At 41.0% G+C, this 144,179-nt stretch overlaps 4 protein-coding genes across 12 annotated transcripts in view; 2 read left to right on the top strand and 2 right to left on the bottom strand.

Moving 5' to 3' along the window:
* The window catches only part of FARP1 (FERM, ARH/RhoGEF and pleckstrin domain protein 1), a 224,047-nt gene extending 205,609 nt beyond the window's left edge, over positions 1-18,438 (bottom strand). For 3 of the 6 annotated variants that reach the window (XM_070751201.1, XM_070751206.1, XM_070751205.1), the window contains exon 1: positions 17,567-17,735. The gene's annotated coding sequence lies outside the window, so the exon portion shown is untranslated. Of the gene's footprint in view, positions 1-17,566 lie in introns of all 6 variants that reach the window. The other 3 variants (XM_070751204.1, XM_070751203.1, XM_070751202.1) reach the window with 3 other exon arrangements.
* A 12,492-nt stretch (positions 18,439-30,930) lies between these two features.
* On the bottom strand, positions 30,931-68,326 carry IPO5 (importin 5). The gene is made up of 26 exons (XM_070751195.1): positions 68,067-68,326; positions 61,604-61,684; positions 59,607-59,799; positions 57,858-57,960; positions 56,119-56,215; positions 55,167-55,271; positions 53,671-53,793; positions 53,455-53,575; positions 51,696-51,783; positions 49,827-49,933; positions 47,903-48,027; positions 47,728-47,817; positions 47,471-47,644; positions 47,117-47,335; positions 45,793-45,876; positions 44,198-44,330; positions 43,990-44,111; positions 43,493-43,589; positions 42,531-42,703; positions 41,583-41,694; positions 40,820-40,875; positions 39,745-39,867; positions 36,191-36,410; positions 34,568-34,796; positions 32,994-33,135; positions 30,931-31,642 (listed from the first exon to the last, which is right to left on the bottom strand). The coding sequence occupies exons 1-26, from the start codon at positions 68,157-68,159 to the stop codon at positions 31,556-31,558; spliced, it is 3,297 nt and encodes a 1,098-aa protein (XP_070607296.1). The 5' UTR covers positions 68,160-68,326; the 3' UTR covers positions 30,931-31,555.
* A 4,414-nt stretch (positions 68,327-72,740) lies between these two features.
* Positions 72,741-100,735, top strand: ERCC5 (ERCC excision repair 5, endonuclease). 3 transcript variants are annotated; one of them, XM_070751192.1, is made up of 16 exons: positions 72,741-72,888; positions 74,404-74,522; positions 74,778-74,953; positions 77,572-77,687; positions 78,200-78,295; positions 78,428-78,488; positions 80,970-81,113; positions 82,893-83,100; positions 83,387-84,421; positions 85,282-85,529; positions 86,417-86,536; positions 88,725-88,938; positions 92,984-93,128; positions 93,234-93,436; positions 94,626-94,708; positions 96,655-100,735. In XM_070751192.1, the coding sequence occupies exons 2-16, from the start codon at positions 74,435-74,437 to the stop codon at positions 97,204-97,206; spliced, it is 3,489 nt and encodes a 1,162-aa protein (XP_070607293.1). In that variant the 5' UTR covers positions 72,741-72,888; positions 74,404-74,434; the 3' UTR covers positions 97,207-100,735. The 3 variants fall into 3 exon arrangements, with proteins under 3 accessions (XP_070607293.1, XP_070607294.1, XP_070607295.1); XM_070751193.1 differs by lacking the exon at positions 72,741-72,888 and adding an exon at positions 73,139-73,159; XM_070751194.1 differs by lacking the exons at positions 72,741-72,888; positions 74,404-74,522; positions 74,778-74,953 and having other exon boundaries at positions 77,578-77,680.
* Positions 100,736-102,007: 1,272 nt separating this feature from the next.
* Positions 102,008-134,748, top strand: LOC139167382 (protein-lysine methyltransferase METTL21E-like). Of its 2 annotated transcripts, none has more exons than XM_070751855.1 (5): positions 102,008-102,218; positions 113,721-113,808; positions 123,300-123,457; positions 128,931-129,048; positions 133,202-134,748. In XM_070751855.1, the coding sequence occupies exons 2-5, from the start codon at positions 113,748-113,750 to the stop codon at positions 133,603-133,605; spliced, it is 741 nt and encodes a 246-aa protein (XP_070607956.1). In that variant the 5' UTR covers positions 102,008-102,218; positions 113,721-113,747; the 3' UTR covers positions 133,606-134,748. The 2 variants fall into 2 exon arrangements, with proteins under 2 accessions (XP_070607956.1, XP_070607957.1); XM_070751856.1 differs by having other exon boundaries at positions 102,133-102,218; positions 123,300-123,361; positions 133,202-133,685.
* Positions 134,749-144,179: the final 9,431 nt, after the last annotated feature.

Raw genomic sequence — 144,179 nt, 5'->3', positions numbered from 1 at the left:
ACTGCCATGCTTCTGAGTGAAATCACTCAGGTTTCAAGATTTCTGTAATAGTCACTAGTCCAAAAATTTTACCTTCCCTTGATGTAAAAGTGCAAAAATTGGGAAAAATTTAAAAGGAAATCTTCCCCTTTCCTTTTCCCTTCCATTTTATTTTATTTGGAAGTTCCCTTCCTCGAAGGAAAAAAAAGACTGTAATGTATTTCTTTTAATGGTGTCCTTTAAAATGATACTTAAAAGAGTTAAGATATAAAATGAATCCATATTTTAAAATATGTGAAATCAAATAATAAAGCTTGCAAAAGGACAAAAGCCAACAACTACCAATCCCTCCACTAGATATTACCAATTTTTCAGCCATTTAATAAAAATCTTTTAAGTCCCATATATTTTTGAAGGGGTATATTATTAATCAAGTATTATGAGGATGGATACAAATGCAAATTTTGCTTTTAAAACCAATATCCATCTGGCAAGGTTACTTTCCAAATATTCTGGGTATGCTATGATATGTCAGTGAGAAACAAGACAAACTTGGAAATTCAGTGGAGACTCCACACAGGATTGTAGCTGTATACAAATCACCCTTGCTGGAACCATGACAAATTCCTTGTGTGTCCAATCACACTTGGCCAATAAAGAATTCTATTCTATTCTATTCTAATTCTTTCCGACTGAAAAAAACATCTATCACTGCATAGTAAGAGACATTGATTGGTTGCAAGCATAGTTTCCAGCATTCATAGAAACATAGAAGACTGACAGCAGAAAAAGACCTCATGATCCATCTAGTCTGTCCTTATACTATTTTCTGTATTTTATCTTAGGATGGATATACAGTGATACCTTGTCTTACAAACTTAATTGGTTCCGGGACAAGGTTCTTAAGGTGAAAAGTTTGTAAGACGAAACAATGTTTCCCATAGGAATCAATGGAAAAGCGATTAATGCGTGCAAGCCCAAAATTCACCCCTTTTGCCAGCCGAAGTGCCTGTTTTTGCACTGCTGGGATTCCCCTGAGACTCCCCTCCATCGAAAATCCCACCTCCGAACTTTTGTGTTTTTGCGATGCGGCAGGGGAATCCCAGTATCGCAAAAATGAGTGCTTCGCTGGCAATGGAAGTCCGGAGGTGGGGTTTCCCAACGAAGGGAGCCTCAGTGAAATCACAGCATCACAAAAACACCGAAGTCCTCGAAACCCCACCTCCGGACCTCTGTGTTTTTGCGATACTGCGATTTCACTGAGGCTCCCCTCGCTGGGAAACCCCACCTCCGGACTTCCGTTGCCAGTGAAGTGCCCATTTTTGCACTGCTGGGATTTCCCTGCAGCATCACAAAAACATGGAAGTCCGGAGGTGGGGTTTCCCATGGAGGGGAGCCTCAGGGGAATCCCAGCAGTGCAAAAATGGGTGCTTCACTGGCAATGGAAGTCCGAAGATGGGGCATCCCAGTGGCAGCTGTGGGTTTGTAAGGTGAAAATAGTTTGTAAGAAGAGGCAAAAAAAATTTAAACCCCGGGTTTGTATCTCGAAAAGTTTGTATGACGAGGTATCACTGTATGTTTATCCCAGGCATGTTTAAATTCAGTTACTGTGGATTTATCAACCACGTCATTCATGTGTGACCCTTAGCCACTCTAAGGATCAGCAATCTCCATGCCTTTCTGTGTCACACGGCCTCCTTCAGATCTGCCATGGTCATCCAGTGTTCTTTACAGTGTCCAACAAGTGGATATTAGAATGGCTCCTTCTCCTTTTTATTTATTATTTAGTTAGTTAGTTAGACTTCTATGCTGCCCGATCCCGAAGGACTCAGGGCGGCTTACAGCAATATAAAATTACAAAATAGAATTAAAACAACAATATAAAGAAGTCAAAACAGAAAATCTAATACTAAAACCCTAGCTAAAACTCGTATTAGGACAACTCCACCAACATACATACGTACCATTCATCCACAATCATAATTATACCAGTGGTCCAGCTGTTTGTTAATTTAGGGGCCCCGGGCCTGCCAGCATAGCTATGTCTTTATGGCCTTGGGAAAAGCCAGCAGGGTGGGAGTGGTACAGACATCAAGGGGGAGTTGATTCCATAGAACCGGGGCGGCAACAAAGAAGGCTTTCCCTGCGGTTCTGCCAGTCTACATTGCTTGGCTGATGGGACCTGGAAGAGGCCAACTCTGTGTGCTCTAATTGGTCTCTGGGAGGTATGTGGCAAGAGACGGTCCTGTAGATAATCTGGCCCTAAGCCATATAGGGCTTTATGGGTGATAACCAACACCTTGAATTGTGCCCGGAGACTAATAGGTAGCCAGTGCAGCTTGTGGAGAATAGGTGTTGTATGGGTGTACCGAGGTGCATCCATGACAACTCACGCGGATGCATTCTGAACAATTTGGAGTCTTCGAACACTCTTCAAGGGTAGCCCCATGTAGAGCGCACGTAGATGGGAGGTGATGAGGATCTGAGCAACTGTACACAGAGCCTCCTGCTCCAAATAGGGCCGTAGTTGGTACACAAGGCGAACCTGTGCAAATGTCCCCATGGCCACAGCTGAGAGATGATGGTCAAAGCTCAGCTGTGGGTCCAGGAGGTTCTATCTGCGGGGGTCAAAGTTTCTCCCCCTAGCACAATGGATGGACAGATCGAATAGAAGGAAATGGAAAAGTGCAAAAAATCAGAATCAACAAACCTAGATACAAAGTCTGTTCAAGCTGGATGGATGGATGGAGTTAAAATTGTACAATGAAGAGCAGACCATTTAAGTCAGAGATTTTCAAAGAGTGGTCTACCAGCAAGATCAATCAGAAGGCCTATCAGAGGTTACCCAAACTCACTAGCTACCACCATTTGCTACCTCAATTGGGATTTTTAGAATTTGCCAACAATCAGTTGACTGTTGATATAGATGTGGCTAAAGTAGCAAGGCAAATTTCATTGTATTAAGGAGGTCCTTAGCCATCAGCTGGCTAGATAAATGGCAATCCATTGTGGAGGCCCCCAACCATCAGTTAGCTCCAATCCACTGGCACTTCCGCCACCAGCCCCAACTTCAAATGAAAATACTTAATTTTAGATTGTGGGATATAAAAGCAAATTTTAAAGGAGTGTTAAAATGCAGGAGATGAATCAATCTATACAATGCAAATTTTCAAAAATTGTATTTACTGGTCCACAATTGCAGAATGTTCCAGTCAAGTTATCACTAATATGGCTTATTGATTTCAAAGGAAAATGAAATCTAGTACATTTAACCTGGAGTCAATTTCCTGTCTATTGTGAAGATTACAATCATTGATATTCTGCTAATTTAGAATAGTTGTATGCTGAGATACTAATTTCTAACCACAGCCTTACTGCCTTTTCGCCATAATTTCATTTGCACCAACTCCAGCCTCTTCTATTAAATAGCCAGGCTTACTGAATGACATATAGTACATGGCTTTGGATCAGACTACCTCTGGAACCGCCTGCTACCACACGAATCCCAGCGACCGATAAGGTCCCACAGAGTTGGCCTTCTCCGGGTCCCATCGACTAAACAATGTCGTTTGGGCCCCCCCGGGGAAGAGCCTTCTCTGTGGCGGCCCCAGCCCTCTGGAACCAATTCCCCCCGGAGATTAGAATTGCCCCCACCCTCCCTGTCTTTCGTAAACTACTAAAGACTCATTTATACCGCCAGGCATGGGGGGGTTGAGATATTCCTTCCCCCTAGGCCATTACAAGTTATGCATGGTATGTCTGTGTGTATGTTTGGTTTTATAATAAGGGTTTTTAGTTGTTTTATTATTGGATTGTCACATGCTGTTTTTATCATTGTTGTTAGCCGACCCGAGTCTACAGAGAGGGGCGGCACACAAATCCAATAAATTATTATTATTATTATTATTATTATTATTATTATTATTATTATTATTATTATATGAATTCTGGAGCACTAAGAAGAAAGGCAAGAACAATAAGTCAGCCTGACATGGGAAGAAAACCCAAAGTTCACATTCTGATAGCCCTAAGATGCTAGTTTTTCTCTCTATCCAAGCAGCACACAATGTCTTTATTCAGTTCACCAACATCACAGTATGGCATGGGAAAAACATTTCACCACTAATGGTAGCATACAAAGCGGTCTGTAACGTCTTATAGTTACATAGCTTGCCAAAATGATATTTGGTTCAGTGGCCGTTGTTTATAACTGTTTCTGTTGAAAGAAGTTTGGAATTTGCAGAAAATTACAGCAAGCCAGAGCAATAAATCAGTTCATTCATTTAGATTCAGAAAAGATATGTGTTTGATTCCAGCATCTCGATTTACATAATAGTAGGGGGAAATCGGCCAATTCCCCCTCCTTTTATAAATTTCAAACACTCCAAAGGAATTGAGAAGGTTGGAAAATATCATTCCATAAATATTAAATATGCTTTTAATGGAAATATGGTTACACCCAGTTCAGCTTGGTTTCTTCTAACCTCCAAGTAAGGAATACCAGTTTAAATCTCTGTCATCCTTTGTATAGTTAGAAATTTCCAAAAGATCACAAATAACTAACAAATATAACCAGGGTATAAAATGACAGTGCAAAAACAGAAAGCTAACACTATCTGGTCATCTGAATAAAAACTGCACCAGCACATATTTTGTCTCTACATACTACAATTAAAAGATGTTCTGGCCTACTAATCAGTTCTCAAATAATTTGGAAGAAATGTATTAAAAGTAGCACTGAGAAAGGAGCAATGCAACTTTCAAATAAATAATAATAAAGGAGAACTATCAAATCATATAAGTTGCATTTTAAAAGTATAAAAACTTTTAGAGATAAATATTTCACACGTATTATACTGGTTACTGGTTAATGGATGTCACTTAGAGTGACATCACGAGGCAAGAACACAAGTTTTCTAGCAAAAATTTATAAGGAATGGAAAGTTAGTTATTTTAACAGGCACCACAATTATTTGGCAGTTCTAAAACTGAGGACAGGAGAAGAGAGATTAAACATGAAAGTCTAATGAAAGGGGAAAAATGAGGTTTCTGTTTACATTTGAATCTTGACAACAGGAAATAACTGCAGTGAATGGGGAAAAAACTGGAAAATACATTAAGGTGACCATTAACATTCAAGAATCTGACTGTCTCTATTTATCCACATGAATAGCAAGTTAATATATACCAATTAACATGCATCAGCTGCTATAAAGAAAATTTATATATAAAATGTTCAAAAACTGCAACATTGGAAAGCGCTCAAGCGGTAGTGGTATTGGGTTGGAAAGAGTCTAAAAAATGGACATTACAGAATTGGTACTGGTACATGGTGGATCACATTTGTTTTGAAATCATGGAAATAAGATTAAACAATTTTGATGAAAATAAACTGGAGAAGCTGATGGTACGATGGAATAAGATGAAAGATTATATGTTGAGTAGAATTTGTGACAAAAATGTGAAAAATAAACTCCAATCACTCTTTGAATAGTAAACAAATGCAAATTTGAGCTAAAGAAATAAAAGAATATAAACTAGTAAATATTTGAACCCCCCGCAATTGGTGGTGGTGGTGGGATTGTCAGTCGGGTGATGGGCACATGCACTGTGCACTGTTTTATGGTTGTTTTATGTAACTTTCAAATGTGCAAAACCAATTTTTTTTAAAAAAAGAAAATGTATATAAAATGTTCTATCGCTGGCATTTAGCCCCAGCCAGACTTGCTAAAATTTGCCCCAATATAGATCCATTATGTTGGAAATGCCAAAAGGTTCATGGTACATATTCATTTATAGTGGGCCCTGCCCAGTGGCAAAAAATTATTGCAATAAGATTAAGACCTGGATAAAATAAATGACAGAATGTGACATAGAATTAAGACCGGAGATATACCTACTAGGGATTATTAAGGAGCAATATCCAAAGCAAATCATTATCATTATACACATTTTAACAGCTGCTAGACTATCATTAACACAGACATGGAAGGATGGAAGTCCCCTGATTGACAACATGATAATTAACAAATTGGTGGACTGTGCTGAAATGACAAGTATGTATGAAGTACAGAATAGATAAGAGAAATTCTATAAGTGGCTAGAAACTCTGTCTCTCTGTCTCTCTCTCTCATACCCTACCATATGTGTGTGTGTGGTGTGTGTGTCTGTACACACACAAATAGAAATAAATAGTAATTGTAAATATTAACACCAATGGAAATTATAATTGAGATAGATTATTAATCTGATAGATGGACATATATGCATAGAAATGTTTTATTTTTGACGTCCTTTTTGCCACGTCGACAACAGAGCGAACACCCACCCGCCCTCCCTATTTTCAGTGTGCCACTGTGGGTCGCCCTTAGGGGGCCGAATAGGAATTTTTGGCAGTCTCGGCATTTTCTGCGACTGTTTTTTCACCTATTCCACACTGCGGTGACGGACATGCAGTTAGGGGGTGCTTCGCACCCTGTTTAGGCTAATTGGCTTACCTCTGGTCATTTGGGTAGGCATGTTAGGGGCGAAAACTGGGTGGTGTTTAGCAACTGCGTGTTCTCCGTTGGGCATCTTTGGGGATGATTGACAGGTTCTCTCCAAAGGCTCATGGTGCTAACGGCCTGAGCAATTGGGTGGAACCTGTCTTTGGGTCCCGCCCATTTCTTTCCCCTTGTAGGGGTTAGACGGCGAGACCTCCCACATGCAGGTTCATGGCAGAGATCCAGGTGAGGGCAGGGCCCTTCACCTGGATCAGCATGGAGCTACGCCCATAAGTTGCCCCGGAAGTTTTTCTGACGTCATTTTCCGCCCCGGAAGCAATTGTTTGACCCTGCAGGTCCTTGTTAGGGTTATAGTTAAATTTATGCTAATTTAATGAATAAATTATGCAAATTTAATTAATAAAATGACCCATTTTAAATCCAGCTCTTTGTGTCCGTGTCATTACTCCGCCTCTGCTGCAAATGTAATATGTAAATATGTTTGTGTATTTTGTTACTGTCTTATGTTTTTGTATTGTTTTTAAAACTCAATAAAATTATTTTTTTAAAACATACACCAATTTTTAAAAAAACACAAGAATGGAATGGAATAGAAATCTTAATTGTCCAAGTGTGATTGGATACACAAGGAATTTGTCTTTGGTGCATATGGTACATATGAAGAAGAAACTCACTTCTGAAATGTAAATAATCCATAATGAATGTCAGCGTGGATCACATTTTCCACTAAATTTACCATTCCTGCTTCATGTAGGAAAATGTACAATTGTATTTGGAAGATCACTTTTTTTTCCAAAAGAAAGGAAATATAAAGTAGCTGGGATTCAACAATTACTGGACAAATGTACTTAAAACTAGTAGGAAAATACGCTATGCGATAATTAAAGGTAATGTAGTTCCGACAGCTAAGCAATTTTAAGTCCAGTGAGACTCATATGACTGGAAACTTCATTTCCATGCTTATCTCCGTGGATCAGGAGCTGGGCTAAGAATTCCATTGTATGCTTCCTGGCACTACTCTTCTGTGTATTGTGCTTATATATTATTTAGAAAACATGCACACAGTTCTAAAAAGATAGTTCAGTGTCATTTTTTGTAACGTCACCTGCTTGACATTTGGAGGGAAATGCTAACCTTAAACACAAAGAATGTTGGGGAAGATAGAGTTTCACTTGGATTGCCATCACCCCTACATAAATTACCAATTGTTGTGGTTATCTCTGGCCCAGCTCCTGCCCCAAGGACTGTGGATGTGGGGGAGACATCCACATGCTGCAGGCCTGTTTTGCCCCCGGTGGAATCTGCTGATGAAGACTCCTCTGACCAAGAAGACATGAGTGACAGGGAGGAGGAGAGTGTGGCAGACAGCTCAGAAGGAGATCAATTATCTAGCTCCTCCTTGGATTCAGAACAAGAGTTAATGATACAGCCACGCATGCTGATGAGAGCGATGCATAGGCGGCAACAACTGAGAGATTATTATCAAAGAAAATGAGGCCACCTGTGGTTGGGTGGGGCTGTGGTAATTAGTGAGGCTGCTATAAATAGCAGCCTGTGGGTTTGGCCATTGAGGAGGATTATCTGATCGTTGTGTTTCGCATGCTTTGCTGCGTTTGACCTTTTCTGTGCTGATTTTTCCTCGCTTTGAAACTAAACCAGGGCAAAATGTGTTTCACTTTGTGAAAGAAGGAGGACTGTGAATTGCCTCACAGCTGCAAGCTAAGTATCACAGAACGGATAAGGGACTTGTACAAATTACCAGTTTGTTTGGAGACCAGTGCTCTTTGCGATACAAAAAGAGGGCTTAGTTTAAGTGAATTTTCATTATAAAGAACATTCTTTTGAATTTTCAAAGGTGTGTGTGTGTCTGAAATTTGTACCTGTGAATTTTCGGGAGGAGTCTACCAGAGAGCCCGACAGAACACCGTGTTACTAACTTTAACAATTGCAGTGATTCATTTAACAACTCTGGCAAGAAAGGTTGTAAAATGAGCCAAAATTCACTTCATTTCCTTAATATATTTTACAATATAACATCTATCTCTGCTTTTGATCTCCCAGTTTGTTCCATGTTTATAATAAAACAAGTATTTTTTAAAACAAACAAACAGAGAAAGCTCAAGAAACACATATTGTACAATTAATATTATCAGGACAACTTTTCATATTCTCATAACATGATCAAGGAAATACTGACTATACACCAATCTATCCTCAACCATTCAGCTTATTCAATTCAGGCATTGCAATAGGCTGTGGTTTGCTCCAGGGACAGAATAAAGCCCAAACTATGGTTGGACTTTCTAAAGTATCCAGTAATGTACAGTTAAGTCATAATCTCCTTAGTCTTGCTATACTGTATTTCTTCTGCTAATGTTGCTGGGAAGAGTAATGGTTTTAGGTATTAGTCATCAAAGCAGCAAGCACAAGCCCATATTTATGAAGTCATTTCAAAGCAAGATTCCAGTTCTGGTTTCCTGGAAGATTATACATTATATAATCAATGCAGATTCCAGTCCAATTAAATACTGAATTCAGCTACACCAATTAATTAATTCAGTTAAGCTTCCTTAAGACCCATGATACTACATTATATGTACCGTAATCTGATTACTTAAACATCAAACTGCAGAGTAATATTTTTAATGTGAGTACATCACTCTTCACTATACTTTTGCTAGCAAAGGAGTTTGGCAAGATGGTTAAAAAAACAGTATTATAATATTATTTAAACTGGACCATAGCCAACATCAACGGTTTATATTGGATGCTTTACAAGAAGAATGCATACCAAAAAGTTAATATACAAATAACTAAATAATCCTAGGAGGCAGTTATCTTCTCATTCCCCAGGGACCTATTAATTTGAAAGTAACCTTGAGATCATGAGCAAAAAACTCATTACATTCAGTGTATCATGCTTTTGTTAAATAATTCCTTCCTTTTCTTTTAAAGGAGTATCATGGGTCTTGATTCAGTTAAGCTTCCTTAAGATCCATGATACTACATTATATAAAACTAAACAATAATAAAACTAAACAATCTTTATTTTTCATATCAAAATAAGTGTCATGTACGTGTGAACCTTCTGGGAGGTGTTTTGCTTCAATCATATTTTTCATAAAGCAATACCTTGATGGGACTTTGCAATGTGAAGTCTCTTCTGTCCTTCCATAGGAGTCAGCATAGCGCATGAAAGCGCATGAAAGCAATTACTTTCCTGGCCCTTCCTTGACTTTCTCTATTTTGCCCTACAAAAGACCTGTCTGTTCATCACATCCTTTCTCCCAAAAGCAAATTCAATAGATTCACTGGTTGTCCTGACTTAGTATTTTCTTGGGTGCATTTATTCTATTCTATATCCTCCCTTTTCTGAAGGGATTTATAGAGGTTTCCCTCTTAATGTCATTCTTAAAATAACTATGTTGGAAAGTAAGTTGGGTTAAGGAAGGGAGACTGACCCGGGCACATAGCAAATTGTACAAGGGAATTCAAGTCTAGAGCCATAGTTCCCTCTGAGCTGAGCAGTGAGCAATCGCTCACTTAAAAATCATCATCAACTCAGAGTTTCCCAAACCTGCCCAGAAGCCCAGAGGGAAAGAGTGAGAGGGAAGGAGAGAGAAAGGAAGAGAGGAAGAGAGAGAAACAGATAGAAAAAAGAGAGGAAGGAAAAGAGAAAGAAAAAGAATGGGAGTAAGGAAGAGAGAAAGAAAATCAAAATCTAGTTTGAAACAAGCTCAACTATTTAAGTGGCATTTTGATATTGATAGAGTTGCCCTATTATGTATGAGCTCACTGTTATAGACACACAGTACAGTATTTTATTTTGAAATTCTCTGAGGCAAAACAGGGTGGGTTATTTATTTGTTTGTTTGTTTGTTTGTTTGTTTGTTTATTTATTATTTCTGTGCTGCCCAGTCCCGAAGCTCAGACACTATACTTTTCCGCCCACCCCCCCAAAAAATTAGAGGGAACACTGTCTAGAGCCACTTATTTTTTCAAGAGAAAAAAATGGAATTTGTTTCAAAGAGATTCAAAACCTGTGTGCATTTTGGCTGTGAAGAAACTAGTCTGCACCATCGTAGAAACTCTAGTCTTATCTCACTTTCAACCTTCTTTGCTTCCATTTTTGTAATACTTATGCCACCCTATGTTTGTCAAAGAGGAAGTATCCTAGTTATGACAAACTGCAGCTAAACTGAATTACTATCTAAATATATCAGATTATCTCAGGGACAGCCTTCTGCTGCACGAATCCCAGCGACCAGTTAGGTCCCAAAGAGTGGGTCTTCTCTGGGTCCCGTCAACTAAACAATGCCGCTTGGCGGGACCCAGGGGAAGAGCCTTCTCTGTGGCGGTCCCGGCCCTCTGGAACCAACTCCCCCCAGAGATTAGAATTGCCCCCACCCTCCTTGCCTTTAGTAAGCTACTTAAAACCCACCTCTGCCGCCAGATGCTCTTTCCCCCTAGGCCTTTACAATTTTATGCATGGTATGTCTGTATGTATGTTTGGTTTTTTATATTAATGGGTTTTTAATCATTTTTAGTATTGGATTATTACTGTACACTGTTTTATTGTTGCTGTTAGCCGCCCGAGTCTCCGGAGAGGGGCGGCATACAAATCCAATAAATAAATAAATAAATAAATATGTGGAAAAGGATTAATTCATGGAATGTATCTCTAACATGTAGCAGTCATCATAACATATCAATTATTAAGGAGCAGGGCTGCCCAGAATGGCAAAACGTATGACTTGCATTCACACAATAGGCATATCAATGATAGTACAATACAAGCACAGCAAATACCTTAATCCAAAACACTGTAGCTATCCTACACCTGTTCATTTGGGTAGATGAGAAACATGCATTTCTTTGTGCTTGTATTGAGTTAATCGGATGCCTAATAGTGTTAAAAATTCAAGTACAGTGATACCTCATCTTACAAACGCCTCGTCATACAAACTTTTCGAGATACAAACCCGGGGTTTAAGATTTTTTTGCCTCTTCTTACAAACTATTTTCACCTTACAAACCCACCGCCACCGCTGGGATGACCCGCCTCCGGACTTCCGTTGCCAGCGAAGCACCCGTTCTTGCGCTGCTGGGATTCCCCTGAAGCTCCACTCCATGGGAAACCCCACCTCCGGACTTCCATTGACAGCGAAGCACTTGTTTTTGCGATGCTGGGATTCCCCTGCAGCATTGCAAAAACACAGAAGTCCAGAGATGGGGTTTCCTATGGAGGGGAACCTCAAGGGAATCCCAGCAGTGTAAAAATGGGCGCTTTGGCTGGCAAAAGGGGTGAATTTTGGGCTTGCACGCATCAATCGCTTTTCCATTGATTCCTATGGGAAACATTGTTTCGTCTTACAAACTTTTCACCTTAAGAACCTTGTCCCGGAACCAATTAAGTTTGTAAGACACGGTATCACTGCATTCTTCAATCTACCATGCTCCAAATATTGCTGGTCACACTGTTGGGGATGAGGTTGAGGTCAGATGAAGAACATTCAGCTGAGAAAGAGTGAAATGGATAATATGGTTTCACTGGGAGAAGAACCAGCAGAGTTTTCCAACAGTCCTGTTGGACTAAAGTGGCACAGAAGCCCCAGTAAAAAAGTAAAATAAATTACAAATGCCAAGCATCCAAAACATAAAAATGAATTGATAAATCGCAAATGATACTACGAATGTTATCCAGAAATTAAGGTTACAAGGCATGTAGCTCTCACGGGGAATGTTCGTGGGGGACGTCGGTATTACCACCATGAAGTGGGAAGCAAGCGGAAGAGAATGAGCAGTGCCAGTGGTCAGTAGATAGAAAGATAGAAACATAGAAGACTGACCTCATGGTCCATCTAGTCTGCCCTTATACGATTTCCTGTATTTTATCTTACAATGGATATATGTTTATCCCAGGCATGTTTAAATTCAGTTACTGTGCATTTACCAACCACGTCTGCTGGAAGTTTGTTCCAAGGATCTACTACTCTTTCAGTAAAATAATATTTTCTCATGTTGCTTTTGATCTTTCCCCCAACTAACTTCAGATTGTGTCCCCTTGTTCTTGTGTTCACTTTCCTATTAAAAACACTTCCCTCCTGGACCTTATTTAACCCTTTAACATATTTAAATGTTTCGATCATGTCCCCCCTTTTCCTTCTGTCCTCCAGACTATACAGATTGAGTTCATTAAGTCTTTCCTGATACGTTTTATGCTTAAGACCTTCCACCATTCTTGTAGCCCATCTTTGGACCCGTTCAATTTTGTCAATATCTTTTTGTAGGTGAGGTCTCCAGAACTGAACACAGTATTCCAAATGTGGTCTCACCAGCGCTCTATATAAGGGGATCACAATCTCCCTCTTCATGCTTGTTATACCTCTAGCTATGCAGCCAAGCATCCTACTTGCTTTTCCTACCGCCCGACCACACTGCTCACCCATTTTGAGACTGCCAGAAATCACTACCCCTAAATCCTTCTCTTCTGAAGTTTTTGCTAACACAGAACTGCCAATGCAATACTCAGATTGAGGTCATCAACTGGCGTTGTGGTGAAGGTTAGAGATGAGCGTCCTCATTCCGTTTCCCTCCAAGTTCGACATGCACACTGTAATGCACTACCTGAATGCTAAGGGCATGAATGCTGCTGCGATGGGTGCCCAAGATTTTTCTTGCTAATTGCTGAGTTTTTACATTTTTGGCTGAAGGAGAATGGGTATGGCACATTGATGGGCTCCTATGGGAACGGTCAGTTCTGGTAGCAAAATTTGAAGCTCCACCCCAGAGCACCCAATTTGCACTGAAAGATGTTGAAACTAAATGCATAAGCCACGACCACAGTGTGGTAGTAAAAATTTTGGAGTATGGTGATAAGCCCAAGTTTCATTTCCTGTCACTATACAGTTGAGAAACCTCATCTTCAATCTCAAAACGGTCAAGAAATTCTCGGGCAGCACCGACTGTCGATTTTGGGCGCTTCAGTAAACATCTTGGGCAAGCATCGCAGCAGCATTCATACACTTAGCGTTCAGATAACATAAGCCGGGGTGGCGCAGTAGGTAAAGTGCTGTACTGCAAGCCACTGAAGCTGACTGTAGTTCTGAAGGTCAGCGGTTCAAATCTCATCACCGGCTCAAGGTTGACTCAGCCTTCCATCCTTCCGAGGTGGGTAAAATGAGGACCCAGATTGTGGGGGCAATATGCTGGCTCTGTTAAAGAGTGCTATTGCTAACATGTTGTAAGCCGCCCTGAGTCTAAGGAGAAGGGCGGCATAAAAATTGAATGAATGAATGAATGAATGAATGAATGAATGAATGAATAAATATTACAGTGCGCACTTCGCACTTGGAGGGAAACGGAATGAGGACGCTCATCTCTAACCTTCACAACTCAATTTGATGATCTACTGACCACTGGCACTGTCCGTTCTCCTCCTATGGCTTCCTGCTACATGATAGTAATACTGTACCAACTTCCCCCATAAACATTCCCCACGAGAGCTATGTCCCTTTCAAACTTACTTTCAGGATAACCCTCGTAAGTTACCCAAATCTAATAAAAAATCATGTTATTTCTTGTCACAGTGCTTTTCCATTCTAGTCCACTGCAATGCAATTACAGGAATTCTAACATTTTGTAACTTCCACCATGGTTCTGCTGAGTTTTCAAATTCACAAATATCACTGGAATTAAATGCCTGATGCAAATATCAAGACATGATGTCTTTCCCTAAATTGAAAGCTGCTGCACTTTTAGTAGGCTACACCATTGCTTCCTCTGGGTAGAATGGTTTCTTTTAAAGGAAAAATTTGGCTTCCGGTCAACCCCTTCAAGGTCAAGCTAAAAGGTTTCAACACCAGAAGCAAAATAACCCAATGCCTAATAATTAACAAAGCGGGGCACAATCCACCAGAAAATTCCTCAGAAAATCTGATTTATATTTGAGGTATCCTGGCTCTGAACATCAAAAGCTTTATTATGTAAGAATAATAACAGCTGCGAGGAAAGAAGAAACATTTATTCCTAAAGGCAAAACAGTTTGCCTTTAGGGGCTGGCTGCAAAGAAATTGGGTTCAGTAGCAGATTCTTAAAGAGGAAACTTGTCCAGGGTGAAGTGCCTACCTGACACCTGAAGGGAGTGTGTAACATGCAGTTCCTGTGGAAGACCTAATTAACTGTGTTTGCAGACCTTATCTTCTGATATGCAGACTGGGTCAGGGTAACTTGTTTGAGGAAGTTTGCTAATTTTAGCCGAGTAACTTAGTTTCAAGCTCGACTGTCAATTATTCGGCAAAGACACTGATTCTTAGATCATTATGGATTTTGTTAATGTTTTAAAGGAAGATGGACTTAGATTAACTTAGTTTCAATCTTGACTGACAATTATTCGGCAAAGGCACTGATTTTCAGATCATTATGGATTCTGTTAATATTTTAAAGGAAGATGGACTTAGATTAACTTAGTTTCAATCTTGACTGTCAATTATTCGGCAAAGACACTGATTCTTAGATCATTATGGATTTTGTTAATATTTTAAAGGAAGATGGACTTAGATTAACTTAGTTTCAATCTTGACTGACAATTATTCGGCAAAGGCACTGATTTTCAGATCATTATGGATTCTGTTAATATTTTAAAGGAAGATGGACTTAGATTAACTTAGTTTCAATCTTGACTGTCAATTATTCGGCAAAGACACTGATTCTTAGATCATTATGGATTTTGTTAATGTTTTAAAGGAAGATGGACTTAGATTAACTTAGTTTCAATCTTGACTGACAATTATTCGGCAAAGGCACTGATTTTCAGATCATTATGGATTCTGTTAATATTTTAAAGGAAGATGGACTTAGATTAACTTAGTTTCAATCTTGACTGTCAATTATTCGGCAAAGACACTGATTCTTAGATCATTATGGATTTTGTTAATGTTTTAAAGGAAGATGGACTTAGATTAACTTAGTTTCAATCTTGACTGACAATTATTCGGCAAAGGCACTGATTTTCAGATCATTATGGATTCTGTTAATATTTTAAAGGAAGATGGACTTAGATTAACTTAGTTTCAAGCTCGACTGTCAATTATTCGGCAAAGACACTGATTCTCAGATCATTATGGATTCTGTTAATATTTTAAAGGAAGATGGAAGTGTAAAGAATAAAATACATTTGGATATAAAACTTCTCACAAATAGTGTCACAAATATTTACCTTTTCTCCCTCCCCTCCAAAAAAACACTTAAGTTCCACCCACCCACAAGACTTGACCCCAAACCCTTCCTTTACCTTGACTCTCTCTAGTTCTCCTCAGCTCCACTACCTGGGTCACTTCTGCCCTCTCCACAGCACATTTTCCAAAGTCCTGATCAACTTCCTTTCCCAGTTGACCTTTCACTATGACACCAGACAGACCGAGGTCTGGTTTCTCACACCCAGGCCACTCTCCCATCACCTTCGTTTGTGCCCAGCCCCACCGGACTGAAGGCGGGGAATAGTCGGGATGGTCACAAGTGTGTGTCTCTGTATGGCAGTGGTTCTCAACCTTTCTAACGCCGTGATCCCTAAATACAGTGCCTCATGTTGTGGTGATCCCCAATCATAAGTCTAGCGCCAATTCTCCCAACAGAGCTTTAAACTGATTGGAAGGTCAGAGAGCCACCCCTGCCATAAATGCCGTATTGTAAAACTGATTTAACTGTTGTTCATAAAATCACACATCACAATGTACTCCCTGTTAGCAACTACTTCACCTTTAACAACAACAACACAAGAGCATGCAATAGATACAAACTAAATGTAAATCGCTCCAAATTAGACTGCAGAAAAAACAATTTCAGCAATAGAGTGGTCAGCACCTGGAATTCACTACGGGACTCCGTTGTTTTCCTCCCCCAATCCCAAAATCTTCAACCTTACATTATTATTATTATTATTATTATTATTATTATTATTATTATTATTATTATTATTATTATTTATTAGATTTGTATGCCGCCCTTCACAACAATTAATGACAAATCTAATAATTTAAAAACATTTTTAAAAACCCTGTTATTAAGCAGACATACACACAGACATACCAAACATAAATTGTATAGGCCCGGGCCGGGGGAGATATCTCAATTCCCCCATGCCTGGCGGGGGAGCTGGTTCCAGAGAGTTGGGGCCGCCACAGAGAAGGCTCTTCCCCTGGGACCTGCCAAACGGTCTATCTACAATAGACCTCTCCCCTTTTCTAAGAGGTTTGTAAGGGGTGTGCATAAGTGCACCTTCGTGCCTACTGTCCCTATCCTATTGTCTTTTTATCTTTTCTATATCTACTTTATACTTATATTATGTTAAACATACTACAATACTATATTTGTATGACAAATAAGTAAATAAATAAAATTAAAATAAATAAATGTTCCAAGGTGCCAGAATAGAAGCTTTAGTTCCTAACACCATGGGGAATTTGTCTTTTCCTTGGTCTTAGGCGACCCCTGGGAAACGGTCATTCGATAACAACCCTCCAAAGGGGTTCTGACCCCCAAGTTGAGAACCACTGGTGTATGGAGAGTGACAAGATGTAACGGGCTTGTGAGGGAAAGGGGGATCGGATGATACCGCCCCTGTCCTCCTCCACCACCCACCGGCCAAAAAGCAAAGGGGCGAGAAGGAGAGCGAAGTCAGGGGAGCCGGGAGCGAAGGCCCTTGGGGCGAACAAGTTCCCGAATCCCGAAGAAACAAAAGGCACCAACTTCGCAAAGTAGCCTTTCGCCTAGCCAAGCTGGGCGGGGACGTTTCTGGAGAGGGTGTGTGTGTGAAAGAGACCGACGCTCACACCTTATTAGCCTGCTTAAAGCGGATTTCCAGGGCAAGAGATTCCCGGCCGCCTCCCTCCACTACACACACACACATTCCGCTTCTCCCCGCTCCAGGCTGACCCCCGCCAAGCAGCCCCTCTCCCCCCAGCGCCCCCCCCCGGAGTTTTCCCCCTCCCATCTCCCCGCAAGCCAAGCCAGCCGACGGACGCGCGCGCGCCCCAGCCGCGCTTCTTCCCATTGTTTCCAAGTCCTGCGCTTTTTTCCCCCCTCACCGTTCGCGGCACTCCTCTCGGGCTTTTATATATCTGTATATATTTTGCTCGTTGTGGCGGCCACACCGGCGGGGCAAACAAGACGGCGCGGCGGTCTCTGGAAGGTCCGAGCCATTAAAGGGTCCTCGAGGAGACGGAGGAGGAGGAGGAGGAGGAAGGGGCGGATGAGGCGGCGGCAGGAGCAGGAGGGCAACGGGGGCAACAGCGAGGCAACGCTGGGACCAAAGTCGCCATGGCTGAGGCGCGAGAGGGGAAAAGCGAAAAGGCGGCCCCGGCCAAAAGGGCGGGAGCGGGAGATGTCCAGCCGAGGCGGGAGCGGGGGAAGCGGGGCGCAGCAGCAGCAGCTCCGTGTGGCTTGTGGCTGCCGTCGCCTCCCGCTCCTTCTCCTCCCACTAGCGCTCCGGCCCCCGCTTAAAGGGGAGGCGGGGAGGGAGAACCGTGGCGGTGGTAGAGCCCCCTCCAGCGTCCGTGGGCGCGTCTTGCCCCCGCCACACAGCTTCGGCCTCCGCCTCCTCCTCCCAGAAGCACAGCGCCGCCTCAGCTTCGAAGGGCCGGGTCTTTTCCCGTGGAAACCACCTCCTCCCGCCGGACCAAACTCAGGGGCAGCCCGCGGAGGGAGAGGGAGTGAGGGGACGGGCGGGACGTAGCGGCTCCGGAGGTCCTTGAACGGGCACGGTGTGTTTAGGTGTGCGCCTTTCCTGCGCAAAGAGGCGTGGCGGCGGCTACAAGTGTGCCAAGCTCTGAAGAGAGGGCAGCGCGGGATTGAATCCGGTACAAAAGCGGGAACAAAGGGAAACGAATCGGGACGGTCAGCGCGGGCGGCTCAGCCTGGCCGGCGACGCCTCTATCCCCGGCAAAAAAAAACAACAAAACTCCTCACCACCGTCTGGAGGAAACCCGTTCAATTTTTTTACTTCTACCGCTGTTGAAAAGGCGAAGGTCGTTTTACCTTGTGACACTCCCAGAAAGGCGTCCAGAGTAGCGTATCTTTCCTTAGGTGACGTTTCCCGCTTTTTTTTTTGTTACTACACCGACAGATCCCAGAATTATTATCCCCAAAGGGTGTGTGTGTGTGTCTGTGTGTGTGTTGCCAAGATTTCCCTCCCGAACAATGATCGGTGATAAGAGAAAATTGCACTGGGTAGGAAATGGGAGGTGACTGGAAATTAACAATGTCTGGTTTGAGGATGAGGCATATTGATTCCCCCATAGAATCTTTCTGGGCCAGCTTGCATACTGAAAAATACATAGAAAATAGCTATTTTATTTATTTATTTAAAGGATACATACCAGGGTCGCCCAGAAAGCAGTGAACCACAATTTTTTCCTTCCAACAATTATTTATTGAACACAATGAAACTTACATGCAAGAAAGAATGAGGTTTCTTCTATGCTCCCTATTTTTCCACATAATTTCTGTCCCGTTTTATGGCCTTCCTCCAGTGAGACACAAGGGCGTGGTATGCCCTGTCAGTACCACTCCTTGTTCTGGTCAAAAAGCCATTTCTGCACTGTGTGTATCACCTCTAATGGCCTCACCCTCTGTACCAGGCAACTAACCGTACTTCTGTTGACTGCAGATTCTCCATAAACTGTACCCAAACGTTTGTGAATGTTCCCAACAGTTTCTTTCTCTGCAGTGAGAAATTCAATGACGACACGCTTCTTGTAAAGTACATCACTTACAGGTGCCGTTTCGATACACTGCTGCAGTTACACTATCTGTCTGAAGAAATGCAAAATTTACACATGCACTCCTGACAATTCAAATAATGTACAGTAATACCTCGTCTTACGAACCTAATTGGTTCCAGAAGTAGGTTCGTAATGCGAAACGTTCGTAAGACGAAACATTGTTTCCCATAGAAAACAATGTAAAAGCGATTAATCCGTGCAAAAAGAAAAAAAAATTGCAAAGTGGCACTCCGCTGGGCACCGCTGCCAGGCTGTCACCTTTTAAAACAGCCGGGGGGCTTCTCGGCGTTCTCCCAAACGCCGAACCCGTAAGTTCGGGTTCGGGTTCCAGAGGCCGCTGAGAAGCACCGCCGCCTGGCTGTAACCTTCTGAAACAGCGGGGCACTTCTCGTCGGCCTCCCGAACCCGAACTTCCGGTTTTGGCATTCGGGAGAACGCCAAGAAGCCCGCCGGCTGTTTCAGAAGGTGACAGCTGGGCGGCGGCACTTCTCGGCGGCCTCCCGAACCCGAAAAGTTCGTGTTCGTGTTCGGGAGAATGCCGAGAAGCCCTCCGGCTGTTTTAAAAGGTGACAGCCGGGCGACGGCGCCCAGCGGAGAGCCATTTTGCAATCTGCAGTGGGTTCGTAAGACGAAAAAAGTTCGTCAGGAGGCAAAAAATTTCCGAACCCCGAGTTCGTATCACAAGGGGTTCGTATCATGAAGGGTTCGTATCATGAGGTACCACTATATATCTAAAGTTTCGCATTCATACCATTACTGTAGGCTAAGAAAAAAAATGTGGTGCATTTCTTTCTGGGCGACCCTCATAGATGTAACTCCACAGCAGAACTGTGGTTACAGTATTTTATTTAGATTGTGCCAGGAGCTGTCCAGAATCTTCTGGCCTGCCATGTTCTCAGAATGGCAGTTCTAGATATGTGTTTCCCAGAAAATAAGACCCTGTCTTATATTTTTTTTGAAGGCTGAAATAAGCATTTGACCTTATTGTCATGCACTCAAAAGCCCCGTTGGGCTTGTTATCAGGAGATGTCTTATATGAGGGGGAAACAAGGTAGCACTCCGCAAAAGGTGTGGTAAAATTGTTTCGTTTTGTTCCTTTTGACAATGTTTGTCTGCAAAGAAGAATGGAAGAACATTGGAGAAAGCAAAGTTTGCAAATAAAAAAAATATGATCCATTATGAAATTCCATAAAGTTCAATTGAAACTCATTTTCTTCTACAAAGCCCCTTTGTACATTTCTCCAGTGATTGGATATTTAACATATATATGTTTGCAAATGGTTATTAATTTTCCCTTCCATGAATAATAGCATCTCACCTTTGAGGATCAATTTAGTGCAATATAAATCATGCTTCATGACGAGCATGTGCAGCTTTGATAAAATAAAAGGTAACTATGGGCTGCAATTGAATGCCAGTTCACATACATCTGAATCCAATGGGACTTGTAGCTGTATAAATTATCAACCAAAAATCTTGTTCACAAACAGTTTGCAATGTTTGAACAAAAGAACTGAAGGAAACAATTCTCTTGTTTTTAACACCTAATACACAGAAGCATTGGAGATATTGTTCAGTGTATTATTGAAAACCAACTGCAAATAACTCCACTTAAACCCCCCCCCCCCCATACACACACACATAGGGTAGGGCAGGCAATAAAATAGTAGACCCATTATGGTTAGTGGTTGAGTTAAAATGTTAAAACTAGGTGTGGGGATCTCATTCTCAGTTATTTCCATTTTACTTAGCTTACAGAATTGTGAGGAAAAGTGAGAGGGTAGGGCATTTTGTACACTACTTTGAATTCCTGAACCAAATGTGTGCTTCAAATCTAATAGGTTTTATGAATACAGTGGTAGCTCTACCTAAGAACACCTCTGCTTATGAACTTTTAAAGATAAGAATTGGGTGTTCAAGATTTTTTTGCCTCTTCTCGAGAACCATTTTCCACTTACAAACCTGAGCCTCCGAAACTGTAACCGGAAAATGCAGGGAGAAGCCTCCGTGGGGCCTGTCTAGGAATCTCCTGGGAGGAAAAAGTGCTGGAAAAGGCAGGGAGAAGTCTCCATGGGGCCTCTCTAGGAATCTCCTGAGGGGAAACAGTGCTGGAAAAGGCAGGAAGAAGTCTCCATGGGGCCTCTCTAGGAATCTCCAGGGAGGAAACAGTGCTGGAAAAGGCAGGGAGAAGTCTCCATGGGGCCTCTCTAGGAATCTCCTGGGAGGAAACGGCCTCCACCCTCCCTGTGGTTTCCCCAATCACACACATTATTTGCTTTTACATCGATTCCTCTGGGAAAAATTGCTGCTTCTTATGAACTTTTCTTCTTAAGAATCTGGTCACGGAACAAATTAAGTCCATAAGTAGAGGTACCACTGTACATAGTTTCTTGTTGGGAACATCAATGCTTCTGAATTACCGTTTTGATTAGTCAGTGAGTGTTGGATCTGACACATTTAGCTTACATTTGCTTCCCCCCTGATCCGCTACTAATCTGCTTCACTGGGCCTATGTGCAATTTAGCAAGGAGATCCTTTTGCCTGACTGAATATGGGTTGTCCTCAACTTGCAACCATTTGTTTAGTGATTGGAGTTACAACAGCTCTGAAAAAAGTGGCTTATGACTATTTTTCATCCAATTGTTGCAGCATCCCTATGGTCACATGATCAAAATTTGGATGCTTGGCAACTGCAGTTGTCATATTTATGACTGCTGCTGTGTCCCAAGTCACCTGATCACTTTTTTGTGATCTCACAAGCAAAGTTAATGAGGAAGCCAGATGCACTTAGCCGTGTTATTAACTTAATTGCAGTGCTTCACTTAACTCTGGCAAAGAAGGTCATAAAATGGGACAAAATTCATTTAACAAATGTTTCGCTTAGCAACAGAAATGTTGGGCTCAATTGTGGTTGTAAGTCAAGAACTATCTACAAATAGATTTCCTGAAGGGTAATGTTTTTCTACCTTCACACATACAGTGATCCCCCGGGTATTGCGATCCCGATCATTGCGAAATGGCTATATGGCGATTTTGCAACCCGGAAGTAAAAACACCATCTGCGCATGCGCGCCCTTTTTTCTATGGGCACGCATGCGTAGATGGCGCCGGGCAGATCAGCTGCTGGGCGGCTTCCCTAGGTCTTCCCCCTCTTGCTGGCGGGAGGGCGAGCGGCGGGCATCAGTGAGGAGTTTCCCCACCGCCCACGCAAACTCCTCGCTGCCACTCGCCCACCCTTCGCCCGCCCACGCCGTTCATTCTCGCCGCTTCCCAGCTGAGTTCTGAAGCGAATTGGCTTCAGGGCTCAGCTGGGAAGCGCGAGCGAGCGGCGCGAGCGAATGGCTTGTCCGCCGCCTGCCCGCGCGCCCGCCCACCCTTTGCCCGCCCACGCCGTTCATTCTCGCCGCTTCCCAGCTGAGTCCTGAAGCGAATTGGCTTCAGGACTCAGCTGGGAAGCGGCGCGAGCGAACGGCGTGGGCGGGCGAAGGGCGGGCGAGCGGCAGCGAGGAGTTTGCGTGGGCGGTGGGGAAACCCCAGCGCCGCTTCCCAGCTGAGTCCCCTTCCCAGGAACCCCAATCTTCGGCTCCTCGCTAGCGCTGCGGAAGTAAAAACACCATCTGCGCATGCGCAGATGGTGTTTTTACTTCCGCAGCGCTACTTCGCGAAAAACCGATCATTACGGGGGGTCCTGGAACAGAACCCTCGCAATGATCGGGGGATCACTGTACTTTGTTTTTGAATTGCAGAGGTTTCAAAGAAGGAAAATTAGACATTGGTGACTTAAGGCTCTCATGATTTCTTCTCTGAGCTAGTGGCCTATTTTTATTCATTGTGATGTCATTTCTGCAGCACAAAGAGCTGTAAAATATATCAAAATACAAAACAAAATATGTATGATAAGGAAAATTAGGAGAGGATCCTTATTTTTAATTTATATGTCTTTATTTTGTATGCTTCATATTCCTGAAATCCAGAGCAGATAGCAATTGAGATAATCATAAAAACAATAAAACTACCTGAAAATAATAAACTGTAATGGCTCTGGTCTCATATACACAAGTTCAAAAATTAATTTCTCGGTTGAAAAATAACAAAGCCCCCATCAAGGAATGGGCTAACAGTTTTACCCCAAATTCTTAAAAGCCAATTTCACCCAATGGCATCATTTCTAGGTCTTTTCTTCACTGTCCTAATTTCCCAAGTTATGTAATAATTCCATTATTCTTCCCACACACAGACAAATTATTGTGCAAACCATTGCCATATCAGTCCCTTATCTGCAATCTGTAAATCATGTACCACTTTTTCTGTTATAAACTTATGGTTTGGGGCTTTCCAAAACATCCTGGCACCAGAGCAGGTAGGGTTTACGCCCAGCTGTTCAACCTTGGACCAAGACACAAAATTATATTAGCTAACAGAAACAGCCTTACAAAAGGCAGCCACTATATGGCTTTCATAGAATTAGAGATGGCCTTTGATTCTGTAGCATGTGAGACTCCAAACAAAATCAGCTATAACATTGACCATAACCTTCTTACATTAATATGACTAGACTCAGAATGTACCATGCAAGTTAAGGTAAATTGTAAAGGAGAACTAACTAAATCTATCCCTAAGCTAAAAGAATAAAGTGAGATTGCATTCTAACACCATCATCATCATTATTATTATTTATTGGATTTGTATGCCGCCCCTCTCCGTGGACTCGGGCGGCTAACAACAGTGACAAAAACAAAATGTAAAAATCCAATACTAAAACAACTAAAAACCCTTGTTATAAAACCAATCATACATACAAACATACCATGCATAAATTGTAGAAGCCTAGGGGGAAAGATTATCTTAGTTCCCCCATGCCTGACGGCAGAGGTGGGTTTTGAGGAGCTTACGAAAGGCAAGGAGGGTGGGGGCTATTCTAATCTCTGGGGGGAGTTGGTTCCAGAGGGCCGGTGCCACCACAGAGAAGGCTCTTCCCCTGGGCCCCGCCAACCGACATTGTTTAGTTGACGGGACCTGGAGAAGGCCCACTCTGTGGGACCTAACTGGTCGCTGGGATTCGTGCGGCAGAAGGCGGTCCCTGAGATAATCTGGCTCGGTGCCATGAAGGGCTTTGTAGGTCATAACCAACACTTTGAATTGTGACCGGAAACTGATCAGCAACCAATGCAGATTATTGTTAAATTAATACATCAATGATGTGATTAAAGCCTTTGCTGAACTAGAATTTCTAGCTGCACTATTTCCTATGTTGAGACCTCCATACTTTCCATAACCTAGGGCTTGGATGGATACTTTGCTTGGATACTTTGCTTGGATACTTTGAGTTATTCTCCTGATTGGCATAGGGAATGGCTTGAGGTCAATAACCCTAAACAAAGGTCTTAAATGTTTTCCAGAAAGTGCTTCAAGTCACTGATCAGCTGGAAAATTAATGACAGACCTATTGAGCAAGTGGTGACCTTTAAGAATAAAGGCATTCACTTTCAATCAACTACTGACTGGATCAATCAAGCAACCCTCATGTAAAAGCTCCCAAAGCATCCTTTGTGGTCATTAACTATGCATATCAACATAGTAACAGCCATGTACTAGCAGCTGTCAAAAGGCTAAAGTGCTGGGCTCAATGCTATATGGTGCTTAATTATTTATAACCATTGAAATATATGTGCATTCTTTGCAGTTGTGACTTTTTAAATTAGTCTTGTATTTAAAATGAGAGCTGTAAAAATAGCATTCTGAATAACAGTCTGTGGTATGAACAGAAAATTAACATACGGAAATGAAGCTGTTCTCCCTTTGGAAAGATCTAAAATGAGTTTCCTTGAGGAATACAGAAGGTCCAATCTGTTGTATCAGTGCAACATAAGAGGTAGTTGTGGGAAAGCAATTGGGCCTTGGAGATCGTTGCGTTTTAAGAGAGATTAATAAAATCATAAAAAGACAATTAATACCTCTCTCTGGTGGTAACCAAAGTGTCTCGCCCTTATTGCAATAAAAACTCTTGAACCACAATAGAATTTTAAAAATTAATTTTATTGGCTTTCCTTTCTCATTTTCGAAATTATGCAATTCTATTTATTGTTGCCTTAGATCAGTGATTTTCAACCTTTTTTGAGCCGTGGCACATTTTTTACATTTACGAAACCCTGGGGCACATTGAGCCGGGGGTGGGTGGGGGGGGGTGGCAGCTAAAAAAAGTTTGGACAAAAAAATTCTCTCTCTCTCTCTTCCTCCCCTTCGCTCTATTTCTTTCTCCCTCCCTCTTTCTCTCCCTTCCTTCCTCTTTCTTTCTATCTCTCTCCATCCTTTTCTTTCTCTTCCTTCCTTCCTTCCTTCCTTCCTCTTTTTTGCTCTCTTTCTCTCTCCCTCCCTCCCTCTATGTCTTTCTCTCCCTCCTTCCCTCCCTCTTTCTCTCTCTCTCTTCCTTCCTTCCTTTCTTTCTCTCTCTTTCTCTTGTTCTCTTTCTCTCTTGCTTTCTCTCTCTCTTGTTCTTTCTCTCTCTCTCTTTCTCTTGCTTTCTTTCTCTCTCTCTCTTGCTTTCTTTCTCTTTTTTCTCTCTCTCTTGCTTTCTTTCTCTCTCTTGCTTTCTTTCTCTCTGAGCTTCGCGGCACACCTGACCATGTCACGCGGCACACTAGTGTGCCGCAGCACACTGGTTGAAAAACACTGCCTTAGATCATGGGTGGCAAACTTGTAGTGTCACATTGCCATCACATATTTTCCCCATTTTCAGTGCCTGGGTGGGCGTGGCCTGTGTGTGACACATCCAACTTGCGGGCCGCCAGTTTGACACCCCATCTTTATTGTCCCTTGTGGCTAATGAAATGTCCATTAGTTCTAATGAAATTGTTTTTTCTTTGCTGTTCTTACATGCTGTTCACCCCAGGTCTTCATCCTGAGATGAAGGCGAACTAAACTTTTTGATGTTTATGTTGTATTATGTTGTAATGTTATATTTTCCTTGTAAATCATATACAATGATGATGGCGAACCTTTTTTTCCTCAGGTGCCAAAAGAGTGTGGGTAAGTGCTATCATGCATGCATGAGTGCCTATGCCTGTAATTCAATGCCTAGGAAGGGCGAAAACAGCTTCCCCTGTCTCCCGGAAACCCTCTGGAGGCCGAAAAACAGCCTGTTTCCCAACTTCTGGTGGGCCCAGTAGGCTTGTGTTTCACCCTCTCCAGGCTCCAAAGGCTTCTCTGGAGCTGGGGGAGAGTAAAAACACATTCCCCATCCCCCTGGAGGCTCACTGGAAGAAAAAAACGCCCTTCCAGAGCCTCTGTGAGAACCAAAAATCAGCTGGCCTCACACACATGCATGTTAGAGCTGAGCTAGGGCAATGACTCGCGTGCCAGCAGATATGGCTCTGCATGCCACCTGTGCACCCGTGCCATAAGTTCACCATCACTGATCTAGAATCTGATCCAGATGGTGCATATCAGTGAGGTGAACTTTTTTTTGGCTCACGTGCCAAAAGGGTGCACACGTGCCCACACTCATAATTCAATGCCCTCCCCTCATGCACGTGCACAACCCCTGTGCTGCCAACCCCCCCCCCCCCATGCATACACACAGGCCTCACTGAAGCTGTGGACCTGTCCTACTACTTATCTTCAGATAGTTGTAGCCAGGCCTCCCACACTTCGGCTCAGAATACCTCCGGGACTGTCTTCTGCCGCACGAATCCCAGCGACCAGTTAGGTCCCACAGAGTTGGCCTTCTCCGGGTCCCGTCGACTAAACAATGTCGTTTGGTGGGACCCAGGGGAAGAGCCTTCTCTGTGGCGGCCCCGACCCTCTGGAACCAACTCCCCCCAGATATCAGAGTTGCCCCCACCCTCCTTGCCTTTCGTAAGCTCCTTAAAACCCACCTCTGTCGTCAGGCATGGGGGAATTGAGATATTCCCTTCCCCCAGGCTTATAAAATTTATGCATGGTATGTCTGTATGTATGATTGGTTTCTTAAATTGGGGTTTTTTTACATTACTTTTAATATTAGGTTTGTTCATATTGTCTTTTTACTGTTGTTAGCCGCCCCGAGTTTATGGAGATAAACAAACAAACAAACAAACAAACAAACAAACTCATTCATTCATTCATTCATTCATTCATTCATTCATTCATTCATTCATTCATTCTGCAGCTAGCAAGGTTTTCCTGAAGGTCTCTGTAGCCTATAACAGAGTTCTGGATGATCCGAAGCTCTGTTATCACTTGCAGAGGCCTTTCCTGAAGGTCTGTCTAGACCAGTGATGACGACATTGCCTACATTGCCATGCAGATAGTTTAGGCCAGGGGTCACCAACTTTTTGGACCCCAGGGACCACTACATTCATAATTTTAAAACCTGTGGACCGCTCATATGATCGGCCTAATGAATGGCTGGGCGGGCATGGCAAAGTGGTCATGTGACTGGGTGGGCGTGGCCAGACTGATGTCACTCACATCGATGGGTGCCTTGCCAGCCTCCACTCGCCACTCCTTTCCTACCTGCCTGGGCTCCTTAGGGCCCCAACTGGAAGCAGTGGCTGGAGCTTAGCAATCACTATGAAAGAGTTAAAACAGCTGGCTCCCCGAAGGGAGAGACTCTGCAGCAATACAAACATTCATTGCATATATCTGGCCCAGGGGCTGTAATTCGATTTAGTGCTACATAAAAATGCGAATAATTTTTGGGCAGATCACCAAATTTTCTCGTGGACCACCTATGGGTGACCGTTGCTCTAGGCCAGTGATGGCATAACTTTTTTCCTCAGGTGCCGAAAGAGCGCGTGTGCACGCTATCGCACATGCGCAAGTGCCCATACCCATAATCCAATCCCTGGGGAGAGTGAAAACCGCTTCCCCCATCCCCTCGGAGGCCCTCTGGAGGGCGGGAAAGTCCTGTTTCCCAACTTCTGGTGGGCCCAGTAGGCTCGTGTTTCGCCCTCCTCAGGCTCCAAAACCTCCCCCTGGGGCTGGAGGAGGGTAAAAATGCCCTCCCTCGTCCCCCCCAGAGACTCTTTGGAAGCCATAACTACCCCCCTCGAGCCTCTGCGTGAACCAAATGGTCGACACACACCTGCACATTGGAGTTGAACTAGGGCAACGGCTCGCGTGCCACCTGTGGCACCCATGCCATAGGTTCACCATCACTGCTCTAGGCCACTGTTTCCCAACCTTGGCAACTTGAAGAGATCGGGACTTCAACTCCCAGAATTCCCCAGCCAGCATTTGCTGGCTGGGGAATTCTGGGAGTTGAAGTCCCGATCTCTTCAAGTTGCCAAGGTTGGGAAACACTGCTCTAGGCTGAGATGAGCTAATCATCTCTTCCAAAGGTTAAGGGTAAGAATAACCCCAACCCATTCTCCCACTAGCGAAATTAATAATAATAATAATAATAATAATAATAATAATAATAATAATAATAATTTATTGGATTTGTATGCCGCCCCTCTCCGTAGTTTGTATCGCCCATTATTGATTGTCAGATTTTATTCTGTCCCAAGTCGTTTTCTTTGTCCAGGTGCATGAACAGCAAACATAGCTGTTATAAAATTTCACAAGGTATCTTGTGGATATAACTGGAGTGAAACAAATCTGTTCCTGCTGTCCATTTGGCAAAAATCTCATTTTTTACTTCTTTTGTCAATCCTATTGTAGAGGAATATTTAGCTAGAGATAAACATTTTGCTCATTCATCAGTATTTATCATACTGCATAATGTATAAGGGAATAGGTGTTCTGCCAAGTAAGGTATCTCTCAAGTAAGGCACTACCTCCACCTAGTGGCAATAATTTTTACAAACAGCATTTTATGAGAAAAAAGTGGGAAAAGGTTTGGCAGAAAATTGAAAAATTTGAATAAGCCCATCGGCATTTCATAGAGGTCCACATCTGTAAATTCTAAGTATTGCTGCCAAAAGTGTTTCAAACACAATACCGCAGGATATGGATTGTCCAGACCAGAAGTAGGGAAAGTTGTCCCTTCTGACTTGCGGACTTCAACTCCCAGAATTCCTGAGCCAATCATGATAAGCTCAGGAATTCTGGGAGTTGAAGTCCACATGTCATAGAAGAGCCAACTTTGCCTACCCCTGACCTAGACCAATCTGGCATATGCCAGAGAACTCTGAAAACCAGAACAGGGTACCATTAAAACAGAACCACGGAATTATGAGAAACAAGGACATAGGAGTTATCTGCAGAATTAATTAACGTAGAAAATAGGAGAATTGAGTTTTTCACATTTTAATTGATACAACTTTCCAAGTTTCAATGGAAATTAACTAATAGCACAGATTCTAGATTTATTCTATAATGGCTAACATATTTGGTCTTCAGGAGTAACTGTTCCAGAAAAACAAAACAGATCCCACTTTGTGCCCTTCTCCATCACTTCACTCAGAAATATTTATTACTCGAAGTATTTCAAAAGAACTTGCAGAAAACCTCAATTTTATCATTCTAATGGCTTACCCTTGGAAATAATGCAGCTATCAATAAAGCCCGCTGAAGTTAGTGGTGATTATTTCTAAATTGACAAGTAAATCTGAACCTTGGAATCCTACAGCACAACATGCAGCAGAGTTAAAACCACGAATTAACAAACACATGGACTGATAGGCAAGATTGCTGCACACCTCATTTCCACAATAAGTTATTAACGCCGAGATGAAGTATTGCATGTTCCAACAATTTTAAATGCTGACAAATCATATACATACCAAATCAGAACCATTTGTTAGGTGAATTATAGAACTTTTGAGGGCAAATGCGTCCCAGGATGATGCAACATCAAATCTAGGTTGCTTACTGGGATCTTCTAAGCTGTAGGGATTCATGCTGGAGACCATTTTCAGGGAACTGCTCTCTACTGGGAACATGCTTTGGACTGTTCTGAAAATAGTATTTATGTGATGTCTGGCTGGCTATTGTCTGTTGTTTACTCATGCTGCCAAGCCATCAATTCTTAGGTACTTGATAAGCTGGTGGTAAACCAGCACTCCTGTTAACTGACAAAGGGCCCATTGTAGGAATAGAAAGGCACTACATAAACACGACTCACAGAATAGCTTAAAGCACATATTCCAGTAGAGAGTAGTTCCCGGAAGATGGTCTCCCAGTATTAGTTTGAAAACTAGGAAGAATAAATCTCTGGTCCCAGAAATTGACCCAGATTCGATCTTATATCTCTTTTGGAAGGCATATGAAATTAAGCCAACATGGAAAGTCGAATACAAAAACATGAGCGATTGAAGAGTAACTCTTTGGAATGTGGATAATATACACACAGTGGTACCTCTACTTACGAACTTAATTAGTTCCGTGACCAGGTTCTTTAAGAAGCAGCAATTTTCCCCATAGGAATCAATGTAAAAGCAAATGTGTGCGATTGGGGAAACCACATGGAGGGTGGAGGCCCTGTTTCCTCCCAGGAGATTCCTAGAGAGGCCCCATGGAGGCTTCCCCCTGCATTTTCCGGTTATAGTTTCGGAGGCTCAGGTTTGTAAGTGGAAAATGGTTCTTGAGAAGAGGCAAAAAAATCTTGAACACCCGGTTTTTATCTAGAAAAGTTCTAAGTGGAGGTGTTCGTAGGTAGAGGTACCACTGTATTTGGAAACAATCCATTTTTACTGAAAGCAAATAAGAAACCACACAGCACTGGACTTTTACACAAGCTCTGATTGTATTCAATGTCATTTATTGAGGGAGTGGATGAGATACCGTCAGACATGCCAGACATTTCACATTCAAGGTTGAGAACTCAATGGTTTTCTTGAGCCACTATACAAGCCTGCTTCAGAAAACTGAATTCGATATCAATGAAGTCTTCATGCTTGATGGTGCCTTCAATTTATAGATCCTTAATCTATTGGATTGGTGGGCAGAAGGTTTTCTACCCTACAAAAATACTCACACTCCAATATGTTTCAACACTAGAGGGTAAAAATGCATGTAATCTGTTTTATAATGGGTCCCTACGAAATACCAGCTTTAAAAGCTGTCTTAATCAGTTTATGCTTAAAAGAAATTTCAACTTGTTTCCCTTTCACTGCCATAGAGCTGGTTCAAACCATTAGAAAAATACTCTTCAGTGCTATTGGAGGATTGAAAGGGAATTGCGTCTGTGGATGATGGGGGAGAAATTCTTAGCAACACCATTTGTAACCGCTTCTTCCAGCTGCTACAGCATGTAGGTTGCAGAATGACTTACATGCACTGCAGTTTTCTCTTAGAAACAAAACAAAGAAACCTAAACCGAAGGGTAAATGTTTATTTGGAGTTTTTGTGGATGATAATTAAGGCCCTTTATGGAGAGTTCAGGAGCTCCTGTATGGCTGCCTTCTGTTCTGCATTTAGCTGAGATATGCATTCGGTCCACAAGCCTCCAGACGTCTACAGAAGAAAAGAGAGATAACAGATAAACGAAACGTAAACATGTGCATACTTTCCACATGGCCTAAATTTTTTTTTAATAAAAGTTTTTCATTTTTATAGACAAACATACATGATTAATCCATCAGTGCATAATCTGCATGCATTTTTGTGTCCTCTCCTTGGTCCCCAATTATTTCTCATATCCCAATATTTATCATTTCATTTGTTGTAACATTTTACCTCTCTTTCTTTACAATATTAGGCCTAAAATTTATTTTTTGACCAATTCCAAACCATCTCTGTGGCTCATTGGATAAAAAGAACCAAACAGCAATATACAATAGATAGAAACTAAAGAACAGAATTGGAAAATCTATCCACATACTACGAACATATCGAAAATGTATTTCAAACAAGATAACATGGAAATGAGATTTTAATTCCCCCTCCCCAATGTTTAAGATATCCTATCTTAGTTTTAAATGTGATCCAAAACAGATATAACAATTTTATATAACTGATGAAAGAGAAATAATAAAATATCTCTAATACAATCAACAGTGCTATTTTTTCCCCAAAATTCATCTTAGAGAAAGTGTAAGGTGCTTTTAATACACCTGAGTGAAAAAAAGCTCTTAAAATGACATGTTTACATTTTTCATAGAATACCAATAGCACTTAGACTTAAATAGCACTTTACAACATTCTCTGAGCAGTTTACAAATATCAGTATATTGCCCCCAACAATCTGGGCCCTGATATTTTAAAAATGATGTACCACTGGTATATGATACCAAAAAATTACCTAAATTATATAAAAATACAAATCTATGCTGGATATGAGGAAACCAACATGCAAACTAACGAAGTCATTTTACTATGATTGGTAAATTTGGGGTTCAAATACATATAGTGATATAAAGAATTTAAAAAAATTGCTAAGACTACTGAGTAAACAACACTCCATGACACTGAGATGATCAAAAGTGATTTTCGCATCTTTCTCTTCCTTATTCCTAAGTGTGGTGTCCCCCCCCCCCTTTTTGCCTTTAGTCAAATCTGAAAATCTCAAGATCTGGAGTCCCAATTGCGTTGCTCTATAATTGCTCAGGCAGGCTGCTTATGCTTGATGAAATGCAACCTCATTCCAATTTTCCTTTCTATTTGCTACTACTAAAATGCAATTATATGCAGATCGGAACACAAAAGCACAGAATCTGCTACTTGAAATAATATTTGAAAATTACCTATATCTATAGTCCCCATTCACTGAGGAGTGTGGAAATGAAGGTAGAATTATATTTACAATAAATAGAAGGTAGAATTATATCTACAATAAATCTGCCTATCAATATTAACTTGCATTTACCTGTACTTGTCGAACTACATTTGCCAGTCGTTTGGTACATGGATCTCCTTGCTTGATTGCTTCACTAATTTTACCATCCGCAATTATACCAAATATTTTGGGCAGATTAGTGTTGTTAGGACCCAGGACAATGGGATTATTACTGTTGAGAATACAAGCAAATGTTTAATATTAATGCAAACTGAGAATAACCATCACCAGTAACAATAAGTTTAAGCTCACCTAACCTTCCAATCCATGTATCTGGGATAAAAACTAGATTTTAAGAGAAATGTACATCTGATTATTATGAGCATATTGATAATAATTCACCCTGTGCTGTTGAATGGCCTTGCTCAGTGGTTTTGTGTACATGTCAAATAAGAATGTGGAGAGCCCTGATGCAGCCAGCAAAGAAATGGGTTGGGAGGGGGGTTGTCAATATCTGCTTTCTATCAACACTGACGGAAACTGACCACGAGGAAAGGAGCAGAATGAGCAAAAGACTGTGTCCCCAACTTCCAACCTCTGGAGCTGTGGCAGAAGATCAGTGGTGTTTATTGGTACTCTGTACAAACAGTTGGGCTGGCAATATATAAGCAACCTAACAATGAATGCCTGTATGTATTGAAGTACTATAGCTTTAAGAGGTAGTGTTTCAAATTGCCATAAGAGGGAGCCAAAAAGCATAATTCTCTTCTGTTCTTTCTACTGATGTCTGATATGTAAGACAAAGACAGGCTTGTAATATTATTATTGTATTGAGAGATATTGACTGATTGGAATGTGTATGACTGGAATGTTTAACTTGACTGTGCTATTTCTAAAGTAAACATTATTTTATATACTTTAATGTATCATACAAGACAGATACATTAAAGCAGTGATTTTCAACCTTTTTTGAGCCGCGGCACATTTTTTACATTTACAAAATCCTGGGCACACCACCAACCAAAAGGACATAAAACGACACTCTAAGACAGTGATTTTCAACCTTTTTTGAGCTGCGGCACATTTTTTACATTTACGAAACCCTGGGGCACATTGAGCGGGGGGAGGGTGGGGGCTAAAAAAAGTTTGGACAAAAAATTCTCTCTCTCTCTTCCTTTCGCTCTATTTCTCTCTCCCTCCCTTTCTCTCCATCCCTTTCTTTCTCTTCCTTCCTCTCTCTTTTGCTTTCTCTCTCCTTCCCTCCCTCTATTTCTTTCTCTCTCTATCCTTCACTCCCTCTCTTTCTCTCTATTGCTTTCTTTCTATCTTTCTCTCTCTCTTGCTTTCTTTCTCTCTCTCTTGCTTTTTTTCTCATTTTCTTTCTCTCTCTCTTGTTCTCTTTCTCTCTTGCTTTCTTTCTCTCTCTGAGGTTCGCGGCACACTTGGCCATGTCTCGCGGCACACTGGTTGAAAAACACTGGTCTATAGCCACAAAAGGTATTTAAAGGAGGGAGGTGGACGTGGCGACAAAAGATTAAGAACCACTAGTGTAAATTATCCCTAATTATTTTTCCAAAAAGGAAAAAAAACTCTTTAAAGTGCCCAACATTCAAATATGCCATCAAATTAAACAAATAGTTTACATGTATGCATTTTTTCCTTACCTCTCTATTAAGTCACACAAGTAATTGAATGTATGGACAGCTTCCTCTTTGTCTTCATGAAGGGGAAGCCATGATAACCAGTGAGGCAGAACTTCTTCAACGCTTATACAGTCAGGTTTGAACTTCATGATTTTCCCCACTGCTGAAATGCAGTTTTCTGTTGCATTGATATTTTCTTTGGTTTTGGCCTCTGCTGACTGAATTACTTGTACCAATAACGGAAGTGCCTCTGATAAGGTGAAATTTGAAAAAAATAATAATTGAGTAATAATACAATGAAGGAGAGAAACCCAAGAAATAATATACAATAAAAAGATTATGAGTTGCACCCATATATTATATCATTTAGTATGTTTGGACAAGGCATATTATGCACCTGAATAAAACATAATTTATCTAATAATCTCAGGTGCATCTGAAATAGCTATCCATTTGAAAAGGAAAATGACATAAAATAAACAAATAATGTGGGAGTTTGTATATTGAATTTTGTTGCCAGTTTCAATCTTATAATGACCCACTAAATAATACCTCATAGCATTGCATAGTGATAATTATTATTATACTATATGAACTATTAGGCAATGTTTAATATATTTCTGAGCAGCTTTTAAGATAAAGCCAAGCCATAAATTTTTTTTAGAGCCGGGGTGGCGCAGCAGGTAGAGTGCTGTACTGCAGGCCACTGAAGCTGACTGTAGATCTGTAGGTCAGCAGTTCAATTCTCATCACCGGCTCAGGGTTGACTCAGCCTTCCATCCTTGCGAGGTGGGTAAAATGAGGACCCGGATTGTGGGGGCAATATGCTGGCTCTGTTAAAAAATGCTATTGCTAACATGTTGTTAGCTGCCCTGAGTCTAAGGAGAAGGGCAGCATAAAAATCTAATAAATAAACAAACAAACAAATAAATAAAATAAATAAATAAATACTTTAATATCAGCATCTGAGCATAGTATTTTAAAGCACTCTGTCTACTTGGGCTCGCAAAATAATACTGGAGAGTGCTATTTCCCAGCCAGGGTATGGTTACTAATCATGGTACTGCACAACAAAACTAAAAGACAGTGGCATAATAATCTTTTTAAAAAGTGAAAAAGTCAGGGATGCTGTTAATAAATGAGAACAATATTAAGTGAGGACCTCATGACTGTGACTCTGACCTCCTGGTTTCCCCATAGACCTTGCTTGTGAAAATCAGCAGGGGACTTTGGAAATCGTGATTATATGACCATGGCTCACCGCGATGGCCACAAGTCCAAGAACCTTTCATAAATTCCCCTCATTCGACACCACTGCCAGTTGTTGAACAAGTGGTTGTAACTTGTATACAAATTTTACTTTTTCCATTCAGCAATGCTCCTCACTGACTGAATTAAAGACATTCCTGCAAACATGTTTGAGATTAGAAATATCCTACATGCCTGCTACACAATACCAGGACACAAAAACTTTAAACAGTTAAGAGACGGATTCTATATACATGTACCTATGCTTGATTATAGACAATGAATCTTAAGCATGAAGCATCATTCTGGTTATTCTACGCTAAGCACAATAAAGCACTTTTTAGGGTCAATAATGCTTTTATTTAGATCGTGCTGAGAAATATATCGAGTACGTACCTGTGCAGAAAGGCCGATAGTTGTCCCCACCAAACTGTGCCATAACTCCAATACCATATGCAGCTGCTTGCCTAACTTCTGGACTGTTATCGCACACAGACTGTAGCATAGGTCTCAAGAAGTATTCTGCGTATTTGAATGAGGATGGACTACAGTGTTCTATGACATCATCAAAAATGCACAAACCCCACTGCCTGTCAGGCCATGGCCTATGTGGACACTATGAAGAAAAACAAAGAAACAGATTTTTGTTTATTCAAAGTGTAGCTCTACCATCCCACCTCCCCCTATATGAACAGTAATCTCCCTGCTCCATGAAATGTCTTTCATAGCTTTCAATATTCCTGTGATAAGTCAGAGCATAGCAGCTTTATTGCTTACTCAGCTGTACCTATTGCTGAATATAGCACACACACAAACGTTTCCTAAGTGCAAATATGTGCCAATTTATTGCTGATATGAAAAAAGTTACATTGTATTTACAAAACAAAGCCTGACTTTTTTTTGCCTTTTTCAATATCATTCCATAGCCGTGATGATGAACCTGGGGCACATGGAGTCATATCCGAGGACACGTGATGTGTTGCCCTATGTCAGCTCCAGCACACGTGTGCGCTGGTTAGCTGAATCTTGGCCTCCTTTTTGTCCGTTTCCGCTGTCTCAAGGGTTCAGTAAAGCCTCCTGAAGCTTGGAGACAGCGAAAACAGCTCAACTAGAAGTTTGTTTTCGAACTTCTGATTGGCCTGTTGGTCTATATTTGCTGTCACGACGCTTTAGGAGCCTGTTGTCAGGCCTTTGCGCATGTGCGGAAAGAAGTGTGTGTGTGAAGCACTGGGTGTGTATGTGTTGTGCACAAGCACTAGCACATCCACAACCTTTTAGCATGCAAGCCAAAGTTCACTATCACTGTCCTATAGGTTTTAAATCATTGTGGATGAACATATTCTTCTAAGGTTAATATGGGAAATCATTCCAGACCAAAGGAAATATTACTATAATGGATAAAGCCTACTGATTCAGTGAAGAATAATTCATAATACAGTGATACCTTGTCTTACAAACTTAATTGGTTCTGGGACGAGGTTCTTAAGATGAAAAGTTTGTAAGATGAAACAATATTTCCCATAGGAATCAATGGAAAAGCGATTAATGCATGCAAACCCAAAATTCACCCCTTTTGCCAGCCAAAGCGCCTGTTTTTGTGCTGCTGGGATTCCCCTGAGGCTCCCCTCCTTGGGAAACCCCACCTCTGGACTTCTGTGTTTTTGTGATGCTGCAGGGGAATCCCAGCAGGGGAATCCCAGCATCGCAAAAACAAGCTCGCTGGCAACGGAAGTCCGGAAGTGGGGTTTCCCAGGGAAGGGAGCATCAGTGAAATTGCAGCATCGCAAAAACATTGAAGTCCTCGAAACCCCACCTCTGGACCTGTGTTTTTGCGATGCTGAGATTCCCCTGAGGCTCCCCTCGCTTGGAAACCCCACCTCCGGACTTCTGTTGCAGCATCACCAAAACATGGAACACGGAAGTCCGGAGGTGGAGTTTCCCATGGAGGGGAGCCTCAGGGGAATCCCAGCAGCACAAAAATGGGCGTTTTGGCTGGCATTGGAAGTCCAGAGGCGGGGCATCCCAGTGGCGGCGGTGGGTTTGTAAGGTGAAAATAGTTTGTAAGAAGAGGCAAAAAAATCTTAAACCTCGGGTTTGTATCTCGAAAAATTTGTATGACGAGGCGTTTGTAAGACGAGGTATCACTGTATTTCATAATGTTCCATTTCTCCAGGTTGATCTAAGTTTGGGTGTGGATCAGATGTTTCCCCAAGTTAGTCCTGAACCAGAAGTTCATAGGGTTTTGGAAATGTGTTGTCCAAAAGACCATGAAATGCTTCCATTTCATAGTAGTACATACGTTTTGCTGCACTTTCTCTTTCAGATTAAGTAGTGTTACCGTATGTAAAGTATATAATTAAATTATTTCCTTTGTAGAAGAAAAAATGATAGTACTCTAACAATGATGGAAGGATACCATTTTCATATACATATTAAGCAACTTACACAGCCATGCCATAAATAAATTATTTCTGGTCCAACAAGAGCAGTACCTACATCATTTTCCAACTTTCTCCCAAGCATTTATTACTTTCTTTTTATCATTTTTTTCTTAGACTACAGCATTTATGGCAAAAAGCCTTCAAAATGTAACTTTCATTCTCATACAAATCTCTGAAGTACGCAGCATTGTGTCACTTCAGTTTCATCTCAAATAATTTCATTGAAGTTATTTTAAATCCCATTCATTCTGCTGGAGCCTCTTGGACCTTTTAATCAACTTCAAAAAGTATGTTTTATTTCCATCAAATTTGGTCTGCATTTTCTGGTTTTTCTTAACCTTTATTTGCTATGTCTCATTAATATATTTTTATTACTTTTCCCCTCCATTTATGTCTTATACAGGGTGTTCAGGGGGTAATCATTTTGAAATTCCCCGATATTTCCCTGTAACTTGTGATCCACTTAAGGCATGGTCGTAGATGACGCCATACCAAATGGTAGATATACCCTAATTGTGCCCAGAAAAATATCTGCATCTACCCAGAATCCAATTCACAACCTCCTGATTGGGAGGCGAGAGCTCCACCTATAGGCCACCGCACCACTCCTCTTAAATAGTGTTCCCTTGATTTTCGCGGGTTCGAATGTCACGAATAGCCTATACCACGGTTTTTCAAAAAATATTAATTAAAAAATACTTCGCGGTTTTTTTCCTATACCACGGTTTTTCCCACCCGATAACGTCATATGTCATTTCCAAACTAATAATTTTTGCAAATAAATAACAAAAAAATTATTATTGTTAATAAATAATTATGTTTATAAATATCAGGATCACTAAGTGTCTTATTCAATGGTGAGTACCAGTAATAATGGTGAGTAAATGGTTGTTAAGGGAATGGGAAATGGTAATTTAGGGGTTTAAAGTGTTAAGGGAAGGCTTGTGATACTGTCCATAGCCAAAAATGGTGTATTTACTTCTGCCTCTCTACTTCGCGGAAATTCAACTTTCGCGGGTGGTCTCGGAACGCATCCCCAGCGGAAATCAAGGGAACACTGTACTGCATTATTTTTCATAATTCTTCTTAGCATCAATCCACACAATTGTGTAACACTTTATAACAAGTATTTTTCTCTTTTCCATGTAGTTTCCATATTACTTTTCCTTATGTCTACTTTCCATTCATTTGTTCAGGAGATTAATCTACTACCATCTAATGTTTTTTTCATGCAGGAGACACTTTTTTTTCTTGGAATACTCTCGGATCACTTTCAAAATGGCCTGATCCAGAGAAGAAATGGAACATTCCAAAGTTGTCTGGGATGCTCTACAAACTAGCATAGTATATATTGTACATGTCTAAGTTTTGCATCGATGGCATCAGTACAAGATAAAAATAAATAGCAGACCAACATAAATGAACAATTAAGTATTATTCCCATGCATTCTCTCTACCCCTCTTACTGATCTTAAATTGACACTTTACTTCTCTATACAGGATACTTACAATTAAGTTGACAATTTGTGGCAACAGCTGTTCAAACCATGGTAACACATTTGCTTTGTAGCTACTGAATATTGAGTGCAAAATATCTGAAACTTTAGTCAAAATGTAGACATCACTGTCATGCTGATAAAGAGAAAAAATAAGATAGTCAGAACATTTGAATAATTGTAACTCTCTTAAATGTTATACATTTCATAACCTTTGTGTTTAAAACAATTTGTGTGTTTCTTAAGAGGAAGAATTGACAAATGGGCCAGTCTGAGTGGGCTTAAAATACAAAAGTTCTAACTCTGCCACCAGCAAGGATTTAACAAATAATATATTGAATTAGCTTGGCAGAAGGTAGAGCGTTAAATTGTACTCCATCAGTTGTGGTTGTTGGGTTAACTGGTCCATGGGATAAAAATTCAAAGACAAGCATGGTTCTAAAACAACTCATTGTTATTTCTATTGATTATCCAAACATGTATCAGATTGAGAAATTCCTCATTGCCTGCGCTATATTCATCATTCTAATATAAATTTATTTCATGATTAGTTTGGAAAAGTAAGATTTCTACAGCAAGTAAAGTGCTACTAGGCTTAGCTAATTTTATTGGGCAATGTGGTGGTGATAATGGAGATTGGACTACATTTTTTCTGCCAACATTGTTTTAATTGATTTCCCAAGTATGTCCTGTAAGCTATATATTTTATGTTCTGCTTTTTTTGCACACAAACTATTTTTTAGGTATAAATATGAAAATTATGTTCAGGTCACAAGCACGTGTGAATAATCTGACATTCCAGACACTGTTAAAGACCTCTGTCACTACATTGGATCTAATGACATAATTTTTTTAAAATTGCTGTACACTGAGATAACCTGGACAATATTTTTCTTTTTTTGCGGAACAGCAGATACTGCTGATATATACACTGATTCTGGCCACATGAAGAAATTTTCATAGAGATTTAATACATGAGCAAAGCTTTCGAAAGTCCTGTTTCCGTTTCAAATTCACAATTTTGTCACATGAAGTTATATATTTTAACAATTATACCTTCAACAAGGAACAAATAATAAGAGTCTTACTTCATCTTGCAAGGACTCCTCAACTTGTTCATCATAGTCTTCATCTTGCCTTTTCGCTAATTAAAAAATAAATTTATATTAGCATGTCTTATTTTCATGAATATTACAGCTTTCTGTAAGAAAGGTATACAAAAGGAACACCGGGGGAGTTATTTGATATTATCATCCTAGCTAAATTATCACCAAGCTATCATGATAGGCTCAGATTTGTCGGGCCTCCTCAACTTTTAAAACTAATTTGGTTCAAAATATGGACAAGGAAGATAGTACATACATATAAAATCAAGAAATAAAAATGTCAAAAAAGTTATTCTGAGTACTAAAATTGAAATGTGTTCCCCCACAGCTAATACCCTAACTTATAATTTTTCTTTATTACAGTAATATAATAGAAAGGTGATTTTTATAAGCATATCACAATATCATGTTATACCTGAAATATCCTAAAGTCATCAGTTAATAAATAATCACTTTCTGCCTAGGAATAGTGTAAATAAGGAGGAACTTGCATTTACTCCTAATTTCTTTATAAAAGTGATGTGATAAATTCATGCAGAACGTCAAAGCATATATGGAAGAACTTCTGAATTGCTCAGATTACTATTTTAATCTTAGGTGTGAGCTATCATTTTTCTTTTAAGTACTTATATTTTAATTTCCTTAAAACACTGGAATTTGGTAGGATAAGTATGTGTTTAAATTTTGAAACTCTTGCTCTGAAATACATATTTAATTAATATCTAGCAACCTTCATTTGATTTACCTTGTCTTAATTCTTGATTCTTAAAGTGCTCTTCTAATTTTCCTTTCAATATTCCCCCAAGTTCTTCAAAATGTTCGTTGTTTAGGCAGCCATCTCCCATTACTTCAATACACTAAAGAAATAACATTAATTTGAAAATATATTTAACAATAACTATTGACATCACTGTAATTTCTTGCATCTTATATATTAAGTACTATAAAAAGGGAGCTTGATTTTGTAAGATTTTTTTGTATAGCACATAGAACTTCTGCTATTGGGTGGGATATAATTAAATAGGAAAATAGCTTCCTTCTTGCATGTTGCAACGAAACACGTTTTGGGTAATAGAAGTACAGTGTTTTGATTAAGCAAGGAAATATTTGCGCCTCTTTTAATGAATGCACATAAAACTACTGATCACATTTGTCTGGAATAGAATTACAAGGATCGATCTTGTTCTTCCCATTGATAAACACTGTTCTAGCCACATGAGAAATTCCAAATTAAAGACTATAAGTACAAGATAAGAAACCTACAGTTAAATTCATATTTTTTCCTCCCCTTTTGCATTGTAAGGGGAGAAGAGTAGAAACCTGCATTTTTGGTAAATCTATAAGGAAGCCCTCCTCGCAAAAAAATAAAATAAAAAAATAAGGAAATGAAATGGTAAAAAAAGTTTTCTTTATGTTAACTTCAATTAAACAGTGGAATGAATCACTGTGATACTAAAAAAGAAAAAGTAAAACGGCAGAACCATTCTGGGAGTTGGAAGATTAAAATTATACATGTCTTTATTGAATATTTGAATACTAGGATGGAAAAATTCTGCCAATAAACATAAGCTGAATTATTCTGAATAACTGTGTATATGCTACATTATTTCTATTCAATAAATATCCTAGGGAACTAGGAGATCAGCTATTATTAGCAGAAGGAAAATGCTACACACATAAAATAAAACAATACCTTGGCAAAAGAATGCATGATTTCTGATAGAACATCTGAATCAGGTTCTGTTCCTATAGCCTTGATAAGAGCATCACACATAAAATGCCACATCTGGGTGAGATAATCTGGGCCACGAACTCTTGCACATTCTAGAAGTAAAGGCATTGATTCTGCAGCTGCCACACGAACACGTTAAATTTGTTAAGGGAAATTTAAACATGCCTGGGATAAAACATATATCCATCCTAAGATAAAATACAGAAAATAGTATAAGGGCAGACTAGATGGACCATGAGGTCTTTTTCTGCCGTCAGACTTCTATGTTTCTATTATATTTTTCTAGCAATGTAAATTATTATTGCAGAGTATTTCAGAAAATGTGACCAATGTACCATCCCACTGTTCTAGTTTAAAAATCAAGGCATGAACACACACCATATTCCTTCCTCTTCCTATTTTCCCCAACAACAACTTTGTGAGATGGGTTTGTCTGAGAGAAAGTGACTGGTCCAAAGTCGCCTAGCTGGCTTTCATGCCTGAGTCAGGACTAGAACTCAGAGCTTGCTGGCTTTTTAGTCTGATGCTTCAATCGTTAGATCAAACTAATAATAAATATTAAATAACAATTAAGGATAAAGCAGAATAACTGTTGCAATTTAATTTTGCTTGACTTATCCAGATTTAAATCGTGAAACTGAGAATGTTTTTCTTTTCTTTTTAAAAAGCCACATTTTTTTTATTTTAGGTTTCATTACATTTTAAAAATACTTGCACCATACACTGGCTGTAATTGCATAACTGATCTGGGTTTGCAACAAAAGGATTTACTTGGACAAATAAGAAGGTTGGAATATTGTCATCTTCCTGAATAAGATATATATGGAATGGCCACAAAGAATTTGATAACAAACTCTAAAAACTGTCACATTTGCAGCTCATAAGACTATAATGGAAAATGGAACAGACTTAGAAAAAGATATCATCATGGAAGTAGAACTTCAACAAAGGAACCATTAGCTTCACAACTTGTTCAGTGTACTCCACAAATCCTTCTTTCAATTCTTTGGCATAGCAAACCTAAAATGCAAACATAAATTTTCTTCAACAAAGGAAGCTGGATCATGAATAAAGAAACTAGTAATGCTGGACTTAAAATTGAAAAAAAAACCCATACCAATAAAGGAGAAGACAGACAAATAAATGTATTACCCCAAATTGTGAAATTTTATTTGAACATGAACAGACTACACATTTAAAAGAAAATTGCAGGGTTGTAATGGTGGAAGAATGTATTTTGTTTAATACAAAAATATATTTGTTTGCTAAGAGATATTTCTTAGTGGGTGTTTCAATAACTTCTCTTCAAAGAGTTCTATCTTACTTTTAATTACTCAACTTTGTTGAATCTCATTACCAAACATTTTGGGCATCAGGAGCCAAATTTTTATGTTTAAAAATTAATTAAAATAGTACCTACCAACATCTGGCATGCAGTTGCTTTTTCTTCAAGACCTGCAGTCTTAATTCCGAAACTCTGTTGATCCCCTAAATTTACAAATTCCCAGCCATCATCATCACTCATATTTTCCATATCTTGAGCTGGTAAGAAAAAAAGGTTAATTTTAAGTAAAGTTGTATCATTACTTATTAACTAAAGAAACATAAATTAAAATAGCAGAACTTACTGTCAAGAAGGGCCACTTCAGGTTTAATTGATGCAGTTTTCATTAAAGGACCCATAACAACAGGAAGATATTGTTGGAATTCCTTTCCAAGAATTTTGCACATTCTAGCCCATGCAGAAATCATATATGATATCTGTAAATTAATAAAATGAGATTTCATTTTCTTCAAGAATAACTATAAAGCTATATTACAGTTGGGATTGTATAAAAACCAATCCCTAACAAACCTGTTTTAAAAATAACTATACAGATTTGTGTAGTATTTTGAAAAATCTATAATGTCTTTCAAACAACACAATGTTTACTAGATTAGGAAAATATTAGTGTCTTCCCAAAATTAACTGGATGTGAGCTAACAAATTCATGGCATAAATGAGAAAAGAAACTTTCATTGGTCAGTTTTAATCACTATGGAATATGAAGTCTCCAATACAGAGGCTTGGAATAAGTACTTTGCTAAAAGATATCCATTTAGATTTTATTGCATCAAAAGTGTAAAGCATATTTTTGCACAATAATTTCTGGATGTTAACATGTTTCTTATGTATATATGATAACTGGAACAGGAATTACCACTACTAAGTGATACAGTAATAAGGTGTGACATGCTAAGCAAAATCACAGGTCGTTAAGTGAGAACCTTACATGATCTTAACTTCCTTCTGGCTTTCCGCAAGCAAAGTCAATAGGGAAGCCAGATGAAGTTTCAAATCCTGGGTGAGATGCAAGCAGGTTGAGAGGTAGGTGAGCACTTTGGAAGGTACGAAGAAGGTGCTGTGAGAGACGGACTGGTTTTAAGTACCATCTGTTCAGTGTCACTGCAACATTGGAGTTCTTGCTGAATGACTAGTACAGTGTTCCCTCGATTTTCGCGGGTTCGAACTTTGCAGAACGTCTATACCACGGTTTTTCAAAAATATTAATTAAAAAATATTTCGCGGTTTTTCCCCCTATACCAGTTTTCCCCGCCCAATGACGTCATATGTCATTGCCAAACTTTTGTCTGCCTTTAAAAAGCTTTTTTTAAAATAAACTTTAATAAATAAACATGGTGAATAATAATCTAAATGGTTGCTAAGGGAATGGGAAATTGTAATTTAGGGGTTTAAAGTGTTAAGGGAAGGCTTGGGATACTGTTCATAGCCAAAAATAGTGTATTTACTTCCGCATCTCTACTTCGCGGAAATTCGACTTTCGCGTGCAGTCTCAGAACGCACCCCCCGCGAAAAGCGAGGGAACACTGTACTTACCAAAAAGAACCTGCCTGAGTAAAATGGGCAAACTAAGAATATTTTGATATCGCAGAAGTCTGGAAGATGTTGGGTGCATTTAGATAATTTTTTTCACTCATGTCCTTATTATGCTTAGTAAGCTTTTAGGTGATTTGGCAGCTAAAATTCTTCCTTATCCCTACTGTCAATTAAAACTGTCCTCTTACTGGATAAAATGTAGATTTCTACCATACATGTATTGCAAAATCTTGGATTAACTAAAATATGGTAAAGCATATGATCATAACTTCATTTAGGAATTATCTTCCAAAGTTATGTAGTTTTAGAAATCTGGACCAAAGCAAGATAATCTCTCTCACGTACCTGAGGATCGTCATCTTCCAAGTCATTAAAGTCAGTCTGTGTTTTTAGCAAGAGCTGCATCACATCAGATGCATCCTGCATGAACTAGAAGTAAAGAGAGAACCCAAATCAAACTGTGGCAGTTTTTAAACAAACACAAGAGTATTTTTATCATGTATTGAAGAATGTAAGTTAAATAATATAGAGAAAATAAATTTATTTATTTGCTTGTTTGTGCAATTTATATGCTGCCCAATTTCAGTTGGACTCTGGGCAGCTTACAATAATAACAATAGATACAAAACAATGTAAATATAGGTTACAACAATGAGCATAGTAAAAAAAATATATGTAAAAATGCATTTATAACCCTAAAAACCAGACATACTCTCAATCATTCATGGCCCCAGGTCTGCCAGGTCTTAACGGCTTTCTGGAAGACTGGAGGGGGGGTGGAAGGATAACATGGATCTCCAGAGGCGGTTGGTCCCAAAGCATCGGAGCTTCCACAGATAAGGCCCTTCCCCATGGCCCCGCCAACCGGCATTGTTTGGTGGACGGGACCTGGTGAAGGCTGACTCTATGGGCCCTTATCTATTATAGTCCTCTCTGAAGACTCGGGGCGGCTAACAACAATAAAAAAGACAATGTAAACAAATCTAATATTAAAAATAATCTAGAAAACCCTCAATTTAAAGAACCAATCATACATACAAGCATACCATGTATAAATTCTATAAGCCTAGGGGGAAGGGAAAATTTCAATTCCCCCATGCCTGATGACAGAGGTGGGTTTTAAGGAGCTTGCGAAAGGCAAGGAGGGTGGGGGCAACTCTGATATCTGGAGGGAGCTGGTTCCAGAGGGTCGGGGCCGCCACAGAGAAGGCTCTTCTCCTGGGTCCCCCCAAACGACATTGTTTAGTCGACGGGACCCGGAGAAGGCCAACTCTGTGGGACCTAACCGGTTGCTGGGATTTGTGCGGCAGAAGGCGGTCCCGGAGATATTCTGGTCCGATGCCATGAAGGGCTTTATAGGTCATAAACAACACTTTGAATTGTGACCAGAAATTGATCGGCAACCAATGCAGACTGCGGAGTGTTGGTGTAACATGGGCATACCTTGGGAAGCCCATGCTTGCTCTCGCAGCTGCATTCTGCATGATCGGAAGTTTCCGAACACTTTTCAAAGGTAGCCCCATGTTATTGGTCGCTGGGAGGTATGAGGTAAAATATCGAACAATTAAAGCTGAAGCTAAAAACCAAGAATGGTTTCGATTTAAGAATACGGAAGCAACTCAAAGTACCTACAAAGCTTAAGATAGCAAAGAATGAATTTGATACCTACCTTCTCTTTGCCCACTGCAAGGCCTATTAAGCTGATACATTCTATAGTTTTGCCTCTTAAGAGCCTAAGTTCCTTTTGTACAGCATTTTCAACTATGTGTTTCAGGGAAGGCATAAACAGATCGTAGTATGGGACGAACTTTTCTTCTGCTGTATCAGCCACAGAGGCAATGGATGTAACGACTTGTTCCAAAACAAGCTTGGTGCCTTTTTCTATCAACTGTGAAAGAAAAGCAGCAAGTAAATAAAAATAAAAATTGCAAGTCTTGTAACTTAAAAATTATAAAAATCCATTTCATCTTAAAATGTCCAGTAACTTAAAATTATATTCCGTTTCATCTAAAAATGTCCTTACCTCCTGTAGCTTTAATACCATCGTGGAATGGAGGTGCTTCACTAAGTTATCTAAATATGGAATAAGCAGTGATTTTGGACAGTCTTCAGTAAAGTTGATCAGAGCAGCAGCTGCGTGAGCCTGAACACGTTGGTTGCCTTGGTCTTCCATGGTCTGCAGAAGAGCTGCAATTACCTACAACAAAGATAGAAACGATGAGTGACAGGTCCCTAAACAAGCTTTGTTAATCACTGTGCAACAGAAAGCTTTAAACTTGCCTTCTCGTGGAATTTCTTCTGGAAGCTTGGTGCAAAGTCTGTAGCCATTTGACCAATCGCATTACAAGCTGCGTATCTCACTCGTGGATGCTGAAATATTTATATTTAATTAGTAAAACCATCAAATAAAGTACCGGAGTAAATTTTTGGAGGAGGAAAATGCCGTTCAACTTACAGGATCCTGAAGGAAAAGCAATACCAAGTTAACTATTTCATTCAAAATTCCCTCCATTTGTTGATGGCAACCTTCGCCAATAGCTGATAGAGCCATCAAGCCAGCATGCCTACATTTCCAGTCAGCTGTAAGTAAATGGAAGAATTCAGAGTCAGGGGAAAAAAGCATACAGAAGATAAGAATATGTTTTCATTCACAACATAAATCTGTTCAAACTAGTTTCTTTTCCATCCTGGATTCCAGAATGGTTATACTCTCCTCTCTTGCATCCCGGTTAGCAATTTGATAAAACTGATTCAGAGAAGTGTAGTATGGGGTCATGGGTATCTATTTCAATAAATTGGAAGAAACCTTCATGATACAGGCAGCTCTCAATTGCAGCTATTTGTTTAGTTGACTTGGGTGAGATCATCCAGAGGCATGGGGTGAGGTATCATCAGTATGCAGATGATACCCAGCTTTACATCTCCACCCTATGCCCAGTCAGTGAAGCAGTGGAAGTGATGTGCCGGTGCCTGGCAGCCTTCGCCAATAGCTGATAGAGCCATCAAGCCAGCATGCCTGTTGGGGTCTGGATGGGTGTCAACAGACTCAAACTCAACCCGGATAGGACGGAGTGGCTGTGGGTTCTGCCTCCCAAGGACAATTCCATCTGTCTGTCCATAACCCTGGGGGAGGAATTATTGAACCCCTCCGAGAGGGTCCGCAACTTGGGCGTCCTCCTCGATCCACAGCTCACATTAGAGAAACATCTTTCAGCTGTGGCGAGGGGGGCGTTTGCCCAGGTTCGCCTGGTGCACCAGTTGCGGCCCTATCTGGACAGGGACTCACTACTCACAGTCACTCATGCCCTCATCACCTCGAGATTCGACTACTGTAATGCTCTCTACATGGGGCTACCTTTGAAAAGTGTCCGGAAACTTCAGATCGTGCAGAATGCATCTGCGAGAGCAATCATGGGCTTCCCCAGGTATGCCCATGTTACACCAACACTCCGCAGTCTTCATTGGTTGCCGATCAATTTCCGGTCACAATTCAAAGTGTTGGTTATGACCCATAAAGCCCTTCATGGCACTGGACCAGAATATCTCTGGGACCACCTTCTGACGCACGAATCCCAGTGACCGATTAGGTCCCACAGAGTTGTCCTTCCCCGGGTCCCGTCAACTAAACAATGTCGTTTGGCAGGTCCCAGGGGAAGAGCCTTCTCTGTGGCGGCCCCGACTCTCTGGAACCAGCTCCCCCTGGAGATTAGAACTGCCCCCATCCTCCTTGCCTTTCGTAAACTCCTTAAAACTCACCTTTGCCGCCAGGCATGGGGGAATTGAGATATCTCCCCCGGGCCTATACAATTTATGTATGGTATGTTTGTGTATATGTCTGCTTAATAACGGGGGTTTTAAAATGTTTTTAAATTATTAGATTTGTCATGAATTGTTTTATTGCTGTTGTGAGCCGCCCCGAGTCTATGGAGAGGGGCGGCATACAAATCTAATAAATAAATAAATAAATATCAAATTATAATAGTGCTGAAAAAATGATACATGATTGATCCATACACTCCTCCTTGGACATTTTGCAATTATATGTTTAGATATATTTGTACTTTCAGGTTAGTGTTGACTCCTGGGGATTACTTGGCCTAAGCTCTGCAGTTTTCCTGGTACAATTTTTGGAAGGTCTTTGTTCTGGCTTGCTTTCTAAATCTGAGCGTGAAGGTCACTCAGTTACCTTGACTGGCTTTGTGCTTCAATCAGGACTAGAGCTCAAGACTCTCAGTTTCTAACCTAATGCCCTAACCACAATATCAAACTAGTTTTCATGCAAGGGTTTACTTGACTATACATTTGTTTAAACTCCATTTAACCACTCAGTTGCTACATTATTTAATCAGCAGCCCAAAATCCAAAACAAAATTACTTACGATTCTGAAGCATTTGCATAATATGCTCTTTAATCATAGGTAAGACAAGTTTTCCACCAAGACCACATGCCATTCTATCCAGTGCACTCTCGCCAGCAACAGCATTGCTAAAATTTGCAAAAAAAAAGAAGAGAAAAGAAAAAAAAGAATAAGAACAATGTTTAGGATATCCCCTGATGGTCCTATTCCGATTCTTTTGATGTTTGTTTCAAAGAAAATCTTGCTTTTTTCAAATGCTTGAAATACTTTGTGCTTAACCTTTGTATTTTCCTAAGTGAAATCTGAACGTCCAGAAGGTCTTATGCTGCATAATTATTTATCTTTATTTATCTCTGTTTTCCTCAAGCTAATATAGAGTTGCTTAAACTACATTCCTGTCATAAGAGAGCTTTCATACACATTGTGATCAGTTCAATAACTTCAGCAAACTTTGCATTTTCCTTTTAAATTATTACACTACTTTATACAGTGGTACTTCGGTTCTCGACCACAATTCGTTCCAGAAGTGTGGTCGAGAACCGATTTGGTCGAGTACCGAATTAATTTATCCCATAGGAAATAATGGAAATGTATTTAATTGGTTCCCAGCCCCTGTTGACTCGCTGGGAACCAATTAAATCTATTTTCTTTATTTCCTATGGGATAAAAAATCTGAGGAGCTCTATAAGCGCTCCAAGCTGCAGGAAGGGTGGGGGCGGCTGGAATCCCGGCAGCTTCGGGGGGCTCCTTTCCTCAGTGCTTCGTCTTATTACCTGTAGGCAGCTGCACCAACTTTCTCCTTCCCGGCGGCGGCAACGGCGGCGGCTTCCCTTCGAGTAGCAACAGCGCCGGGAACGTCACGTGATGAAGGGAAGCTGCTGGAGCGCCGTTGCTGCCACTGGGAAGGAGAAAGTTGGTACAGCTGCCTACAGGTAATAAGACGAAGCACTGAGGAAAGGAGCCTCCCGAAACTGCCGGGATTGCAGCCGCCCCCAAACTTCCTGCAGCTTGGAGCGCTTATAGAGCTCCTGAGCCCCCGGCGGAAACATTTCGGATAATGAACAAAATTTTCTGTGGCTGTTCGGTATCCGAATTTTTGTTTGGATACCGAAGGAAATTTTTGCTGAAAAATTTGTTCGGTATCCGAAATGTACGACAACCAAGGCATTCGAGAACCAAGGTACCACTGTATCTTGATGCAAATCACTCTATCCACAGACAATAATCTGATGTTCACTATCTCTCATCTTCAATATTCTGTTCCTGGACTTAGTCTCCTACTATATACATTGCACAGATTTTAATTCACTCTGCCCAATTCAGTGATTACTGCAGTATAAAATGATGGTCAAAGTTATTCTGAAAAACTCTCCATTACAGAATTGTCAACCTATTGCCATACTACTTCATAAATAACAGATTTTTTAAATGCAATGAATCAATTGTGACCTCGAATCTTGGAGTAAACTAGAAGGAAACTCTAAGAATTTCATACAATAAAGAACTAGGTCATTTGATCCTTGATTTCTAGACTAGATTCACTCTTTTTATGGATTCTTCTTTGTATCAAATTGAAAATTATTATTTTTCTTTATGTGAGGATGTTTTCTCACTTTTGATTTGCTTTATACTTTATTAAACAATTGGTCAAATTTGTATTTTTCTATACAAAGAATGGCTTCTCTCAATATAATTTTTTAAATATTGTGCATCTTTTTAATAAGAAAATGTGTTCACCATTGATACTTAAGCAGTTGAAATAGATGGTACACTCATACTTTTAAGGCTGGGCCTTGACATGAATTAGATGTCAATAAAGATCAAAGTACAAAATAATCCTAGGAAAAATCAAGGATCCTAAATTGATTTTTTTAAAATAGGCATCTTTACCTGTCAAAGTCATCATCTTCTAATTCATCAGAATTTGCCCAATCTTCATCTTCTTCTAGATCAACCATCATTGCTAACATTTGAGGGACTGAAACAAATGTAACAATGGTTAATATTTAACAATATTAACAAATTCCCAACAATGCATTGGATGTTAACATAGCTTCTAACAACCCCCCCCCCAAAAAACAAACAAACAAACAAACATTGACACAATTTGTGAACAACTAATCAGTTTAATATTTGGAATAATGATAGATGAGTAAGGTAAAAGAAGGCTATGTAATATGTTCTGAGTACTTTCATGCTGGAACAAAATATACAAGTTGCCAACACTTTTCAAGACTCAAAACCAAACATATTGACTTTATCCCATCCTCAGCATAAAATATTGGTATTTTAAATGGCTTATTCCATCTTGCTTTTGGCTCTCTTTTCCTCATTTTTTCAAAAACAAATTGGCAATGCGCGTGCCATGCAGTCCAGGAGGAAGCAAACCGGCAGAGAGGTAAATTAGAACCCACCCATCCGAATTTTGGCTTTTAAAATTCAACATTAAGATTTCTTTTTTTAAAAATCCTCTTTTTACATACAGGTAGCCCTTGACGTACAGCAATTTATTGACCATTCAAAGGTACAATGGCACTGATAGTGATGTATTGCTGTTTTCTTCACATTTACGACTACTGCAGCATCAATTTGGATGCTTGGCAACTGACTCGAATCCCAGCGACCGGTTAGGTTCCACAGAGTTGGCCTTCTCCGGGTCCCGTCGACTAAACAATGTCGTCTGGCGGGACCCTGGGGAAGAGCCTTCTCTATGGCGGCCCCGACCCTTTGGAACCAGCTCCTCCCAGAGATTAGAATTGCCCCAACCCTCCTAGCCTTTCGTAAACTTCTTAAAACCCACCTCTGCCGCCAGGCATGAGGGAACTGAGACATCTCCCCCGGGCCTATACAGTTTATGCATGTTATGTTTGTGTGTATGTTTCTTTTTAACAAGGGGTTTTTAGTGACTTTTTATTATTAGATTTGTTGTATATTTTACTATTACTGTTGTGAGCCGCCCCGAGTCTACGGAGAGGGGCGGCATACAAATGTAATAAATAATACAGTGTTCCCTCGATTTTCGTGGGGGATGTGTTCCGAGACTGCCCGCGAAAGTCAAATTTCCGCGAAGTAGAGATGCGGAAGGAAATATACTATTTTTGGCTATGAACAGTATCACAAGCCTTCCCTTAACACTTTAAACCCCTAAATTACAATTTCCCATTCCCTTAGCAACCATTTAGATTATTTAGATTATGTTTATTTATTAAAGTTTATTAAAAAAAATATTTATTAAAGGCAGACGAAAGTTTGGCGATGACATATGATGTCATCAGGCGGGAAAAACCGTGGTATAGGGAAAAAACCCGCAAAGTATTTTTTAATTAATATTTTTGAAAAACCGTGGTATAGACATTTCGCGAAGTTCGAACCCGCGAAAATCGAGGGAACACTGTAATAATAATGACAACTGCAGTGCCCTGGGATCATTTGCAACCTTCTGACAAGCCAGATTCACTTAAAAACTGTGTTGCTAATTTAACCCTTGCAATGATTCACTTAACTGTGGCAAGAAAGGTCATTAAATGGGGCAAAACTCACTTAACAAATGTCTCACTTTGCAACGTTTATGTTGGGCTCAATTGTGGCTGTAGGTCGAGGACTACCTGGGTTATAAATTTGACTAAAATAATGAAAATGGCTTACTTACTAGCTTGTGCAACAATATTGATATGCCTTCTCAGCATAGCAGCAGCAGTCTCTGATAATGTGACTATTACTTCAAGGGCCAGTTGACGTTGCATATTATTGAGGCTTGTGTCTGCACATAGCTGGAATTGAAAAATATTTCAGGAAAACTTTAAAATCAAGGACAGCGTTCCAACAAATAAATATTTCAAATTGAAGTACTAAAATACAAACTTACTTTCAAACTCAGCTGTAATGTAGGTTCTAAGTGAGGGCGTAAATATTTTGGAACTGTATCTGCAATCTCTACAAGAGATTTTAGGACCGAATCATCATTTTGATAACACGAGTCATTGACTGCCTGAAGAAAAACAGCAATTAATATTTTTTCCCCTTGTAATTTGCACTCAAAAGCATTAACAGGAAACCACTCAATATTCTGCAAACTTTTACAACAAAGGCATTTGACCTTAGCATCAAAAGTTCCCCTTAGTATGGGCAATATAATTTTAGCACAATGCATCCCAAACTGTTTCATAGTCCAAAATTATTTTATCAGAAAGTCTTTTTTATTCAATATAGGCAAAATGCTTTAATTGTCCCTTGTATGGTTTGGCAATAAATTCATATCCTATTGCCCAAAGGAAAAAAAAAATCTGTAAATGCAATTTTGGGTAATTTCAGCAAAGTTTGGGAAGCACTATTTTAGCACACGGTAATCAAGTGAGACTTATTCATGTTCACCTCTTTTATAACTCATCTAATGCAATAATTGTTTTTCTATGATTTCCCCCCCCCCCCTGTGTATCATTACTTTTCTCGAGAAACCATCATCTATTTTAATTGTGTCCTAGTTTTTTCAGAATTACGTAGTTACACCTACAGGCAACAGACAGCATCTGTTTAACTTTAAAACAAATATATTCTCAAAAAACCCCAGAGGTTTTATCTTTGCTTAGAATTACAGAATTTTTTTTCTACCTGGTAAGTTTCAATTATGTATATGGTAATATATTTCAATATTCACTTTTTTTGAGTATCTTATAAACGAGCTGTGAAAACGTGGAATTGTCACTAGCATTAGGATAAATTGGGGTCTCCAACTCCCTAGCCATGCCATGTTTGGAAACGGACCGTGGCAGTAGAGGGTGAAAATGTGTGTGAAGCTCACTTCTGTAAGTGATGTGAAGCTACAATTGTGGGAGCAGTGTGCATGCCACTCAGGAGAACTATCCCCTTCTCTCCCCTGCTGGTCTGCCAAGCTGAAAAGGTTTGGGGCTGCTAGAATAAATGGCGCATGTGTGCTGGATATTTCATGTTATTTATCAATACAATTCATGCTTTTGATTTTCTCAACTGACACTTTAAACCAAGTTTGCTTGCAAGTTTCAAAAGGATTTACTGTAACTGAACACTGTAAAAACAATATATTTATGTGTGTACTTCGCCTCTCCCTGAAGATTAGTCTATAGACACCATTTTTGCATTGCATATTGTGCTGTGCAGTTAGAAACTAAAGGTTTAGATTTTAGATCAACAAAAGTATCTTGATTTCTCACCTTGCAGCATTTGAATGTAATAGTTCCTCTTGCATAAGTCCCATGTATTGTTTAATAAAGCGGCATTGTTGCATATACTATGTATTTATAAACTTTTTTGAGTGACACCCACCATACAACAAATAATGACAACAAGCTTAGTATTTCAGTCACCATGATTTTATGAGATTTTTACCTGTAAAATTCCAGGAAGCAAGTCTGCAAAATGTTTAAGAAGAGGAAGATTTTGCTCATTGGCAAGAACAAATGCACCTGCAGCCCTAGCAGACAGTGTCCTGATCTAGAAAGAAAACCAACAGTCAGTACAGTATGGGGCTTAATTCTATTCAATGTCTTTATCAGTATATCTCCGGGATTGCCTTCTGCCGCACTAATCCCAGCGACCAGTTAGGTCCCACAGAGTTGGCCTTCTCCGGGTCCCGTCGACAAAACAATGTCGCTTGGCGGGACCCAGGGGAAAAGCCTTCTTTGTGGCGGCCCCGGCCCTCTGGAACCAGCTCCCCACAGAGATCAGAATTGCCCCCACCCTCCTTGCCTTTCACAAGCTCCTTAAAACCCACCTCTGTCGTCAGGCATGGGGGAACTGAGATATCCTTTCCCCCTAGGTCTATACAATTTAGAGATGGTATGTTTGTGTGTGTGTGTGTGTGTGTGTGTGCTTGTTTCGTTTTTAATCAGGTTTTTTTTAGTTATTTTAAATATTAGATTTGTTGTTTTATTATTGTTGTTAGCTGCCCCGAGTCTACAGAGAGGGGCGGCATACAAATCTAATAAATAAATAAATTAGGATGAGATCATACGCAGAGAGGGGAGGGGGATATGTACTGTATAGCTGTTCAAATCCAATGAAACTCAACAAGGGACTTTAGTGACATCACCCAGATTTCCATTAATTTGGCAAAAAAAAAACCACGGGATTCTAAGGTCAGTCTTCTGAACTGATAATCTCTTAAACATCAGCTTCATGAAGAACAAATCATAATTCCCCAGAAGCATTTATCTAAAATAATCCCAAGGTAGAGTTATTTCATGTAAATTACTAAATGGAATGGAGAATTTTAAGTGTCTTAAACAAGACATTTTTTTGAACAGCATTAAAAGACAAAATTGAATAAATATTGAATTACCGTTGGATTCTCCTGATCTTGCATGCACTGCACCAACATTCGTTTGATGACCTCCAAATAATGTTGCTGTTGATTTCCAAAAATACCAGGAAAGTTCCTAAACAGAGAATACACATTGAATTATTAAAAGATACTAAAAATTCACGTGTGGCTGTTTTTTGGTCATTACTTATTTCACTGAGGAAGGCCCAATACTAAAATGAATTTTGGCTCCCATCTAAACAAAATTGCAACTACAGTGGTCCCCCGATTATTGCAAGGGTTCCATTCCAGGACCCCTCGCAATGATCGGTTTTTCGTGAAGTAGCGGTGCGGAAGTAAAAACACCATCTGCGCATGCGCAGATGGTGTTTTTACTTCCGCCGCAGCAGCGAGGAGCCGAAGATTGGGGTTTCCCCGCCGCCCACGCAAACTCCTCGCTGCTGCCGCGCCCGCCACTTGTCTGGTCCGCCCGCCGCTTGTCCGCCGCCTGCCCGCCCGCCCACGCCGTTCGCTCGCGCCGCTTCCCAGCTGAGTCCTGAAGCCAGAAGGCAAAGGCGAACTTCCGCGTTTGGCTTCGGGACTCAGCTGGGAAGCGGCGCTGGGGTTTCCCCACCGCCCACGCAAACTCCTCGCTGCCGCTCGCCCGCCCTTCGCCGTTCGCTCGCACCGCTTCCCAGCTGAGTCCTGAAGCCAAACGCGGAAGTTCGCCTTTGCCTTCTGGCTTCAGGACTCAGCTGGGAAGAGGGGGAAGACCCAGGGAAGCCGCCCAGCAGCTGATCTGCCCGGCGCCATCTACGCATGCGTGGCCATAGAAAAAAGGGCGCGCATGCGCAGATGGTGTTTTGACTTCCGGGTTGAAAAATCGCCATATAGCCGTTCGCAATGATCGGGATCGCGATACCCGGGGGATCACTGTATTCTGCATGGAAAATGCAAGAAAATAAATCTATCACCACTATTTTGTCTCACTACCTTTTGCAAGCAATCAAAGGCTTTGAACATTGCTTGTTGGACATGTAGCGCTCAGTGATTTTAAAAAATGGATTAAAATATACTGCTCAAAAAAATAAGGGGAACATTCAAATAACACATCCTAGATCTGAATGAATGAAATATTCTCACTGAATATTTCATTTGTACAACTATTCCATTTGCACACCACCATATGAAATTGATTGTCAATCAGTGTTGCATCCTAAGTGGACAGTTTGATTTCACAGAAGTTTGATCTACTTGGAGTTATATTCTGTTGTTTAAGTGTTCCCTTTATTTTTTTTGAGCAGTGTATTTTACTGCCTAGATCAGTGTCTCCCAACCTTGGCAACTTGAAGATATCTGGACTTCAACTCCCAGAATTCCCCAGCCAGCGAATGTCCAAATATCTTCAAGCTGCCAAGATTGGGAAACACTGGCCTAGATGGTTCTACCTAGATGGTTCTACTGTTTAAGTGTTCCCTTTATTTTTTTTAGCAGTGCATAGCACTATAATATCCTGCAGTTCCATGATCTGAAGTGCATCCCTGCTGGGAAGCAATGTAAATGAAAGACTAATCAACACAAAGATATATATTGTGCACTAATTGTTCAACGATAGTAAAGATAGTAAAATAATTGTCAGGACTGATGGACTTGAAACAAAGAAACTTTGTCCAGATGTAATGTATAATGTATGTGAGCCAGCGACAAGCTTTTTAAACAAACTGACAATCTCTCCTTCTTCCACAATTTATATCAGACTAATAAAAGTAATCATGTACCAAAATATATGTAGAGCAGCTTCACGCAGTCCCACATTTTGAGAGCTGACTGAGTCAAACAAGAATTTCAGACCTTCTGGCCACTGGTTGTTGCCATCTTCATCTATGTGAGAGAGAAAATTAACATTTATGGTGTACAATTTTTAAAATTAAATAAAAATAAAATGGAAATCACGGCATTTCAGCAAATTAGATCAACGAAGTCTGATGCATATTCTTCTGCTCCAATGTGTTGTTAGCTCTGAACTCTGACGAATACAGTGAATTTTCCTTCCTAAAACTTTAAAAGCATCTTAGCCTGGTTGACTTATTTGCAAAAATTTCACAATGCTTAGAAAATCTGCACTTCAACCTCCACCCTTGGATCTCAACTGATCTCATACTGGCCGTTGAAAAAGCCAACGAAAAAGAGTAAGTGAAGCACCCATGAAGCATAATACTGAAAGACAGTGGTTGCATTCTGTTTCGCTAAACCACAATGCTAAATTAAAAAGTAATCTGAGTGAATACCCCATTATTTCAGAAGAGATCATTCCACCAATGCAGAAAAGTCACGTGCAGAGATGCCATACTCACTAATGTCAAACAGAAAAGGCTGCACAGAGATCACATAAGGTTGTGGATTGCTATACTCCTCAAGGCTCGCGCAGCATATCTAAAGATAATATTTCTAAATATGAAAATGCATATTTAAAGTGGAAGATGTTTAATCATTATTTCAGCGTGTTATCTTCATTTCAAAGCCAATAATGGAGCCAAAGCATGATAATAGAGTAGAAGGAAAATAAACATTCCAGGTTCAGATACATACTATGTCATGGCTTAATCATGTTTACTTTATGTCATGGGTTAACTTTAAAGAGCAAATCACAATTGACTTGGCTTGTCAGAAATCCTAATTTAAAGACAAATGAACCCTACTAGGACAATCTATGAACACTGCTGCTGAAACAGCAAAGCATTTTTTATACAACCACCATCATGTCAGCTAAAATATTACAGTGATACCTTGTCTTACAAACTTAATTGGTTCCAGGACGAGGTTCTTAAGGTGAAAAGTTTGTAAGACGAAACAATGTTTCCATAGGAATCAATGGGAAAGTGATTAATGCGTGCAAGCCCAAAATTCACCCCTTTTGCCAGACGAAGCGCCCATTTTTGCGCTGCTGGGATTCCCCTGAGGCTCCCCTCCATGGGAAACCCCACCTACTGCAAGGGAATCCCAGCATCACAAAAACAAGTGCTTCGCTGGCAACAGAAGTCTGGAGGTGGGGTTTCCCAGCAAAGAGAGCATCAGTGAAATTGCAACATTGCATAAACACCAAAGTCCTAGAAACCCCACCTCCGGACCTCTGTGTTTTTGTGATGCTGCAATTTCACTGAGGCTCCCCTCGCTGGGAAACCCCACCTCTGGACTTCCATTGCCAGCGAAGCGCCCGTTTTTGCGCTGCTGGGATTCCCCTGCAGCATCACAAAAACACGGAAGTCTGGAGGTGGGGTTTCCCATGGAGGGGAGCCTCATGAGAATCCCAGCAGCGCAAAAACGGGTGCTTCGCTGCCAACGGAAGTCCGGAGGCGGGGCATTCCAGCGGCGGCGGTGGGTTTGTAAGGTGAAAATAGTTTGTAAGAAGAGGCAAAATAATCTTAAACCCCAGGTTTGTATCTCGAAAAGTTTGTATGATGAGGCGTTTGTAAGGCGAGGTATCACTGTATTCCTTTATGCATCTCTACCAAAATAACATTTTATACCTATTAGATTCCTGGCCAATTCAGCTACAATATCACAGATTTTTCTCCTCATACTGGATTGTGTTTCCAACTGAATAATCACAAGCAGTTCACTTTTGATGGCAGTTTGGACTTCAGAGGGTAACGTTGGATAAACTTCCTCAAAAGAAGCTGACAAAAGTCTCCGCAGAAGGACAGCAGCCATTTGTCTAGCCTGTTAAGACAAATACATGGTAAACTATTTCCCTTTATTTTTTAAAAAAAACCAACCAATATTGATTTTGTAAAGACATTTTTCTTGCATATATAAAAATTTAGCAGCTGAGCCAAAATGCTGACTCAGCTGATCTATTTTTGGTATCTTTAGTTATTCCATTCCCCTCACGTATTTCACTCCATAACTAATATAAGAACTAAATGAGACATCTGACTCTATAGCAAAAGCACTATGAACTAAGAAGCATGTAGTAATAAATTAGGGAATGACAGTCTATTATACATTAAAATGTAAACATGACTTCTAGACAATGTAAAAACTATTAATGTAGAGGAATAAGGTGTGTTATTTTAAAATAACTGAATGACTTAGTACATGAAGAAATGCAAAGGAAGTAAAAATCAGGCTCTAGTGCTAAAATAAAACATTATAATACAAAGTGTTGCTCAATAACAAATGATAGAAGAAACAGACACTTTGGATTGGGAGATGGACAACATATACATTTAATAAAAAATTGAGTAAGGATCATTCAATTCCACATTGACTAAACCAATCGCAGCTGTAACAATATAAATATTAGCTATTTTAATTCAATGTCAATTAGTCTTCATTTCTGTTATAATCACTAAAACGCCACATAAATGTATGTAGAAGGCCCACAATTAGATAACAGTATCCCACTTAAGCTTAAAACATTACAGTAAGTTATAGAAACAGGGAAAGAAGACAGCCAAAATATAAACATATCTATTGCATTAAAGATCACATAAATGGAAAATTTGGAGAACTGATTAACATTCTCCATCTGTAGTATATAGAAATTATCATGATGTCATGTATTCTTGTCTGTGTTCTTCCAAAACAAGATTAGACAACCTATCCACTATACAGGTAGTTCTCAACTTATAACAGTTCACTTAGTGACTGTTACAATGGCACTGAAAAAAGTGACTTATGACCCACTTTTCAATACAATCTTAGTGGCAGCCCCATGATCATGTTCTCAAACTTCAGATGACCACTCGGCAATTGGTTCATGTTTATGACTGTTGCTATGTTTTGGGGTCATGTCCTTTTCCGGCCTTCTGACAAGCAACGTCAATGGGAAAGCCAAATTCACTTAACGGGATACTAACTTATCAAGTGAAGTGGACTCAACAACGGTGGTAAAAAAGATTGAATAATGGAGCAAAGCTCACTTAGCAAATGTTTCAACAACAGAAAATTTGGGTTCAATTGTGGTTGTAAGTTGAGGACTACCTGTCCAATTGATAAAAATTGTCCAATTGATATAAATATATGCTTCATTTAATACACACATACCTCATTTAAACCACTATTATTTTCTTATCTCTTTAGAAAATTAATGTACTCAGAGTTATAGCTTAAGATGTGTCTTCATTCAAATAAAGAATGGAACACGTATTTGACTCCTTTATCTCCAAATCCTTGACCTAGTTGAAATAGTACAAGGGGCCACAGAAAAGCCATGTTCTGTTCATGAAAAGCAAATTGAAATTAAGAGTATTTATCAACTTTACAAAGTCAAATATTAAATGCTGGTTTGCTACAAAACTAGGAATGAAAACCCCTCTCTCTATATATGATGAGTTAGGATTTAGCAATATAGGAATAGCAAACACTAATTATGTAATTTCCTGACCATTTGGTTCATTAACAAAGTTGTAGTGCTAGTAATATATTCCACCTGAAATGGTATGAGTCACAATCAGAAAATGATGTTTTACAACATAAATATTCTTGCAATTCTTATAAGTTTCTTAGGACGAAAAAATACCTCTTCGGCAACCGTAGTATTTCTGACAGCCTGTAGAAGGAACGTAATCTTAGACTGGCCTGGTATGTTCTCATATGTTTCCTAAAAAAGAAAAGATCAGAAACAGGTTAGCATTCAACAAATAAGGCATTAAGAGTTAACAGCCACTTAATATTTTCTAAGTTGGCGACTGTTTAAAATTTACTATAATAGTTATTTTACTCAACAATATGAAGTACTATGTTGGGAAAGATACAGGACCATAAATCTCAAATAGCAGAAAAAAATTAATATGAAAGGGATTTTTAATTTAATTATTTTAAAGCATATGAGGAAGATACCCAAAGATTTTCTTCTGCTTCGGAGAAATATATTGAATTTACTCATGTAAATTCAGCCTTTTTCTTCCTCCCAAATATTATTCCGCTAATAAAGGACACGAAGATATATAGCAGCTAGTTAAAAGAAATTTTAACTTTGTTTTCTTTTATTTAATCCTATGTTTTTTCTTCCTAGGACACTTTAAAACAATTTTTTAAGTACTATCAATACTTTAATACCACACTTTCAACATGATATATCACAATGGTATCCACCTGATGATCTTCAAATGACCTTGACAATAAATTAATATGGTGTACACATCAGGATGAATCTTACAAATTTTGGAAAATAGCCCAAGTTTTCTGGAAAGTGTCAAGTTGCTAAATGTTCTAACACCAACATGCTATGAAGTGCTGTCTAAAACTTTTCCAGCTACTTGGGAGCACCAACCCATTGGTAGACAACATTTGCCATCCAGAAGCTGCAATTTAAATTTTTTCAGCCAGTGAAAGCAAAATTCAATATACCAGTAATAGAACTTATTTATTTATGAGATTTAAAGGCCACCTGTTACAATTTTAGATAATTTACCAGATGCAATATTTATTTAAAAAAATTGAAAATACTTAATGAATATCAGAAAGTTAAGCAACAAACATTAAAAAATCAAACATCACACAAGTGTTTCATCTCCTACTCTGACATAGGGATTATACTTTTAAGGTCTCATTTAAGAAGGATGATGGGTGGATAAGGTTCAATTAAACTGATGTATTGTTAAACAATCTTTGCACAGGAATCTTCTCAATTAATGGTTAACACCTGCTTGCAATTAAGATAAGGATCTACATAATTGGAGAAGGGGTCTTAGTTTACTTGTGGCTATGTAGGGATTCTAAGGTGACCCCTCTTTTAACTTTGTTGTGGGTTCTGTCATTTCTGCCATAATATCAGGAAGAATGGTATTCTAGATCAGGGATGTCAATCTTGATTTCATTGAGGATCCCATCAGGGTTGTGTTTGACCTTGGGAGATAAGAGTGGGAGTGGGCATGGTCAGCTCACGTCAGTCATGTTTATTTATTATTTTTATTTATTTTATTTATTGGATTTGTATGCTGCCCCTCTCCGTAGACTCGGGCAGCTAACAACAATGATAAAAACAACATGTAACAATCCAATCCAATACTATAATAACTAAAAAAAACCTTATTATAAAAACCAAACATACATACAGACATACCATGCGTAAATTGTAAAGGCCTAGGGGGAAAGAATATCTCAGTTTCCCCATGCCTGACGGCCGAGGTGGGTTTTAAGAAGTTTACGAAAGGCGAGGAGGGTGGGGGCAATTCTAATCTCTGGGGGGAGTTGGTTCCAAAGGGCCGGGGCCGCCACAGAGAAGGCTCTTCCTCTGGGTCCCGCCAAACGACATTGTTTAATTGATGGGATCCGGAGAAGGCCCACTCTGTGGGACCTAACTGGTCGCTGGGATTCGTGCAGCAGAAGGCGGTCCCTGAGATAATCTGGTCCGGTGCCATGAAGGGCTTTACAGTTCATAACCAACACTTTGATTTGTGACCGGAAACTGATCGGCAACCAATGCAGACTGTGGAGTGTTGGTGTAACATGGGCATATTTGGGGAAGCCAATGACTGATCTGCTGGGGGCATCTGTGATGGCCCAAGCATTCTGCTAATAAAAATGGGCTCCCAAACGTCATTTTTGGCTGTAACGGTCTCCTGCAATCCACTGCCAGTGAAAACGGAGTTCTATTTTCGCTGGCAGAGGCACTAAGGACCGGTCCTTCACTGTTTCCAGGATGGCCCTCCAGGCCAGATCTAAGCATGTCATCAGGATACGCCCCCTAGACCTTGAGTTTCACACCACTGTTCTAGATCTTAGGTGCCATGAGAAAAGGCCACTTGTAGAATTCTATTGGATGACAATGTTTAAAAGTGAGATTTCAAGTATGGTGATAGATCATATATTATTATTATTATTATTATTATTTATTGGATTTGTATGCCGGCCCTCTCTGCAGACTCGGGGCGGCTATCAACAATGATAAAAAACAACATGTAACAATCCAATTTAATAAAACAACTAAAAACCCTTATTATAAAAACCAAACATACACACAAACATACCATACATAACTTGTAATGGCCTAGGGGAAGGAATATCCTAACTCCCCCATGCCTGGCGACAAAGGTGGGTCTTGAGTAATTTGCGAAAGACAAGGAGAGTGGGGGCCGTTCTAATCTCTGGGGGGAGTTGATTCCAGAGGGCCAGGGCTGCCACAGAGAAGGCTCTTCCCCTGGGGCCCACCAAACGACATTGTTTGGTTGACAGGACCCGGAGAAGGCCAACTCTGTGGGACCTTATCGGCCGCTGGGATTCGTGCGGTAGAAGGCGGTTCCGGATGTATTCTGGCCCAATGCCATGTAGGGCTTTAAAGGTCATTACCAACACTTTGAATTGTGACCGGAAACCGATCGGCAGCCAGTGAGCCATAGAGAAAACTATGGAGCACAGGTGACTATTGTAGTATCTTTATCTGATTACAGTTCAACACTGCTGTTTTACCTCTGCCCAAGAACTATTTTTTTTAAAAAAAGTCATATTGCTTTTATTTGGGAAGTTTACTGCTGCATTTTGGCAGTAGCATCTTGTGGAATTCTGGCAATCAGAGTTAAAAATCATTATTAAATTTCTCAAAAATTATTATAATGTAAATAAGAGGTGCACAACTTACAAAGATTCTAGACATGTCAGGTCAGATTTACTCAAACTTTTTAAATCAAATTTTAAAGCTGCTGGGGTTTATAAATGCAGTGGTTTTTAGCAGTTATATAAATGCAATCAAGATCTCATTATACAGGTATTTTAACAAGGCCTGTGAATACATATTATCCAGCTACATGATGTAAAATGTAAATGTTAGTGGACAGGTGCTCCTGTCTCATATAGGCACCATTGTTTTGTGGAATTTATGATGTCAGTAACCTGCAGAAACACCCATAAACTTGCACTAATGGTATTAATGAAGCAGCTGTCACTGCTGGATAAGACAACTCCCTTCTCTTAACACACACACATGGATATGATCATCATAGTGGTTCACAAACCTCTTCAGGTGATACTGCTATTCATATAACCTGAAGGTTTTTTTTAAATCATTCTGGCCTTTCAGGATTCGACTAGAGCAATGTGCCCCAGTGTGGCTTAGAAATACATGGTAATGAATAGAATTTATATAGCCACTGATTCTGGAAACTGTCCAAACTACCCAGGGAATAATCCCCTACTTTTTGTATCTAACATTTAAATATTCAGCTATGGAACTCAGAATGTAGAACTTTTTATACATTGCCACAGTAGGGATATGGGATATTATCACAATTAGGCAATATTTATACCTATCCGTTTTGCCATCTTATTCATACATAAATGATATGCCTTTTTCTACATCTTATTTAAAGAACTCTTTAAAATCTGGTCATACTAACTCAAAAGACAATTTCCCCTACAATTGCCTCTTCTATTGTCTAATTTTTCAGCACATCTGATACCCACAGTACTTAGAAAGACTGCAGTGATATGCAGAAATTTTGACTCTGAACGATGGGTGCCTATTTCAGATCCAGAAAGAAAATCAGGCCATATTGTTTTACATTTGGGCACTGAGAACAGCTTTTTGTACAACTATTCACAGTGAAAGAATGTGCTGAACTCTGCTGATCACTCAAGTGATGTAAATGATAAAAGCCCAGCCACAGCCATACAATGAGAAAACTCTAACCCAGACACTGGCATTTATTTCAAGGGACAAAGATTCCCCACTATTTTTTTTTTAATAAAGAAGAATGAAACGCAATCTGAAGCAGGGGGAAAAGTATTATCCCTTTATATTAATTATAGAGAAATCCTGTAGTTTGGAATTGTAACTTATAATAAAAAAAAGGCTATTCAGAGCAAGAAAGCAGTTAGGTATATTCTTGCACTATGAAATGAAACCATGGTTTCAGGTGTAATTCGTGGGAAACTGCAGCCCTTTTACCCTTCTATATAATTTTCAGTTCAGCCAGTTTCTGAATGAAATCTATGGGCAACAATTCCTTTATTCAAAGCCAGCAATCCTGAGCACAGGAATATTCTGGGAAGCTGAACTATTTCTATTGCTTTTTCTACTGGAAAGTTCCACAGCAAATGAACCTAGTCACAATGCTCATTCTACAAGAGGCCAAGAAACCAGTTCTCACTTCCTTAGCCATTTCCAAGCCCAACACAAAATAAAAAAACCTGCACTACCGTTACTACTAGTTTTTTCTCATCATTCCTATCACCCATCTCCTGTCACTTATGACTGTAACTTGTTGCTTGTATCCTTAAGATTTTTTATTGATATTGTTCCTCATTGCTTATACAACCCCATGACAATCATTAAGTGATAATCATGATTTTTGGCAAATGTACCTGTTCTTTTATGTACACTGAGAGCATATGCACCAAAGACAAATTCCTTGTGTGTCCAATCACACTTGGACAATAAAGATTTCTATTCTATTCTAAAAATAAATATTTATTAAGCACCGTAGAAACAAAAGATCAATTGGACAGCATACCAGCTGGGGAGTTTCCCTTCTTAGTATGTATTATGGTATTTAACTTACTACCCCCCCCCCTTTAATTACTCATCAGCTGCAACCCTAGCTCTTCCAGGTAGAGTAGTATATCATTCTCATTCATTCCTTAACAGGAAGAGGCAGGAACAGAGGCACTTTTAAGAAGTTAAGAAGTGAGTCTCTTCTAAGGGTTCTTTCAGAGCTGGGGGAGGTTTGTGGATGTCCGAATCACAGGACAGTAACCAAAGCATCAGGTGGGGGTGGGGGAGAGGAAAGAGGCCACAAAGAGTTGGCGAACAGTGGGGTCAGGCATTAGGGAAAGCAAGTAGAATGCTTGGCTGCATAGCCAGAGGTATAACAAGTAGGTAAAGGGAGATTGTGATCCCGCTGTATAGAGCGCTGGTGAGACCACATTTGGAATACTGTGTTCAGTTCTGGAGACCTCACTTTCAAAAAGATATTGATAAAATTGAACGGGTCCAAAGACGGGCTACAAAAATGGTGGAAGGTCTTAAGCCTAAAACTTCATAAACTCAATCTGTATAGTCTGGTGGACGGAAGGGAAAGGGGGGGACATGATGGAAACATTTAAATATGTTAAAGGGTTAAATAAGGTTCAGGAGGGAAGTATTTTTAATAGGAAAGCGAACACAAGAACCAGGGGGCACAATTTGAGGTTAGTTGGGGGAAAGATCAGAAGCAACTTGAGAAAATATTATTTTACCCAGAGTACAGAGGGGCGTACATAAGTGCACCAGAGTGCCTACCATCCCTTGTCCTATTGTCTCTCCTATATCTTCTCTTCTATCCCTACATCTTTTTCTGCTATTCTCTCATAGTTAGATGTAACTCCTTTATTTTCTCCTCTATTCTCCCTTTAATACATTTACAGTACATGATTATATCCTCTATAACCCTCATTGTGTATTGGACAAAACAAACAAACAAACAAAAAGTAGTAGATGCTTGGAACAAACTTCCAGCAGTGGTTGGTAAATGCACAGTAACTGAATGTAAACATGCCTGGGATAAACATATTATCCATCTTAAGATAAAATACAGGAAATAATATAAGGGCAGACTAGATGGACCAGGAGGTCTTTTTCTGGGGTCGATCTTCTTCTGTTTCTCTGAAAGGCGGAGAAAAATGTGGACCCAGCAGGGAGAGAGAAGAAACCGGCTCCGCGGCTGAGGAGGGGGGAAAGGCGAGCGGACCAATGGAAGCCCCCATCGGAGGGAGGGAGGGAAAGCCTCCATAGGGTGGGAGAAGGGGGACGTTTGAACCGGGATCGGCTGGACTTTAGCGGGAAGAGCAGTTGGCCTCTCCTCCTCCTCCCCCGAGCTGTGTTCTAGTTCCCATCGGCCAACGGCTGTTAACGGCCGGCGGCTTGGCCGGACCACGTGGGCCCGGCGGAGGCCCTCCACTGCTGACAGTCCAAAAAAAAAAAAGCCAGGAGAGAAACCTCGTGCGCGGCGGGGGCCCGGAGGAGAGAGAGGACGGGCGCCGAGGGTGCCACGCGAGCCGTAACTCACCTCGGCTTGTTTGCGGACGACGTTGTCCGGACTCAGCAGGTTGCCGAGGAGGAGGTAGAACTGCTGCTGTTCCTGCTCCGCTGCCACCGCCATGGCTGCCGAAGAGAGAGAGGGGGGCCAGCCGGGCGGGGGAGGAGGAGGAGGAGGAGGAAGAAGGGGGACGCGAGGCCGCGCACCGACCACAGGAAGGCGGAGCCGCCGCCACTGCCGAGCTCTTGGGAACCTCTCCCCTCCCACCCGGCTAGGCGAGGCCCCTCCTGCCGGCGCCGGCATGCCGCGCGCTCATTGGCTGCGGTCCGGCGGGCGCGGCCCGCCATTGGGCAGCCGGAGCGGGGGCTTTATGATTGGGCGGGAAAGACCCATTGTGAGGTCACTTCCCCTTTCTCCTGCTGTTGACTCCGACGCTTTTCTTAAGGGGGGCAGTTGAGGGGAGGGGAGGAGGGGGGCGCTGGGATAAGCCGCGCTTTTTTGCTGGCGGGAAAAACGCCGGCTGGGGAAGGGGAGACAGTTCGGCCAATGGAAGGAGGAAACGTCGGGTCAGACGGTCGCCGCGTCCTCCCAAGGGGGGAGCCAGAAGAGGCTCCCCTGGCGCAGTCCGGGGGCCTTTTCTCCCTGATTTAAAGCCTGGCTCGACCCGTTTGCCCAAATGAGTAACCCGGGTCGCCGCTTTCCCACGTTACGTGTTGGAGGCGCGAGTTTTTTGGAAAAGGGCTCCTCTTTGCTGTGGTGGGAATTCGAGGGTGGTTTTTCCCTCGGACGGCTCTTTCCCGGATGGAGTTTGAGTGACGGTATCGGGCAGATAGAACCCGCCGGGCTTCGTCATCGCCCCCCCTTTCAGATCCTCGAAGCGGCCGACCGATTCCAAGAAGTCTATAGACTGGGGAATTCCCTGGAGCGTTTTCGTGGATATAAACGGATGCTGTGCTTTTTTGAGTAGAACCATCTAGGCAGTAAAATACACTGCTCAAAAAAATAAAGGGAACACTTAAGCAACAGAATATAACTCCAAGTAAATCAAATTTATTTGAAATCAAACTGTCCACTTAGGAAGCAAACACTGATTGACAATCAATTTCACATGTTGTCAGCACAGTCAACTTTGTACAGAACAAAGTATTCAGTGAGAATATTTCATTTATTCAGATCTAGGATGTGTTCTTTTCAGTGTTTCCTTTATTTTTTTTTGAGCAGTGTATTTTAAGTCTGTAAGCTGCCTCGTAACTTGAGTCTGCTAATGTATAAGCTTACAATCCTGGGTCTAGAAAGACTAGAACTACGATGTCTTAAACATGATCTAAAGTATTGCCCACAAGATCATATGCTGCAACATCCTGCCTATCAAAGACTACTTCAGCTTCAACCACAACAACACAAGAGCACACAACAAGTTCAAACTTAATGTTAACCGCTCCAAACTTGACTGTAAAAAATATGACTTTAGTAAACAAGTCGTCGAAGCGTGGAACTCATTACCTGACTTCGTGGTGTCAACCCCCAACTTTTTCCCCTTAGACTATCCACGACTGACCTCCCCAGGTTCCTAAGAGGTCAGTAAGGGGCGAACATAAGTGCACTAGTGTGCCGTCCGTCCCCTGTCCAATTGTCCCTCCTATATCTTATATATCTTTTCTTCCATTCATATATCTTTTCCTCTATTCCTCATTAATGTATTTTATTCTCATATCCCTTCTATCCTTTCCCTGATATTTACTACTATGTTTTTATTCTCTTTAACTTTCATTTTGTATTGGACAAAATAAATAAATAAATAAATAAATAAAATAGGCATGCAAGGGAGCTCTTCCTCTCTTCCATAACGGGTACAAAAATATTTTTTGTAATCATCGCAGTCGACCTTGTAGTTTTCTGAATCATTTTTGTATTGTGATTTCAGAAATGTATATAATTTTTCTGTAGCATGTATAGTTTCCATGAAGCAGCATCATTATTATAAGGTATAGGAAATATACTGGCGACATAAAAAACAACAACCAGTAATTGCCACATACATTGGAAACAATGCGGAAATCACGTAATAACAAAAATGCTTCTATATCAGAAACTATGTGATAGAGCAAAACTAAGCATACTTTTGGGATGAGCACATCAAACTCCATAAAACAGACATTACTTTTGCTGATGATTTTTTTTGTGATGACCAGTGTAATTAATCTCTCCGGATACTTAACAGGTCTCTGGTATATCTAACACAATAAATTGTGAAACAAAAAATAATACCGTATAGCAATTATAGCCAGCTGCGTTGTGGGCATGGTTAAGGTTGTAACCATGTTTAAAATGTATATTTTAAAGGAATTTTTAACCTTAATTAATGAAAGTTGTTTCCAATACTGTATGAACAGTTGAACCATAACAAATCAGGTGCAGCAGCATGTGTGAAAGGAAGAATAAGTATCGATTCAAGCAAAGATCTTTGAAGATTTGCAAACCTAACAGGCATACATTCAGAAAGCCTGCTGTGTCCTACATTTATAAGCTTCAAAGAAAACGGCTTACGAAAAGAATAAAATATGACAGAGCTTTTATCATTGCTTCGTATTGTTTATATTTGCTCATAGCAATTATTTTGCTCAAAGCATTTATTTATTTATTTATTACTTAGATTTGTATGCCGCCCCTCTCCGAAGACGAATTATGGATGTTAACAGATGTTTTTGGGATTCTGGAAGCCAGGAATTACTTGTTTATGTTATTTGTATATGTTATTGAATAGAAACATAGAAACATAGAAGTCTGACGGCAGAAAAAGACCTCATGGTCCATCTAGTCTGCCCTTATATGAAAATTTAAGTTAAGTTAATGAAAAATTAAGTTAGAAGTTAGTGAAAATATGGTTGTAATTTTTTCCTCCATGGACAAAAATTCAGGTATCCCTCCCCAAGGGATCTGTGGACATAGATTAATAATCCCTCTGGAAGAGTAAATTGACAAGAGCATTTGGGGTACATACAATGGCAACACCTTTCTTACATTTGGAAGATCTTAACCTTAGCTGTTCTAAACTTTATATTATAGTCAGAAATGACAATATTGTTACAAAAATCTTAAACAATAAACAATTATTTAGGGGAGTGAGCAATTCTTGGCCCAGCTTTGCCCCTGTATAATTTATGTTTTAAAATAGAATGATTCCAAGACTACAGGAAAATGGTACCAAAATATGGAAGCGTATCCAGCATCTAAGAGATTATGGGAAGTTTACAGAAATAGCTTTTGTACATATTAGGCTACTTAACAGATCTCATTGCAATTCATTGTTCATCAGATGTTATTTTATGGTTGTCAGTTTATGGGTATTTGTGATGCCTAAACTTTAGTGATTAAGTGCTTTTCTGTTTAACATGACTAACATGTTTGAATTAATAAGTAATCTTTTAAGTGCGACCAATAACTTTCTTTTTAAACAAGGCCTTTAAAGTGTACCTTTGGTAGTTACAAAGTCTTTCATTTTATAACCAATTTTGATATAATATGATATACAAATGTAATTGCATCTAAAAGTAGAATTTATTTGCTTCAGATTAAAATATCAGATAGTCACTACCGTTTTTCAGTGCAGATTTTCCAGCCCAACTATTATTAACTCTATAGGAAAAAACTTTAGTAAATCTTTTAAAGAACAAAATGTGAACAGAGTATACCAACAGAATGGGGTTATAGATGAGGCTGATTCAAAATATTGGGAATAGGTAGTGGGTTGGTATCCTGTTTCCCCAAAATAAGACATCCCCTGATCATAAGTCCAATTGGGCTTTGGGGTTTATGGCAATAAGTCCAAGCTCTTATTTCAGGGTTCAAAAAAATATAAGTCAGGGTCTTATTTTGGGGGGGGGGGGAAACAGTAATTGTTCACAATAAAAAAGTTTAAACGGAATGTTATTTTCAATAATTGTATAGATGAATGACAGTAACTATGATAATGATAGTAAAACATTTTCTTCAAGAATCTTGACATATTCTTCCCAACAATTAATGCAATGACTGGTATATACAATAATCCAAGATCTTTCAAAATATAATGAAGAAGTCCACATTTTATTGCATGTAAAGTATTTGATTTTAGTGCTTTTTCCCATTCATGTAGTACTGTATAGAATTTCAGCTATATGGGCTTTCTCAATAATTTTTTTTTAACTCTTTACTGCCATCTGTTGCTAAAAGTCAACATTGCTTAAAAACCGTTTTATTATTAAATGATTACAAGTAATCCCTGATTTAAATGCATTTGTTTAGAGACTGAGGTTGGAACAGCACTGTCAGTGGTCAAATAAGCAATGAGGAAACAATATTAATAAAAATCTTAAGGATACAAGCAACAAGTTACAGTCATTCAGTCATACAGTCATAAGTGGGAGGAAATTGGTGATAAAAATTGGTGAAAAAAACCTAGTAGTAATAGTAGTGCAAACTTTGTAAATAGTTTGACTGTTGAGGGAAGTGGGCAGACAGACGTACAAATTTATGCCAAGTGCTTTTTAATACTGGTTTTTCAGCAAAATTCTTTCGATATTAAGGAGCAGCAGAAGAAAGAAAGAATGAAGGAATGATAGACGTACTCCTTGAATGTTTCTTGTCCTGATTCTCACAGCCTCTGTAAGAACTACATCTCCCAGCGGGAAGCGCAGTCTGTATTGGTGACGTCATAACATGGCGCTGGCTATGCGAGCGACGCTTTGCGTCCGAACGTTCTTCCCTGTATCTTCTCGGTCCCGGCTGGATTAGTCCTACATTTTTTACGTTCCCCCCTGCCCCGCGACCCCCCACCCAAGAGGCCTGTCTTCTTCGCTTTACACCAATTAAGGTTCGTTGGGGTTTTATTTCCTCCCTGCGTTGCAGCATTTCCCTATATGAGAAGTTTCGCCCAGGTGAATGCTGGTTTCGGTGTTGGGAGTTGATGGGGAGGAAGACGGCAGGAGCGATTACACAAGGACGTAATGGCTTTACGGAATTGTAGGGAAAAATAACAAAAGAAAATCCCGGTGTCTCGAAGAAGATTGCAGTGGGGGGATTTGTTTTAGGAGACTTAAAGCACAGAGGAGAAATGCAAACTATGCAATGCACCTTAATTAGGGGTTTGTATCTGCGCAGTTAAAGTCAGGCATTTAAAAGAATTGGGATTGGATTTCCTCTTTAAACGAAGACATGTATTAGCATTTTCAAGACTACCTGAAAAATTGCCTTTCCAACCAGCGCTTTAATGTCACCAAGATCTCTTATTTGTACTTCGGAGGAAAAATAATAAACCTTTTAAATAATTCAGACCAGTGCCAATTCAGGGTTAATTTTAAAAATACACTTAAAACCCTTACACAATATTGTAATTTGATTAGAACTTTTTTCTGCTTGGCAGCTGCCATCTTATTGAGAAAGTGGAGCACGAGTGAATTACGTTATTAAAACTGCAGGATAATTTCATTGTACCAGTTAATAATAATATACACTGCTCAAAAAAATAAAGGGAACACTTAAACAACAGACTATAATTCCAAGTAAATAAAACTTCTGTGAAATCAAACTGTCCACTTGGAAGCAACACTGATTGACAATCCACTTACGCAGCAACACTGATTGACAATCAATTTCACATGCATACTTTGTATTCAACTTTGTATAGAACAAAGTATTCAATGAGAATATTTCATTTATTCAGATTTAGGATGTATTATTTGACTGTTCCCTTTATTTTTTTGAGCAGTATATTTACTTTACACAATTTTACACATGAATACTAATGCTGATTAGATAATGTAGCTGTGACTCATTCTGAAGTGGATACATATTGTAGTTGGTGCAGGGATTATTTCTTTTTTTAAATGCTCATTTAAAGCAATATTCATAATTGGCTTGATTAAATCAAAATATATATGAAGAAAGCAATACTTTATAAGTATTAGTCCTTTTCTTGTAAGGTTTAACTATCTATTTATTGGTTTGTAATGATGTGAGGGAAGGTGTTGGTTCTGCTTGGCCAGTTTTTTTTTAATTAAGCTATTTTATCTGTCTTAAATACTATTGTTTTCACAGTGTTTTTAAAAGAAAAACTGACATTTTAATAAATAAGTTATTTTTTAAAGTTCCTGTTCAGGTAAATCAGGCCTTCCGCAAATTGTGCAATTATCTGTGTCACTATTCAATATGGCTAATAATTGGGAAGGAAACAATATCTTTGGAAAACACATTTGGAAAAAGCTAGCGATAAATATTTTTAAATTGTCTAGCAAGATTGCAATTCTGCAGATACTAGATACAGTAAAATGTTATGATTGTCATACTTAATATAAAAGCAATTAACTAATAGCTTTATTGCTTTCAACAGATTTCACTTGCTTTATATTACCTAACAAATAATGGGGGTTCATGGGCTTTGGAAGTTACTGGAATGCACAGGAAGACCCATAAACCCAGAAACATTGGAAGGAAAAATTCTTGCTGTTGGTATCCTTTAAAAAATCACTTTCCTTAAGAACTTTTTATAGATTGTATATATAATTGCTGTTTTTCTCCAATAGCCTGTCGTGCATAAGGAAAAACATCTCAAATCCAAGGAAACCTATCATATAAGCTTTTATAATAAAATGTGCTTTGTAAAATGTTGGTTGTGTAAGCATGAATGACTGATATGCTTAAGCAGATCAATGCTTCTTTTTATGTGCCACTTTTATGTTGTCTTCCTTTAAATGCTTTCTTAAGATATTAGTATTTGGTTGAATCAAGCTATTAAAGGAGCAAGAGACCGTCATGGGAATTCCATCCATAATGCTCATCTCCTCATATTGTTTCGACGACTTTGCAAACTGCTCTTCTTTCGGATCCGCCCCATTTTTGTTTTTGATGGAGAAGCGCCTCTATTGAAGAGGCAAACTTTGGTATGTAAGCCATATCTATCCATTCACAATTCCATTGAAATTGGAATGACTAAATTCAGTACGTGTTACTTTCAGCTAAGCAAATGTAGGGAAACCAAAGATTAGAGAATTTAGCAAGTATAGAATAAAGGAATAAGAGAGACTGGAATTAAAATATTGTTTTCTTAATGATTCAGACTATTGTATTTAATCCCCCTGACTTGCTTTTGAAAATAATGGTCTGATTTTGGAATAACATAATTTGTATTTGCCACAACAAAATGTGGTTGGTATATTTAAAAACAATGAATACACAAATTATGTGGAAACTGGAAGGACAAATTTGATATAAGGCAAAGGGATACTTTTAGACAAAGAAATAAAACATTCTGTGTAGAGGAGCATCTTGAATTCCTCACTCATTCAGAATCTCATGCTTTTTAAAACTGTTACCCAAATTATTTCATCTAAAGCAGAGGTCTCCAAACTTGGCAACTTTAAGACTGGAGAATTCTGAGAGTTGAAGTCCACAAGTCTTAAAGTTGCCAAGTTTGAAGACCTCTGATCCAAAGCATAGCATTATTCCTAAAATAGCGGAAGGTCAATTTTAGGAGCAATCCAAGAAATCCTGTGATATTCCTTTGCCATTGCTCATGCTAAGTGCATGTCTTACATAAGTTTCTTACTTATCAATTAACAAAACATGTGAGAGAACACTAGCAAAACAAAAACCTTGCCAAGATCTTGTCAAGCCACTTATTTATTTAATTTAATTTATTTGACATATATGCCGCTCAATCCCATGACTCAGGGCAGCTAAATTTATTTATAAATTTATTACATTTATATGCTTCCCACCTAGAAAGAAGACAGAACATTCTTAAACTAGGCTACTTCAGAAGATGTAGGGTGAGGGCAGAGGGAGAAGTTATCCCAAGTTTTCTTTTAGAAATCGAAGACCAGACTGCAAGAGGATATAGAAGAAAAGTGATCTGATACAGAGAGGTATAGAAAGATAGTAATTTCAATCCCCAGACCAGTACAGTTGTCCTCCACAGCCACAGTCAGTAATCTAAGAAATCCTTAAAAAGAAAGGCTTTTGTCAATCTACTGTCTTCTCTGCAATGAGAATTAAATTTAGGAAAATCATCCCAGTGAATTTAGCTTCATTGGGCTTTGCTGCTTCTTCCAAAAGTTGTTACATTAGGATTCCAGATAAGGAAAAAACATCTCAAATCCAAGGAAACTTATCGTGTAAGCTTTTGTAATAAAATGTGCTTTGTAAAATACTGGTTATATAAGCATGAATGACTGATATGCTCAAACAGATCAATGCTTCTTTGGATGTGCCACTTTTATGTTGTCTTCCTTTAAATGCTTTCTTAAGATATTAGTATTTGGTTGAATCAAGCTATTAAAGGAATAAAATCATGCCTTATTCAGATGAGCCATCACTAATTGGTGGCTTTTCTTTGGAGCAATTTTCTTTGGAGCAATTTCCACTTCACTGGGGTCTATTGAGGTCTTCAAACTTGGAAACTTGAAGACTTGTGGACTTCAACTCCCAGAACTCTCCAGCCAACATAGATGGGGTTGAAGTCCACAAGTTTTAAAGTTCCCAAGTTTGAGGACCTTTGCACTAATCCCTTCCAGTAATAACAAGATTTGTGTATCATTAAGAAGTCGTAGCCCAATATCCTTTTCCCCCCATAGACACTTCCCAATCCCTTTTCTTTTTTGTGTGTTTTAAAATAGTCATTCTGAGGACAAGACTAGCCTTTTCTTGATCTCCAGGTTGCTGGGGCAGCCTTGCTACCGTGTTTCCCCGAAAGTAAGACAGTGTCTTACTTTCTTTTTATCCCCAAAAGCCCCACTATGTCTTACTTTCGGGGTATGTCTTATATTGGAAAAAAATTGTCGAATTTTTTGTTTTAACCATAAAATTAACATTTAGACGCGGTGACGTATGGAGGGGGGGCGGCGCGGAAGTGGGCAGGAGGCGGCACTCATTAAGATCAGAGGGAGGTGGCAGATGCGGCGACGTATGGAGAGGGGGACGGTGCGGACGTGGGCAGGAGGCGGCACTCATTAAGATCAGAGGGAGGTGGCAGACGCGGCGACGTATGGAGAGGGGGACGGTGCGGACGTGGGCAGGAGGCGGCACTCATTAAGATCAGAGGGAGGTGGCAGACGCGGCGACGTATGGAGAGGGGGACGGTGCGGACGTGGGCAGGAGGCGGCACTCATTAAGATCAGAGGGAGGTGGCAGACGCGGCGACGTATGGAGAGGGGGACGGTGCGGACGTGGGCAGGAGGCGGCACTCATTAAGATCAGAGGGAGGTGGCAGACGCGGCGACGTATGGAGAGGGGGACGGTGCGGACGTGGGCAGGAGGCGGCGCACAGCTAGATGAGAGGGAGGCGGCTAGATGAGAGGGAGGCGGTGTTTCCCCGAAAGTAAGACATATGTCTTACTTTCGGGGTACGGCTTATATTAGCCGACCCCCCTGAAACCCCCGATACGTCTTACAATCGGGGGTGTCTTACTATCGGGGAAACAGGGTAGCAACAAGGTGGGAGACAAATAAAGGCTTTAATAAAGGTAATAACTACAAAGTATTTTGCTGAATGCTATTGCAGGCGAAACGAAAGCAGCAAAAAGAAGCTGCAGTCACAGATTCAAAGAAAACGAAGGAGAAGCTTTTGAAAACCTTCCTAAAACGACAAGCGATCAAGGCTGCTTTAACAGGCAAGAGGCAAGGACACATTTATTTATAAACCTCTGTTTTTGTAAATGCCTATGGGAACTTTACATTTTTAAGTACGGTGGTACCTCTACCTAAGAACCCCTCTACTTGCAAACTTTTCTAGATAAGAACCGGGTGTTTAACATTTTTTTGCCTCTTCTCAAGAACCATTTTCCACTTAAAAAACCCGAGCCTCCGAAACTGTAACTGGAAAAGGCAGGGAGAAGCCTCCATGGGGCCTCTCTAGGAATCTCCTGGGAGGAAACAGGACCAGAAAAGGTGGGGAGAAGCCTCCAGGGGGCCTCTCTAGGAATCTCCTGGGAGAAAACAGGGCCTCCACCCTCCCTGTGGTTTCCCCAATTGCACGCATTATTTGCTTTTACATTGATTCCTATAGGAAAAATTGCTTCTTCTTACAAACTTTTCTACTTAAGAACCTGGTCATGGAACAAATGAAGTTCTTAAGTAGAGGTACCACTGTATTTTGGTTCCCCTGACATGAAACATCCTTGTATTCCCAGCAATGCTGAATTTCCTAGTCTTGCAGAGGTGAGAAGAGAAGAGGTAGATGACATTTATGTGCTCCCTGCCTTACAAGAAGAAGATAAAAAAAATAGGTGAGTGAAACAAGTTTTAAAAATTAGATTATTGTATAAACATTAAGAAGCAATGGAATCTAAAATACACTCTTGTTTTCTGTGGACAAATTTTGAGCGTTAGCAAACTAGTTTTGTCTTTTTATGACGTAGCTCGGAAGAGGAAGAGGAAAAAGAGTGGGAAGAGAGGATGACTCAGAAGAAAATATTGCAAGTAAGGCCCCTATGTATTTTATATTACATTGCAATCCTTTAAAAAGAAATGGATAGTAATAATAATAATGATACCAGCAGTTACTAGCATACTGGGTGCCATACCAATAGATCTTGAACAGCTCTGGGAGGTGTTTTTGGCCTCTGGAGGGCCAAAACACCCCAACAGAGGGGTGTTTTCACCCTTCCCAGGCTCCAAGGAAGCCACTGGAGCCTGGGGAGAGCGAAAAATAGGCCTACCGGGCCCACCAGAAGTTGGGAAAGAGGGGAGCGGGGGGATCATGTACGCATGCACAGGGATGGGGCAGTTTTTGTGTGGGTGGACACACACACATACACACACACACACACACAATTGCACGCACGCATGCATGTGCTTTCAGCAAACAAGGGAATAAAGTTCGCCATCACTGCTCCAGCATCATGGCCAACCAGGTTTTTCTGGGAAGTTCATAGGGGAAGATTTGTGAGGACAATGTACGCTTCCCTGCATTATTTCTACAATTGCTGCCAACCTGCCTTCCATTGAGGACCTGTATACTGCACGAGTCAAAAAGAGGGTGGGGAAAATATTTACTGACCCCTCACATCCTGGACACAAATTGTTTCAACTCCTACCCTCAAAACGTCGCTACAGAGCACTGCACACCAAGACAACTAGACACAACAGGTTTTTTCCGAACGCCATCACTCTACTAAACAAATAATTCCCTCAACACTGTCAGACTTTCTACTAAATCTGCAATTCTATTCTACTAGTTTTTCTCATCATTCCTTTCACCCATTTCCTCCCATGTTGACTGTATGACTGTAGCTTGTTGCTTATATCCTAAGATTTTTATTAATATTGCTTCCTCATTGCTTATTTGACCCCTGTGACAATCATTAAGTGTTGTAACACATGATTCTTGACAAAAGTATATTTTATTTTATGTACGCTGAGAGCATATGCCCCAAGACAAATTCCTTGTATGTCCAATCACACTTGTCCAATAAAAATTCTATTCTATTCTATTCTATTCTATTCTATTCTATTCTACAGTAGAAACTGATATTTCAAAACATATTTACAGATTCTGGTGATAGAATAGAATTCTTTATTGGCCAAGTGTGATTGGACACACAATGAATTTGTCTTTGGTACATATGCTGTCAATGTACATAAAAGAAAAAAATACATTTGTCAAAAATCATGAGGTACAACACTTAACGATTGTCATGGGGTCAAATAAGCAATGAGGAAATCATATTAATAAAAATCTTAAGGATACAAGCAACAAGTTACAGTCATGTAGTCATAAATGGGAGGCAAAGGATGATAGGAATGATGAGAAAAAACTAGTAGTAATAGTAGTGCAGACTTAGTAAATAGTTTGATGGTGCGCGTTTGTCTTCGGGACTCATTGGAAAGTCGCGCGGGTGTTTTAAAACGTCCCCGCCGACATGGGGGGCTCGCTAGCACCCCCCCGAACCCCCAACCCGGGTTAGGGGGGTGCTAGCGAGCCCCCCATGTCGGCGGGGACGTTTTAAAACACCCGCGCCGCCCCCAATCTTCGGCTCCTCGCTAGCGCTGCGGAAGTAAAAACACCATCTGCACATGCGCAGATGGTGTTTTTACTTCCGCAGCGCTACTTCGCGAAAACCCGCTCGTTGCGGGGGGTCCTGGAACGGAACCCTCGCAACGAGCGGGGGATCACTGTATCTCTCTTTTTTTTTTAAATGTAATTTTTATTGATTTTTTTAGAATTTTACAAAAAGCAAAAGCATAAAACATAAAAAGTGTACCATCACCAAACAAGAAAATAAAAATCCCCTTCACCGGGGAAGACTCCATTCTGTATCGTTCATTTGCTTTGTCTCTGGATTACATTATTCATTCTTTATAAAGTGATTGAATTTTATTTTTTACATTTGCATCGCTTGCTGATGTTGTTAATATATAATTCTTAACCTTCTCCCACCGCCTCATTGTTGCTGCTAATTTCTCTGCATTATAGTTATGTAATCTAATTTCCATAATTTCATAGTGAATATGGTCCACCATGTACCTGCACCAAGGACCCTATATCTCATAGATACTTTCATCTTGTGATCTCTGGTGTGGCAGCAGAGATGCTCCACGGTTTGTCTGAGTTTTTCTCATCTTATAATAAAAAATGCTCTTAGAAGGGCAAATTTTGTCTCAGACAGTAATGAAAACTTAAAGCATAGATCTGTTATTTAATCTAAAAACATCACAATTCAGTGCCCCCATCCCCATATACCAGAGGTATACTCAGACTTTATTGATACTGGATGGACTTGTTTTTAAGGCTTACCCACTAATGTGTGTTTACAACATTCTGCTACTTGTTTCAGAAAACCATCTTCAATCAGTGTGAAGGAGTTTGGTTAGTCCTTTTTATCCTTCTTGCCTAACCTACGTGCATCTCTTATGCCAGTCGTTTTACAAAATTGTGCTTTTCCTTCCTCCTTTGCAAAGGAAGAATTGCTTGAAAACCCTCGTTCTGTTGATGTTGAATCAGACGATTTCTTGAACTTGCCTCCTGAAATAAAACATGAGATCCTGACTGACATGAAGGAATTCACTAAACGAAGAAGAACATTATTTGAAGCCATGCCAGAGGTAATTAAGGGTGCCTTGTCTCTGTTAAGAAATCCTGTATCTTTGTTAAGTAATAATGTTGAAAATACTTACGTAATTCTAAAGTATACAGGTCTTAACAGTATTTTAGTAGTGGAACATTTATACTATGATTGCTTAAATAGGGTATCTTAGGAAATAGGATAATCGTTTTTATTTATAAACTCTGCATAGTTTGAAGGACAATTTACAGTAAGTTATGTTTCCTTTTAGGCGGATTTCATTATTTGTGCACTTAACTTCAGCTGACCTCATATTTAACATTAGTTAGGAAGTAAAATTCAAATATCCCTAGTGTAAACAGTTAAAATACCAATTGTAAAAGTAATAGCAAAAGGAGAGATTTGGTGTCTCCCTGGTGAGTTGTTTTTCAGATGTGTAGGATATAGACAGACAGACAGACAGACAGACAGACACAGAGACACACAAAGGTCACCCAGAAAGTAATGCACCACATTTTTTTTCTGTAACAATTATTTATTGAACACAATGAAAGTTACACAAAAGAAAGAATGATGTTTCTTCTACACTCTCTATTTTTCTACATAATATCCCTCCCGTTCTGTGGCCTTTCTCCAGAAAGACACAAGGGCGTGTATGCCCTGTCAGTACCACTCCTTGTTCTGGTCACGAAGCCATTTCTGCACTGTGCGAATCACCTCTTCGTCATGCTCAAAATGTGCCCAGTGGTTAACCGTAATTCTGTTGACTGCAGATTCTCCGTAAACTGTACACAAACGTTTGTGAATGTTCCCAACAGTTTCTTTCTCTGCAGTGAGAAATTCAATAACGACACACTGCTAGTAACGTGCATCACTTACAAGCGCCATTTCGAAACACTGCTGCAGCTATGCTATCTGTCTGAAGAAACGCAAAATTTACACACATACTCCTGACAATTCAAATAATGTATATCTAAAGATTCGCATTCGTACCATTATTGTAGGCTGAGAAAAAAATATGTAGTGCATTACTTTCTGGGCGACCCTCGTACATACATACATACATACATACATGCATACATGCATACATACATACATATATACATGCAATACATATATATACATACAGTGTCTCCAACCAGGGAATTAGTATACATAGTCCTCGACTTACAACAGTTCATTTAGTGACAATTTATTAATTGTTTCATGCTTGCAACCATTGCAGCATCCCTCTGGTCAATCAAAATTCAGATGCTTGGCATATTTACAGTGGCTGCAGTGTCCTGGGGTCATATGATCAGTTTTAGAGACCTCCTGACAAGCAAAGTCAATAGGAAAATCAGATTCACTTAACAACCATGTTACCAACTTTACAAATGTATTGATTCATTTAACAACTATGGCAAGACAAGTAATAAAATGGGGCAAACTCATTTAACAAATGTTTAAAAGATTTAGCAACATAGATTTTAGATTCAAAGGTAACTTGTAGTGTCATATAGGTAACCCGAGGACTACCTGTATGACACTATGGTAAGGACTTGTTATATATGGGGAAGAACTATTCCTATTCATGTTCAAGTATTTCAAAGTCAGTAGATGTGCTTTCGTATTAAATGTGTTCATCCCACCAATACTCAGAAAGTTGGTACTATTAAAAAAAGTGAAATACAATCCTTAGATGAAATTTTAAACATGATGTTGCTTTTGCCTCTAGAAATCTTTTTTGTTTGAAACCCTGTTTTTGTCAATTTATGTATTGGAAGTCTACGGTAATTCCTTCAGACTTCTTTCATTTAATTCCAGTATTTCTTTTAAGGAATCCAATGACTTCTCCCAGTATCAGCTCAAGGGTTTGCTTAAGAAAAGCAGCTTAAATCGACACATAGAACAAGTGCAGAAGGAAATGAATGAACAACACTCTGGCCAAATCCAGCGCCAGTATGAAGAAGATGGGGGTTTCTTGAAAGAGTTGGAAACCAGGAGAGTTGTATCTGAAGATACCTCTCATTACATCCTATTAAAAGGTACCATGGGAATGCTACAGATTCAGAGAACTATTGAGAGTTCTGCAATAACTGATTCAATCACAGCCATACATCACATTTATTGGCCAGGCGGTCTAGATCTAATTGCCCCAAACCTGGCGGCATAAGTGAATCTTGAGACTCTTGCGAAAGGCGAGGAGGGTGGGGGCAAGGCGAATCTCTGGGAGGAGCTGATTCCAGAGGGCTGGGGCCCCCACAGAGAAGGCTCTTTCTTCCCCTGGGCCCCACCAAATGACATTGTCTGGTTATTCCTTTTCTCTTTCAGGTACCCATTCCAAAGGGAATACTTCTAGTTGTGTGACATCTGCAATCCATTCTGCTGCAATGTCGAAAGATTTAAAACCTACCAAAAATATCAACGACATGCAGGTTAAGCCAGTCTCCTGTGACAATGAGATGGAATCAGTTGGTAGTACTTATGCAACACCCCCTTCTCCCCGAACGATGCTTGCCATCCAGGCTGCTATGTTGGGAAGCGGCTCAGAAGATGAGTTGGAAGATGGAAACAAGAACCACCCTAATTTAGACAAGTGTGAGTCCCCACCCAGTGTAGACCGAGGTGACATGTCTCCAAGAACAATCAAGGCTATTCAACAGGCATTATGTGAGGAGGAGGAGGAGGAGGAGCCGCAGGAGAAGATTATCACAACATCATTTATCAATAGGACAAATATTACTCAAGGAGGAAGAATGCTCACGAAGGACCATCTTGCTAGCAGTTCCGATGAAGAAGAAGCCGTTCCTGAAGATCAGAATGAGAAACAATTTTTACCAGTAGAGAAATTGGAAAGTAGAAATATTAAAAAAAGTCCATGCGTTCCTGTTGTTCAAAAAAGACTTTTGTCCGAGGCTGAAAATAAAGAGAAAAGAGTGGAAACTGGGATTTCTCAGACAGGTGTAAGTCCTGGACAAGAAGAAGTCATTCCTGAAGATCAGAATGAAAAACCATTTTTACCAGTAGAGAAATTGGAAAGTAGAAATATTAAAAAACGCCCATGCTCTCCTGTTGTTCAAAAAAGACCTTTGTCTGAGGCAGAAAATAAAGAGAAAAGAGTAAAAACCGAGATTTCTCAGACAGAACCAGAAATGTCTTTGTCTCCAATTCCATCAGTTGGCTCAAGTCATTCAGGTCTTGCAGAATTAGCCCAAACTGGAAAACTTCAGTCTTTAAAGGAATTGGCTAGCCATTCAGAAAAAAATGTAGCCTGTACCCAGAATGAATTTTCGTTTGCTTTCGACATCCCTAAACTTGAAGAGTGTGTGGAACGTCAATCACGGTCTGAAGAAAGTGATTCTGACGGTATGTCAGTTTTAATGTAACATTAGATTACTGGAATAATTTTAAAAAGTATATAAGTAGGAAAGTAAGAAATTCTATGAATTTTCCTGGCAAATTGGCTTGTGAAAATGCATGTTCAGGTAATTCAGAGATTGATTTTAAACTGTTTAGGAAGGCGTGCATTTTTCATTTTTTCAGTTGGCTTCTAATGCTATTTTGTAATATTGGAAAACGTTTTAGTTTATTAAAAAAAAGTAAGTCCCATTTAAAAATACAGATAGAAAGATGTATATATTATTACAGCAGCCAAAGTTGATTATTATTATTATTATTATTATTTATTGGATTTGTATGCCGCCCCTCTCCGTAGACTCGGGGCAGCTAACAACAGTAATAAAAACAGCATATAACAATCCAATATTAAAACAGTTAAAAACCCTTATTATAAAACCAAACATACATACAGACATACCATGCATAAAATGTAAAGGCCTAGGGGGAAAGAGTATCTCAGTTCCCCCATGCCTGGCGGCAGAGGTGGGTTTTAAGAAGCTTACGAAAGGCAAGGAGGGTGGGGGCAATTCTAATCTCTGGGGGGAGTTGGTTCCAGAGGGCCAGGGCCGCCACAGAGAAGGCTCTTCCCCTGGGTCCCGCCAAGCGACATTGTTTAGTTGACGGGACCTGGAGAAGACCCACTCTGTGGGACCTAACTGGTCGCTGGGATTCGTGCAGCAGAAGGCAGTCCCTGAGATTAGCTCAATAGTGGTAAAATGCAAAGAATATTGTGGCAAGCAATGGCTAGAAGGCATCTAATATAATGCAACAAAACCAGTTATGCACTATTAACATGATATGTAATAGATAATGCAATATATTTGCAGGTAGTTTCATTGAAGTGGAGACTGAACCAAGTGGTGAACAAGATCGAACATCTGAGATATCACTTGCATCCACTGAAGAGGAGGTTGGAGTGGTGTCTGAAGCTTCACAGGAAATGAGAGAGGGGAGTGATGACTCTGCCGAGAATAAATCAGAAAATGGTGAAGATGCAGAGCTTGCTATGCAAGAAATTGCTGGAATGGAAAGCACAGAGAAAGCTGAAATTAATGAATGGCAGAATATTAGTACGGTAATTATTTTGCAACTATCTGTTTGAGGAAATAACAAGGCAGAACTGAGCTGTGAACTATTTTTGTTTTGCAAACTTTGTAAAGACACATGGAAATAATGCAGAATGAGAGGACTTAAAATACGTAGGGATAATTTTTTCCTGTAATTGTGTGCATTGGAAAAGGTGTACAGTAGTACCTCGTGATACGAACCCCTCGTCATACGAACTTTTTGAGATACGAATCCGGGGTTCGGAAAATGTTTGCCTCTTCTTACGTTTTATGACTTATGAACTCGCCGCCAGAACGCTGAACCCGGAAGTTCGGCAAAAGTTCGGGTTCGGGGTTTGGGTTCGTAAGGCCGCCGAGAAGCCCCGCTGCCTGGCTGTTGCCTTTTGAAACAGCCGGGGGGCCTTCTTGGCGGCCTCCTGAACCCGAACCCGAACTTTTGCCGATTGGGTTTGGCATTCGGGAGAACGCTGAGAAGCGCCCGGCTGTTTTAAAAGGTGACAGCCAGGCGGCGCCGCCCAGCGGAGCGCCGTTTTTGCGATTTTTTTTGCTTGCACGCATTAATTGATTTTACATTGTTTCCTATGGGAAACATTGTTTTGTCTTACGAACTTTTCGCCTTACGAACCTCCTCCTGGAACCAATTCAGTTCGTAAGACGAGGTATTACTGTACGTATTTATGGATTTAAAGATGAACATCCTGGATTTTGTTGGTGGGACACCTAATATAATATTACCACCTATGACATATCCCTCCTAGATTTAATTTTTATGGGGTCCTTTGGCAGGAACTGAGGGAATTGGTTTCTAATTTTACTTATAAGAGGCTTAAAAGAAGACAGTTAACAGACCTCACTACTTTAGATTTAATCAATGTTTTGATTTATATATTTGTAGGAGGATTTGGAGGTCTTGGAAACAAACTTGTCTGTTGAACAAACAGCACTTCAAGCTCAGAAACAGCAGCAGGAACGTACGGCTGCCACTGTGACAGGACAGATGTTCTTAGAGAGTCAGGTTTGTGTTTATGATCTATTTCATTCATTCATTCATTCATTCATTCATTCATTCATTCATTCATTCATTCAATTAGATTTATAGGCCCTTCTCGTTCCTCCTTGTTCTCAGTGGATAAGGGAGATGGCCTATTATATAGAAGAGGGAAAATGATAATATTGATTTGGAAAGACTGTCTAGAGAAATCTGTATTTTAGATGGGAAGTGTCTGAACAGTGTGATTTGAGAAATTATTCATAGTAACATTGTAGTGTCTATGAAGATTCTCAATCATCCAGGTTGTGGTTGTCCCAAAAGTGCTTTTTTGTTTAGAACTGAACTGAAAGGATCACTTTGGTGGGAAAATGAGAGAGACATGAAGGAAGCCTCCTCAGTCATCTCCTGGGCACAGGTGATGTTACTGGTTAATCCTTTCAACCTGAAACATGTTTCCAGGTAGGTGTTTCCAATACAGATGTAGCAGTAGTGCTTCAGAAGTGAAGAAACTTCTTGAATGAGAAGCGATAATGTTTTCAAAGAAAAAACAAAGTCCAATTGCATTTTGGGGAAAAAACTCCATCTTTGGGACATAGTAGCATTAGATTTTCCCATGTCCAGTTTTACTTTTTAAGATATTTGGACCTTTGAAATGTAAAAGGATCTCTATGTTACCAAAAATTCCTTTAAGCTTTTAAGACAAATGTTTCATGTACAGCATATGTTTAACATTATGTTGAATATAATAGTGAAAATATTCCTTTATTTACAAACACAATAGGTTGTATTATTTTAAAGCATTGTTTATTGCTTTAATTGATAATATCTAGATGTTTAGGAAGGAATGATCAAACTTAATTCACTTGAAGGAGTTGGAATTTGTGTCCAATTCATTTTGAAAATTGCATTCAGTGGTAATAAGATCAGAGAATCAAGAGTTCAATCTCTAATTCTATAAATTATGTATAGTTTTGGAAGTTGTTTGCCTTATTTCTTTCCTAGGGCTGAAGAAGCTTGATTGGCCCAAGGTCACCCAGTTGGCTGTGGTTTCTAATCTGATGCCTTAATCACTACATAAAACTGGCTTTTAATTTTTTTACTTGGTGCCAATTTTAGCAATAATTACTCCTAAGTGTTTAAATTTATCAGGAATGCTGCAAATTTAATAGTTCTTGAAATTGTTCCTGTAACTCATCATCAGTATTAATTAACATTATAAAGCCCTTCATGGCATCGGGCCAGAATATCTCCGAGACCGCCTTCTGCCGCACGAATCCCAGTGACCCACAGAGGTCCCACAGAGTTAGCCTTCTCCGGGTCCCGTCGACTAAACAATGTCATCTGGCAGGACCCAGGGTAAGAGCCTTCTCTGTGGCGGCCTCGACCCTCTGGAACCAGCTCCCCCCTGGAGATTAGGATTGCCCCCACCCTCCTTGTCTTTCGCAAACTCCTTAAAACCCACCTTTGCTGTCAGGCATGGGGGAATTGAGACATCTCCCCCGGGCCTATATAGTTTTATGTATGGTATGCTTGTGTTGTATGTTCTTTTAAATAATGGGTTTTTAGATTTTTAAATATTAGATTTGTTCTCTGTACTTTGTTTTACTATTGTTGTGAGCCGCCCCGAGTCTGCGGAGAGGGGTGGCATACAAATCTAATATATAATAATAATAATAATAATAATAATAATAATAATAATAATAACAACAACAACAACAACAACAACAATAACAACAACAACAACAACAATAACAATAATAATAACAACAACAACATATATAGAAGGCTGAATAAAATAAATTTCAAATTGCAGTTAGTTTATGCTTCTGTTAAGTTTTTAACAAAAACAAATATATTTTATGCCAATTATATTCTATTGTTGGACCCTAAACCTTTGTTTTCTTTTCTCATATTCTATGCTAGAAATCTTAGAATAAGACAAGGAAAAAAAAAGAGAATTGGAGTCTTTACTGCTCTTTTAGTCATATAAAAATGCATTTGATCCATTTATGCTAATTATTGCTTGTACAGGTGAATGTATGATTAATTATAAAAAATAATGCCCAAATCTTGCTTCGAAGAACAGTTTTAAATATGTATCTTCTACAAGTCCATTCATCACCAGGAAATTAGCACATGTGATGGATAAACTGACCCTTAGCAGATTTCACCACCAACTAATTTTGGGACTGTTTTTCCTGCTTGTTCACAGGAACTTCTGCGCCTCTTTGGCATTCCCTACATCGAGGCTCCAATGGAAGCAGAAGCTCAGTGTGCTGTCTTGGATCTTACTGATCAAACCTCTGGGACAATCACAGACGACAGTGATATTTGGTTGTTTGGAGGACGTCATGTGTACAAAAACTTCTTCAATCAAAGCAAGTACGTCGAATATTATCAGTTTGTGGACTTCCAAAACCAGCTAGGTAATTCATGATATATGAAACCTTGAATCTTGGCTTCTTTTATCTTTTTCCAAAGCTATAACTTAATTTGAGTTGTAAACTCGCACACTATTCCCTTTTGAAGTCAATCAACTTTAAACAAAGGGCAGACAGTGAGGAAGAAATAGAAAGTCAAAGGAATTTAATCATGATTTATTTTAAATTGTAAATTATTAGATTTGTTATGAACTGTTTTATAGTGTTGTGAGACGCCCCGAGTCTACGGAGAGGGACAGCTTACAAATCTAATAAATGAATGAATGAATGAATGAATGAGATAAGGAAAAAGAAGAGGCTAAATCTAGTTTACACCAAAAGATATTGACAAAATTGAACGGGTCCAAAGACGGGCTACAAGAATGGTGGAAGGTCTTAAGCATAAAACGTATCAGGAAAGACTTAATGAAATCAATCTGTATAGTCTGGAGGACAGAAGGAAAAGGGGGGACATGATCGAAACATTTAAATATGTTAAAGGGTTAAATAAGGTCCAGGAGGGAAGTGTTTTTAATAGGAAAGTGAACACAAGAACAGGGGGACACAATCTGAAGTTAGTTGGGGGAAAGATCAAAAGCAACATGAGAAAATATTATTTCACTGAAAGAGTAGTAGATCCTTGGAAAAAACTTCCAGCAGACGTGGTAGATAAATCCACAGTAACTGAATTTAAACATGCCTGGAATAAACATACTATATCCATTGTAAGATAAAATACAGGAAATAGTATAAGGGCAGACTTGATGGACCATGAGGTCTTTTTCTGCCGTCAGTCTTCTATGTTTCTATGTTTCTAATTACCGTATTTTTCGCTCTATAAGACGCACCTGCTGATAAGACGCACCTAGATTTTAGAGGAGGAAAATAGAAAAAAAATATTTTGAGCCAAAAAGGGGAGAGGAAGAGAGGAAGGAGTGAAAGAAGGGAGTGAGGGAGGGAAGAAGGGAGGAAGGAAAAGGAAAGCAAGAAATGGAGGGAGGAAAGGAAGGAAGGAAGGAAAGAAAGAAAGAAAGAAAGAAAGAAAGGGGGAAGGGACAGGAACAGAGGAAGGAAGCAAGGAAACTTATGAAAGGGGAGAGTAAGAGAGGAAGGACTGAAGGGAGGGAGGGAAGAAGGTAGGAAGGAGAAAGAAAAGAAGAAATAGAGGAAGGGAAGGTAAAAGAGAGAAAGAAAAAGAGCAAGAAAGAAAGCAAGAAAGAGAGAAAGAAAGAAAATGAAAGAGAAATAAAAATAGAGAGGGGGAATGAAAGAAATGGAATGAGGGAAGGAAGGAGAGAAAGAAAGCAAGAGAAAGAAAAAAGAATGAAAGAGCAAGAGAGCAAGAGAGAAAAAGAAAGAAGGAAAGAAAGAAAGAAAGAAAGGCAACTTCAAAGGCTCACTGAGCATCTCTCACTCTCTCTCTCTTTCTATCCCTCTTTCTTTCTTTCTCTTCCTTTCTCTCTCTCCTCTTTCTTTATCTCCTCTCTCTCCCTCCCTCTCTCTTTCTCTCCCCCCTCTCGCCCCCTTTCCGTTTCTCTTTCTCTCTCTCTCTTGCTATCTCTCCCCCCTCTCCCTCTCTCTCCCCCCTCTCCCTCTCTCTTTCTCTCTCTCCCTCTCTTGCTATCTCTCCCCCCTCTCCCACTCTCTTTCTCCCTCTCCCTCTCTTTCTCTCTCTCCCCCTCTCTCTTTCTCTCTCTCTCCCCCTCTTTCTCTCTCTTCTTCTCACTTTCTCTCTCTTGTTTCCTTTCTGTCTGGGCAGATGGCTGCCTTCTGCCTTGGGGCGCGATTCGCCCCCTCTCCTCCTCCGCCACCGCCTTCTGCCTTGGGGCGCGATCCGCCCCCTCTCCTCCTCCGCCGCTTCCTGCCTTGGGCGAGCAATCCCGGAGTCTGGGACTGTGTGGCTTTGCGCCATGAAGAGGAAACGGCTCCGGTAGCAGGGAAAAGTCGGCCGTTTTCTCTTCATGGCGTAAAGCCACCCTGTCCCGGACTCCCGGATTGCTCGCCCAAGGCAGGGGGCGGCGGAGGAGGAGAGGGGGCGGATCGAGCCCCAAGGCAGAAGGCAGCGACGTTGGAGAGGGGGCAGATTGCGCCCCAAGGCAGGAGGAGGCAGCGGAGGAGAGGAGGCAGATCGCGCCCCAACGCCGGAGGTGGCAGAGGAGGAGAGGAGGCGGATCGGGCGGGCAATAGGGCAGCGTGGAGAAGCCAGGGGCGCATTTGGCCGGAGGCACCGTGGGGAGGCAGGGGCGGCCGCGGCTCCCTTTACTCACCTCCCCGCCCCCGCCCACCTCCCCGCGGGCTGGCAGGGGGACGGGGAGCGCGCGCCCGTGGAAAAGGGCGCTCGGGTGTATTTGGGGGTGCACGCCTGCTCACGGGCGCAGCTTACGGGGAACGGTGGGCCAGGCAGCAGCTAGCCAGCCGGCCGGCGGTATGGCGCTTCTGAATTCGCAGCCTCCCCCCCCCCTCCCTGCCTGCATCTTCGCTCCATAAGACGAGGCTGATTTTTCATCCTACTTTGGGAGGAAAAAAACTACGTCTTATGGAGCGAAAAATACGGTATTCATCCCCATACCATTCTGCTTTGCAAAAAAAATTTGCTGCTATTTTATCTGTACGTTTTGTCATACATTTCCTTTCTTTAGATTATTATTTCTCTCTGTTTGATTATCTTATCAGCACCATCTCACTGCAACATTTTTAGTTTTCCCATCCCTCTTGACATTAATGCTTCCTCCATATTCTTATTTGTTATATGGCCTTTATCCACTCTGTATGATCAAACAGCTTCAACATATTATTTCAAAGTGATCTTTCATTTTTATATTCAGTCTCCAAGATCGGCAACCATTTATTCTTACAGGATAACATCTCTGTACCCTAAATATTTCTAAAGTATGCTACTCCTGCTTCATTTAATTTACTTTTATGTTTCTTCCAAATTAAAACTTTTTAAATTAGGTTTTTTTAATTAGTTGCACTGTACCCCCACTTTACCTCTTCCTTCTTACTTTTCCTTTGTATTTTATACTTTGATAAACTAATTTACTTTTATGTTTCTGCTGACATTCCCAATGCAAATTTCTATATAACAAAATAGCAATAGCATTAGCAGTAGAATTTAGACTTATATACCGCTTCATAGTGCTTGTATAGCCCTCTCTAAGCGGTTTACAGAATCAGCATATTGCCCCCAACAATCTGGGTCTTCATTTTACCCACCTCGGAAGGATGGAAGGCTGAGTCAACCTTGAGCCGGTGGTGAGATATGAGCTGCTGAACTACAGCTAGCAGTGCTGCACTCTAATCACTGTGCCACCCCGGATATAAGCATGTCCCACTTCCCTCAACAAATTCTAATTGGGTGAGTGTGCTCCAGATTTCCCTTTTATGGCTTATGGAACATGTACCTTTTAACTATTATGGGACATGTGCATAGGATTTGCACACCCAATGAATGCATAGAATTTTAACACCCTGCCCACCCAATGAATGGATGTGATGTATGAATGTGTTGTTAACTTTTCATTATGGGGATTTTAATATGTAATGTTATTTAGATTTCTACATGCTGTGAGCCGCCCTGAGTCCGAGGAGAAGGGCGGCATATCAATCAATCAAACAATCAAACAAACAATCAATCAATCAATCAATCAATCAAACAAACAAATTTGCAGTTGCCCTCGAACAAACTCTCCAATATATAACAGTCCCCAGCTCTGCTTGCTATAAGTGACTATAACTCCCTACAGCTCCCCTCAAGGTATTTAGGTCCAGTTGAGCAGAGTCCTCTTTCTCTGTTGGTCCTCATTTTATATTTTCTATATTGAGTTGTTCTTTTTAACATTGTATGGTTAGCTTCCTTTGTTTAATGTTTATTTTTGTTGTACTTTGCCTCAAGTTACCTTGTTTGAATCCAAGAAAGAAAGAAAGAAAGAAAGAAAGAAAGAAAGAAAGAAAGAAAGAAAGAAAGAAAGAAAGAAAAATTTCTTCCCTTCCCTCACTCTGCTACTTGAGAAAAAACTTGCAGATGATCACTTCCTTTTTCCTCTCTCAGGCTTGGATCGAAACAAGTTGATTAATCTGGCCTATCTGACGGGCAGCGACTATACAGAGGGCATCCCTAATGTTGGCTATGTAACTGCAATGGAGATTTTGAACGAATTCCCTGGACGGGGACTACAGCCTCTCCTGAAACTCCTGTAGGCCATTTTCATTATGGGGCTTTCAATTTTCATTTCCAAAGCCTAAATCAAATCATTTTTTAAAAAAAATACGCCTGTTTTTCCCCTCTCTTCCTTTTTTAGGGAATGGTGGACTGAGGCTCAAAAGAATAAGAAAATACGCCCCAATCCACATGATACTAAAGTGAAGAAAAAACTGCGGCATATAGAAATTACTGATGGTTTCCCAAATCTTTCTGTGGCGGAAGCTTATCTGCGCCCTGTGGTGGATGAGTCAAAGGCATCCTTTGCTTGGGGAAGACCTGATGTGGAACAAATTAGAGAATATCCTTTCCACCGTTTGTTCCCTTAACAAACTGTTAGATGAACGGTGTTTCAGTATGATGGTTTCTTGTTTCCTCCTTTGAGTGGAAGAATTCTAGATTCTATAGCTAGTAAGTTACTTATCTGGCTAGAGCGGTAGTTCCCAACGTGGGGCCCATGCCCTACAGGGGGCCCATTTGATTTTTAATGGGGGCAATTGGAACCTAGTTTAAACCACGGTTAATGGCCTTTTAGGCTTCCTCCATGTGAATAGGAGTTCACTTTTTGAATAGTAAGAATTATATGTCACAAGGAGGGGGCATCAGGATTTTAGAAATGTTTAGGGGGCCAAAAAAAGGTTGGGAACCCCTGGGCTAGAGCAAATGTAATTTTTCTGAATAATAATTAATAACCATCCTTATATATGACTATCAGATCAGATTAATTTAAAATTTAATTTAATTTAATTTAATTTAATTTAATTTAATTTAATTTAATTTAATTTAATTTAATTTAATTTAATTTAATTTAATTTAATTTAATTTAATTTAATTTAATTTAATTTAATTTAATTTAATTTAATTTAATTCACTTACATGCTGCCTAATCCCATAGGACTCAGGGTGGCGTACAACAATGAAATAATACAATTATACAGTAAAAGTGAAATATGAAACAATAAAAATCCCATAACAATAAAAAGCCCCCAGACTAAACCATACAATCATACACTCATACATACCAAGTTAACCATGATTCGGCCAGGACAAAATGTTAACTCTCACGGAGTTAATAGAGTTGGAAGGAACCTTGCAGGTCATCTAGTCCAACCCCCTGCCAAGCTGGAGACCCTTACATCTGCCTCTACCTAGGATCGAATTCACAACCTCCTGTTTGTGGGGCAAGAGCTCCATGTCTAGGCCACAGCAGAAGACTTGTTATTTGTTCAGTTGATGCAGAGTCTCTACCCTATTATAAATAAAATTAAGAAACTCAGCATATTAAATTCCATTATTGATTAAAAAAAATGAATTTTGTTTATTTTCCTGGTGCATTTGTCAGTACAAAATAATTTGGGAATACAGTTTTTGCATATGAAAAGTAAAGTAACTTCTAAATTAGCAAAAGGACTTAAAATGTCTTAATTCAGACACATCTTTAGAAATCTTTTGGGAATGCTTGCTTGTTACCGGACCTTAACTGTTTGCATATTTTGCCAAAGTCATTTTGGATGGACTAAGTTAAAAACTGACGAAGCTCTCTTTCCTGTTCTCAAACAACTGAATATTCAACAGGTATTACTAAAAATGAAATATTTTCTTTGACAGTGATCTTAATGGACTTGAAGAGTCCAAATCAGGTTTGCTGTAAAAGTTACAAAACTATCTATGTACATGTAATAATGAATAAAGCTTGTATTTCTCCCTTCCACAAAGTATATAATCAATATTTAACTAAGTTCTCATACTATGTCACTTGTGGGAAAGTAGCATCTCTGAAAATAAATTTTTAAAAAGCAGATGATTTAAGTAGAGTTCACTATAAAAATTGGTGAAAATGAAAATATACTAAAAAGTAAGCTTTGTGTTTCACTATTTCAGAACTGTTACTTTATATACAGTCTGAAAAGAGCTGTGCTGAATCTTAATACTGAGTAGACAAAAGTTATATCTAGACCACTTGCTTTCACGGGTCAGTGTCCTGGAATAAAGCAGGCTATTTCCCCCAGAATATTCCTGTTTGTTCAGAGATTGAAAGCAGCCATAGGGAATGGCAGAGTCACAGTTTGAATGCACAGTGTTTATAATCCCAGCATTTAGAATTGGTTAGATGAAGGGTTCATTGTCAAAAGACTCGGCTTCAGTCATGTAGTAGTTGATTACAAATGGCAAACAAAGATTATAGATGAAGGGAGTCTAATTTTCTATGTCCTAGACTTGGTTAGGGTCAATCTAGCCAAATATTCTTATGCATATGACATTTCTTGTTTTATAAAATGAATGCTTTGTACATTTGTTGAATTAACTGAATTCTTCACATTAACTGAATTTCAGTTTTTCCGTCCAAACATACTAACAACACACAAGAAACAGATGAAATACAGCTCTAAGATGGGATATTAGAACATTGGAGCAACCCTAATGGAAGCCGAATAGAGATTTGGGGTGAATTGGCCTGCTGGACCTCCATAAAACATCTTGAGATGGTAGAAAATATCAAGCAATCCAAGTGTTGTTGAACTTCATTTCCCAGCATTCCTCACCATTATCAATGTTAGATGAGGCTGCTGAGAACTCTAGTTTAGCATAAGCTGGAAGACTAGATATTCCCTGTACCTTAAATGTATCAGGACTGGGCACCAGCAGATCTGAACATATATTCCCTTGTCAAGGATGTGAATTTTGTTGTATGTTTTTTCTGCTGCAGATACAAGGGTTATCCGGAAAGTAAGGTTACAAGGCACGTGACTCACGGGGAATGTTTGTGGGGGAAGTTGGTATTACTATCGTGTAGCAGGAAGCTAGCGGAAGAGAATGAGCAATGCCAGTGGTCAGTAAATCATCGACGTGTTGTGGTGAAGGTTAGATATGGGTGTCCTCATTCCGTTTCCTTCCAAATGTGAAATGTGTGCTGCAATGCGCTACCTGAATGCTAAGGGCATGAATACTGCTATGATGGGTACCCAAGATGCTTACTGAAGTGCACAAAATTGACAGTCAGTGCTACCCGAGAATTTCTTGGCCATTTCTAGATTGAAGTCGAGGCTTTTCTCAACTGTATAGTGACAGGAGATGAAACTTGGGCTTATGACCATACTCCAGAGAGCAATCGTCAATCAATGCAGTAGAGCCATACTCATACTTTTTCAGCCAAAAATTTCTTCTTAGTGAGAAAAATCTTGGGCACCCATCATGCACCAATCTTGGGCACCCATCGCAGCAGCGTTCATGCCCTTAGCATTCAGGTAGCGTATTACAGCATGCACTTCGCATTTGGAGGGAAACGGAATGAGGATGCTCATCTCTAACTTTCACTACAACACCAGTCGATGTTCTTCTGACCACTGGCACTGCTCGTTCTTTTCCGCTGGCTTCCTGTTACATGATAGTAATACCAACTTCCTCCATGAACATTCACTGCGAAAACTACATGTCTTGTAACCATATTATCCTGATAGCCCACATAGTATTCTCCATAACCCTTACAGAATCTTACAGGGGTACTTTTCTTTCTTTTGTAGACTCAGCTGCGTATTGACTCTTTCTTCAGATTGGCGCAACATGAAAAACAAGCCATCAAGAGCCAGAGGCTTCGCCGCGCTGTGACCTGCATAAGGAGAAAAGAGAAGGAAGAAGACGATTGTGAAGTCCAGGAGGCAACTGCTGTCCTAGAAAAAGATTTGAACCAGAAGAAAGGGCAGGCAGTCAGTAAAGGAAGGGCTGGATGCCGGAAACCAGGAAGCAAACGGAAAAAATGTCCACCGTCGGAGCAACAACGCGTTCCGTGTGGTGGCTTCATAGGAGAGGTTTTGCTCTCGGAGGCATCCAGCGAGTCTTCCGCTGATGATTTGGAGAATGAAGCTTCCAGAAAGCACAGAAAGGGGGAGGATGCAAAGATACTCGAAACGAACATGGCAAGTCACAAAATTAGCGTGGAAGTTGCATCTACACAAAGTGAAGCAAGGCAAAGCAGCTCCAGTGCAGAGGAAGAAACGCAGATGGTGACAGCCAAGCCAGTGTTTGAGGGCAAAAAAGCACGAGGCAAGACTTTAAAGAGAAGGCGGAAGAAATAAGGCTACCTGGAAACATATGCAGGGCTTTAAAAATGATCTCAATCTTGGCGACTTTAAGATGTATGAACTTCAAGTCTGGCTGGGGAGTTCTGGGACTTGAAGTCCACACATCTTCAAACAAGATTAAGAAACGCTGCATTATCATACAAATATTTGCTTCATTAAAAAGATATTACTTTCCACTTTCTTTATCAATATCATCTCATATTTAATTTTGAATTCATGGAGACTGTTCACATACTTAGATTTATTGATTAGATTAGATTAGATTAGATTTATTGGATTTATATGCCGCCCCTCTCCGAAAACTTGGGGCGGCTCACAACAAGATAAAAACAATACATAATAACAAATCCAATACTCACCAATCCAATTACAGTTTTAAGCTAAAAATTCATAAAAACAACCCCAGAATATTAAAACACGCATACAATCAATCTAACACCAAAACAACATGGGCAAAGGGGAGATGTTTCAGTTCCCCCATGCCTGACGGCAGAGGTGGGTTTTAAGGAGTTTGCGAAAGGCAAGGAGGGTGGGGGCAATCCTAATCTCAGGGGGGAGCTGGTTCCAGAGGGTCGGAGCCACCACAGAGAAGGCTCTTCCCCTGGGTCCCGCCAGACGACATTGTTTAGTCGACGGGACCCGGAGAAGGCCAACTCTGTGGGACCGAACCGGTCGCTGGGATTCGTGCGGCAGAAGGCGGTCCCGGAGATATTCTGGTCCGGTGCCATGAAGGGCTTTATAGGTCATAACCAACACTTTGAATTGTGACCGGAAACTGATCGGCAACCAATGCAGACTGCGGAGTGTTGGAGTGATATGGGCATACTTAGAGAAGCCCATAATTGCTCTCGCAGCTGCATTCTGCACGATCTGAAGTTTCCAAACACTTTTCAAAGGTAGCCCCATATAGAGAACGTTACAGTAGTCGAGCCTTGAGGTGATGAGGGCATGTGACTGTGAGCAATGACTCCCGGTCCAAGTAGGGCCGTAACTGATATGAATAAAAAAAAAACTAAAAATAGGAAATATCTGTTTTTTTCTCAAAAAGTCTCTGCTAAGGTTTGTCAGTTTTGAGAATAACCTGAAGGTGATTTGAGACCTGTATGGTTTTCAGAATGAAAATGAATTCAGTGTATGGGCGAATCCTAGAAAGAAGACTTGAACACATTTTCTCTCTGGGTGAACTGACACAGTATAGAGTTGTGTACCTCTTTTTATTTGGGAGCATAAGCAAATGGGGATAATTACACGTACATGTCAAGTGATACATAAACATCCAATAACATAACTTCAAACATGACATATCTTTGAGTCCTTCCTTTCCCCCAGATACCACAAACCAATTTCCTAGAAACTTCCTTTGAGCAAATGTTTCTCACACCTAATTTCTCTGAAGCCTTTTGCCTTATCACAACCAATCTCCTTTATCACAGTCTCGTCCTGTTTTTGCTTCAGGCAATGTAAATCTCCCCCTTTGATCGTATAACGTCCTGTCTGGAGTGATGTAAACTTGTTTATCAGTGAGATGTTTATTGAGCCCTTTTATGGTCAGTTGTTTCCCTGTTGTAATTCACCAGAAATACAGACTAAGCAGTTAGTACCGTCCTACCCTGGCTATAATAGAATCAGGGTAAGCAGAGCATTATTATGCTAGAGGTCCAGATATATATGATATAATCCTATTCTAACATATGCTATACTGCAACATGGTACTACTAAACTGACATTGAAGTTCACACTTACCTAAAACAAAAAACACAAGTGGCCTGTGTTTTAGAGGTTTTGTAGTTCATAAGTAGGAAATACGTGGGACAGCCTAACTTCCTCTGTATCTTGTAATACCACTTATTGATATATTAAACATCAGTTTGTGCATTTTGTAGTGCAAAGATTCTTCAATGGAAAGGGGAGAGTTGATCATTTTTTATCTTACTACAAATGGATATTAAACAAATGAAATGGAAATGAGATATCAAACAAAGGATGTAAATAAATTGAAGAAAAGCAAAAATTAGACTCAAAGTTTAGATCAGATTTAAATTTTATTTTGGTGTAGTTAAATTATAGTTAAATTATAAAGTTGTCTGTGTCAGTCTTCATCGCCCTTCAGATCCCCAATATAAAGGACATTTCACACAGTTCTACTGTTCTTGTAGACTAAAAGGTACAAAATATATACACTCCTGTTTTCATTTCTTGTTTTATAAAATGAATGCTTTGTACATTTGTTGAATTAACTGAATTCCTCACATTAACTGAATTTCAGTTTTCTGTCCAAACATACATATTCATCTAACAAAACACAAGAAATAGATGAAATAATCACCAATAAGATAGTTATAGGATGCAAGAGAATAATAGACATTTTGGAATCAAACTTGAACCAAAAATATAAAATTATATGCAGATTGTGTTTATAATTATTTATCCAAATGATTCTTAATAAAGCTGAATAGAATAGAACAGTTAAAATATCGTTATATCATGCAATATTCCCCCAATTAAATCTGTTTGGGTGTATTAGTGCTTCCATTATTGATAATCAATATGGTATTTTCAAATATTGTTTTTCTTTTATCTTTTTCCACACCATGTACAAAGTGTTCCTTATGCAATGTCTCTGGAAATAGCTGTGTATTTTACTTCTCCTATACGATATAAATGCATGCCATCCTATCTAAATCCTGCCCCTCCAAAGCCAAAAGTCTTGTACTTCTTAACAAAATCCATTCTCTCATCCATGTCAACGCTGTAGTGTGACAAAAAGATTCGGTAGACTAAACCCCCCTCTGAGTCTTGCATCTTGTAACATTTTTATATTAATACCTGCTTTTTTCCTTGCCAGACAAACTTCAAATTCATTTTATTTACTTCATTAATTTTTTTTCTCCATATTCTTATTGGTATTGTAGTGAATAAAAACAAGGATCATGGTAGTATATTCATTTTGATCATTTCAGTTCTCCCCATCAATGATAACTATTTTTTTTTCCATTTTTCCAAATTGTTTCATTTTTTTCCTTTAATCTGTAATAGTTGTCTTCCTTAATTATTATGCATCTTGCTGTTAGTTGGATACCCAAATATTTAACCTTTTTGTTATCTGTATATTTAACTTTTCCATAAATTCCTTCTTTTGCTTTTCCGTCATGTCTTTTACTAACAGTTTTGTTTTATCTTTATTAATTTTTAATCCCACCATTTCTCCATATTTTTCAATTTGATGTATTAATTTGGGTCCTGTCTCTAATGGTTCTTTGAAGATAAACATCAGATCATCTGCAAATGCTTGCAATTTATACTCCTATTTTTAAATTTTCATTCCTTTTATATGCTTACTCTATCTTATACTTCTATTCAATACCTACAAAGTCAAAATAAATAGTTGTGGGAATAAAGGACATCCTTGCCTTGTTCCTTTCATAATTTCCATCTTCTCTATCATGTCTCCATTCACCATAACTTTTGCTGATTGTTTACAATGAATTGTCTTAATTATATTAATAAATCACTTTCCAAAGTCCATGTTTTGAAGTTACATTATAAATTGCCAATTCACATTATCAAATGCCTTTTGCGTGTCTAAAAACATCAAGCCACTTGCTTATCAAAGTGCACTTTGTAATATTCTAATGTATTCAAAATTATTCACATATTGTCCTTAATCTGCCTTTTAGGTAAAAACCCATTTTGCTCTGAGTGAATAGATTTATGTTTATGTTATTTGTTTATGTTATGTTCAGAAATGGAGGGGTGAAATATGTAGTTCATTTTTTAGCCAACATGAATCTTGGGAGTGATGGAATTAACACAGTTGGTGTACAACAGATAAGGAAAAGTAGAGGTATCTCATTTTATCCCAGTTCTATGTTCTGTTGCCTCAGATATTGCGTAACATAACCATCCTGTCCTATCCCATCCATTTCCTTGATTATAACTATTTTTTCCCCATTTATTCCTACCTTCTCCAACTTGATGCCATGTGGATGACAATTCCCAGAAACTTCAACCATTGTACCAAAGCCATATTTGGTAGTTCTGAAAGATGGCACGAGGCTGAGAAAGGCTGATGTAGGCGTTGCTAAACAGTTTTAAACGTGGCTGTTTAAATCCTTGTATGCGTCACCTCCACTCTTCTTGAGAAAAATGATATCTGGACTGTCGGATGCTTTAATTTCAGTTTCACTCAGCACCTGCCTTGTAGGTTCTAAAATAAGAAAAGAATCGTATTTCTGCAAAGACCGTCACCCAGTATGGTGTCTCTGCCTGTGGGATATGTGGCATTAAAACACCATTCTGTAAAACTAGGTGTCAACTCAAAATTAAGCCCTACTGAGTTGGTCTTTATCAAGTTGGGATACCCAGTAGGACTCCAGTCTGAGTTTGCTAATTTGAGGCCAGTGTCTGATTGGCTGGCTTGCCTGTCATCCCTGTCTCCTCTGTGTTATGTAAGTGTATTTTGTGTCGGCTTTTTTCTCCCAATGAAATTCAAGGGCAGCTGTTGGTTTTATTAATTCTCTTATTGAGGTTGTTGACAGATTGCACTTCAGACTGATCTGTTGTTTCTTTCTGGTGCTTCATCAGGTAGTTAATGCTGGGGGTGGGGGTGGGTGAGAATTAACATCTTATTCATCCTGCCTCATTTTGCCTCTACTTTTTCTGAACACAGATAACAACAAAAGGTATGTTGTTTGAATGGATTGCTTGCATACATTTTCAGATTCCAGAAACAGTTTTTAAAGTTACTCTGAACTATGTTTAGTAATGCAATTGTTGCTAGACTACTGTTGTCAAAACAGCAAACAATTCAACAGCTAGACAACCAGCTCTTTTTTAGACTTTGCAGACCATTACAGATAACCATCATATGGAAAAGAAAAACACTTTGTGAAATACCAGTGAAGGGGAAATTATTTACAACTGAGGAATGAACAGTGCAGAAAATTCCTTTGATAATTTCCCCCCCTGCCATTGTAACTGGATCTAAAGATGTTTATTTCTTCTGCGTAAGCATACTTATCACAAATTTATCACAAATCTGTTTATGTTCTATATAGATACAACTACTGTACTTGTTCGTTGGTTTTATTGCTTCTGCCTTGCTTTGCTAGCTTAAATCAATGAATACATACATTGCTTCTGCAAATCTAAAAGTTACTATATAAGAATAAGCTTTTGTTAGTGGCTCAAGCCACTTCCAATGATATGGCAGAAAATGCTCTCGAAACGTGTTAAATCTGAGAAAAAGAGTTCTCTGTAACTTGTTTAAGCCTGCTGTTGGCATGCAGTTGTGTTTTTAGAAGCATTTGGCAAACATGCTGTATGTACTTCCTGCTACTTGCTTTGCTATGTTAATGGGATAAGTGGAAACAGAGGACCATTAAGATGGTCCTCCCAGAGCTTTATAGAATGCAAGAAATGCTTGAATTATTTGGGGGAAATTTTTGGAAGGCAAAACTGATAAATCTGTCCAAGTCTTAGCTGAACTAAGTGAATGAAGTTACCTCCAAATGCCCCTTTTGGTTTCTCATATCCTAAACTCCCTGCTTTTCTGAGGAGTTCCAATTAATGAAATGGGCTAAGGCAGAGGTCCCCAACCTTTTTTGCACCAGGGACCGGCTTTAAGGTAGACCAATTTTCCACGGCCCGGGGGGCGGGGCTTTGGTCATATGGGGGTGGGGTTATGGAGGGGTGGAGCTTAGTGACGCAGCCCTCCACACTTCTCCACAGGACGGGGAGAATGAGGAGGCTCCTTTGGCGGCTGGGGGCTGCCTGGCTTTGTGATTTTGGCTGGGGGGGGAGTTAGGAAGGTCCTACTTCACCCCCCAGCCAAAAATTCAAAGCCTATCTGCTGGATACGGGCGATGAGTGGGACAGAGCGGTGCGGAAGCCTCTTGCAGCAGCTGCTACAGCCACCGGCTTCCGCGCCGCTCGTCCCACCCATCGCCCGTATCCAGCAGAAGCTGCTGCCTGAGTGCTCTTGGCCGGCGGGATTCAAAGTGCTGGGGTGGGGGGTGTCCCGACAGCCCCCCCACCCCAGTGCTTCGCCTCCTGCTGGGACACCCCCCACCCCAGCACTTTGAATCCCACCGGCCAAGAGCACTCAGGCAGCAGCTTCTGCTGGATACGGGCAATGGGTGGGACGAGCGGCGCGGAAGCCTCTTGCAGCAGCTGCCACAGCCACCGGCTTCGGCGCCGCTCGTCCCGCTAATTGTCCGTGTCTGGCAGAAGCTGCTGCCCGAGTGCTCTTGGCCGGCGGGATTCAAAGTGCTGGGGTGGGGGGTGTCCCAGCGGGAGGCGAAGCACTGGGGTGGGGGGCTGTCAGGACACCCCCCGCCCCAGCACTTTGAATCCCGCCAGCCAAGAGCACTCGGGAAGCAGCTTCTGCCAGACACGGGGAATGAGCGGGATGAGTGGCGCCGAAGCCGGTGGCTGTGGCAGCTGCTGCAAGAGGCTTCCGCGCCGCTCTGTCCCACTCATCGCCCGTATCCAGCAGATAGGCTTTGAGTTTTTGGCTGGGGGGGGACTTAGGAAGGTCCTACTTCTCCCCCCCCCAGCCAAAAACTCAAAGCCTATCTGCTGGATACGGGCGATGAGTGGGACAGAGCGGTGCGGAAGCCTCTTGCAGCAGCTGCCACAGCCACCGGCTTCGGCGCCGCTCGTCCCACTCATCGCCCGTATCCAGCAGATAGGCTTTGAGTTTTTGGCTGGGGGGGGGAGAAGTAGGATCTTCCTAACTCCCCCCCAGCCAAAATCAGAAAGCCAGGCAGCCCCCAGCCGCCAAAGGAGCCTCCTGATTCTCCCCGCCCTGCCCGACGCCCCACCCTGTCCTGCATAATGTCCTCTGCCGGGAGGGCAGCGCCGCCGCGAACCGGCTGGAAAATGCCAACGGCCCGGTCCCGGTCCGCGGACCGGCGGTTGGGGACCTCTGGGCTAAGGGACTGCTGGAACGTAAATGGTGTAATACCCATTCTGAGGCCAGGTGGACAAATATAACAATCTATAGCCATACCTATTTCATAAGAATAAAAAATATTTGTTTTAGATTAGATTAGATTAGATTTATTTGATTTATATGCTGCCCCTCTCCGAAAACTCGGGGCGGCTGACAACAGTAATAAAAAACAGTACATAATAACAAATCCAATGCCCACCAATCTAATTACAATTTAAAATTAATAAATTCATAAAACAGTCCTACTATATATAAAAAACAGGCACACAATCAGTCAAATGGCAAAACAACATGGGCAAGGGGGAGATGTTTTAGTTCCCCCATGCTTGACGGCAGAGGTGGGTCTTAAGGAGTTTACGAAAGGCAGGGAGGGTGGGGGCAATCCTAATCTCAGGGGGGAGCTGGTTCCAGAGGGTCGGCCCCCCCACAGAGAAGGCTCTTCCCCTGGGTCCCGCCAGACGGCATTGTTTAGTCGACGGGACCCGAAGAAGGCCGACTCTGTGGGACCTAACCGGTCGCTGGGATTCGTGTGGCAGGAGGCGGTCCCGAAGATATTCTGGTCCGGTGCCAACACTTTGAATTGTGACCGGAAACTGATCGGCAACAATGCAGACTGCGGAGTGTTGGAGTAATATGGGCATACTTAGAAAGCCCATAATTGCTCTCGCAACTGCATTCTGCACGATCTGAAGTTTCCGAACACTTTTCAAAGGTAGCCCCATGTAGAGAGCATTACAGTAGTCAAGCCTCGAGGTGATGAGGGCATGAGTGACTGTGAGCAATGACCCCCGGTCCAAATAGGGCCGCAACTGGCGCACCAGGCGAACCTGGGCAAACGCCCCCCTCGCCACAGCTGAAAGGTGTTTCTCTAATGTGAGCTGTGGGTCGAGGAGGACGCCCAAGTTGCAGACCCTCTCTGAGGGGGTCAATAATTCCCCCCCCCAGGGTAATGGACGGACAGATAGAATTGTCCTTGGGAGGCAAAACCCACAGCCACTCCGTCTTGTCTGGGTTGAGTTTGAGTTTGTTGACACCCATCCAGGCCCCAACAGCCTCCAGGCCCCGGCACATCACTTCCACTGCTTCGTTGACTGGACATGGGGTGGAGATGTACAGCTGGGTATCATCGGCGCATTGATGATACCTCACCCCATGCCCTTGGATGATCTCACCCGGATCCTGCAAATACACAGCAAGTAGAGCTTTCTGGAATATTTAAGGGCATATTGTCATGTGGATGATCTCATGGTGGAACTTCTACATTACCTACTGTATCTCTCATTCTCTCTCCCTTCCCCACATCCATCCTATAACTGTCACTGTTACTAAAGGCCCAAGGGATCTCTAGATTGAGAATGCCTATTTCTAGTTTCAGTTATTTTTTCAGCCAGACATGGATAGCATACGAACTGTTGTCTCTGCACCTCTAATTTAGATTACTAGAATATCCTCTTTGAAGAACTACTCTTGTGTTGAGTGCAGAAGTTGCAATTGATATAAATTGATGACTATGCTGGCAAAGTTGTTGAGGGTCACTATCTACATATTTCATCTAGGTTGAAGCAACTTCGATTCATTTGAATAAAAACAATTGGTTACTAATTAGATATTGGTCAAGTTTGATATTTTAATATTAAATCAGAATGGTCAGACTATTGGCAACTCCAAATCTCAACCAACAAATGCTCCATCTTACACATTGACAAAAAAAGTAAAATAAATCAGAACGCAAAATACAAACTGGGTGGATACAACCTTGTAGATGACCCTCACTCTGTCAAAGACTTGGAGTACTTATAGCTAATGATCTTAGTGCCAGAGCCCACTAACAACGGAGAACTGACCATTGTAATAGGAGAGAGGAGACTGAAAGGAGACCAAGGGAGGAGGACTGGTAGAGCAAGGTCTGGTGGTGGGAGAGTTATACAGACATGGACGCCCCCTCCCTATTCTGGGGGGGGGGAGAGAGAGAGAGATGCTGAATGATCCTTGACTTTTGAATAACCTCGGCCCCTGAGAACTTGGCACTTTGAGAAACTTGGCACTTTTGAGAAACTTGGCACTTTGAAAAACTTGGCACTTTGAAAAACTTGGCACTTTGGGAAACTCAGCACGTTGAGAACTTTAGCACTTTTATTAGTTGCTGCTGACCGGATTCCCTAAATGAATTGAATCATTCACTATTACCTATATTTGTATTTTCTGTATTTTTATTGTTATTTTTATTTAGTTTTATATTTATAGGTTTTTTAAAATTTGATAAATTTAGATATTTTTCTTATTGTATTTTAATAATCAAGTTAATCTATTTTAATTACTACTAATTTAATCTTAATATTATTGGGGGGTTTCTTAATGAATGGATGACTGGGGTGTATGTAATATTGTGCATAGGATGAATGATTGGTGTGACTGTGATGGTTGGAGTGGGTGGGGTTGTGGTATGCATGAGATGAATGAAAATAGTACGAATGACAGATTTGGCCCACCTGACGCTCGGGAGACAGGGGAGGAAGGGGCACTGATCTCTGGGGTGGCAGAGGGTCGGAATATTCCAGTGTTGCTGGGGAGAGGCAGATATGGCGGGGGCCACAGAGTTAGCCGTTCCAGGGGAACGGGGGATCGTTGCTTAATAACGATCCCTTGTTCTGGCTCTGTGAGCCCAATCTTGGGTACTGGTGATGAATGTAACTCTGGCCCTGGGCTCAGGTTGCTGCTATTCAATGCCAGGTCGGTGGTAAATAAAGCTCTCCTCATCCGGGATTTGATCCTGGATGAGGAGGCCGACCTGGCATGTATTACTGAAACCTGGCTGGGCCCAGAGGGGGGTGTTCCTCTCTCTGAAATTTGCCCAGCTGGGTTTCAGATATGGCATCAACCTCGACCCCAGGGAAGGGGGGGAGGAGTGGCTATTGTAGCCAGGGAGAGCCTTTGCCTACGTGGACTCATTGCTCCGGAAATTGCGGGTTGCGAGTCTCTCTTGATGAAGTTGGACTTAGGGGTTCAGGTGGGCTTATTTCTCACGTACCTGCCTCCCAGCTGCGTGTCAAAAGCCCTGCCTGTGCTACTCGAGGAGGTAGCCGGGTTGGCGGTGGAGTTCCCCAGACTTATTGTCTTGGGGGACTTCAACCTGCCGTCACTCGGCGAAACCTCGGGGTTGGCACAGGAGTTCATGGCCACCATGACAGCCATGGACCTGACTCAAGTAGTACGGGGTCCGACTCATGAGGGGGGGCACGCACCTGACATGGTATTCCTTTCCGAGCAATTGAGCAATGGTCTGAGACTAAGGGGCTTAGAAGCAGTGCCTTTGTCATGGTCAGACCATTTTCTACTACGGCTTGACTTCCTGGCTCCAATCCTTCCCCGCAGGGAGGCGGAACCAATGAAGATGTTCCGCCCCAGACGCCTAATGGATCCAGAGGGTTTCCAGACGGCGCTTGGGGTTATTCCAGAGGCACTCATCCACAGTTCGGCAGAGTCTCTTGCAGAGGCCTGGAATACGGCTGCTGCGGAGGCTCTCGACCGGATTGCGCCTTTGCGACCTCTCCGTGGCGCTAGACCCCGTAGAGCTCCATGGTTCAACGAGGAGCTCCGGGAGTTGAAACGCCAAAAGAGACGTCTAGAGAAGCGATGGAGGAAGAGTAGGTCTGAATCTGATCGAACACTTGTAAGAGCTTTTATTAAGACTTACAAAGTGGCGCTCAAGGCGGCAAGATGCGCGTACCATGCCGCCTTGATTGCATCAGCGGAATCCCGCCCGGCCGCTCTGTTTAGGGTGACCCGCTCCCTTCTTAACCAGGGGGGAGTTGGGGAGCCCTTACAGAGTAGTGCCGAGGACTTAAACACGTTTTTCGCTGATAAAGTCGCTCGGATCCGAGCCGACCTCGACTCCAATTGTAAAACAGAGTCGACTGACAACGAGTCAGTCGAGGTGACTGGGGCACGTACTTGTCCACCTGTCTGGGAAGAGTTTGATCTGGTGACACCTGATGAAGTGGACAAGGCCATTGGAGCTGTGAGTTCCGCCACCTGTTTACTGGATCCGTGTCCCTCCTGGTTGGTTTCGGCCAGCAGGGAGGTGACACGGAGCTGGGCCCAGGAGATTACCAACGCTTCCTTGGGGAGGGGAGTTTTTCCATCACTCTATAAAGAAGCGCTTGTGCGCCCCCTCCTCAAGAAGCCCTCCCTGGACCCAGCCGTACTTAACAACTATCGTCCAGTCTCCAACCTTCCCTTTATGGGGAAGGTTGTCGAGAAGGTGGTGGCACTCCAGCTCCAGCGGTCCTTGGAAGAAGCCGATTATCTAGGTCCCCGGCAGTCGGGTTTCAGGGCCGGTTACAGCACGGAAACCGCTTTGGTCGCGTTGATGGATGATCTCTGGCGGGCCCGGGACAGGGGTTTATCCTCTGTCCTGGTGCTCCTTGACCTCTCAGCGGCTTTCGATACCATCGACCATGGTATCCTTCTGCACCGGCTGGAGGGGTTGGGAGTGGGAGGCACTGTCCTTCAGTGGTTCTCCTCCTACCTCTCTGGCCGGTCGCAGTCGGTGTTAGTGGGGGGCCAGAGGTCGACCCCTAGGTTTCTCCCTTGTGGGGTGCCTCAGGGGTCGGTCCTCTCCCCCCTGCTATTCAACATCTACATGAAACCGCTGGGCGAGATCATCCAAGGACATGGGGTGAGGTATCATCAATATGCGGATGATACCCAGCTTTACATCTCCACCCCATGCCCAGTCAACGAAGCGGTGGAAGTGATGTGCCGGTGCCTGGAGGCTGTTGGGGCCTGGATGGGTGTCAACAGACTCAAGCTCAACCCGGATAAGACGGAGTGGCTGTGGGTTCTGCCTCCCAAGGACAATCCCATCTGTCCGTCCATCACCCTGGGGGGGGAATTATTGACCCCCTCAGAGAGGGTCCGCAACTTGGGCGTCCTCCTCGATCCACAGCTCACATTAGAACAACATCTTTCAGCTGTGGCGAGGGGGGCGTTTGCCCAGGTTCGCCTGGTGCACCAGTTGCGGCCCTATCTGGACCGGGACTCATTACTCACAGTCACTCATGCCCTCATCACCTCGAGGTTCGACTACTGTAATGCTCTCTACATGGGGCTACCTTTGAAAAGTGTTCGGAAACTTCAGATCGTGCAAAATGCAGCTGCGAGAGCAGTCATGGGCTTACCCAGGTATGCCCATGTTTCACCATCACTCCGCAGTCTGCATTGGCTGCCGATCAGTTTCCGGTCACAATTCAAAGTGTTGGTTATGACCTTTAAAGCCCTTCATGGCACTGGACCAGAATATCTCCGAGACCGCCTTCTGCCGCACGAATCCCAGCGACCGATTCGGTCCCACAGAGTGGGCCTCCTCCGGGTCCCGTCAACTAAACAATGCCGGTTGGCGGGCCCCAGGGGGAGAGCCTTCTCTGTGGCGGCACCGGCCCTCTGGAACCAACTCCCCCCGGAGATCAGAACTGCCCCTACTCTTCCTGCCTTCCGTAAACTCCTCAAAACCCACCTTTGCCGTCAGGCATGGGGAAACTAAACATCTTCCCCTGGGCACGTTGAAGTTATATATGGTATGTCTGTATGTGTGTATGTTAGTACAGGGGATTTTCTTAAACTTATAATATTTTAATTAATTGGATTGTATTGGATTGTTTTTCACTTGTTGTGAGCCGCCCCGAGTCTTCGGAGAGGGGCGGCATACAAATCCAAATAATAAATAAATAAAATAAAACAACGTTGCCAAAAAGGCATTAGGAGTTGTTAACGTAATCTTGTATAGCTTCTTCTCTGGTAATTCTGTATTGCTAACTAGTGGATACAAAACATTTGCTAGACCAATTCTCAAATATAATTCATCTGTCTGGAACCTGCACTGCATATCAGACATTAATACAATTGAGCGAGTCCAGAGATATTTCACAAGAAGAGTCCTACATTCCTCTGCTTGCAATAGAATATCATATGCCACCAGGCTTGAAATTTTGGGATTAGACAATTTAGAACTATGATGCCTTTGGTCTGACCTAAGCATAGCACACAAAATTATCTGCTGCAACATCCTACCTGTCAATGACTACTTCAGCTTCAACCGCAACAATACACGAGCACAAAATAGATAAAAAGGTACTCCACTCATAACTCGATTGCAGAAAATACATCTTCAGCAACAGAGTGGTCAATGCCTGGAATGCTCTACCTAACTCTGTGGTTTCCCCCCCAAACCCCCATAACTTTAACCTTAGATTATCTATTGTTGACCACCCCATTCCTAACAGATCTGTAAGGGACGTGCATAAGTGCATTAATGTTCCTACTGTCCCTGTCCTAGTGTCCCCCCATTTATTTGAACCCATTTCTTGTACACATAATCATGTTTATCTTTATCTCTGTTACCTTATACATGCTTGACAAAATAAATAAAGTAAAATAAATATAGTGATACCTCTACCTAAGAACGCCTCTACTTACGAACCTTTCTAAATAAGAAGCTGGTGTTCAACATTTTTTTGCCTTTTCTCTAGAACCATTTTCCACTTACAAAACCGAGCCTCTGAAACTGGAAAAGGCAGGGAGCCTCCGTGGGGCCTCTCTAGGAATCTCCTGGGAGGAAATGGGGCCGGAAAGGTCAGGGAGAAGCCTACATGGAGGCCTCTCTAGGAATCTCCTGGGAGGAAATGGGGCCGGAAAGGTCAGGGAGAAGCCTACATGGAGGCCTCTCTAGGAATCTCCTGGGAGGAAACAGGGACTCCACCCTCCCTGTGGTTTCCCCAATCGCATGCATTATTTGCTTTTACATTGATTCCTGTGGGAAAAATTGCTTCTTCTTACAAACTTTTCTACTTAAGAACCTGGTCACGGAACAAATTAAGTTCGTAAGTAGAGGTACCACTGTACTTTATAAGGCATAGAAAACTTTAGTCAACTTGAAACAAGGATAGAAAGATCAACTTCCCTGGTGTAAATTTGCATGATCACTTATACTATGGGGAGATCTTATTGCTGTGTCATTAAATGTGGATTATGTGTTACAGATTTCTGAGCCACAGTGCCTACTAATTGAAATATTTCAGGAGCATCTACTATTACACTGCTCCTGATATTGAAGAATCATATTTTTACTCATACATATCCTTTCTAATTGAATGCACTTTCTGCTGTTAACACTTTATTATTTTTATATTTTATTTTTTCCCCTTCATTTCCTCCCATCCAATTTAATGTATATGCTGTTTGGTAATTTTTTAAACACTGCATGATCCAGTCTGGGTTGGTTACCAGAATCAGAGGTATTGTCTTTGGAGCTTTTGGATTTGCACTGGAGACCGTCTTCTTTAAACACTTTTTATTACAGGGGTATTTTTAACAATTTAACAATTTAAAATAATATTGACAGTGCACTAAAGAGATATATTTATAGACAATTATTGTGAAGTATTTGCCAATATAACAAAATATTCATACAGTGAGATTTCAGTATTCACACGTGAACTGAATTAGCTAATAAAACAAATATACCAGTCAAGATGTTTAAATTAAGAAATTGATCAATTAAATTGATCTAGATTTATAAATAACTGGTGTCATTTATAGTTTTCTAAAACCTAAACAATTTGTATGCATTTTATTAAGCATTAAATACACAGATTCAGCTTTTTAACACCTTACGAATGATAAATCTTTTTATGGTGTGCAGGTTTGAAAATATGCAGAATATTTGAGATCAGAAACACATCTATTACTACCTTCTGATACTTCTTGCAATTTTGTTGAGTAGAAATTTATGTCAGTAGGTTTTTTGGGAGGGTGGGAGTTGTCAGTGGGTTTTTTTAAAATTTATTAATTTATTTATTTAATTGGATTTGTATGAGTCTACGGAGAGGGGCGGCATACAAATGTTAATAATAATAATAATAATAATAATAATAATAATAATAATAATAATAATAATAATAATAATGCCGCCCCTCTCCGAGGACTCGGGGCGGCTCACAGCATATATAAAAACAAAACAATAATGTAAATCCAATTAATACTACAATTTAAAAACAATTAAAAGAAAAACTTATCGACCAAACATTCAACAATCATACTTAAAGCATTCAGTGGTCAGGGGGAAGATCTAAAAGTCCCAAGTCTGGTGGCAAAGCTCTTTCGGAAGGCAAGGAGGGTGGGGGCAGTGCGAATCTCTGGGGGGAGCTGATTCCAGAGGGTCGGGGCTCCCACAGAGAAGGCTCTTCTCCTAGGTCCTGCCAGCCGACATTGTTTTACATCTCTTGGTTAAGTTATTTTCAAGAGATTCTAAAATCTGTGAAAACTTGAGATGTGACATGGTTCCACAAAGTTTTCCCACAAAGTTGGCTTTCCTCAACATTAATTTAGATTTGTTCTTTGCTATTGGAGCTATTCCTGTCAATAGCCAACAATAATGTAACTGCTAAATTGTCATTGGATGTTGACCATTACAGTAACATTCTTATTTATTTATCCAATCAACCAAGAAAGCATAACTACTGAAGATAATGGGAGGGCTCTGCTTTTTCATAGAATAAGATTTGACTTAATTATTATTGTTGTTCCAATGTCATGTCCAATTCATCACAACCCCATGGACAATATTCCCCCAGTCCTTCCTGTTCTCTACTATCCTTTGGAGTCCATTTAAGCTCATACTGACTGCTTCAGTGACTCCGTCCAGCCACCTCATTCTCTGTCATCCCTTTCTTCTTTTGCCCAATCTTTCCCAACTTTGGGCTCTTTTCCAGTGACTCCTTCCTTCTCATTTGGTGGCGAAAGAATTAGGACTTAATTTCCTTGCTTTTTGGACTATAACACTCCTGGGTGTATAAGAAGAGGTAAGTAAGAAAAAAAATTATTTTGTCCTCCCCGGTCCTCAGGAGCACTCTGAAGGCTTCCCAAACCCTCTGTGTGTCTCATTTTTTTTGGCAAAAGGTGCCCATTTCCACCCATTTTTACAAAAAATGGCATGGCCAGAGGATTTGGGAGGCCTGCAGATTGCTTCTGGGAGCTAGGTGAAGGCAAAAATGCCCCTGTTTTTGTAAAAAACACCCTATTTTTAAGCTGTTTTTTTAAAAAAAACTGCATTTTTGCCTTCCCCTAGCTCCCAGAAGCAATCTGCAGGCCTCCAACCCCCCCCCCCCCACATTTTCAGCAATTTTTACAAAAAACTGGGTGCAAAGAGGGCTTAGGAGGCCTGCAGAGTGCTTCTGGGGGTTGTGGGGAAGACAAAAAGGTGCTATATATTTTTTTTAAAATCTCTTTTTTTGTAAAAACAGTAGCATTTTTGCCTTCTTCCATCCCCCAGGAGTACTCTGCAAGCCTCCCAAACCCTCTGCGCACCCTGTTTTTGTGAAAAATGTGCCAATGTGCAGGGGCAGGGCTTCAGGAGACCTAAAAATGACTGTATTTGGTGTATAAGACACACCAACATTTCCACCCTCTTTTAAGAAGGAAAAAATGTGTCTCATACTCTGAAAAATAGGGTATTACTTTTTATATTATTTCATAGTGTTTTTGGTTTCATTTCTAGGATTGTTAACCCAGGACTTTATATGATATGGATTCAAAATCCTCTCAAGAAAAATATGAACTACCAAGAAAACTGGACCATAACAAAGGTAAATATTACCCACTCTTCCATCTGGTTTTATGGCTAGCTTGCTATGTTTCATATTTATTAACTGGTGATATAATAGACCTTATTACAAAACCATTATTTAGTATTATAATAGAATATAGTAAAAGCAAGGAATGTTACAGATCATGGCGAGATCCAGAAGAAAGGCCTTCTTTGTGGTGGCTCCCTCCCTTTAAAACATCATTCCTCCAGAAATTAGACTGGCAGATGGCCCCCACTCTTTTGGAAGTCCCTGAAGATATGGTTTTGCCAGTGGGCCTGAGGAACCCAGATGGAGCCCATTAAATGACTGATTTAAGTATGTGTTGTCACCGAGGAGGAGTGGGGGATTATTATTTTATTATTTTTTATTATTTTCATTTCTTCTACCATGTTTTTTGTCTGTAAATTGCTCGAGTTGCTCTGAGCTAGTAGGCAGCAATATAATCTTCCTAAAATAAAATAATAAAATATTTTAGGGCCACAGATTTGCTTAAGAACCATGTTACTAGCATCAACTTCAGTAATTCAACTGTGGCAAGAAAGATTGTAAAATGGGACCAACGCCATTTAACAACTGTCTCACACAACAGCAGAGAGTTTGGGCTCAATTGAGGTCCTAAGTCAAGAACTACCTGCACTAAATTCATGTCCCATTATTATCATTGCCCACTGTTTAGTCAGGAGCAGGGGTGGTTCTGACTTATCTCACTTCCTGTTCGCTTCCTCCCACATGTGCGCTTTGCGTGCATTCATGTGCAGTGCTGAAAATCCAGCTTCTGCACATGTGCAGAAGCAAAAAACAAGACGACGCTGCCTATGGCGCTGCCGAGAAAACCAGTTCAGAGGCGTGTCCAATTAGCCATCGCTGCCAGTTCAGTGAGCGGGAGGGAGGAATTCCCATTACCGGTTCTAAAGAACCAGTCTGAATCGGCAGGAACTCACCTCTGGAAAGGAGGAGGCAATTAGGAGAATAGAGACAAAATGAATGAAATAGGAGAGTAGCACAGAGTAAACCCTAAGCAGGGCTGTGAAAATGGCTTGATAATAGAGACAAACAACTAACACAGTGGTACCTCTACCTAAGAATGCCTCTTCTTATGAACTTTTCTAGATAAGAACCAGGTATTCAAGATGTTTTTACCTCTTCTCAAGAACCATTTTCCACTTACAAACCCGAGCCTCCAAAACTGTAACTGGAAAAGGGAGGGAGAAGCCTCCGTGGGGCCTTTCTAGGAATCTCCTGGGAGGAAACGGCTGGAAAATGCAGGGAGAAGACTCTGTGTGGCCTCTCTAGGAATCTCCTGGGAGGAAACAGGGCTTCCACCCTCCCTGTGGTTTCCCCAATCGCACACATTATTTGCTTTTACATTAATTTCTATGGGAAAAATTGCTTCTTTTTACAAACTTTTCCACTTAAGAACCTGGTCACAGACCTAATTAAGTTCGTAAGTAGAGGTACCACTGTATGTTGCAAAAATATTGCCCTTCCTTCAATGAATTAGACTATCCATGCCCAACAATTGCCCAACAATGTGATCTCCATTAAGAACATGCTGGATGGTTGTTCAGACTTTTTGGTAATTGCTAGGTCAGGGGAAAGCGGTGGAATCGTAGCATACATTCAAGGTTAGGTTGAAAAGTATGTTTATGATGGAAAGACTCTTCTGAAAAGAGCAGCTAAGGTCCCCAGATCATCAGGGATTTAGCAGGAGTATCATTTCCCTTGGCAATACTTTAAAAAGGTTGACCTTGTAACCCTTGTATCATATTTCAGTGTTTGCAAAGGGTGTGTTGCATCCACTTTAGTAGAGATGTTCTCACTTGCTGAAATCTCTTATCATTTCACTTGGTTGGGGTCATAACCCAGAGAGATGCAGCTTTCAGAATGTACTTGTTGAGGTGATGAGAAAAAAAGATTATTATGTTAGAAAGGAATGAGACTTAGTGAAGGATGGCATAGTGAACGGGACTTAGCATGTAGCAGTGGTTCTCAACCTTCAATACAGTTCCTCATGTTGTGGTGACCCCCAACCATAAAATAATAAAATTATTATTATGGGGCTACCTTTGAAAAGTGTTCGGAAACTTCAGATCATGCAGAATGCAGCTGCGAGAGCTATCATGGGCTTTCCTAAATACGCCCATGTCACACCAACACTCCGCAGTCTGCATTGGTTGCCAATCAGTTTCCGGTTACAATTCAAAGTGTTGGTTATGACCTATAAAGCCCTTCATGGCACCGGACCAGAATATCTCCAGGACCGCCTTCTGCCGCATGAATCTCAGCGACCAGTTAGGTCTCACAGAGTTGGCCTTCTCCGGGCCCCGTCAACTAAACAGTGTCGTTTGGCGGGACCCAGGGGAAGAGCCTTCTCTGTGGTGGCCCCGACCCTTTGGAACCAACTCCCCCCGGATATCAGAGTTGCCCCCACCCTCCTTGCCTTTCGTAAGCTCCTTAAAACCCACCTCTGTCGTCAGGCATGGGGGAACTGAGACTTTCCCTCCCCCTAGGCTTATAAAATTTATGCATGGTATGTCAGTATGTATGATTGGTTTCTAAATTGGGTTTTTAAAAATTAATTTAAATATTAGATTTGTTTATATTGTATTATTATTGCTGTTAGCCGCCCCGAGTCTGCGGAGAGGGGCGCATACAAATCTGATTAATAAATAAATTAATAAATAAATTAGGTAACTCAGGGGTGGGTTCTAATTTACTTCGCTGCCAGTTTTCTTCCTCCTGTGCTGTGTGGCTGCACATACACTTTGCACATTCAGCAGTGCTGAATTTAAAAAAAGAATTGCAAAAAAAAAAGAAGCTGAAAACAAGATGGCAACACAGTGCCGGAAACTCGGCTTCTGTGCATGCTCAGAAGTTCCCATGGTACAGATAATTTTTTTTGCAGTAGTCTATTTGCATGTGGGCGGACCCACCTGGGGATTGATAAAGGAGTCGTGTCTCAGTTCCTAATACCACCCAAAATGATTTAGCTTTACTAGATATATGGTCAAAGCAATGGAAACTGCAGTTTAATGTTTCCAAATGTAAAATAATGCACTTGGGGAAAAGGAATCCTCAATCTGAGTATTGTATTGGCAGTTCTGTGTTAGCAAAAACTTCAGAAGAAAAGGATTTAGGGTCTCAAAATGGGTGAACAGTGCAGTCAGGCGGTAGGGAAAGCAAGTAGGATGCTTGGCTGCATAGCTAGAGGTATAACAAGCAGGAAGAGGGAGATTATGATCCCGCTATATAGAGTGCTGGTGAGACCACATATGGAATACTATGTTCAGTTCTGGAGACCTCACCTACAAAAAGATATTGACAAAATTGAACGGGTCCAAAGATGGGCTACAAGAATGGTGGAAGGTCTTAAGCATAAAACGTATCAGGAAAGACTTAATGAACTCAATCTGTATAGTCTGGAGCATAGTTCCCTCTAAGCTGAGCAGTGAGCAATCGCTCACTTAAAAATCATCATCAACTCAGAGTTTTCCAAACCTGCCCAGAAGCCGAGAGGGAAAGAGTGAGAGGGAAGGAGAGAGAGAGGAAGAGAGGAAGAGAGAGAAACAGATAGAAAAAAGAGAGGAAGGAAAAGAGAAAGAAAAAGAATGGGAGTAAGGAAGAGAGAAAGAAAATCAAAATCTAGTTTGAAACTAGGTCAACTATTAAGTGGCATTTTGATATTGATAGAGATGCCCTATTATGAGCTCACTGTTATAGACACACAGTACAGTATTTTATTTTGAAATTCTCTGAGGCAAAACAGGGTGGGTTTTTTGTTTGTTTGTTTGTTTATTATCTATCTATCTATCTATCTATCTATCTATCTATCTATCTATCTATCTATCTATCTATCTATCTATTATTTCTGTGCCGCCCAGTCCCGAAGGGACTGCCGCTCAGACACTATACTTTTCCGCCCCCCCCCAAAAAAAAATTAGAGGGAACACTGGTCTGGAGGACAGAAGGAAAAGGGGGGACATGATCGAAACATTTAAATATGTTAAAGGGTTAAATAAGGTTCAGGAGGGAAGTGTTTTTAATAGGAAAGTGAACACAAGAACAAGGGGACACAATCTGAAGTTAGTTGGGGGAAAGATCAAAAGCAACATGAGAAAATATTATTTTACTGAAAGAGTAGTAGATCCTTGGAACAAACTTCCAGCAGACGTGGTAGATAAATCCACAGTAACTAAATTTAAACATGCCTGGGATAAACATATATCCATTGTAAGATAAAATACAGAAAATAGTATAAGGGCAGACTAGATGGACCATGAGGTCTTTTTCTGCCGTCAGACTTCTATGTTTCTATGTTTCTATGTAAAATGTGTGTTTTCCGATGATCTTAGGTGACCCCTGTGAAAGGGTTTTTGACCCCCCAAAGGGGTCGCGACCCACAGGTTGAGATTCACTGATGTAAAGGATTTCAGTTTCCTTAGAATAGAAACAAGAAAAACAAACAGAAGACAGATTTAAACAAGAAAAATGCTTGGATGAGCAATCTAATAAGATAGAAAATTAGCCTAAGTTCATAGAGTTTTAATAGGATCTGATAAAATGGAATAGAATATGCACAAACATTAACATCCTAAACTGTTAATTGATGGTTTAAATATTCATGTGCAAAAAACCCCGTATCTGTGATTTATTCTGATCCTCAGTTTCCTCTTATAAAGCAATCAACTTCAATTTGCTTGATTGTACCCTATTATACAAGACATAGAACCACATCTTACTGAGTTCAAAGGGGATTTATTCCCAGCTCTGTATGTGTATGTGTGTAATCTAACTTTCGCAAAGCCACACACAAGTCAGCCTATCTCACATTTACATTGCTGTGAGGACTGTTTTCACTGGGTACCACAAATATATTTTAAAGGGCAATCAGGGTGACACAGTTGAGGTCTAAAATAGTTTTAACTGGAAGGAACTCTTTGAAGCCAAGCTATACAAATATGACACAAGACTAAGATTAGAAAATCCAGATGACCACTAGATGATGATGATGATGATGATGATAATAATAATAATAATAATAATAATAATAATAATAATAATAATAATTTATTGGAATTGTATGCCACCCCTCTCCGTAGACTCGGGGCCGCTAACAACAATGATAAAAACAGCATGTGACAATCCAATAATAAAACAACTAAAAACCCTTATTATAAAACCAAACATACACACAGACATACCATGCATAAATTGTAATGGCCTAGGGGGAAGGAATATCTCAACTCCCCCATGCCTGGTGGTATAAATGAGTCTTGAGTAGTTTACGAAAGACAGGGAGGGTGGGGGCAATTCTAATCTCCGGGGGGAGTTGGTTCCAGAGGGCCGGGGCCACCAAAGAGAAGGCTCTTCCCCTGGGCCCCGCCAAACGACATTGTTTAGTCGATGGGACCCGGAGAAGGCCAACTCTGTGGAACCTTATCGGTCACTGGGATTCGTGCGGTAGCAGGCGGTTCTGGAGGTAGTCTGGTCCAAAGCCATGTAGGGCTGACCAACACTTTGAATTGTGACCGGAAATTGATCGGCAGCCAATGCAAGCCATGGAGTGTTGAGGAAACATGGGCGAATCTTGGAAGCCCCACGATGGCTCTCGCTGCTGCATTCTGCACGATCTGTCCTCTGTCCTGGTGCTTCTTGACCTCTCAGCGGCTTTCGATACCATCGACCATGGTATCCTTCTGCACCGGCTGGAGGGGTTGGGAGTGGGAGGCACTGTTCTTCAGTGGTTCTCCTCCTACCTCTCCGGTCGGTCGCAGTCGGTGTTAGTGGGGATGTCAGTAAAAGAATGTGGAGGTTTCTGTATCTCATGGCTGCCATCTAGTGACCATATACTTTTTTCTCAAGTTGTATCAGGTGTAGGAATGTTCAGTCTATATTTTTCAATCTAGTGAAATAAATACTTGAGGGAGAATTAAAATTATGATTTTAACTAGAAAATGATGCAGAAAAGGAGCAATTTCCTTTCATTTCAGCCCAATCTCCTCAGCTGACCCTGGGAAAGGAAGAACTAAGGAAACTGTGGGCTGTGAGGAAAACTATACCCTTGATCCTCAGTGTGGTGTGTCCCCAAGGGCCTACTCCCTCTATGGAAGAAGATGATTCACCCAGTGACTGCCAGTGCTCTCAAGCCAGCCCTACCTCGTTCGTTGGGCCTTGCTGCCACCCAGTTGTACATAGGGCAGTGGTTCTCAACCTTTCTAAAGCCATGACCTCTTAATACAGTTCTTCATGTTGTGGTGACCCCCAACCATAAGTTTAGCACTAATTCTCCCAACAGAGCTTTAAGCTGTTTGGCAGGAAGGTCAGAGGGACACCCCCACTGTAAATGCCTGACTGGTCAGATTGTAAAAATATGTTCCAAGGTGCCAGAATAGAAGCTTTAGTTCCTAACACCATGGGAAATTTGTCTTTTCCCTTGGTCTTAGGTGAGTCCCCTGTGAAGTGGTCATTCGACCCCCAAAGGGATCCCGCTCCCCAGGTTGAGAACCACTGGTGGAGGGGCTGAAGGGAAACAAGAAGGAGGATGAAGCTAAGCTTCTCCCATTTTTTTTTGTACCATACAACCTACAGGTTTCTGGGAAGTATAATTGGAAGATGTCACGATGCTGAAATGGCCACAATTTTGTCACATTTTAATACCAGGGGGTGATGGATTTTGAATATATTTTGCAAATTGGCCCACTTGGGCCACTTGATAAGTAAAATTGGAATATAAGAATAGAGATATTTTAAAAGATGTACAGTGGTACCTCTACTTAAGAACTTAATTCGTTCCGCAACCAGGTTCTTAAGTAGAAAAGTTTGTAAGCAGAAGGAATTTTTCCCATAGGAATCAATGTAAAAGCAAATAATGTGTGCAAACCTATTAGGAAAGAAATGAAAGCTCGGAATTTGGGTGGGAGGAGGAGGAGGAAGAAGAAGAGGAGGAGGACAGTCGCTGCTGAAGGAAGAAAGTGAGGTGAGGGGAATCAAAAAAATCCAAAACTTTAAGGCTTAAAAAAAAAAAAGAGGGACTCTGAGGCGGCGAGGAGCATGCACCTCCCATACATTACGCCAGAGAGAGAAACCCAGGGGGAATGGTAGGAAACTGGCCGGGCCTTCGTGCCACTCTCAAATTTCCTGGGAAAATTTTCCGGGCTTGGGTTCCTAAGTAGAAAATGGTTCTTAAGAAGAGTCAAAAAAATCTTGAACACTCGGTTCTTATCTAGAAAAGTTCTTAAGTAGAGGCGTTCTTAAGTAGAGGTACCACTGTATATTAATAAAGCAAGTCAAATTCGATAAGTAAAATTGGCATATAAGAACAGAGATGGTTTTGAAAGATTTATCAAAATGGAATTAGTGAACAGTAGATGATTTATGGTACACTGAAAAAAAATGTATAAAGATGGCAAACCTTTTAGAGATCGTGGGCCCAAACTGCAACCACAAGCCCACTTATTTACTGCAAAATGCCAACACGGCAATTTAACTTGAATACTGAGGTTTTAGTTTAGGAAAAACAACTCATACATTACGACTTTTGTCTTAAAAGAAACACACAATAACAGAGCTTTCAGTGATACAAACAACTTTCTATTGAAAGGTAAAACTTTGCATTTGGCATGCTTCTGAACAAATAATGTGATTTTTTTGCTCCTTGTATACATGCTGATAATTTGTCTAACCTTGGCTCATACTTTGTAAGTAGTAAGCAGCACATGCAGCACTCAGGTTCATCTGTTAATCTGTTTCTGGTGTCAGATTTGATATAACTCAAAGCTGAAAACAGCTGCTCGCAAGCATAAGACGATCCAAACAAAGTAAGGAAAGCAATCCCAAGTGCTTTCATTGGCTTAAAATTATTTGGCAGAGAATCCCACAATTGTCAAACTGGTCTTCCTTTACTTACTCCCCTCTGCCCCAGTATTTAAGTAAAAAAATAAAATACAGTAGTACCTCTAGATACGAGCTGCTCCACATGCGAGTATTCCAAGTTACAAGCCGCGACGCGAGCGGAATTTCTGTTCGACACCCAAGCTCAAATTCGGGATACGAGCTGAGCTTCCACTAGGTGGCGCAAGAATCTCCTTGCTTCCAGTTATCTGGGCGCGAGAAACAAAGTCTAAAGGCATTTGTTCGAGATGCGAGTTAGTCAACTTACGAGCTTGGGTCTGGAACGAATTAAACTCATATGTCGAGGTACCACTGTACAATAAAATGCCTAAAACTAAAACCATTTCTATTGTCTCTTCCACTTGGATTTTGACAACGAGCAGCACAGATCTTTTTATCCGTTTAGAACAAACCCTATCACCATATGCGCATTTAACTGGAGTAACTGGATTTTCCTGGGGGCAGAAGAGGGACTTGGCCCCGAAGGCTCCACTCCTAAGACGACCCCCTCTTCCTACCTATAGCCGTAGGCTTTGAAAACCTGGATTTCTCATAGCAAGGCCAGATAGAGACGCAGTACTTCAGCCCTCCTGGATGCTGCCGTCTTGTAAACATACTGACTAGCCCCCTGCATCTTTACTGCCTTGGTTGGAGTCTGATTCCGGAAGCGGTTCAGGGAAGCGCGGAAGTCAGGACTCGGTTGGTGAAGCAGGTGCTGTGTTGGATGTGTAAGGCTGATTACCCCTTCTCCAGCCGTCTCCAGCTGTCCTAGTCTGTGCTGGGGCGATAGTGCATGTGCGCAAAGACAGGGCTCTAAGTGCCCCCTCTGGCATGCATGCCATAGGTTCGCTACCACTGGCATAAGGGAACATGGCAAATTAAATGTATTATAATACAGAGCACTCTATATTGAGTGCTTCATGTTGTAATACACAGTAAAGCTCACAATGAGATGGATCATGTACAACTTGCAGTCCCACTGGCTTGGCTTCCTGAAGTGCTTAAATTCCTTCTCCGGCATTTGAGGTGGGCTATGGATAGATAGGAGAGAGAAACTTTCTTTGCCGAAAAACTATAGTAAACTTTTTATTTAATTGAGATTAGAATTGCCCCCACCCTCCTTGCCTTTCGTAAGCTTCTTAAAACCCATCTCTGCCGTCAGGCATGGGGGAACTGAGATATTCTTTCCCTCTACGCCTTACAATTTATGCATGGTATGTTTGTATGTATGTTTGGTTTTATAATAAGGTTTTTTTTAGTTGTTTAGTATTGGATTGTTACATGCTGTTTTTTATCACTGTTGTTAGCCGCCCCGAGTCTGCGGAGAGGGGCGGCATACAAATCCAATAAAATAAATAAATAAATAAATAAATATTTCATTGTTACTCAACTTACAAAGGAAATTATCACAGTTTTATGAATATCTGCATAATGTCTACAAATACATTACAACTTTTACTCTGGGGACCTTTTACCAGCATTGATATAAAATAAATATTTCATTAGTTAAAAGCGATATCTGCCCTTGCTATTTTTAAAATGTCTGTTATTTTTATTGTCACTTTCACTGTGACATGTTTGTTATTATTTTAAATTAGGACCAAATGGAGATGAAGACATAGTTGCAGAGATCAAGGGACGATGCTTCTGTCCTTCTTTGGTAACCACCTATACTTGGGAAGAATTCAAATTTGCTGGCCACAGGATCAAGATTACAGAAGCTACAGAAAGTTATGGAGCTGTGGTTTGGCCTTCGGTATTGTTGTCATGCAAAATTATTGCCTTTGATATCCAAAACAAAGCACAAGCCTATATCTGCCTTGGAAATAAGGCCATAGACGTAATTAGCTTGCCTTACTTCCTTCTTGTTAATGCAGAGGGTACTGTCTTCCCTCCATCTTTCCACTGAATTTCTGATTTAGTTTTGGGCTCAGAATTTATCTTCTGCTGTTAGCAGAAGTAAGCAAGTTGGATGACCTGGATGGAGTCTTGTCTTATTTATTTATTTATTTATTTATTTGTTTGTTTGTTTGTTTGTTTGTTTGTTTATTTATTTATTATTTAGATTTGTATGCCCCCCCTCTCCGCAGACTCGGGGCGGCTCACAGCAAAATACAACAAATCATGACAAATCCAAATAAATTTAAAATATTTAAAAATATTTAAAAAGAACCCCATTTACTAACATGCACACACACAAACATACCATGCATAATGCTTTTCATTATGCTTTTCAGAAGTCCAATAGTGTTCTATGGACAATCCTTTTTTTAATTGATCGCATGTAATATTCTAATTTTCTGAGATGGGGGATTTGGGGTTTTCATGAGCTGTACCCCATAATCATCACAATTACGATTATTCATGGCTTGAACTATCTTGCCTTGCATGTAATGAGTATCTCTCATATATTAAGTTTCATCTTTTAAGTTACATTAGGTTCTGCGGGGTGTTTCAACCGCCCGTAATTACAGGGTAATTAGTCCAGAAAGACACACACCACACGATAAAAGAAAAACCCAAAAGTTTTTATAAACAGAAAAACAGAAACAGCTCCCTTTTTAAATGTCAAAGGGATTTTCTGGTACACACAAGGCACAGGTTAAATGCAATCCAATTGCTCACCTGATAACTGGGAAATTGAGTCCAATTCTAAAGTCCAGAGAGTCCACACACAATCTTGAACAGCACAAAAACCACGATCTTGATGAAACAATGAATCAGATAAACTGCCATGAGGCTAAAACACCAAGCTGCACTTTTATCTGTAGCACTAATTACAGCAGCCCCACCCAACCACAGGTGGCCTCATTTTCTCTTGTAATAATCCTTCAGTTGTTGTCTCATATGCATCACTCTATGCATGTGTGGATGTGTCATTAATTCTTGTTCAGAATCCAGGGATGATACAGATGATTGATCTCCTCCTGGGCTGTCTGCCAAACTCCCCTCTTCCCTGTCACTCACGTGTCCTTGGTCAGAGGAGGCTTCGTCGGCAGATTCCATCGGGAGAAAAACAGGCCTGCGGCATGTGGATGTTTCCCCCACATCCACCTGCACATTCCTTGGGCAGGAGCTGGGCCAGAGCTAACCACAACACATTATTGAAATAAATGAACGTTTGCATGATATTCTAATTTTTCGACCTGTATTATTGTGTACTAGTTTGCTCCAAACTAGTTAAATTCAGCACATCATCCCGATTGTAAGATCATTGGTTAAGGCCATATGGAGACATACAAAGCCAGTATGTCTGGAAGTTAGGAGTGTTTGATATTAAAATGGTAATTGTCTTTATACTATATTTTACTAGGGCTTCCATTAGACATTTGGTTTATTTGGTTTATCACTCTGAAAATTCAACCTGGTTTAGCAATAGCATTTAGACTTATAGTTACTGTGCTTTTACAGCCCTCTCTAAGTGGTTTACAGAATCAGCATATTGGCCCCAACAATCTGGGTCCTCATTTTACCCACCTCGGAAGGATGGAAAGCTGAGTCAACCTTGAGCCCGTGCTGAGATTTGAACTGCTGAAATACAGCTAGCAGTTAGCTGAAGTAGCCTCTGGTGCTGCACTTTAACCACATAGAAACATAGAAACATAGAAGACTGACGGCAGAAAAAGACCTCTTGGTCCATCTAGTCTGCCCTTTTACTATTTCCTGTATTTTATCTTAGGATGGATATATGTTTATCCCAGGCATGTTTAAATTCAGTTACTGTGGATTTCCCAACCACGTCTGCTGGAAGTTTGTTCCAAGGATCTACTACTCTTTCAGTAAAATAATATTTTCTCATGTTGCCTTTGATCTTTCCCCCAACTAACTTCAGATTGTGTCCCCTTGTTCTTGTGTTCACTTTCCTGTTAAAAACACTTCCCTCCTGAACCCTATTTAACCACTGCACCACCCTGACTCTAGGCCTTTGTTCCAATCCTGCACAACTTGTGTAATGGGCTTGTATGATCCTAAACATTTTATTAAAGAAGATATCAGAATATGAACATAATGTACTGTGTGACATTTATATTGTAATTTAAAAATGTCAGCTATCAAGGGTAAAAGGTGTTATTTCAAAGCAAAGGTTCATTTGCCAATTACTGAAGTTTACAATTGAAACAAAGAGATGAAAAAAGAATGAAACAAAAATAGTAACAATTAACTTATTAGCAGTTGGCTTAAGGTGAAAAGACATTTGGTCCTGGTAGTTATTCATGCGTGCTTTGCTACCCCTGATTCAGCTAGATGGAATGATAATAGATGGAGATAGCTCCATTGTCTTGTAGAAATTAGCAGCTCACATTGCATTTTATTTAAAGAAAAAGGGGAAAAATAAACCCCAAGAAGTCTAGTTTTAAAGCCCTCACATGGCATATATGTTTTGCCTCTTTTAATTTTGAACACTATTTGTTTGTTTGTTTATTTGTATGTATGTATGTATGTATGTATGTATGCAGTCAAAATTTTTACTGCCACACTGTGGGTGTGGCTTATTTTGTGGGTGTGGCTTAATGGTCAGGTGACTGGGTAGGAATGGCTTGTCGGCCATGTGATCAGGTGGGAGTGGCTTGAATGATCATCATCATTCAAGTGAACTGTTTTTTAATAGGAAAGTGAACACAAGAACAAGGGGACACAATCTGAGGTTAGTTGGGGGTAAGATCAAAAGCAACATGAGAAAATATTATTTTACTGAAAGAGTAGTGGATCCTTGGAACAAACTTCCAGCAGACGTGGTAGATAAATCCACAGTAACTGAATTTAAACATGCCTGGGATAAACATATATCCATCCTAAGATAAAATACAGAAAATAGTATAAGGGCAGACTAGATGGACCATGGGGTCTTTTTCTGCCGTCAGACTTCTATGTTTCTATGTTAAGTCCTCGACTTACAACCTTCCCAATGTGGCTTGCTGGGGTGACAATTTGCTTTGTGTTTCCCGCGCTCTCCTTCCTGGGTGCCCCCCCCTCAGGCTGGGTAGCTAGGTGAATGGGTTTCCTGTGCTCTCCTTCCTGGATCACCTCCCGCCTCAGGCTGGGTAGCTAGACGAACAGGTGCTGCCAGAAGCATAAATGCTGGCAGCGCCACTTCCGCCAACACCTTCTGCTTGCACCTCAGGCGGGAGGTGGCCGCATGAGGCTGGAGGGGAGCTGAGCAGGAGAGAAGGAAGCTCATCTGAGGCCAAAAAGGAGGAAAGAGGAAAAAAGGAAGGAGTACAGATGCAGCAGCAGCAGCAGGAGAAAAAAGACGAGCCAAGCTGAGACCAGTAATCCAGGAAGTGACAACTGCCAATCAGCTGGGCCTGTGCACGGATCTTCATTTCCACTGGTGGAACTGCATTCTACCCCATCCTGCCTGCTGCCCACCCCGTATGTATGTATGTATGTATGTATGTATGTATGTATGTATGTATGTATTTATTTATTTATTTATTTATTTATTTATTTATTTATTTATTTATTTATTTGGATTTGTATCCTGTCCCTCTCCAAGGACTTGGGGTGCCTTACAACATGTAAAAACAATATAATGGTAAAATCCAATAATAACTAAAACATCCAATCTAAAACCCCAATTTAATTTAAAAACAGTCTTTCCAATCCACCAATATACAGTGATACCTCATCTTACAAACGCCTCATCATACAAACTTTTCGAGATACAAACCCGGGGTTTAAGATTTTTTTGCCTCTTCTTACAAACTATTTTTACCTTACAAACCCACCGCCGCTGCTGGGATGCCCCGCCTTCGGACTTCCGTTGCCAGCAAAGCACCCATTTTTGCGCTGCTGGGATTCTCCTGAGGCTCCCCTCCATGGGAAACCCCACCTCTGGACTTCCGTGTTTTTGTGATTATTATTATTATTATTATTTATTAGATTTGTATGCCGCCTCTCTCTATAGACTGCAGGGAAATCCCAGCAGGGAAATCCCAGCAGCGCAAAAACGGGCGCTTCGGCTGGCAAAAGGGGTGAATTTTGGGCTTGCACGCATTAATTGCTTTTCCATTGATTCCTATGGGAAACATTGTTTCGTCTTACAAACTTTTCACCTTAAGAACCTCGTCCCGGAACCAATTAAGTTTGTAAGACAAGGTATCACTGTACTTTCCATTCGAGATACATTCATCCATAGAACGCAAAGGAATGTGATGTTGGCCGCACTTCTCTCATTAGCAGTAGTGTCCAGGATGCCAGCCAGAATAGAGTCATAAACTTCCGATACTGATATCTCTGTTTTGACTAATTACTCACACAGTCCAGGGATATTTTACAGCTCAAGCCAAAAGCAGGCATCGAAATCCAGGGGAATAGGAAACTGTCTCAACTCCCAGGCTCTGTCCTTCATTGCTGAACGTTGTTTCCCCTTTCCCATCAGCCTGTCTTTATATACTGACAAGGTGTGGCCAAGTGTCCCATAGATCCAATCAACGCCAAGAACTCTTTCTAGAGAGATATTCCTGCCTGGATCTCCTCCTCCTTATTCTTGCATCTAACAGGGGTTCCTGATCATCCAAGTCCCCGTCGTCCTCTGACTCAGACAATACCCTAATTGGGGATTCTACAGTCTCTGATGGTTCCTCAGTCCCTAACTCTTCCTCACTCTCACTCTCAGACTCAGTTGGCAAGAACACTGGCCTGTGATGCTAGTACACCTCCATCTCTTGGCCCTCGAAAATTGTTACCAACTGAGCTGGACGTGGACCACTCACAACAAATGACACCCATAACAATGTTAGCAAGATATGGTAGGAATTAATTGCATGGTCCTAGAAGCCCCTTTGCTAAACAGGCCAGATAAGCTCCCCTTGTAATTGTTGAAGACAACACAGGAGTTTTACAGTTTACAGCAGAATAAGTCAATCTATTGGTCTCCATATGATTTGGGCTGCAAATCACACAGTCTGCTGGCATTTTGATTAAGAATTACGTAGTGTTATAATCCAAATAATCTAAAAACCCTAAATTAGCCAATTGTCCAAAACTAGTTCATATAAAACAACCTTGAACTTCTGAGTATTTCTCTAACTTCCTAAGATTCATGCTTTCCATACATATTTTTGTGTGTCAAGAGATACTTTTGTTCATATAAATTGAAGTTTCTTTCTCTTCTTTGTTACTTTATAGTAATTAAAAGGTGGCCTTGTGGAGCTAAAGGCATTGTTTCATTATTCTTTTTCAGAATTGCCAACTGTCAATTTATTCTTGTTCTTTTTCATTTTCAGGCTCTCGTTCTGTGCTATTTTTTGGAAACAAATATGAAGCTTTGTAACCTGGTTGATAAAAATGTTATTGAAATTGGAGCTGGAACAGGCCTTGTGTCTATAGTAGCCAGCTTGCTAGGTGAGTGGTAGTATCTCCTGCTGTGCCCTCCGTTTTAAAAATAGCACACGTGATACTGGTATCTTGAAGGACATAAAACAGGTGGAAAAAACAGGTGCAAAATCGATTTGTTCTCAGGGTAAAGCCTCTTTAAAAAAGATACCAATCTTGAAATTAGAATTTGTGGTGTTCATCCGTTTCTAAAGTAAACTGCTGGACTTATGTGGATCAAATTCTAATATGGGGAGCAATGGGCTTTATTCCCATGAACCTCTCCGATAGACCTTACTAGCTCTGTTTAAACATCTTGAATAGTAGCAGTTTAGTCCTGTTTTGAGGTGGTATTCAGCCGGTTTGGACCGGTTCATGCAAAGCAATAGCGGAAATTTTGACTGGTTCTCTGAACAGGCAAATAACACCTCGGGTTGGCCACTCCCCCTTCCACCCAGTTGTCTGGTCACTGCTTGGCCCACCCACCTGTTCACTGCTTGCCCCACCCCATCCTGCCCGGCTGCCCTATATATTTTGCCTTTGCCATGCATCCCAGCTAATCGCCTTGCCTTCATGCCTCAGCTGCTCTGCTCACCAAAGGTAAGCATGCCACCCTCATGTCCTTTGCCTCAAGTTGGGGCCCTGGAATGTGCCATTACCCAAGGCCCTGAAGCCTCCGCCTGCTTGATGTTCACCTTAGTTGGGTAGGGAAATGTGCCATTCCCTGGCTCTAGCGTTGCCCCGGAGCATCCATCCGCATGCTGCCTGCTTGCCTTCTGACTTGCTCACCTTTGCCCGCTCCTTGGTGGTTTTTCGGCTGCCTTCTGAGCAGCTCCGTTGCAATGCCATCCCTCATGCACGGTAGGCTGTTCTCCTGGTTGCTAGCGATACTGGCAGGCAATGGGATGAAACATAGAAAGATAGAAGACTGACGGCAGAAAAAGACCTCATGATCCATCTAGTCTGCCCTTATACTATTTCCTGTATTTTATATTACAATGGATATATGTTTATCCCAGGCATGTTTAAATTCAGTTACTGTGGATTTACCAACCACGTCTGCTGGAAGTTTGTTCCAAGGATCTACTACTCTTTCAGTAAAATAATATTTTCTCACGTTGCTTTTGATCTTTCCCCCAACTAACTTCAGATTGTGTCCCCTTGTTCTTGTGTTCACTTTCCTATTAAAAACACTTCCTTCCTGAACCTTATTTAACCCTTTAACATATTTAAATGTTTCGATCATGTCCCCCCTTTTCCTTCTGTCCTCCTGAAGAACAGGACAGAGACAGGGGCAACGGGACTTCTTCAGGCTTCTTTTTCAGCCGATGGTTTATGGTACTTTTTGGCAAGCCGCCACTGCTGGCCTTGTTCCAGCTGGCAAAGCAACTTCTTGTGCCAAAAAAGAGGCAGTGGCTGCAGGCTTCTTGTGCTAAAAACCACAGGCTGAAAAAGAGTCCTGAAGTCCCATCACTGCTGCCGCCACCTGTGCTTCTCACCAGCTGCAAATTCATTTCATTTCATTTCATTTATTGGATTTATATGCCGCCCCTCTCCGAAAACTCGGGGCGGCTAACAACAGTCATAAACAATATACAGTAAAAATCCAATACTAAAAACTAACTTAAAACCCCCTAATGTATAAAACCAACATACGTACAAACATACCATACATACAGTTGTATCAGCCTAGGGGGAGAAGAGGTCTTAATTCCCCCATGCCTGGCGGCAGAGGTGGGTTTTGAGTAGCTTACGAAAGGCAAGGAGGGTAGGGGCAATTCTAATCTCTGGGGGGAGTTGGTTCCAGAGGGCCGGGGCCGCCACAGAGAAGGCTCTTCTCCTGGGTCCCGCCAAGTGGCATTGTTTCGTTGACGGGACCCGGAGAAGACCCACTCTGTGGGACCTAACTGGCCGCTGGGATTCGTGCGGCAGAAGGCGGTTCCTGAGATAATCTGGTCCGGTGCCATGAAGGGCTTTATAGGTCATAACCAACACTTTGAATTCTGACCGGAAACTGATCGGCAGCCAATGCAGACTGCGGAGTGTTGGTGTAACATGGGCATATTTGGGAAAGCCCATGATAGCTCTCGCAGCTGCATTCTGCACGATCTGAAGTTTCCGAACACTTTTCAAAGGTAGCCCCATGTAGAGAGCGTTACAGTAGTCGAGCCTCGAGGTGATAAGGGCATGAGTGACTGTGAGCAGTGACTCCCGGTCCAAATAGGGTCGCAACTGATGCACCAGGCGAACCTGGGCAAACGCCCCCCTCGCCACAGCTGAAAGGTGTTTCTCTAATGTGAGCTGTGGATCGAGGAGGACGCCCAAGTTGCGAACCCTCTCTGAGGGGGTCAATGTTTCTCCCCCCAGGGTGATGGACGGACAGATGGAATTGTCCTTGGGAGGCAAGACCCACAGCCACTCCGTCTTGTCTGGATTGAGTTTGAGTTTGTTGACACCCATCCAGGCCCCAACAGCCTCCAGGCACCGGCACATCACTTCCGCTGCTTCGTTGACTGGACATGGGGTGGAGATGTATAACTGGGTATCATCGGCATATTGATGATACCTCACCCCATGCCCTTGGATGATCTCACCCAGCGGTTTCATGTAGATGTTAAATAGCAGGGGGGAGAGGACCGACCCCTGAGGCACCCCACAAGGGAGAAACCTAGAGGTCGACCTCTGACCCCCCACTAACACCGACTGCGACCGACCGGAGAGGTAGGAGGAGAACCACTGGAGAACAGTGCCTCCCACTCCCAACCCCTCCAGCCGGCGCAGAAGGATACCATGGTCGATGGTATCGAAAGCCGCTGAGAGGTCAAGAAGCACCAGGACAGAGGACAAACCCCTGTCCCGGGCCCGCCAGAGATCATCCATCAACGCGACCAAAGCAGTTTCCGTGCTGTATCCGGGCCTGAAACCCGACTGCTGGGGACCTAGATAATCGGCTTCTTCCAAGGACCGCTGGAGCTGGAGTGCCACCACCTTCTCGACAACCTTCCCCATGAAGGGAAGGTTGGAGACTGGACGGTAGTTATTGAGTACGGCTGGGTCCAGGGAAGGCTTCTTGAGGAGGGGGCGCACGAGCGCTTCTTTATAGAGTGTTGGAAAGACTCCCCTCCCCAAGGAAGCGTTGGTAATCTCCTGGGCCCAGCTCCGTGTCACCTCTCGGCTGGCCGAAACCAACGAAGAGGGACACGGATCCAGTGAACAGGTGGCAGAACTCACAGCTCCAATGGCCTTGTCCACTTCATCAGGTGTTACCAAGTCAAACTCCTCCCAGACAGATGGACAAAGACGTTTAGCCCCAGTCACCTCGACTGACTCGTTGTCAGTCGACTCTGTTTTACAATTGGAGTCGAGATCGGCCCGGATCCGAGCGATTTTATCAGCGAAAAACGTGTTAAAGTCCTCGGCACTACTCTGTAAGGGCTCCCCAAATGTGTACTCCATTGCCTGACAGTGCATGAGTGGGTTGCACCCCATTGAGAATGGTCTGCTACGCCAGAGGGACAGCATTGCAATGGAGCTGCTCTGAAGGCAGTTGGACTGCAGCGTTTCTTTAAGGTAATTCGACGTAGAGGGGAGGGGGCACCATAAAAGAATAGGCCGCAGCAGCTGCCTTTTCTGCCATTTCTGTGAGCATGGCTTAGTGGGCGTGGCTTGGTGGGGATCATGTGACTGAGTGGGTGTGGTCAACTCAATGTCACTCACAGCAAGGTGCTGCCCCACCAAGCCATGTCCATCAAGCCACGCCCACAAAAACCAGTAGTAGAAAAATTTGAATCCCATCACTGGTCCTGTTACATGGAAGAGCCTGTAGCAAATGGTTTGAAGTTATCTAGTGAGCTTCCTGACTAGTTTGGCAATGTGACCACAAGCCCACATTGATTCATTGAGCGTACAAATGTAATATACAGTTGTGGTGTATCACATTATGAGAGAGAGTTTGCTCTGCCTACCGTTGTAAGCTGAATAAATATTACAAAACTGTGATCCAAAATTGTCCTGGAATTTCATCAAGTAAGGAATTGGAGAACACATAAGAATATTGTATTTCCTGCAGTGGGCCACAATTTATCAATTTGGCTTATGCCACAGGGAATTATAAAAAAGAATCTGCACACTTTTCATCAATTCTCCTCCAGAAATAATGTCATTGTGGTTCCTTTTGTCACAGGTGCGCATGTGATTTCCACTGACTTGCCTGAAGTGCTAGGAAACCTTCAGTACAATCTTGCCAGAAACACAAAACTGAAATGCAAACATGAGCCTCAGGTGAAAGCTTTGGTCTGGGGAGTGGACCTGCAGAAGAATTTCCCCAGATCTTCATCTCAATTTGACTACATATTGGCTGCTGATGTTGTGTACAACCACCCTCACCTGGAGGAGCTGCTCCTAACCTTTGATCATTTGTGTATGGATAATACCACCATCATCTGGGCCATGCGGTTCAGACTGGAAAGTGAAAACTGGTTTATGGACCAATTCAAAGAAATGTTCCATCTGGAAGTGATTTCTGATTTTCCTAGTTTAAATATAACCCTGTTTAGAGCAAAGAGGAGGCCAAAACAATTCAAATGAGTGCATCTTGCCTGTTATTAATAATTAGCTGGTTTAATAGAAAAGAATGGAATTATTTATTGGCCAAATGTGTTTGGACAGTCAAGGAATCTGTCTCCAGTGCATAAACTCTGTTTCCCCCAAAATAAGACATTCCCTGATAATAAACCCAATCGGGCTTTTGAGTGCACGGCAATAAGGCCAAGCATTTATTTCAAAGTTCAAAAAAAATATAAGACAAGGTCTTATTTTGGGGGAAACACAGTACATTCAAACAACAAATCATTATCATAAATTAAAAAATACAATCAATATAAATCATACAACATTCTATGGTAGTCATAGGTTACTAAATAAGCAATCAACATAAATCCTAAAATTTAGGAAAGTTATGTAAAGCTAAGGAAATATGTAATACCGTATCAAAATCAGGCAAGTTAGTTTGCTTGATTTTCCAGTTCTGAATGTGCAAAGTTGCTGGAGTACTCAAATATTTCATTTCTTATCAACATATGTTTGGTTTTATTATAAGAGGTTTTAGTTGTTTTATTAATTGCATTTCTACATACTGTTTTTATCATTGTTGTTAGCTGCCCCGAGTCTGTGGAGAGGGGCGGCATACAAATCCAATAAATAATAATAATAATAATAATAATTTCAGTTCAGCAAATTCGGGCTACTGAGATGATTATTATTAAACTAAAATTCAGTGGCATGCTTTTATATGAATAGTTATGAGCTGCCAGGTTAACCCTACACTCTTAATTGACATTTTGATTATTCAGGTTAACCTGCTGTGATAGAGAGAGGTGGTTGCTTCAGGCAACACATATTGTGGGTGCAGAAAAGTGGGCGACATGGTACAGCATAGAGTTACAGCATGTGTTGTTAGTTCTGATAAATGGTATTCCGTCGTAATGCCTTAGGAAGATTCAGCTGCCTGTGTTATCACGTTTATTTATTAATTAAATTTATATGCAAAGCTTGTCATGTTTCCTGGAAAGTAGTAAGGAGTAATGGCTAATTCCCATTAAGTAATAACCAGGACTGAATTTTAATAGTTGTAATTATAGTGGCTGTCAGGAATTGGGATGTATTGAAAAAATGAACACCCTTCTAAAACTTCGTGTTTGCTTTAATAAAGGGGATGAAATTTAATTATCATATTGGCTCATATTCCTCTGTTTTCAACTTCTTCACACTCATCATTAAAACTAAGACACAGGTAGGTTCAGATTTGTGGATTCAACACAGGAGACCGGATTCCATAACAGCTCTTTATTTCTTGAACAAGCTAACACAACAAGTTAACACAACCATCAAGCCCCATCTGACAGCTTGCCTTTTTATAGGGGCTGTCAGATATCACAGCCAATGGCAGTCCAGCATTTTCCCGCCTGAATGCTGGACCTGAGTGAAAACATCTATTTAACTGTTACAACATAAGAGCTTCAGTGATGAGCACCAAAACCTCTGAAGGCAAGTTATTCCATTGGGGAGTGAGCGCACACCACCCACATTCTGGGAGTGCCGATGTTGTGGTTAGCTCTGGCCCAGCTCCTGCCCCAAGGACTGTGGATGTGGGGGAGACATCCACATGCTGCAGGCCTGTTTTGCCCCCGGTGGAATCTGCTGATGAAGGCTCCTCTTGCCAAGAAGACATGAGTGACAGGGAGGAGGAGAGTGTGGCAGACAGCTCAGAAGGAGATCAATTATCTAGCTCCTCCTTGGATTCAGAACAAGAGTTAATGATACAGCCACGCATGCGGAGAGCGATGCATAGGCAACAACAACTGAGAGATTATTATCAAAGAAAATGAGGCCACCTGTGGTTGGGTGGGGCTGTGGTAATTAGTGAGGCTGCTATAAAGAGCAGCCTGTGGGTTTGGCCATTGTGGAGGATTATCTGATCGTTGTGTTTTGTGACTGCTTTACTGACTTTGACCTTTTGTGTGCTGATTTCCCCCCGCTTTGAAACTAAACCAGAGTAAAGTATGTTTCACTTTGTGAAAGAAGAAGGACTGTGAATTGCCTCACAGCTGCAAGATAAGTATCACAGAACTAATAAGGGACTTGTACAAATTACCAGTTTGTTTGGAGACGAGTGCTCTTTGCTATACCAAAAGAGGGCTTAGGTTAAGTGAATTTTCATTATAAAGAACATTGTTTTGAATTTTCAAACGTGTGTGTGTGTCTGAAATTTGTACCTGTGAATTTTTAGGAGGAGTCTACCAGAGAGCCCGACAGAACAGCAGAGTGATGGTGACCCATCACTGCCGACGACTCACAGGCACGAGCGAACCAGGAGCATTTCATCCCTGGGAACAATTAATAAATATTTTGAATAGCAGACCTTGAAATCTTTCAGTCTGATTCTGTGACTCTCTTTCATATCTAGAGAAAGATATGAATAACAATAGTAACAATAGTATTTTTGAGTAACAATAGTATTTTTAAATACAATTTTCAAAATCTTATTGACCCGACAAGTGCTGTACAGAGTGGTACTGTTTTTTAGGACACTGTAACATGACTCACATGCATTATAAAGAAACATTATAACAATTCTCCATAGAAAAGGCACAAGTAAAATGTGTTTAGGTAACCATCTGATGGATGTCCCAGGCTCTGGTTTTGTTGCTGGCAACAAATTCAGCCTTGAAGTTCAGTGCATTGCTTCATTTTGCTTCGATCCAACACCAGGTGGCAGCACAGATATACAATTTCTTGCACAAAAACTACCGGTAATCTGTATACATAATAAAATCTATTCCTTAAGCATGAAAGTTAGGACAATTGGAAAGATTAGATTAGATTAGATTTATTGGATTTATATGCCGCCACTCTCCGCAAACTCGGGGCGGCTCACAACAATAATAAAAACAGTACATAGTAACAAATCCAATACCCACCAATCTAATTACAATTTTAAGTTAGAAAATTCATAAAACAATCCCAATATATATAAAAACCAGGCACACAGTCAATCAATCAAACGGCAAAACAACATGGGCAAGGGGGAGATGATTTAGTTCCCCCATGCCTGACGACAGAGGTGGGTTTTAAGGAGTTTACGAAAGGCAGGGAGGGTGGGGGCAATCCTAATCTCAGGGGGGAGCTGGTTCCAGAGGGTCAGAGCCCCCACAGAGATGGCTCTTCCCCTGGGTCCCGCCAGATGACATTGTTTAGTCGACGGGACCCGAAGAAGGCCGACTCTGTGGGACCTAACCGGTCGCTGGGATTTGTGCGGCAGGAGGCGGTCCTGGAGATATTCTGGTCCGGTGCCATGAAGGGCTTTATAGGTCATAACCAACACTTTGAATTGTGACCAGAAACTGATCGGCAGCCAATGCAGACTGCGGAGTGTTGGAGTAACATGGGCATACTTAGAGAAGCCCATAATTGCTCTCGCAGCTGCATTCTGCACGATCTGAAGTTTCCGAACACTTTTCAAACGTAGCCCCATGTAGAGAGCGTTACAGTAGTCGAGCCTCGAGGTGATGAGGGCATGAGTGAAAGTGTTTCTTGATAATATGACTTAAGTTATTTTAATATGTATGTGTCCAGATAGACCTTCTTCCATTTTCTGGGTCTTTACAGCTCTATTTGCAAAGATGTTTTGACCTTGTGCCGTGACATCTAGCCAATCCTGGTCAAACAGGTCACACCCAGGGGTGGGCAGCAGGCAGGACGGGGTGGAACGCAGTTCCACAGGCAGAAATGATCCAGCTGATCGGCGGCTGTCATTTCCTGGATTACTGGTCTGGGCTCAGCTCTCCTTCCCCCCCCCCCGTGCTGCTGCTGTTGTGTCTGCGCTTCTTGATTTTTTCCTCCTTCCTCCTTCCTGGCCTCGGACGAGCTTCCCTCTCTCCTGCCTGGCTCCCCTCCAGCCTCACGCGGCCACCTCCCGCCTGAGGTGCAAGCCGAAGGCGTGGGTGGAAGCGGCGCTGGCAGCATTTATGCTTTTGGCCACACCCATTTGCTTAGCTGCCCAAACTCATATGCATACACACCATTCATACAGTTTGGCCATGTAAGATGTACAATTCATGGCCCCAAGGCCTGCCTGCAAAGCCACGTCTTCATGGCCTAACGGAAGACCAGTAGGGTGGGAGCAGTACATACTAGGGCAGTCCTTCGCCATTTAACCAAGAGTTCCAGTAAGTGAAAGAATTCTTTCCTCATAGCAATAGCGCTGAGGCTTATACAGTGGAACCCCGACATAAGAGCTGCTCTACTTAAGAGCAACTCGAGATAAGAGCTGGGAGGGGAGAGATATTTTTGTTCTACTTACAAGCCCAAATTCGAGATACAAGCGCCAAGGAGCTGTCTCCTGAAGCCAAATGCTAACTTCCGCGTTCGGCTTCAGGAGACAGCTGCGAAGCGGCGCGCGTGTTTTAAAAGGTTGCAGCCGGCCTGGGGGGCTCGGGGGGGTGCTTGCAGCTTTCTTTCTTGCTCTTTTTCTTTCTCTCTTTTACCTTCCCTTCCTCTATTTCTTCTTTTCTTTCTCCTTCCCACCTTCTTCCCTCCCTCCCTCCCTTCACTCATTCCTCTCTTACTCTCCCCTTTCATAAGTTTCCTTGCTTCCTTCCTCTGTTCCTGTCCCTTCCCCCTTTCTTTCTTTCTTGCTCTTTTTCTTTCTCTCTTTTACCTTCCCTTCCTCTATTTCTTCTTTTCTTTCTCCTTCCCACCTTCTTCCCTCCCTCCCTCCCTTCACTCATTCCTCTCTTACTCTCCCCTTTCATAAGTTTCCTTGCTTCCTTCCTCTGTTCCTGTCCCTTCCCTCTTTCCTTCCTTCCTTCCCACCCTCCGTCCATTCATTCACCCATTCCTCTCTTGATCGCTTAAAGCCGGTCCCTGGTGCAAAAAGGGTTGGGGACCTCTGTCCTACAGGATTGGGTGGCAGAGAAGTTGAACATATGTAAATTTAAAAGTTTAAGAAAGTTTACAAGTTAAGTGAAAGAAACTTCATTATTCATTTATATGTACATGTACATTTCTTCATTAAAAACATGTCTTTCTGCATAATTTAGACTAACTTTGTGAGTTTTTTGAGGGCTGGAACCAATTAAAATTATTTACATTAATTCCTATGGGGAAAAGTCGTTCGAGATAAGAGCTGCTCGACTTAAGAGCCCAGGTCCGGAACGAATTAAACTCGTATCTCGAGGTACCACTGTATACCGCTTCATAGTGCTTTTACATCCTCCCTAAGCCAGTGATTTTCAACCTTTTTTGAGCCGCGGCACATTTTTAATATTTACGAAACCCTGGGGCACATTGAGCGGGGGGGGGGAGGGGGGGGGCTAAAAAAAAGTTTGGACAATAAAATTCTCTCTCTTTTCCTCCCTTTTGCTCTATTTTTCTCTCCCTCCCTCTTTCTCTCCCTTCCTTCTTTCTCTCTCCATCTCTCTTTCTTTCTCTTCCTTCCTTCCTCCCTCTCTTTTTGCTCTTTCTCTCTCCCTCCCTCCTTCCATGTCTTTCTCTCTCTCTCCTTCCCTCCCTCTCTTTCTCTCTCTTGCTTTTTTTCTCTTTCTCTCTCTCTTGCTTTCTTTCTCTTGTTCTCTCTCTCTCTCTCTTGCTTTCTCTTTCTCTCTTGTTCTCTTTCTCTCTCTTGTTTTCTTTCTCTCTCTCTCTTGCTTTCTTTCTTTCTTTCTCTCTTGCTTTCTTTCTCTCTCTGAGCTTCGCAGCACACCTGACCATGTCTCACGGCACACTAGTGTGCCGCGGCACACTGGTTGAAAAACACTGCCCTAAGCAATTTACTGAGTCAGCCTATTGCCCCTAACAATCTGGGTCCTCATATTACCAGTCTCCGAAGAATGCAAGGCTGAGTCAGCCTGGAGCCTGGTGAGATTTGAACTGATGACCTGCAGCTAGCAGTCAGTTGAAGTAGCCTGCACTCTAAACACTGTGCCACTTCATCCTTCCCTTTTTTCCCTAGCTTTCTTCCTTTTGTCTCCCATGAAGAACAGGAGGCTGCACAAGCCTGAAGCTGAACTGATCACTTTGCATAGTATTTTAGTAGCCGATGTTTGTCTTAATCAGCAACTGTGAGGAGTAATCTTCAAAGAGACACTCAATACATTACACGAGGGGAGGTCAGTTGGCAATGTCTGTTCAATGGGAAAAGGAACAAATCACCAATTTGAAGTCGGAGCAAGTTTTCAAGCTTGGGAGCACCCTGCTGGGAGATTACTTAAGAAGCTGAAGGTCAAGGATCTTGGGATAAGAATGGCATGGACTCACTTTATACAAAATGCAAAGAATTAATCTCTTATAAAAGAGGTGAACAATCCGTCTTTGACCCCCTTTAACAGAGGGAAGATCGGCTGAGTGCAACACAGTGGGTAGACGTATGTTTGTACCATCTGTTTTTTTTTCTTCCAAGCTACAAGAAAAGATGAGAGCACTTAGCAGAAAAGTGGCCTGATTCCTTTGGAAGGAAGGATTTGGAATTACTCCAAAGACTATATATGGAACTAGTTAAGAAGTTTAACTTTTAAAGTCTTGAAACTCTGGATAATGACCTATTGTAGTAATCTTGCAGTCATAAGTGCAAGTTTGCAATCTTATAAGAGCTAGTCTGGTCTAGTGGCTAAGGCAACAGGCTAGGAGCCACAAGATGTGAGTTCTAATCCAGTGAACGGCTGCAAAATATTTTACTACCAAACTGTGGTTGTGGCTTATTTTGTAGGTGTGGCTTGCCAGCCATGTGACCATGTGGGAGTGGCTTGATGATCATGTAACTGGGGGGTTTGCTTAAAGGTTTATTTATTTATTTATTTATTTTGTCCAATACACAATAATACACAATGAAGGTAATAGAGGACTCCTTCGAGGAAATAGAATTAGAGAAAGAATAGAAGAGAGAGTATAGGATAAAATAATCAATGAGAGAATAGAAGATACAGTAGTACCTCTAGATACGAGTTTAATTCGTTCCAGAAGGGAGCTTGTATGTCGAACAACTTGTATTTGGAACAAATGGCTTTAAACTTTGTTTTTCCCCTCCGAGATAACCAGAAGCAAAGATTCTTGCGCCACCTAGTGGACGCTGGGCTCGTATCCCGAATTTGAGCTCGGGTCTCGAAAAGAAATTTCTCTCCCCTCGTGGCTCGTATCTTGGAATACTCGCATGTGGAGCAGCTCGTATCTAGAGGTACTACTGTATTGGGATAGAAGAGAAGATATATGGGATATAGGAGAGACAATAGGATAGGGGTCGGAAGGCACTCTAGTGCACTTATGCATGCAACTTACTGACCTCTTAGGAATCTGGAGAGGTCAACCGTGGACAGTCTAAGGGTGAAATGTCATGTGACTGGCTTAAAGGTGGCAGCTTGACGTCACTCAGATCGAGGGTTTGGGTTAGAATTGGACATTCAGTTATGAGGCCACTGCCATATGCCCATAGACATTTTACTTATAATTATGTAGACCGTGTATATATGTTTACTTCAGTGATGGGTTCTAAATTAGATCACCATCGGTTCGCCCATGTGCATGCGCAGAAGTGTCCCAGATGGGTAGGTGGAAACTCCTGCTGCTGCCACTACTAGCTTTAGGAACTGGTCCAAATTGGGAGCGACCCGCCACTGGTTTGTTTATCTTCTGTAATAATAATAATAATAATAATAATAATAATAATAATAATAATAATTATTATTATTATTATTATTATTATTATTTATTGGATTTGTATGCCGCCCCTGTCCGCAGACTCGGGGCGTCATGTTCTCTTCATATGCTAAATAAATAAAAAAAACATCTTGAATTATTTATACAAATAATAAAGATGGGATATAGACCAAGTACCATTTTCCTGTTGGATAGAGGTCAGTTTACTGGGAAGCAGATTTGCATGTCCCATAAACATACTTATATACTGAGTGTTTGCACTGAAGATAGTCAGAAGAACTGTGAAAAAAATATTTCCATTTATTTGGACTGGTTCAAGCTATTTGCTCTTCTTAACTCACTGCTAAACTGACTTTGCTGACAGGAGAACAAGAACTCAGTCTCTGAAGTAGTGGTGAAACTTTAGGCAGGTGGCAGAATGCATGATCAGAAGACCAGCCTTTTTCTATTGACAATTACATGAATTTTGAGCAGTTGTTTTTTGGTGCTTTACATTTCTTCATGCCATTTATAAATTGCTTTAATCTCAGAGACTCTGGCAGATTGTCTACCTCCCTTCCTATCTACCTGGGATATCCTATTGTATATAGTATTGCAATATGATTTATCGTCATTCAAAGATGATTCAATCAAACCATTTCTTCAAATTAAATCTTTGAGTTAGAGTACTGAGTTCGCTTGCTTGGTTAATTAAAGCAGGACTCTCTGAATCAATTGGGAGATTCAATGGACCTTTCTGAATGGGCAAATACTTTCATTAAATTGTTGTATTAATTGATTGACATTTTGAATCAAGGGTTTGATTGGACTTGAATTGTAAGATTGAATCATATATTCCAATGGGAGCTTGGTTTATACAGTCCTAATAAATAGTCCAGCAAGAAATAACCGTGAAATAATTGAAAGTGAAATTGGTAGCAACCTTCCCATCTTTTATAAAGGTTTGAACTGATTTCATTATATACGAGGGTCTCCCAGAAAGTAATGCACCACATTTTTTTCCTTCAACAATTATTTATTAAACACAATGAAACGTACACACAAGAAAGAATGATGTTTCTTCCACACTCCCTATTTTTCCATGTAATCTTCATATCGTTCTATGGCCTTCCTCCAGTGAGACACAAGGTTGTGTATGCCCTGTCGGTGCCACTCCTTGTTCTGATCACAAAGCATTGTGTGAATCACCTCTTCATCATCCTCAAATGTCTTCCGCGAGTGGCATCCTTTATTGGCACAAACAAGTGGAAGTCTGAGGGAGCTAGGTAGGGAAATGTTCCCAACAGTTTCTTTCTCCCCAATGAGAAATTCAATGATGATACACTGCTTGTAACATACATCACTTACAGATGTCATTTTGAAACATTGCTGCAGCTACATTATCTGTCTGAAGAAATGCAAAATTTACACCCGCACTCCTGACAACTCAAATAATGTAGATCTAAAGGTTTGCATTTGTACCATTATTGTAGGCTGAGAAAAAAAATGTGGTGCATTATTTTCTGGGCGACCATACTAGATTTTCATTGGTGTGCAATTTATATGTGCCCTCTACTAGGAATTGCTTGCGCTTTGTGCTGTATGATTGCATGATGTGTTCTCTACTATAAATAGTGTGGCATCCAGTGCAGTTGGGTTTTGTCACATTGTCACTTTGCATTTGATTATGCATTGGTGGATTTGGCTGTCATGCCACTTCAGACTATAAATTTAAGTTAATACTAAAATTAAAAATGCTGTATCAGAAATCTGGGACAATTGTAGCAAGCCACACCTTCATGTTATTATTATTATAATTATTTATTGGATTTGTATGCCGCCCCTCTCTGTAGACTCGGGGCGGCTAACAACAATGATAAAAATAGCATGTGACAATCCAATAATAAAACCACTAAAAACCCTTATTATAAAAACCAAACATACACACAAACATACCATGCATAACTTGTAATGGCCTAGGGGGAAGGAATATCTCAACTCTCCCATGCCTGGCAGTATAAATGAGTCTTGAGTAGTTTATGAAAGACAGTGAGGGTGGGGGCAATTCTAATCTCCGGGGGGGAGTTGGTTCCAGAGGGCCGGGGCCGCCACTGAGAAGGCTCTTCCCCTGGGGCCCACCAAACAACATTGTTTAGCATTTTGCATGAAAGATAAGAAATGAAGCTACAGTGGCTAATGAAATCATATGAGGGTCACACAGAAAGTAATGCACCCATTTTTAAAAATCAGCCTACATTAATGGCACAAATGCGAAACTTTAGATATATATTATTTGAATTGTCAGGAGTCTGTGTGTAAATTTTGCATTTCTTCAGACAGCTAGCGTAGCTGCAGTAGTCTTTCAAAATGGCATCTGTAAGTGATGTACATTACAAGCAGCATGTCATCATTGAATTTCTCACTGCGGAGAAAGAAAATGTTGGGAACATTCACATACGTTTGTGTACAGTTTATGGAGAATCTGCAGTCTACAGAAATATGGTTAGTCGCTGGCCACAGAGGGTGAGACCATTAGAGGTGATTTGCACAGTGCAGAAATGGCTTCGTGACTAGAACAAGGAGTTGTACTGACAGGGCATACACACCCTTGTGTCTCGCTGGAGGAAGGTCATAGAACGGGACGGAGATTACATTGAAAAATAGGGAGCGTAGAAGAAACAAACATTCTTTCTTGTGTGTAAGTTTCATTGTGTTCAATAAATAATTGTTGGAGAAAAATTTTTGATGTGTTACTTTCTGGGTGACCGTCGTACAAACACCACACATCGTGGTTTCACCCTGAATGCCACCAAAAAAGTGCATGATTTTGTGTTTGCAGAATTGTTCATCAAGATAGGTCTAGGATCTTATAAGGACAGAACTTATTCTGTCCGAGGCACTATTGTACAATTTGTTCAATGGTTCTGCTATCAAGATTTTTTTTAAAAAAGAAGAGACTTTATGATCTTGTTAAT

Source organism: Erythrolamprus reginae, chromosome 4, assembly GCF_031021105.1.
Source record: "Erythrolamprus reginae isolate rEryReg1 chromosome 4, rEryReg1.hap1, whole genome shotgun sequence".
Taxonomy (NCBI): Eukaryota; Metazoa; Chordata; class Lepidosauria; order Squamata; family Dipsadidae; genus Erythrolamprus; species Erythrolamprus reginae.
The sequence above is the reverse complement of the archived record's forward strand: the minus strand, read 5'-3'. Positions and strand labels throughout refer to the sequence as shown.

What these genes read in the sequence shown, in the direction of transcription:
- ERCC5 (XM_070751192.1), top strand. Translation starts at nt 74,435, where the DNA reads ATGGGGGTTCATGGGCTTTGGAAGTTACTGGAATGCACAGGAAGACCC. An exon ending in AGGAAAAATTCTTGCTGTTG is followed by an intron (nt 74,523 to 74,777) that starts GTATCCTTTAAA and finishes TGCTTTCTTAAG; the next exon opens with ATATTAGTATTTGGTTGAAT. An exon ending in TATTGAAGAGGCAAACTTTG is followed by an intron (nt 74,954 to 77,571) that starts GTATGTAAGCCA and finishes ATGCTATTGCAG; the next exon opens with GCGAAACGAAAGCAGCAAAA.
- LOC139167382 (XM_070751855.1), top strand. Translation starts at nt 113,748, where the DNA reads ATGGATTCAAAATCCTCTCAAGAAAAATATGAACTACCAAGAAAACTG. An exon ending in AAAACTGGACCATAACAAAG is followed by an intron (nt 113,809 to 123,299) that starts GTAAATATTACC and finishes ATTTTAAATTAG; the next exon opens with GACCAAATGGAGATGAAGAC. An exon ending in GAGCTGTGGTTTGGCCTTCG is followed by an intron (nt 123,458 to 128,930) that starts GTATTGTTGTCA and finishes TTTCATTTTCAG; the next exon opens with GCTCTCGTTCTGTGCTATTT.
- IPO5 (XM_070751195.1), bottom strand. Translation starts at nt 68,159, where the DNA reads ATGGCGGTGGCAGCGGAGCAGGAACAGCAGCAGTTCTACCTCCTCCTC. An exon ending in AAGATCAGGAGAATCCAACG is followed by an intron (nt 55,272 to 56,118) that starts GTAATTCAATAT and finishes TTTTCTTTCTAG; the next exon opens with ATCAGGACACTGTCTGCTAG. An exon ending in TGGTATTAAAGCTACAGGAG is followed by an intron (nt 47,336 to 47,470) that starts GTAAGGACATTT and finishes TTTCTTTCACAG; the next exon opens with TTGATAGAAAAAGGCACCAA.